The sequence below is a fragment of the Prionailurus bengalensis genome, chromosome D1 (assembly GCF_016509475.1).
Source record: "Prionailurus bengalensis isolate Pbe53 chromosome D1, Fcat_Pben_1.1_paternal_pri, whole genome shotgun sequence".
NCBI classification, from domain to species: domain Eukaryota; kingdom Metazoa; phylum Chordata; class Mammalia; order Carnivora; family Felidae; genus Prionailurus; species Prionailurus bengalensis.
The window spans coordinates 78,064,865-78,194,630 of NC_057346.1; the positions used below are offsets into that span (position 1 = coordinate 78,064,865).

General features: G+C 37.7%; 1 protein-coding gene across 3 annotated transcripts; it reads left to right on the forward strand.

Moving 5' to 3' along the window:
• Positions 1-28,851: 28,851 nt before the first annotated feature.
• ANO5 (anoctamin 5) lies at positions 28,852-118,806 on the forward strand. Of its 3 annotated transcripts, none has more exons than XM_043580821.1 (22): positions 28,852-29,348; positions 42,069-42,115; positions 45,628-45,678; positions 53,802-53,843; positions 56,789-56,902; positions 59,871-59,939; positions 61,251-61,535; positions 65,962-66,075; positions 68,888-69,003; positions 82,567-82,701; positions 83,051-83,156; positions 83,253-83,313; positions 96,285-96,436; positions 98,629-98,703; positions 100,353-100,575; positions 102,350-102,519; positions 103,182-103,279; positions 106,730-106,860; positions 109,095-109,300; positions 111,918-112,096; positions 113,630-113,735; positions 116,681-118,806. In XM_043580821.1, exons 1-22 carry the CDS (start codon positions 29,309-29,311, stop codon positions 116,900-116,902), a joined length of 2,742 nt encoding a protein of 913 aa, XP_043436756.1. In that variant the 5' UTR covers positions 28,852-29,308; the 3' UTR covers positions 116,903-118,806. The 3 variants fall into 3 exon arrangements, with proteins under 3 accessions (XP_043436756.1, XP_043436757.1, XP_043436758.1); XM_043580822.1 differs by having other exon boundaries at positions 45,631-45,678; XM_043580823.1 differs by lacking the exon at positions 28,852-29,348 and adding an exon at positions 31,948-32,212.
• Positions 118,807-129,766: the final 10,960 nt, after the last annotated feature.

Here is a 129,766-nt window from a genome sequence, read left to right on the forward strand (position 1 = left end):
TTGTACCTATACTGCATGTACCTTGAGGAACTTGGCAAAATTTTCTGGACCCTTCTGCACTGAGAGTGCAATTTGTGGTGGCATTATAAAACCAAGGTGATTGCTCAAAATCCACATCCTTCCCTCACTTAAATGATGTAAGTACCCACTTCCAAATAAAAAAAATTATAGTACACAGCTAAAGAAATAAAAAAGGCAAAAAGGGGAGAAGACACGACAACTCAGCTGAATGTAGCTACTACAGATTAAACAAACTGTGAAGGAGGAATTAATGGTTTGTAAAGGCCTCCTACCTCTTGCTTCCTGCAGTCCTGCCCAACCCTGACTGCCCACTGCCTCCTAGATTCTGCCCAGCTGCCAGAGAACAGTGTCTCCTCAACCTACACATGTCTACAACTTTGCACCCCTCACTCCCACCCTTACATGTGCAAGTAAGCAGCTCAGCCATGCTGGTATAGCTTTTGTTTTTATAATTGTCCCTTCCATACTTGCCCTATAATTCTCTCCCTTTCCCCTATCTTAGGTACACTCCCAATCTACTCGGGTAAGAATTTCTTGACTGTAATTAATAAAGTATTTGATTCAGCTGGCATAACGATTAAAAGCCAGGTTTTAGAATCATGTAAACTACTCTACCACTTACTGTCTGACATTAGGTACATCATTTAACCTCTCTAAACCTTCCTTTCTTCAGCTGTAAAATGAAGATAATATTACCTTCTTCACTGGGATTTTTTGAGCATGTAGTTTCTGTCCAATAAACATAGCCATTGTTTTTGTTGCTATCACATCAAAGAGAGAAGATCCTTCCAGAAATATATTATTTGGGCGAAAAAACAATTTTCAGTTGGATGATCTCATGGTTAAAAAAAAATGTTTATATTATATTGGAGTGAGTATTGGAAGATGGGACCTGGTCCTGTCACCTCATTATGTAAGCTAAGGCAAATCCTAAGTTTAAGACCTCCCAGACAGTAAAATAACCTATCATATAGCTTTAAGCTTTTGTCAGTTGCCAATCTATTTCTTCTCAGGTCCGAATTCATAATTTATTGCCAGCTGTGTGAAAATAGAGATGGGTATCTATAAACAGTTTTTCTTTGCCAGGTGGCACAATGTTAATTACGCTTGGTCAGTAGAGGGCGCCAGAAAGACATAGCAGAAGGAAGGGATTTTTCTTCCTGGTTAAGCTGTGCTTGCTCAAAGAGCCCCTGCAGCACACACTGCTTCTCCAGACCTAGCTCCTGCAACAAGCACAGCTTCCCCAGCATGTGGCTCCTGCAGTGAGCAGTGGGCAGGAGAAACTAGCCGGCAGCTGCTTCCCCCAGCATCCCTTTACCAATGCAATTTTGTACTGTAGTGCCTCAGGTAACACCCTTTCTGTGAATTGACTTTTTCTAGTTCCTACAAGGTGACTTTCCTGCAAGTTCAGAGAGCAGATTCCCAGCAAGTTCCACCAGTGAGAAACCATAGCAACTTCTCTATTATCCAGTGAGCCACAGTAGAGCCTTTTCCAACAAGATCTGGACCTAAAACCTCGGAGTGGGGAGGGGGGAGAGATGGGGGGGGGTGGATCTCCCTTGAGTGTTCTATCTCAGCCCTGCAGGTGCTGGCTGGTCCTTATATGTGCTACTTTTGTATTCTTTGAAACTGTCTTTATTCTTCACCAAACCCTCATTACAGTTGATAATTCTTTACATTAAAATTTCCCTATTCAATACTGTGTAGTTTTTTCAGCAGATTGGGCACTGACTGGTAACACAGCTCTAAGATTTTGAGACCCAGAAATACTGATTTCTAGGTGATGTTATTAGGAAAGTGATCTAATCACACCGCTAAGACTCCCAGAGGGACATTGTTTCTGAAGAGAGATGTTAGCAGGGATTAGCAAGGCCTTTGGAAGAAAGCTACATTTGAAAGATAGATAACCCTTCACTTGGGCTGCAAAAAAAAAAAAAAAAAGGAAGGAAGGAAGGAAGGAAGGAAAAAAAAAAAAGATTGGCCTTACAGAGTCCAAAATCATCTAGACAATCAAAAGGGGCATTCAAAAGCTCTGATTTGGTTCTGCATCATTGGGAGTTAGCTAAACTATGAGGTTAAGGGCACAGTCCTCCAGAATGCCAACTCTGCCCAGACTTCTGGCACCAACTGCAAGTTTGGGGGTTCTAAAATCACACTTGGTTTTTATAATTCACTAGAAAGCTCACAGAACTCACTATTATACTTAAAGTCACATTTATTACAGGGAAAAAAGCATAAATTAGAACCAGCCAAAGGAAGGGATACATAGGGCAAAGTCTAGGAGTTGCCCAAACATGGAGCTTTTAGTCATCTCCACCCTCACCCCCGTCTGGAGTCGTGGACAGATAGTGTTACCTCCTTCTGGCCATGATGTAGGACAATATGCATGAGTATTGGCAACCAGGGCAGCTTACCTGTATTTTAGTGTCCAGAATTTTTTATTGGGATTCATTACACAGAGATGATTGATTGAATCATTATTCATGTGGTTGAACTCAATCTTCAGTACCTACTCCCTTCCTGGAGATTGAGCTAACATCACATGACCAGAAGGGCTTACTATGAGCCATCTTGGTAGCAGGTAGCATAAGTTATCTGATGAGGTCCCAAGAGCCCATCATGAATAACAAAGATATTCCTATAACTTAGGAAATACCAAAGTTTCAGAGGATACCCCCTCTGGAATCTGAACAAAGGCTGAACTTTTCTTTGGATGAGTCAAATTCCCAGCTACACATGCATGAAGTACATTGGAAAACTGAAGAAAAAAAGGTACAGTAGTTGTTACACTAAAGCCAGGTTTTATTGGAAACAAAAAAGCTGCTTACATAAGGTCAGTTTCATTGAAAGGATAATAGATTGCATATACAATGGAAGAGCCAGCAGCAAAATATTACAGGATTTGCTACCTCACCATTTTTTACCTGTTCTTTTAGCTTTGGGACCTAAGGTTTCCATACAATGGCATGAAAAATTGATTTAGAAGTAAAATTAGTCATATGGAATCCCCATTTCCTTCTTTTTGCATAATAACATTTTCATCTGTATATACTAGCATGCTTCATCTCATTGTAGATTTGCCTCCATATGCATTCTGAAAGCACAAAGAAGCCATTCGTTGCCTCTTTCACCCCTCCCCAACCTCAGGAATATATCAAAATATATATAAAGTGTGTGTGTATATATATATAAATGTGACTGTGCTGTTAGATTCTGTGGTCACGTGAATCTTTTGTCCTCTTTCTTCTTGCTCTAAATGGCTTTATAAGTTAAATGATTCGATCACTGTTTTACATTTGTACATATTCAATTACATCAGGCATGGCTCCAGGGAATTTCAAAATGTTATTATATGTAGTGAATGGGCAGAACACCATGCAGACTATTTGAAATAGACATAAAATTTTATTTCCATGGTTGCCTTCTTATTACATTTGTTCCAGCTAAACTGTATGTGATAAGAAGCAAAATAAAGGTGAGTCAGTCAAGGAAAGCAGATTGGATACCCATAAATCCATGGTAACTAACCTGGATATACGGTTGACCCTGACGGTCTATTCTTCTACATTTGTCTGGTCAACTCTATTGTTTTGACCTAAACCTCAAATCTTAAGCAAATTATGTCACCATTTACCTTCCAGAGAAAAAACAAGATTTATGTATATACAGGCACACACACACACACACACACACACACACGCCCGCTTTGCTTGCCATCAAATATTTGAACTTGCCATATGTACCAAAGTAAGCTAACAATGCTTTTCCTTGGTTAAAACAGATGTGCAGCACCTTTGCCACTCAAAGGTAGTACCTCCTTATATGTTTTCAATCTTATCATCTTCACTCTTCTCTGGAAAATTCCATTATTGATTTTCCCTCTTATTCCTTTTCTTTTTTTTTAAACTGAGAACATTTTATTTATTTTTACTTTTTAATTTTATTTTAGAAGGAGAGAGAGAGAGAGCAGGAGAGAGGGGCAGAGGGAGAGAGAGAGACAGAGAGAAAGGGAGAGAGAGAGAGCGAGAAGGAGGGAAGGAGAGAGAAAGAATCTTAAGCAGGCTCCACACTCAGTGTGGAGTCTGACCCGGGGCTTGACCCATAACCCTGAATCAAGAGTCGGACGCTCAACAGACTGAACCACCCAAGCACCGTCCTTTTCTTTTTTATACATTGCAACATCAAACATTGGTGTTTGAACATACTCAATTCTCTTTTATTTAAAAATTAAAATCCTTCCCTCAAAAGCTATATCCTGCACCAGTTAGGAGTCTATCTCTGTCTTCACCTTTAAGGCCAAACTTAATAAATCAACTCATCTCCAATTAACTTTCCTAACTATATTAGTCTGAACTTTGGCCTCCATCATTGCACAGAAACAGGTCTCATGAAGGGCCCTCAAAACCCACTGCTGCTAAATCCAGTGAATATGTGTAGGCCTTTTCTTAACTTCTCAGCATTATTTGATTCTTTGGCCACTCCTTCCCTCTTGAAATATTTTCTTGCCCACCATTCTTTTGATAATATTCTCTTTATTTAGTTATAGCTATGGCTGCTCAGCTTAAAGTTTTTACCTTCTTTCCTTAGCCATTTGAGGTCGAAGCTACTAAAAGTTTATCAGAGACCCAATTATATTATAATTTTGCATTTTCTTTCTTGGAGCCATCATCTATGCTCATGTCTCCATTGCTCCCAGATACAGATGACCCCTAGATCTGTATCTCCAGCTCGGACAGCTCCTTTGCATTTCAAGTATGAATTTGCAATAGTCAACTTGACAAATTGTCTCAAAAGCTCTTCAGACATAGCATATCCAAACCACACTCATGACTCCTCATCTTTCACCAAAGTGGTATCTATCTTGTGATGGTCCGTGTCTCATCCATTCAGTTGAATAAAGTAGATATTTGGGGCTTATCCTTCACACCTTCCTCTTCCATACCTCTGTATCCAGTCCATCACCTAGTTGCATCGATTTTATCCCTTAAAACGTAATTCAACATATCTACTTTTTCTATATCCATGAACAAATTTCAGTCCAAGGCAACATAATCTCCCTACCAGACATTTAAAAATCTCCTCACATGTATCCCCGTCCATATTTATACTTCTTGCGTCCTCCACCCTAATACATTCACCATGCAATAGCCAGAATGATCTGATATGTCACCTCTGCTTTAAACACCTTAATAGCTTTCTGTTTCTCATAGATAGAGGTAGAGATAGAGATAGAGATAGAAATAGAGATAGAGATAGAGAGATAGAGATAGATAAAAATGCTTGAATGGTTTACAAGGCTCTGTTTGCCCTGGCCCCTAGTCATCCCATTCCTCACCCACCCCTTGCTTGCTTTGTTTTAGTCACACTGGCCATCTTCAAAGAATTGAAGAGCCATATTTGCCCTGTGTTCTGCATGAAATACTCCCACTCCTTTACTTTACCCAAGTAACTCTTATCTTTAGATCCTGCTTCACTCATCAGCTCCCCTAGAAACCTTTCCTGATATCCCTGTCTAGATCAAACCTTCTTATCATAAGCTCTCATGGTAGCATTTCCCTCTCTTTTATTTAATGTATCACCTTTATAATGTTATACTTATTTGTGTAATAATTTCATTGATCTTTATCTCTCCTATAAGACTATCTTTATGGAAGACAGGGAACATATCAATTTATTGGCACCCCCCAGAATCAAGCATAATGTCTGGTTACCATTAAGAATGTGTTAAGTACGTAAATAAATGAAAGGAATTTTACTAGTTTTTGATCTACAAAATCACTTGCAGGGAGCAGACTTTCTGCTTTTGAGGGTAACATTGAACCACTTATGGGAAGGAGGCATTCTGTAAATTTCCCTTGTTGGTCAAAATGTGCTCCTCAAGAACTTGGAAAGCCTCAGAGGTGATCCAGAGGTCAATTGGGATGTAAACAAGAGGGAAGGTTACCTTGGTTGGCAGGGAACCAAGACGCCTGCCAGCCTCTTTGCTCCATTTGAACTAGATTAACTTTGATTTTCCCTATGTTTTACATTAGATTTCCATGAACTATTTTGTTTGGATAAGTTCCCACTCTTCTTCCCTATCAAAAAGATTTGAAGATGACCAAACTAGTAGATAAGAAAATGGGTAGGTAAGAAAATAGAAGCCCATATTAAGGAAATAACCCCAACTTGAAGAAGTGGCTAATGTAGAATTTCTATATTGGATGACAAATAAAGAATCCCCAAGAGGAGGAAAATCTCTTGGAAAAAATATAAGTAGTCCTCTTAAATAACAAAGAGAAATGGTTCTTTTCTCACTTCTCCTTCGTCCTCCTCGGTAGTTCCCATTTCCTCTTGCTGCTTTTATTCTCACAGTATTTGTTACATTATCAAGAAGTAGACTTCACAGACTGAACATGAATGTTCATTGTCTGGGTTTGTAAAGGAGAGCAATTCTGGTAACTAAGTTTCCCAGGCAATTTTCATTCTGGTATTTGCCAGATATTGTGTGATCCCCGAACTTTCCTCAATTAAATAATTTACTGTCACTCATTTTTGTTTCTGAAGTGAATTTGAAAATATTCGAGCATTACCTCAATCCGTATAGACACAATCCATCTGTTCCAAGGAATCCTAATAAACAGAAATGAGGCAAAATGTATTGTTATCCCTTCTTTGCAAACACCAGAGGGCGCTAAATACCAAAAAAGAAGTCAGAAATGTTCCAAATACATAAATAGATTTTCTCACTAGAGGGAGCAAATGATAAGTTACAATAATATACTGTATATACTGTTGAAAGAGCCTATGTAGAATATATATACTACTTTAAGATAGGGGAATGAATATTTCACTCTAGAGAAACATTACTATCAGAATTTTAATAAAAATCAACCAAAAAGATAATCTCTTTCTCAGGAATCTTAAAGCGATAGAAAATCTGTTTCCATATCATATACATCATTACTATCCTCTCTTCCTCTTTGTTTCTCTACTTTTCTCCCCTTTCTCTCCTTCTATATTTATGCCTCTATTTTTTTTTCTTTTTTATCGTAAGTAGGCTCCACTCCTAGTGCAGAGTTCAACTCAGGGCTTGATCTGACTCTGAGATCATTATCTGAGCAAAAATCAAGAGTCAGATGCTTAACTGACTGAGCAACCCAGGTGCCCCTTATGCATTTATTTCTATCTCCATCTCCAGCAATAGGACTATCAATATATCTATATCACATAAAACAATGAAAACTAAAACTTCTCAATAGAAAAGTGAGTAAAGCATGAAAACAGAAGTCACAGAAATAACATGGCCCAAAAAAATTATTAAAAAAAAAAAGTTCATCGGTATTAGTAAGAAAGTAATACAATGAAAAACCAAAAATCGTAGTGTGAAAAGCTAGAAAGTATACAGCATAATAGGCACTTTCACATACCACTGGCAGGAGTATTAAATTTGTTTTAAAAAATTTCAGAAAGCAATTTAGAGATCATTTGTGTAGATAGATAAATAGATATGTCTTTTTCACCTGAAAATTTTCACTTCTTTAAATCTTCCTTAAGAAAATAATCATAAATATGTAAAATATGAATGTACAGAGGCATTTGTCAGAGCAATGTAATAGTAACAAAGTGGAAGTAAACTTAATGTCTTATAGTAAAGAAAATGTTATAATAAATTACCATTATAGCCATAGAATATTATATTTTCATTAAAATGTAGTTCTTCAAAAATTACTAAATGATATTTGATAACATAATATAATGTTAAATTAAAAAAACCCAGAAAATATAATTATTTACCCAGTATGTTTCCAATATATTTTTCAATATTCCTTTATTAATGGTGGTTAGATTTATGTAGGAGGATTACAGATACTTTTAATTTTTTTTCTAAATTTTCACACTTTGTAAAGGCTGTAGGTTGGGTAATGTACTAATCTTATGATTAGAGAAAAGAACCCAGTTAACTAAACCCTTTCAACTGAGAAAACCTTTAAACCTGAGTGTTTAAAACATGTAATGCCATCTGCCTGTTTGTCTATCTATCCATCCATCCATCCATCAATACACACACATATGAGTGGGATGTGAGAGTACTCATTTTGCAATATACTTGCCAGCATTGAATAATATAGTTTTTTCTTTTGTTTTGTTTTATGTTACATTGTTTGATTATTGTTAAAACTGAATATATGTCTTAGGATTTTTTGGCCATTAGTAATTCTATTACTGCAGCAAACTTTCTACTGTATAATATACAGGCCATATTCAAATTTCACCTCTATACCAATAATTGCCATTTCACAGGGTTTTTCTTCAGTCCAGAAACAAATTCAGCATTACACAATGCATTTACTTGCAATATATCCTTAGTCTCTTTTAACCTAGAATAGCTCTTTAGGCTTTTTATTTGTCCCTGGCAACATTGACTTTTTTCAAAAGACCACAAGCCAGTTATTTTGTAGAACATCTCTCAACTATTTGTGGAGATTTTTTTTTTCCTTCTAGTTTAATTCATGCTATTCATTTTTGTCTGGGACAACAATGAAGTAATGCTTTCTTCTCAGTGAATCACATCACATCTCCCATCTTTGGTGATTAATAACTAATTTCTGGAAAGGTGCTTTGATATCATGTGCATACCCTGTATCTCATCAAAATTTACACTTTAGTTTTTCAACTTTTGATGATTCATGCCTGAATCAATTATTACTAAGATGATCACAAGATGATTTTTTAATACCATCATTCCTTCCACTTTCAACAGTTTCCATTCTTCCATTATAAAAAGTTGTCTTTTCTATTCATACATATTAGCAGTATAGGCACATGGATTCTTTTTTTAGTCAGTGGGCTGTAATCCATAACTACTATGTTTAATCGTGATATTCCAACTGTGCCAGATTTGACCACTGTGGCTCTCCCACACAGGGAGGGGTCCCTCCCGGCCCTTCCGCCCTCCCACCTCCGCCAGGCTGGAGAAGGTGCGAGGTGGTCTCCGCCTGGAACCTGACACAAAAGCGGAGGCAGGCCAGGTGCCCCACACAGAGCCGCCAGGTCCTGGCATTTCAGCCCCCCAGCCCCAGCCGGCACCCAGTCTTGAGCAGGCAGGGGCAGTGGATGGGTGGGGACGGGCTGTGACACCCCTCAACTCCAAGCTCCGAGGCCCAGGGACAGAGCAGCGAGGCCAGGACAGGGACCGCGGCAGGGCTGGGGGCCGGCGGCGAAAGCTGGGGGGGTTCAGCTCGGCCCAACCCTGGGCACCCAGCCCTCGCTGCGCCCCAAGCTGGGAAGGTGACATCACTGCCTTCTATGGGGAGGGCCCAGCCCCCACACAGCCAAGCCCACCCACGGGATTGCGCAGGAAAGGCCCCTGCCTTGGCCCGCCACCAGCACTTCTGGAGAGCCTCCTCCCCCAACAGCCCCGCGGCCCCCGGGGCGTGAGGTGGCCACGTCCTCCTCAGGCGGTGCCCCAGCTGGGCTCCCTCCATCTTTCTCAGAGGCCCTCCCGGCAGGGGAGGCGGCCGGACCCCCACCCCGCAGTACGGCTGGGGGCCCTGGGCTCTGATGCTCTGAAAGGTGTGGGTGGGAGCCCGGGGGGGGGGGGGGGGGGGTCAGATGTCAGAACACGGGCCCCCCTCGGGCCCCCACATACTTGAATGTACCAGCATATTTATTGCTCACACGTGTTTGCCCTGTTGTCAGTGGGTCCTTTCCAACCCAAGAGGTACATGGTTTTTATTTTCCCCCAAAAAATAAAGTCTGCCAAGTGAAAGCTGTCGCGTCAGGGTTAGTGCTAAGGGTGCCGGGACGCTGGTCCTTTGGGAGGCCCCAGGTGGCCCACCTTACAAAAAAAAAAAAAAAAAAAAAAAAAGGCTTCCTCAGGAGAGCCTTTTGTCCTACTGACATGCCCCCACCAGCTTTTTTTTTTTTTTTCCAGCACTTCCTTACTTTGTGGCACCACAGAATGTTCCCAAGTCATCTTGTACTTTTCCTGTTTCAACCATGGAAAATTCCAGTCTAAAAGTACAGGGTTCTTTCTAGCCTTCCTCTCTTCCATATTTGTATCTTCCTTCTCTAACAGGGAAAACCCTAGCTCCAAACATCATCAGCGCCTTTACTCATTCACTCAATACTGCAATACACAGAAAGTAGTATCAGATTTGCTATGCGCATACGGCTGTGAAATCTATCAAGTAGAATGAAAGCTTAGTTTACAGTTCTTTTCGTCTTTAGAATACAGATATAGTTCAAAAGTTATCTGAGTTTTAAAAATGTTTTTAAACGTTATTTGTTTAGTCCTTTTATCCTCTTCATTATGGTTATGTTATTTGAAAAATTATTTTTTTCAAAGATAATTACATTTGATTAAGGTTGCCTTACTTGAAAAAGTTAAATTGAAGGTCCTTATGGTTTGTTGACGCATTTCCATGCAATGCCAATTTAGAAATCTTTTCATTTTTACAATGTCTATTTTTGAGGATGAAAAGCATCATATAACCCAAAGTACAAAATAAATATCAATGAGCCCATACTGATACAAGTAAATGATTGAATAAGTAAACAGGGAACAAGAGATAAGTCTTCCATGTAGAAGAGTTCCAAATAATTTATGTAGTTATTTTGTCCTGAAGGAGGTAGCGCATAACTCTTTCCTCTCTTAGTGTGGGCTGTACATTGTGACTTCCTTCCAAAGAATGAAAAGGAGATAAAAAAGTGACTTCCTTCCAAAGTATGAAAAGGAGATAAAACCAAACACTGTGTCATCCAATTAACCAAGGTTAACATCACTAGTGATAAGCCATGTTGATAGTACTTAACCTTCATATGATGGGAGGAAAGTGGCCCTTTACCTCTGGTCTTCCTGCTCAAATAATGTCTAATCATGAGAAGAACACCAGACAAATCCCAGTTGAGTGACATTCTACAAAATATCTGGCCAGTATTCTTCAAAACTGTCAAAGCCATCAGAAATAAGGAATGAATGAGAAAATATCACAGCCAAAGGAGTCTATGGAGACACGACCTACTAAATGTAATGTGGTGTCTGGGTGGGATCCTGGAACAGAAATAGGGCATTAGGTAAAAAATAGGGAAACTTAAACAGGTATGAACTTTAGTTAATGACAGTATATTAACTTTGGCTCATTAATGTAACAATTGTACTATTTTATTGTGCGGTGTTAATAAGTAAAACTGGTTGTGGTGTATATGGGAACTCTCCCTACTGCCTTTGCAATTCTTCTGTAAATCTAAAACTATTTTACAATAAAAAGTCTATTTTAAGGATCAATATAAACTATTTGGAAAAAGCAAAATGTTTGGAGGGCAAAACTTAAATTATCTTTCTCACCACTCCAGCATAAACACATTAATATTTTTAACATATTTCTCTTTCTCTTTCTCCCCCCAATCCTCCTTCCCTTCTTTCCTCTTCCTTATTTATCCTTATCTGTCTATTTCTACCTCCATTGTTTTCAACAGTTTTAGTACACTCCTCTTTCTCCCTCTCACATACACTGACTCTATTTGGGTAAGCATATGTGTGATTTGACCAGGATCCCAAAATAAAATAGATGTGAAATTGTAACTGACTCTTGAAAATCTCAACCAAATCAAAAATTTAGAGGGATTGGAAAGTAGGCAGAAGAACTGGCAAAGAGATGTCCTTAGAGTTGTTTCTACACTGTGAGTCCTCACTCCTGGCTACTCCAGGCGTTGGATAAACCTTTACCTGAAGCTTATCAAGGCAGGGTAATATTTATAGGACCACTCGTAAGAATTAAACTGTGTTTCTGAAATTGAGAAAACTTGAGAAAAATTTATGTCTGAGAATACCACCATAGTCTATGACAGCAGACCACCTACAGGGAGCTAGTTACATTGGGATAGGTATGAACTCTCAGACTTTATTGAAGGAAGGGAAGGGAAAGAGTTGCCCATGAACCAGGTATAAACTATGCAGGAGCAAGGGACGGTATTTGGGTTATCCTAGGTCCTCGCCTGCAAAGCTATCTAAAAGTGCAGATGAGCCCTAGCTGCAAGAAGCTGGATATAGCCAATGGATTCTTGGGGGCTAAGGAAATGAACTATAAGCAACTTGGAATAATGATGCATCTGCCCAGGTCAGGGGAATTGAGGGAGAGAGTACTTATTGATGGCGACCACTAAGGATCCAGTAATGTTTGCAGGTGACTGAGATCACAAAGCCATCCAGGCTAGTCAAGATGCCTGTGTTCTTGCCATGGGCTGGATGGATAGCTGTTCATATGTTGAAGCTCTAATCTCTAATGTGACTGTATTTGGAGGTGGGGTTTTGGGGGGGATAATTAAGTTTAGAGGTAGGTATTTATTTAAAGAAATAATTGGAGTGCCTGGGTGGCTCAGTCGGTTAAGCATCTGACTCTTGATCTCGGCTGAGGTGATGATCTCATGGTTTGTGAGTTCAAGCCTGCATCATGGGGCTCTGTGCTAACAGCTCCTGGAGACTGCTTGGGATTCTGTCTCTCCCTTTCTGTGCCCCCCCCTTAAAATAAATAATTAAACTTAAAAAAAGAATTAAGTTAAAATGAGATCAATAAAATGGGCCCTAATCCATTATCATTAGTATCCTTTATAAAAGAAGAAATCTAGGGGCGCCTGGGTGGCGCAGTCGGTTAAGCATCCGACTTCAGCCAGGTCACGATCTCGTGGTCCGTGAGTTCGAGCCCCGCGTCAGGCTCTGGGCTGATGGCTCAGAGCCTGGAGCCTGTTTCCGATTCTGTGTCTCCCTCTCTCTCTGCCCCTCCCCCGTTCATGCTCTGTCTCTCTCTGTCCCAAAAATGAATAAACGTTGGGAAAAAAATTACAAAAAATAAAAATAAAAAAGAAGAAATCTGGAGACACAAAGAGACACATCACAGAGGGGAGACCATGTCAGGATACAGAGAAAAGATGATCATTCACAAACCTCAGGAGAAACTGAACTGAACTAAACAGGAACTTCTGACACCTTGATCTTGGACTTCCAGACTCTGGAACTTTGAGAAAATAAATTTCTGTTAAGCCACTCCATTAGTGGTATTTTGCTATGGCAACCCTAGCAAACAAATACAATATCATCTATATATCTTTGACATATCACACTTAATTTCCCTTCCTGTTCTCTTTTCTGACTCAGAACTCATTCCTCAAACATAATCATTCTCCTTTTCTGTTATTGTTCTTGGCTTCTTTCCTTAGCTGCAACTGGCACCTCTTCTATTAGGTCTGCTTTTAGCTTCTACACGTACACAATGGATCTAAATGGATGTTGGCACTTTTCCTGAGACCTTTTACACAGGGCTAATGGACCACCAAATCCCATCCTTTCCATTCTCAACCCAAATCCTGTGGTTGAAGTGAACCAAAGCCTGGAAGGAACACCTTATAAACTTCTCATCAACGAATATCCCACCAAGACTTGGAGGAGTGAACTTCTTCCCCTAGGTGGGTGTTTGAAATAGTAAAAAGTCACACAGAACCTGGAATACAAGTTCAAAGTCTCTGCTGGCTCCTCAGCAGAATAGGCTCAGCCACGGGAGAGAAGCTGTTTGCCTCTGACAACCTCAACTTGCTCTATACCAACAATCACCTCCTTTCCTTCTCTTTTTCCTTATGCAGTGAGGCTGTTACCTGGAGTGGAGCTGTGCATAGTTAGGCAATATTCCTCTCTTTTGCCAAGGGTTCTTTTTACTTGAGTTGTTATACATGGTGGGGCTTTTGCTTTGGCTAACGGAACAAAGTTTATTTCCTTTTTTTTTTTTTTAACTCTTTTTTTAGAAACAGGTGCCAAGACAAAGGAAGAGATGGAAAGAGCAGAGGCAATGAAATGAGGTTTGCTGCCTAACAAACCCCTTGGGTCATGTGAGAGCTTCTGGGCAAGACAGAAATTAGGACCTGAGTGTGATGGGTCCCTTTTGTGAGGGATCTGGTGAGAGTCTAGGAACTTCCAATGCTGTGATGGGACTCAGTCACCAGGAAATTGAAGGGAGGATCTGTCCCCTCCCTTTCCTACAAATACCCCACTTTGACCTCCCGGAGCATGAGCTCAAGCTTGATTGGATCCGTGTATAATCACAGGCATGCTGAGGTTCCTCCAAGCAGCTGTGAAATCCTGGGTTTTGACAAGGGAAACCTGAGCAAGACACAGCAAATGCTCCACAGCAAACTTCTGGCTGGGGCTGAGCTGAGAGACTGAATTCTGAGCATGTTTTACATGCTCATTAAAGATCCCTGAAAAGGGGGAAGGAAGATGTTCTGCTGGGCAAAGGAGTGTGGGGGTACATTGCAAGTACTGACTGGGGCAATTTTAAGGTGGGCATTTACTTTCCTTTTACTCCATGTTTCCATGTAGAGAGAACTCTAAGTCCAGGATGACCTCATCCTGTAGTAATCAACTTAGTTACTTCTACAAAGACCCTATTTTCAAATAAGTTCACATTCACAGGTACCAAGGGTAAGGGCTTGAACATATCTTTGAGAAGAAACTATTCAACCCACCACACTGCCCTGCCGAATGAAGTGTTCCTTCCTCTGAAAATCACTGTATTTTCTGCTGATCTCAATCAGGTGAGAACATTTTGTCCAGCTTTATTTTCTATAGTTTGCATGACCAAAATGTTAGTGTTTTTCATTTTCCAGGAAAAAAAATCCTATTTACTCGAATTTCATTTTTTAACATACATTTTGTCTTTACTCACCTCCCATCTGTATGGAGTAAGAAGCCCCAAAATGCTTGCCAATTACACTGTGCTCCACTGATACCTACCAAGAAAGGCAGCCTCGGGCAATTCACGACACAGGCTGTGATTGATTGAACTATATTTCTCTTTATTCCTGGGCACCATCGAGGCTACATTTTCCACTTTGCTTTGCAGTTTGGTAATTCAATTCTGCCCAAAGGGACATGAGCAAAAGTGCTTCGTATCTCTTCCAGCTGGCCCATCCAACCTCTCATGAGATCACACATTCTTTCCCCAAATTCCCTAACCAACCCCCAGTCTGGATATCAGGGCAAACTTGAAAGCTATATGTTAATGATGGTGAATCTTTTATTCGTCTAGATTCATGAATGATTAAATAAACACTGATCAGGGACACTAGTTTGGAATTTAATGGAGTAAGAAATACACTTCTCCTCCATTCAGTATTAAGTTAGAGAGATTTTGAGGGTTATCTGTCACAGGAGTGAACACTTGATTAATACAAGCAACTAAGATGATGAGTAATATTCAATTAGATCTTTCCTAATCAGGAAGGTTGAAATTCAGAGAAATAGAATGGAGGGGTGAGGGAGGAAATTCCATAAAAAATGAAAGAATAAAATTTAACTATTTTGGTGACCCATTAGGTCCTAATGAAATAACCCTTACTACCCCTTCCTTACCCTTCTTCTAACATCCACATCTTACTTGCTGGGTTTCCTTCACCTTGATCTCTTTGGCTGGACTTGAGCATGTCACAGGGCCTTTGTGTATGCTACTTTTTCTACCTAGATTACTCTTCTTTAATTCTTTGTAAGATTAGCTTCTTTTCATGATTTGGGCCTCAGCTTAAGTATCGTCTTCCCAAAGAAGGTTTCCTAGATATTCCTGTATAAATTACAAAAAAAGTAACCTCCCCCATGCACCCAATCCAATAATTCTTGATAACATTATTCTGTTGCTGTTCCTATAACCCTTTGAAATAATCATTTAAAATTGTTTACCTGTTTATTTCTTTCTCCCCAGACACAGAAGTTTCTTTAGAATAGGGACCTTATTTGTCTTGGCCACTTTTGTGTCACCAGAACCCAGAATAATGCCAATCAACAATGAAGATGCTCAGTGACATTTGTTGAAAGAATGAGGGAGGAGAGAAAAGAGGGAGAGAAAAAAAGGAGAGAAAGACATATGGTAGAAAACCTTGAAGATCACTTGCTACATACAGTAAACTTTTAATTAGTTAAGTCCTGAGTTTACTCCTTCCTGGTTCTGTTAAAGGACTTACTATGCACTTTACTATATACTTAAAGAATAATATTCTTTCAGATTAGTTACCTGTATTTTTCAATGTTCTCATGTAGTAAGTGGCATATTTCACAAAGAAGAGAATGTTTAATTTGGATCCACAATATCAGAAAACACTTGAGAGGTACAGTTTTTGCAGTTTGAGGACAATTGGCTGGTTTTGGCTGCCACCACACAAGGAGACTTGGCAAAAGACTGTCAGAGCTCAGAGATTCAACATATCTCAAGAGGGCTGGACTTAGGAAAGAGACAGAAATCAAAGCCATTTCAAAGGGCCCAGGAACAGGAGAGGCAATAACCATCTTATGGTAGAAATGGTCTAGGCAGGATACCCGGCCGTCCTCGATTTGCTGCTGCCACATCACATACCTGAGCATGGTCCCTCTGTGAGGTCGTACCTGCCACCATGGTTGGATGAGTTCAGATATTTTATTTTTGTGTCGTTTGCACAAGAGCCAAAGAATCAAATAGGAGTGTCTGATTGGCAAAGTCTAGGTCATGTGACTGTTCCTTAGGCATAACGCCATCAGTATCTGCTAGGAGAGAGGGGAGTACCCAGAGATGAGAGACACATTCCAGGAAACTGTAGTTACCAAGGCACAGAGGCAAGAACCTGCATGGTGAGTACGTGGAAGACCTTGGAATGAGGTCGAGATGAGGAGAAGGAGAGAGTTTTGAGGTCACTAAGGAAGGCTATGGTCCAGTTGGGAAGACCCTTTTCTGCTGGGCTCAGAAATTTGGGCTGTATCCTGGACAAAATGTGCATATTATTTCTCTAACTGGATCCTAAGTTCCCTGAAGGTTTAGAAGGTAAAATATTTATCGCTCCACTCTACCGACACCGCCAACCACAAAAATACACAGCAGCAAGCACCATACTTTATACATCACAGCCAATCAATAAAGTCCTTTCAAGTTAAGTAGAGATGATAACAAGTTGACATAAACTTATAATAAAAGAATATAAATGAAAAGCCAAAACAGGGCAATCTTAGGAAATTAGAAAGAGGCTTATTCATCTCCAACCCCTTCCACTTCCCCTTTGTAGGACTCTAGATACACCTCTCCCCACTAGTCTCCCTTTCCCTAGAAGGTACACAGGGTAATGGAGGAAATGGCACATAAATACGCTGTCAGTCAGACATGACTTCCAGTCCATGCTCTGATGCTTACCAGCTATGTGACCATGGGTAAGACCTTAAACTCTCGGTCGTTTAGTTTGCTCATTCACAAACAGGGACTCATGGTAGTGAGCTCACAGTTGTGATAGTTTAACCTAACAAGGAAGTCCCTTTCTGTCCCCTCTGCCTTCCTGTTACTGAGTCACCAAATCCAGTCCTGACCTTTCTGCAGCTTTCCAATGCCCCAGGATTCATTTCTCTCCTTCTCTCCTCCTGTGCCCAGCCTTAGGTTCTCATCCATCTTAAAGGGCATAGCTTGTGATTCATATAAATGAAACTTTAATGGTGCATTTAGATGCAGTTAGAGAGTTATCTTTGTCAGCACATCACCCAGGGGCATCTCCATAACATTGATTGGTAATTGCTTTCACCTACAACACATCTGCTAGGTAGTAAGAGTTTTCAGCTGTAATGTACAAAATTAATAACCCATTAGGAGGCAGAATAGAGCAGAGACCGAGAGCGTGATTGCTGGAGTCTATTCACCTCCATGAGAATTCTGTTTCCGCCAGTTATGGGCTATGTGACTTTGCGCAAGTTATTAAAAACCCTCTGTGCCTCAGTTTCCTCGTCAGAAAAAGAGGGAGGATAGCCTCTGTTATACGAGGTTGCTAAAAAGATTAAATGACTTAATATATGTAAAGTCCTTAGAACAGTGCCAGAGATAGAATTGAAATCAGTGCATTAAAATGACTAAGAAGAATATCCCTAAATGTGAAGAAAATGATACATATTCTTGTACTATTAACTTTCTATTCAAAACAACTGAACTCATAGTGTGAGCAGACTTGCAAACTCTGACTCGAAGATAAACATTTCAAGCTCCTAACAAATGAAGGGAAGGCACCCGGAGATTTATGAAGTGTGACACATACTAATCGTTCATTCATGCATTGAGAAGGAAAAAATAGGTGACCTGAACCAGACACAGGCATCTGTAATCATTTTCTCCCTCCACCCTCTCTCTCTTTCTCTGCTCTCTCTCTCTCTCTCTCTCTCTCTCTCTCTCTCTCTCACACACACACCTTTTTTTTTTCATGTCTTTTAGACTTGTCTGAGGGATTATTAATTTTTATGCAATTTGACTTTAATGCCATTATGAAGACTATAACATAGTATAGTTCTGAGCATGAGCTCTGAGCCATACTTAATTTCCTTATCTTTTTCTGCTTGTTTTGTAGATAAACACATTGAGAAAAGGAGATGTTAAGATACTTGCACAAGAATATTGGGAAATGGAACTATTTTTACTGAGCATCTGTAACAGGCTAGAGATTTTAGAGTTCTCGGCTCATCTAATCTCTATAACTCTTCAAAAAAAGGCATTATGCCCATTTCATAACTGAGGAAACTGAGCTCCAACAAGAATTAGAAGTTTGTGCAAGATTATAAAGCTAGTAAGTAGCAGAATTATGATTTAAAGTTCATTTTGCCCACCCAAAATGTCATGATTTTTCGTGGTTTCTCAACTCTTATAACTCATTCTTCAGTAGTTAGAAGGAACTATAGGAAATGAATATGGAATTATGTCAAAATGGACACATTTGGGAATTTCATGTAATTCAATGTGTGCTCAAAGGTATGCTATGCAGAAATCATGACAACTCCCTGCTACCACTCTTGCTTCCCTATCTTTTACTTTCTCAGATTGACAGCTTGACAGCTTAATCCGTAGGTATTGATACCAATTTGAATGAAACACTATTGGGAAGGATTTTGGAGGGATCTAAGGTGTGGTCTCTGCTCTCAGATGACTACAACCTAGTTGGGGAGAGAAGACAATCACCAAAGAAACTAGCAGAGAGAAAAACAATGAAGAAGAAATTCATCTGGCTATCTATCCCTGAATATTCTTATATTAAGCCCTGTCCTATAGCCTCTGGTGGATGCAGTGATGAGTAAAACAGACATGGTACATGTTCTCATGGAGTAATGAAGGAACAAATAGTCAACAAATAATTAGGTCATCACAGACGTAAAATATGCTTGGGGTTCCCGTCAGTTCTTTTCTCTTTCAGCTAACACTCTCCTTACTTGTACAAGTTGTGGTTCTTTAGACTCTGTCCTGGGGTCCAACTGTAGGGACTTCTCTGACCTCAGTGGAGTGTATATTAATTTTTGAAGCAGACCTGTTTTTATTTTATGGGCTCCCATTTCTTTGTTTCTGAAGACTGACCTTTCTGGCAATTCAAATTAGAACCATCCCCTTAATGTAAAGCAACTATGTAATTAAGTCTGGTGGGCTCATTTTTTTTTTCCCTGTGACTTTGCAACTACAAATAAGTATCCAGCTTGGGAGAACTAAATAAAGAATGTGATTACAAACTTTCTCCTTAAACTTTCTCTTAAACATGAAATTACAAACCACAGTGGGTTCAGTTGCAAGTATGCTCATGATTTGGGGAGAGTCAAGTATATTCTTGATGCTTTTATGCTACTAGTGGAAACCATGTAGCCACTGGGTGGAGAACATGAAGGAGGATTTAATAAGGTAGATAAAACCCCAGATGTAACCACTGAGGCAGTGAAACTCTTTAATCACATTTTCTTTGTACTCATGGTTGAAATTGTAACCAAATTAGATACTTTGAAAATAGACTGTGTTTTCATGAACATATCTTATAAAAGTCCTGACCAATTTTAGCATACGTAATTGCACGCTTTGACTAACTCGAAGCTCCTGTATTTCAATCGAGTTTAGTTTTCTATTTAACCCCAGTTTTAAGGACTTCTTAAAATTTTGGTACAGGGTATAATATATTTTAGGGACTACAAATTGGCTAAAGGATATTTGAATCTAAGCATTAAGTCATCTTTTAATGGGAACCTACTATTTCTCAGAAGCTTTTATTTCATTGCCACAGCACAAAAGATCATCTGAATGCCACATAATGGAGCACTTTGATCAATATGTGAGTCCACTGGGTCTTAAGAGTTCCTTCCATTGCTTCCAGCAATATTTGTATTGACATTTTTATGCGTCATGCACTTGATTTCAAAGTCCAGAAATCTTTGGGCTTGCTTCATAGATTAGTAGAAGTATACAGACTAGTAAAAATAAATCCTTTCACACACACACACACACACACACACACACACACAAGGAATGAATAAACATTTAACAATAAAAGGCTCTAGCTTCTTCAGGACTCTACCACTTAAAATCAGCTCAACGACAATAATAGCAAATGTGATAAAATGGATATGGCATGCTATAGTTTAATATTTAAACAAATGAAAACATATGAATTATTATATTATTGCACCAAACAACCCTGTAAGTTAGGAATTACTTTCTCCATTTTATAAATAAGGGAACTGAGGCTTAGAAATGGAAAAAGCCTCATCAAATATCATAGTTAAGAACTGAGAGAATTAAGATTTGAATCAGTGCTATCAACCCCCAAAGCCAATACACTTATCTGTAAATAATATTGTGCGATGGCAAGGAAGAAAATCAGCTATCAGGCTGTCATAGGAATCTAAGAGGGAGGCTGTAAAGTGATAGCAGTAAGAAATTACCCATTGTGGTTTCCAACTAGATGAAAGCATTGTGAATAACTGATGAGTGAGGCATTTTAAAAGAAGAAATGACAGAACACTGGTAATTTAGATATACATCATAAACATATTGGGCAGAATCAAAGCTAATTTTAGTTTCTACCTTGAAAAGCAATATAGTGATTAAGCATGAAATGTGGAGTCAGGCTGTTCTGGATCCCAGCTTTTGCTCTGTATTTTAACAGCCATGCAATTCTGGGCAGTTAATTTCTTCCTTTCTTCCTTTTTTCCTCCCTCCCTCCCTCCTCCCTCTCTCTCTTTCCTCAATTTCCTAAATGCTTTAAAAAACAGGGTTACAAAAAATGATTCTACCTTAGTGTGGGTTTCCCCTAGTAACCTGAGGTAAGACTTCTGCACAGAAAAATTATTTTGGGAAGTGATTTTAAGGAAGTGGAGTGGGAAGGAGGGAATACTGGGAAGTGTCAAACATGGAAAGGAAGGAGGAGCAGATCCAAGGGCAAATGGGGAATGGTCCTTCTGTTATACCCTTGAAGAGCTAGGTTAAATGCATCCCAGAATTGCCCCATCAAAGAATGGCAATAACCCTATTGTCAGAGCCATCTCCTGTTGTGCTAGCTTCCTCCTTAAAGGTTTGCACACGTGTCAGAGTAGCAGAATGGTCACATATACCAACCCCACTTCGTCATGGTAGAGAGACCCTAAGGCAGAAAGCAAGAGATCCTCAGGGGAGTTGAGGCAAGATCCTTTCAAATTATACACGTGGACAAGTAATTGTAACAGTACAAACTGGAATGGAAAGAAAGTAAGCCCCAATACTAGTGATAGAAAGAATATCAGTGATTGCCAGGGGTCAGGGGGTGGGGCAAGGGGACTGACTACAAATGCATGCAATAGTTTTGGGAAATGTTCTATGTGGTGAAAGTGGTATTTATATACATGTCACAAAATCTATCTAATTGCATACTTAAAATTGGTGAACTCAATTATTAGTATAATCATAATTATTATAAATTACACCCCAATAAAGTTGATTTTAAGAGAAAGGGTGAACCAAGAAGATGTGCAACACACACAAGAGATATCTGATAATAAGTACCTACCTATAATAATAATAGTACCTACCTAGCTATTATATAGTATAATATATAGTAACAATATAGAGTAATAATATAATATATAGTATAATACATAGTACTATATAATTAATATAGTATATAATGTATATAATATAGAGTAATAGTACCTACCCAGCTATTATAATCAGTAGCTTGAGGTAACCCTAATAACTTTGAAGTAAGTGGGAGAGCTGGAGTTGAACTAGTCTGAAGGAAGATTGATTTGTTCAAATTAAGGTAATGTTAGAACATACAAGTGACATAAATTTCATGAGAAATTTAGAATTTTTCAATGAGAAGTAAGTGTGGAGCTGGATATTTGAGAAAGAGTCCTTTTTTAAAAAAATGTTTACTTAGTTTTGAGAGAGAGAGTGAGACAGAGCATGAGCAGGGGAGGGCCAGAGAGAGGGAGACACAGAATCCAAAGCAGGCTCCAGGCTCCCAGCTGTCAGCACAGAGCCTGATGCGGGGCTTGAACCCATGAACTGTGAGACCATGACCTGAGCCGAAGTTGGGCATTCAACCAACTGAGCCACCCAGGCGCCCCAAGAAAGAGTCTTAAAGAAGGATAGTTAGTGGAGAAAAACAGTAAATGGGAATAAAAGGGACATTTTGCTGAGAGAAATCTTTTTCCTGAAAGAATCAAGGAAATCATTGAGTGTACTAAAGGAAGATGAAAACTCACATTCATTTAATGCCTCCTGTGTGTCAAGGACTTCATAACCACACCATTTGGTAGATACAACTGTTTCCATGATATAGATGAAGGAATTAAGGTTTAACAAGGTAAAGCCACTAGCTCATGGTTGTGCAGCTACCAGGGGTCTGAGGGAGCATTCAAACCTGGGATGAGTCTGCCAGATCCAAAACAGTCTGACTAATGTGCACTTTTGGAGTGGGAAAGTGAGAATTATGGAGACTCAGAATGGCATAGGTCCTGAGAACCAATGGAAGGATTTGGAAGGAAGCACTTGATATAATGACTGATACACAGCAGTAAAGATAATCTCTAAGGGTAGTGTGATGACCCTCCAGTGCTATAATAAGGCTCAAAAAAAGATGTGATGGTACAGAGAATATAGAGTTAGTGAACATAGACTCACTGATGGAAAACTTTATCTGTGAAAGATGAATGAGAACTATAGTAATATAGGTATATCCATTCAAGGCCCAAGATACAGATTCTTATTTGATGCAGCCAGTGTAGACCGTTTTTTTTTTTATTCCCTATTTATGTATATGCCAAAGACAAATAGCAATACTAAACACCTGCCTTTTAAACAAGAAAATGTGATTACTTTACGCTAAAGGACACTTGTTGGGGCACCTGGGTGGCTTAGTCTGTTGAGAGTCCAACTTCAGCTCAGGTCATGATCTCATGGTTTGTGAGTTGGAGCCCCACATGGAGCTTGCTGCTGTCAGCCTGTCAGTGCACAGCCCGCTTCAGATCCTCTGTCCCCTTCTCTCTGCCCCTCCCCCACCTGTGCTCTCCCCAACATAAATAAATATTTTTAAAAAATCTAAAGGACACTGTTGATACAGGAAGACAGTAGCACTGAAGCACAGGTGGCTCTTGACTTGCTTCTTCTTGCTATTTGCTGCCGTTGTTTGCCAAAGATCCAGCATCTGTGTTCCAAGAGAAGCCAAGAGATTGGTGCTCAGATGGTGAGATGAAGTCCTGATTTACTGTCTGTATCTCTGCTGATTCTACCAGCTTCTTTAGCTTTTTATTAAAACTGTTTATAGAAGTTTTATAGCTTTTTTTCAGAATTAGATTACTTTCCCAGCTGCTAGAAAGCATGGGGCATTGGGGGAGTTAGCTACTGCCTGGACTAAAAGATAGGAAATTTGGTGATAAACCTTGTTTATATCATTCATTCAAGAAATATTTCTTGAGAGTCTTTCTGTGTCAGGCACCATTTTAAGCACCACAGAAACCACAGTGAAGAACCAGGAAAACCTGAGCCTCTATGTAGAGCTTATACACAAGTAAATGCGCACGAGCGAATAAATTTAGAGTCAGAAAGAGATAAATGCTATGAAGAAAAGTAACACAAGGTGAGTAGAGTGATGTGAGGTTATTGTCTTAGGGTGGGCAGCAAAATTCTTTCCGAGGAAGTGACATTTACGTAGAAACTGAATGATGTAAGAGAGTTAGCCATTAAACATCTGTGTGAAGATCTTTATGGGGGGGGGGGGGGCGGGGGGACTAGCATGGGCAAAGTGCTTGAGGGAAGTAATGGATAAGTGCTTTTTGTGTTTGAGGAACAGCAACAAGACAGCATAGCTGGAGCATAATGAGAGAGGTGGGAAATAATAGATTTACCCAGGGCCAAATCATGGAAATGTAGCATTGCAATCCTACTGACAAGAAAGACATTTCAATTTTCCCTTCTATGTGATAGAAGCCATTGGCAGATTGCAAGTGGTGGAGTGTCATTTCTAACTTAGGTGCCATCCTAAGCAGGCATAGGAGAGAGTAACACACCCTTGTTCCTTATTTATCCTTTGCTGAGACAGTGCCCCATGATCCATATAGTCTGGGAACCAATGCCATTTCCCTAGTAACAAGGCAGAGTTGACACGCTATCCTAGGCATTTATCTTGGTAATTATCAACATGTCCATGAGTGCCAAGTATTAAATCAGTGTTTGATGACCACAGTGGTTCCAGGTGCCAGCCTTTGAGTGAGGTTTTTTGTTTGTTTGTTTGTTTGTTTGTTTTTAGAAGAGGGAAGAATATGAGATGGTAAGCCAGTATACAGAACTAGAGCTTATTGTAAAGGTCCAGCACCTAAAAAAAAAAAAAAAAAAAAAAAAAAAAAAAAAAAAAGTCAGGATGCAGAGAGATAAATTTTGCAACTAAAGAGACACAGGCTGTCTTTTGAAACCAGGGAGTAGTGATGAATGAGGAATCTGTATCGAGTCAGAAAGTACCTGCAAATTCCAGACACATGGTTGAAGCTGCATTTTGTGGAGGAAAAACAACACCCACAACTAGTATTCCTACCTACTAGTAAATCTAGGACTTTACCTCTGCCAGTCAATAAAACTTTCTCCTGTTTGTTACTCTTTTATTGATTCCAAACTCCTTTCATGCTTATGATTTGTTTGACTTTCACAACAACTTTGAGAGATGGGCAGAACAGGTAAGAGCCTTAATATTCACAGATGGGGAAATCTGTGGCTCAACAAAGCAAAGTCATCTGTTCAAGGTCATTGTGCTGTTCAGCTTATCAAGGGACAAAGACAAGGATGGAATGTATGTCTTTTGATTCCTGGTTCAAAGCTCCACACCTTAAAGCATGGTTTGTAGTGATGTTAAAAATAGTTGATCCTTGAACCCCAAGGGTTTGATCTACTTTTGCACGGTAATCTTTTTATAAATACAGTATAGTACTATAAATGCATTTTCTCTTCCTTATGATTTTAACAAACTTTTGTCTAGCTTACTTTAGTGTAATCATACAAAATATAATGTTTATGTAATCACCAGGCTTCTGGTCAACAGTAGGCTAGCAGTAGTTAAGTTCTGGGGAGTCAAAAGTTATATGCAGATTTTTGACTGTGCAGGGGTCAGTGTCCCTAACTCCCACATCATTCCAGGGTCAACTGAAAATGGAGTGAATGAAATTTTTAGGGGTTAAAAAATAATAAATGCCTATTAGACCCCAAAGGAGGAAACTAATGCTAGGAGATAGAGCCTTGATATGAGGAGAAATCAAGAAAGCCAACTGATCTGGAATATTGACTGGAGGTCCCATGTCCTTTCTTTGAATACCAGGAGGATAGAGGGTGGAGGATTCATCAGATGACTTCTCAAGGCCCTTCTGGCCTCCAGAATCTAGCTCATGAATTTGTCCTCTTCAGAGTTAGATCCATCTACTCAATCAGGTTGCTAGAATAAAACATTACTCACATGCAGGTGTTGCTCAAGTGTATACATTTAACTTCCATACAGCTCAGGCTTTCACACATTATATACTGACACTCCTTAAGTGTCTTCCCTTTTTTTTTATTATTTCAAAGAGTGAGAGAGAGAGCACGAGCTGGGATGAGTGGCAGAGGGAGGAAAAAGAGAGGATCCCAAGCAGGCTCCAGACTCAGCACTGAGCCCAATTTGAGGCTCTGTCCTGGGGTCATGACCAGAGCCAAAATCCAGAGTTGGAATCTCACCCGACTGAGCCACCCAGGTGCCCCTAAAGTGTCTTTCCCATAGCACATTCATACTTTTACTTCTCAGTTGGCAATTATTTCAATCTGCCAGTTTACAGTTTGATTTTCAAAGTGTCACCATTTATATCATTATAGCTATGTTTCTATTATTATTTAAATACTTTTGCATACCACCCTTAGTCTAGGAAACATAAGGCAATGTTTAAAGATTTTTATTTTAATCATCATGACAAGTGCACTCCTTAATGCTCATCAACAAAGGGCATTTTTTTTTTTTTAAAAGGCACTACCAGATGATTGTAGTAACATTGAAGCAAAGGCCAAATAATCTTGAAACAAAGGGAGAACTCATTTGGAGGGCTAAAAAAGAGTGTTTTTGTTTTGTTTTGTTTTGTTTTGTTTTGTCTTGTTTTGTTTTTAATTTTTTTTTTTGTAACGTTTATTTATTTTTGAGACAGAGAGAGACAGAGCATGAACAGGGGAGGGGCAGAGAGAGAAGGAGACACAGAATTGGAAGCAGGCTCCCGGCTCTGAGCCGTCAGCCCAGAGCCCGACGCGGGGCTCGAACTCACGGACCGTGAGATCGTGACCTGAGCTGCAGTCGGACGCTTAACCGACTGAGCCACCCAGGTGCCCCGAGTGTTTTTTTTTTTTTAAGATAAATTTTTTATCTCAACTCAATACTTAACTGTATATTCAATTACATTAGAAGAACATGTATTCATTATTCAGAAAATAATTCTGGAAATGTATGGTCGATGATTCTGTTGAAAGATGCAGGATGTAGCAATGGAGGAAATAAACAGATCTTAAAACTGTAAATGGATAAGCAACATAAAATATTTCAGTGATAAGAATACAGAGAAAATTCCTTAAGAGCTCCAAGAGTTGTGGGTAAGATACAGACCTTTACAAAGCAACAAAAGAAGCCTTCAACTTTTTGGTAACAAAGTTTACAGAAAGTTGATAAAATATCAGCAAATATACCATGAAAAATTCCATTTACTTTTGTGCAAAATCATCAACATTAAATGTCTGCTCATATATGTCACTTCCAATATGGTACAGAACCAAGGAATATAAAACATGATTTTATAAAATTATAGAAAAATAATTTTATTGCATGTATTTTTGTTTAATCTATGTAAAACAAAGATTGTAGTCATCTGTTCAATGACATATCCACAGTACCTACCAGAGTTCTGGTATACAGGAAGAACATGAAACAAATCATGTTGTAAACAGCTTATTAGAATCAAACAATGATTAATATTCAATCGGAAAAACCAAACACTGTATCACAACTAGTGATTTATTTTAATCACATTTAAGACTATCGCTTGACTTACATACATTCACATTTCAAACACAGTTCCAAAGCATATCAAGTAAGGAATTGCCTACAGTCTCAAATTGCTTGACCAGCACTGATGTACTCCTAGAAGTTTAAATAGGGAATGGATAGCAAGGTATAGAGATCTCTAGGAAGGAAGGAAGGAAGGAAGGAAGGAAGGAAGGAAGGAAGGAAGGAAGGAAGGAAGGAAGGAAGAAAGAAAAAGAAAGAAAGAAAGAAAGAAAGAAAGAAAGAAAGAAAGAAAGAAAGAAAGAAAGAAAAGGGGAAAAAGAAGACAGTTTTTAGTTCCACAGTTAACCATGACCTTCACCAAAATATTTTCTAGGCCTGTTTACTCATCTGAAAAAGGTAATTCTCAGTTCCAAAATGTCAGTAGAAAGGGGAAAAGAAAGAATAGCATAAAAATAAAGAAAGGTCAAGTCTTCCCTGGTCATCTCCTTCTTATTCTTAAATCACTGCATCCCTGCCCCAAACTCAGTCACTACCTCCTGAGCACCGTCAAGGCCTTCAGCTCAGACCACTGCTTCACCCTCAGTACACTGTCATTCATCTGTCCCCCCATCTTAGACAGTAATTGACCTCATCTCCCAACGTTGGGGAGCTGGCGGTTGGAAGGGTCTCAACAACACAGAACCGGTTCAGAGGAGCCTGTGAAGAGTGGGACCGTTCACTCTGCTCAAGGCACTAAGGGACACTTAGAGGCAGGGCTCAACGTAATATGGGTGAGTTCTGTGAGAGCAGCGAGATTTTAGTGCAGTATGCCATCACTCTATACTCACTACACCCCTGGGTGGTGGGTGCTGTGTTCTTATTTTTAAGACGAGGCACCTGAAGCTTATAGAAACTCGCCCAGTGCCATCCAACTTTTAAGAGGCATTGCTTGAATTCGAACTCAGGCCAAAAATGTATGAGTCGTCCCCAGATGTGTTAGAGAGAGAGCCGGTTCGGCGCCCAGGAGGGAGGCCCGGTCTGGAGAAAAGCTGAGACCCCCGCGGCAGGTGGCAGAGGCAGGAGGGGGAGGCTGCAGGAACCTCGGAGACACGCCCACGCGCCGGCCTTAAAGCAGGGGTCGCCTTAAGGAAGGGGGGCTTTTTCTCACCCGACAAAAAATAACTCCACAACTGGGAGGGGGTTCCGTCCGAGTGCCACCCGCGGAAGGCGGAAGGCTAGGCTGATGGACGAGGACCAGGCCGCTCGGCGGAGATCAGAGGAGGAGGGTTTGGAGAGAGGGGAGGAGACAGCGGGGGAAGGCCAGCCGTCTCGGGCTTGGGACAACCGGGTGGAATGGGACCAGCAAGACCTGTTGATGGGGCTGAGCGGCCGGGAGAGCCGGGAGGCGGCGGGCCCCGAGGAGGCGGCGGAGCCGGAGCCGGAGCCGGGGGTACCGGGCGGCCGGAGGGGAGAGGGGCGGGCGGGCTGGGAGCCCGCCGGGCCAGGGGGCGGGGAAAGGGCGGCCCCCGAGGGAGGGGTGGCGGCGGGTCTGGAGGGCGGGAGGGGCGGAGAGGGGCGGGGAGAGCAGGACCAGACCGACGGGGAGGGGCCGGCCGGGGAGAGCAGGAGTAGAAGCGAGGCTCGGCAGCAGGCGGGGAGCCAGGGCGCCCCGGGGTCCGGCACGCTCCGGAGAAGGTACTGGGAGGGCTCCCGGGAGCGCCACCGGGAGAGGAAGGTGAAGCGCAGGGCCAAGCGCACGAAGCAGGTCGAGAGTAAGTACCGGCTGGAGAAGAAGCCCAACCTCCCGCAGGAGCGGAGGCAGGCGGAGACCCAGAAGAACGTGGTCTTGAAGGGGGAGACGAGCGAAGCCTGTCCCCGCTGGTTGTCGGAGCAGCGACGACGGCCGCCCACCATCCAAATCAGCCTCTCCCCCAAACCTCGCCGCCAGTCGCAGTGGTCCTCGCTCTGCCACACCTCGGTCAGTGTCATTAACGAGCTGGCGCAGATGGGCGACCCAGACGTCCTGGAAATGGTGCAGGAGGAAGGTAGGAGCCGGCGGACTCGGTGGCGCGGGGGGAGGGCGGCCCCGGGCGCGGGGACCCCGGGGGACGTTGGCGGCCCTGCGGCCTGGATCCCGGGGACGTTCTCGGGGTGGCGTGCTCTGCGCGAGACAGGGGCTGCAAGATGAACAGCCCCTGCCCGGGCGGGTGGCTGGGTGACGGCGCGCTGTGTTTCCTCTGCTACTCGCGCGAGCCGGGGACCTGTGTCCTGTGACCCCTGCGGTTCTGAGGCCGCCCTCCTCGCTCCTGTGTGCGCCGCCGAGCGGTTGACTAATGCAGGGAGCGAGGCGAGCGCGCTGGCCGCGTGCGCTGAGGCGCTCCGGCCTCGGACTCCCACGGAGAGCCGCAGCTTGGGGTGCGTGACGGCGGTGCCATGGGTGGGGGAGCTGGCCCCTGAGTCCCTCTGCCTCTCTCCGTTTGCCGATTACTGGCCACGCTTTGAGATCCCTGTTAATTATGCGAGCGCCAGGCTCTAAGATCGATCAGCTTGGGATTCTGGTGCACCTGGGAACGCTGCTGTTTCACCAGCTTTCATGCAATCTTTAGTTCCGTGGAGAAATGTCTGTTCATTGTTTGCCAAGGCCGTTGCACAGACCTATGTTCTGTGGGTCTGTTTTGGTACACACATGTTCCTGAGAATGTACGTATGTTTCTGACACTATCCACAGGACTCTCAGCGATACTCAGTTCCCTCCGCGACACTCTGTTTTCATGTCTTGTGTGGTATTAGATTTAAACATGGCAACAGTGTTTTTAGGCGATAAAAGGTCAAAGTAGTCTTATGATCCAGTCTTGAGAGGCGCTAGGAAATGCAACGCGTTACTGCATCCTCCTCTCTTCTAAACAGCTTTATTGAGGTACACTTTAGATACCATGTCACCCGTTTAAAGTGTGCAATTCAGTGCCTTTTAGTGTATTTACAGAGTTTTGCAATCATCACCACGATGTAATTTTCATCACCATAAAATAGAAACCTTAGCAGTCACACCCCCATTGCCTACCCTTAGCTCTAGGCAGTTACTAATGTATTTACTCTGCAGATGTACCTATTCTGGAAACTTCCTGTAAACTGACTCCTACAATATGTGGTCTTTGGTAACTGTCTTCTTTCTCTTACCATAACGTTTTTGAAGTTCATCCGTGTTGTAATTCGCATGCTTCCTTTTGATTGCCACCTAATACTCCATTGTTAAAGATAAACCACATTTCATCCAGTCATCAACTGGTGGACATATGGGTTGTTGCCAGTTTTCACTGCCACAAATAATGCTGCTCTGAACATCCATGTACAGATTTTTGTATGAACGGCTTTTCGTTTTTCTTGGGTATATCCCTAGGAATGGAATTACATGATCATATGGCAGCTTTATATTAAACACTTTGGAGAAACTGCCAAACTGTTTTCCACGTGTCTGTGGCATTTTATATCGCAACCAACAATATGTAAATGTTGCAGTGTCTCTACATCCTCGCTAACATTTGTTATTGTCTATCTTTTTTATTTATAGCCATCTAGTGGTTGGAAGTGGTATCTGTGTGGTTTTAACTTGCATTTTCCCAGTGATTTCCCAATCAAGTATCTTTCCCACGGCTTATTGGCCATTCATATATCTTCTTTGGTGAAATACACATTTAAGTCCTTTGCTCATTTAGAAGTTAAATCATTTGTCTTATTATTGCGTTGTAAGAGTTCTTTACATATTCTGTATATATGATTTGCAAATATTTTCTCCCATTCTGTGAGTTGCCTTTCCCTGTTCTTGATGGTGTCACTTAAAGCAATTCCCTCCCCCTTTCTTAAAAAAACAATTGAAGGTAGAAGGAAATATGACTATTGAAAACTTTAAACTTTGCCTAATGGCTCTGCTAAATGATACAGTGAATTTATTTGTTAGTGAAAATGAGTGGTTCAGTGTACAAAGTGAAATGACTTTTAGGTGTCTAAAATTAAAAGCCCTTTTCTATACTTAATGGTTTCCTCTGTTGCCGAGAATTACTGTTCAGTTGTAATTTCAATAATCTGAAGGTCTTAATAGATTTTTTTCCACTTGAAACATTCAGTAATTCTTTATAATCAGGCCTTCTAAAGTGGAGTTATGAGAAGGTACAGAAATAGTATTTCTCATTGAGGGAAGAGAGGAAGGAAAAATGTGGAGTATGTAACTTTCTGTGCATAATGAAGAAAAAAAATCTACCAGTGCGGCATTACAGACATTGACCATTATTCTTTTTCAGATATTAGAAATGTGATCTAATTTAGCCACAGGATAATTCTGCTTACTAGAATGTATAGTTAAATTAGTATAACTTCAGCCGTGAGGTCAGATTGCAGCTTGAGTCCATCTAAGGAAGATTAAAAAAATGCTTTTTTAATGTTTATTTATTTTTGACAGAGAGAGAGAGAGAGAGAGAGAGAGACAGAGCATGGGTGGGGGAGGGGCAGAGAGAGAGAGGGAGACACAGAATCCGAAGTAGGCCCCAGGCTCTGAGACGTCAGCACAGAGCCCGATGTAGGGCTTGAACCCACAGACTGTGAGATCATGACCTGGGCCGAAGTCGGACAGTCAACCGACTGAGCCACCCAGGTGCCCCTATCTCAGGAAGATTTTAGAACTTTTCCCAAGCTAATTTGTTTTCCGTTTACTTGGCAAAGACCTTTGTAACTTGTCTATATTCCCTTTTACTGTGATTGAAGCTTTGCCTCTGTTTTGGGCCTAGGTAGCGGAAAGGAGGTTGATATGGAACACCATGTATCTGATGGATGAGGGTGATGACCACATCCAGCCCAAGTTCCCGTTCCCGATTTGTTCATAGATCCAGCATCCAAACAGGGGAGGAGAGGGGTACTGGTGAGAGTAAAGCCTGAGGCTGCTCAGAGGACTCTTAGTTTTCTAAATGTTTTTTCAATATGTCAGGTGTTTTGCTGTGTTGGTTTTACTGCCCGTTACTGAGACCTGTGTTATTACTGTAGTTGTATGAAAAGTGCATTAAAATGACGGTGTATTTTTAAAATATAATGTATTGTCAAATTGGCTTACATACAACACCCAATGCTCATCCCAACAGGTGCCCTCCTCCATGCCCATCACCCATTTTCCCCTCTTCCCTTCCCCCATCCACCCTCAGTTTTTTCTCTGTATTTAAGAGTCTCTTGTGGTTTGTCTCCCTCCCTGTTCGTAACTAGTTTCCCTCCCCCCACCCCCCACGGTCTTCTGTTAAGCTTCTCAAGATCCACAATATGAGTGAAAACATGATATCTGTCCTCTGACTGACTTATTTCACTCAGCATAATACCTTCCAGTTCCATTCATGTTGCTACCAATGGCAGGATTTCATTCTTTCTCATTGCCAAGTAGTATTCCATTGTATATATATACCACATCTTTATCCATTCGTCAGTTGATGGACATTTAGGCCCTTTCCATAATTTGGCTATTGTTGAAAGTGCTGCTGTAAACATTAGGGTACATGTGCCCCTATGAATCAGCACTCCTGTATCCCTTGGGTAAATGCCTAGTAGTGCTATTGCTGGGTCATAGGGTAGTTCTATTTTTAATTTTTTGAGGAACCTCCATACTGTTTTCCAGAGTGGGTGTACCAGTTTGCATTCCAACCAACAGTGCAAGAGGGTTCCCGTTTCTCCACATCCTCTTCAGCATCTATAGTCTCCTGATTTGTTCATTTTAGCCACTCTGACCGGTGTGAGGTGGTATCTCATTGTGGCTTTGATTTGTATTTCCCTGATGATGAGTGACGTTGAGCATCTTTTCTTGTGTCTATTAGCCATCTGGATGTCTTCTTTGGAAAAGTGTCTATTCATGTCTTCTGGAGGGGGTATCTTTTAACATCAGCAATCCAAGGGGTTTTCAGAAGTCATTCTAAATATCCTAAATATATGTTTCTTCCTGGAGTTTAATGATACAGTTACAAAAACTGAAGGGTTGGTTGAAGGAGGCTGAAAATGACTGGGTTCCACAGCATCCATTTTTAGGAGCTACTTTCAATTTCATGTTTTAAAATATAAATGGATTTCTTTGAGTAAATTTACTGATACAGGTAAGCCTGGATCTTGCTTATTAATGTATTTCCTAAATTGTCTTTGAAGAGTAAATAGGAGAAAGTTAAATGGCTGAGTTATATGTGATGAGATTTTTTTTTTCCCAGAGAGAGAATGCTAACATTTTACCTTTTAGACGTAATAGTTAACAAGGTATTCCTAGGATTTGTTAGGTTTTCTCAATTTATTTTCTTCAATATTGAACACATAAGCAATCTTCTCCAGTTAGCTCTTTTCCCACTATCTAGTGATTTTTAAAAGGAAATTGTAAAGGCAAAGTGTAGCAGAATATTTAAATAATTATGTAAACAAACACTGCTAGTAAAATATCAGTGCTGAAGTTGAACTATTGACTGGTTGACATTGTAAGGAAGTCTTGATTTGAAGTATTCATTCTTAGGCTGATTTATGACTCATTCAGCATGGGAAATGACACTTTAAGGGTTTAGCATTGGAAAAGGCACTTTTACAGTTGAAAGAAAAGTGTCTTGAATCTTTACAACTGCATTAAGCATTGTATTTAACTCAACCACCCTTCCTTTGGGAATGTGGATATTTATTTGATTGCATGTATTTTATTTTATGCTGCTGGAAGGGGTGTAAACTGAGAAGATCATCTGGTAAATGCAAGAGCTATTTTTGGGCTCAGGGTTTGTTGGAGTATATATTCTTAGCAACTTGCTTTCAGTTGAAAACTCAAAGCTCAGTCTTTGGGCTGGCTTTACTTTTAGCTCGCATTTTATGATCTCCATAGCAATCAGTATTAAACCCTTCCTATCTCTGGTTTCTAGTGCACAGAAAGAGTATAGTCATTTCCATGGGGCTTCGAGGATGCTGGAGGGATGACAAGAAGCCATTAAAGTTGTTGGCTTCAAATCTTGCCTCCTCAGATACGTTTCTGTTTTGACAGAGGTTTGGTGATTATGTGTAGCGATGCCAGCCTCATACTCTGTGACCGAGTGTGACAGTTTGTCTATATCTCTGACATGTGCAAGCATCTGATTGTGCACGTGTGTGTCAGAGAGATAGAGAGAGCTAGTGAGCACTATGTGTGAAGGGGAGCATAGTGTGTGAGGAAATACATCTATTTTTTCTAAATCTTTCTGCTTTTCAGAAAAGGATAGAATTTACAAAGTGTGTCCCACCCTGGTGATCCGCAGTGGGGGTGGGGAGGGAGGGCCCTTGCCCTCTCCTGAAGGGTGATATTCTTGGGCTGGGGACCCAGAGAGGGCTCCATTATTCAGGATGGTATGAAAGCAGGACGCTAACGTAGGAGGCTGATGAGGAGGTTTCTGGTCAACATTGAAAGGAAGGTGTCAGAAGTGATACAGTGTGAAAAAGAAACAGTAGTTAGCCAAGGAAGAAAACAGTTGTTAGTTCTAGGGAAAGGAGGCAGCAAGTTGAAAGGGAAGAGGGTAAGAAAGAACTAGTAGGGATAGGAGAAAATATGGAGGAACTATTTTTTCCCTTTCCACATTCTCAAATAAACACACTGCATCAAACTCCGATAGCAATTTGCAAATGTTCTTTCAATGCTACATGTTCTTTAAGCTACATGCAGGAAAAATAATTAGGGGAAGGAAGGGTTAGTGCTTACAGTTTTTCCAAAACCAGAATTATAAAATACTCTATAATCCTAGCTTGAGGTGTGCACATCTTCACCCTGTACTTGGAACAGTTCTTCAGCATAATGACTGTTTTTGTTCTCAAGAAAATAAAAGCCTCCCCTAAGTCAGCGTTCAAGTACCATACATTGAGAGATAAAGCGTGTATTCCTTAGAATCCTGTTCTTTATGTACTCATTATAAGACTTTGCAAGATTGGTTTGCTTCACATTCAACATTCCAATGAGATGGTTGCAACATTGTGCAGTTTTGAGTTGTAAACGTAGACAGTATTCATGGGTAAAACACTTTGATGATGGTACTGGACCATGTTTTATATTTTTCAAGTAATTTTTACTTCTATTTATAGTCTTTTAGAGGAGAAAGCCTGCACTCAGAAAAGTTGAGTATTATAGCTATTAGCCATAGTTTTGCTTTGCTTAAGATGACTATTAACTTTCTTTTAACAATTCTTTTTTTTAATTTTTTAACATTTATTTATCTTTGAAAGAGAGAGAAAGGGAAAGAGAGACATAGTGCAAGCAGGGGAGGGGCAGAGAGATGGAGACACAGACTCCAAAGCAGTTTCCAGGCTCTGAGCTGTCAGCACGGTCTGACGTGGGGCTCGAACTCATGAACTGCAAGATCATGACCTGAGCCAAAGTCAGACACTTAACGAACTGAGCCATCCAGGCTCAGTTTTTAATCCACTTAAAAATTTTTTTTTTAAATGTTTTTATTTATTTTTGGGACAGAGAGAGACAGAGCATGAACGGGGGAGGGGCAGAGAGAGAGGGAGACACAGAATCTGAAACAGGCTCCAGGCTCCGAGCCATCAGCCCAGAGCCTGACGCGGGGCTCGAACTCACGGACCGCGAGATCGTGACCTGGCTGAAGTCGGACGCCTAACTGACTGCGCCACCCAGGCGCCCCTTTAATCCACTTTTTAATCCAGTTTTAATTCCAGTTTTTAATCGCAGATCCTGCAACAAAAAGATCTGAATACAAAATAAGTTCTTTCATCTTTATTCTGACACTTTCAAATTTATCTCAAAGAATTTACGTTTAAAAAAATTCTAAAGTTTATTTATTTTGAGAAAGAGAGAGAAAGAGAGAGAGAGAAAGAGAGAGAGAATGAGCAGGAGAAAGGCAGAAAGAGAGAGAATCCCAAGCAGGCTCTGCACTGTCAGTGTGGAGCCTGATGCAGGGCTCCAACTCCTGAACCATGAGATCATAACCCAAGCCGAAAACAAGAGCCTGATCCTTAACCAACTGAGCCCTCCCAGGTGCCCCTCAAAGAATTTAAGTTTTGAAAATTAACAATAGAATATATCCTAACAACAATAATATCATCAAAAATAACTAACATTGACTGACCTCAGTGCTGCATGAAGCATTTACATGAATTGTCTCATTGAAATGCTTGCACAAACCTGATGACATAGACATCAATGCCATTTATATGACACTTGAAAGCTTTCAATTTATGTCTTATTCTCCAGTTGCAAGGAAGGCTGGGAAATGTGTTTTTGTTTTTTTTTTTTTTGTTTTGGTTTTGTTTTGTGTTTTGGTTTTTTTGCTGGAGCACATCACTTCACCTAATTAGGGTTTTGTTAGTAAAGAGGAAGGAGGAGAAAGGATACTTGAGGACAGCCAGTGGCAGCCTCTCCTGTATTTGCCCACCATTAGTAATCCTACCTATTTTTTTACATAGGATCTTCCCAAACTGCTCAAGCCTAGGAGAGTTCTCACTCAGTCTTTGTCCCTCAACTTGCACATCTGAAATTTGACAGCAGTTTATTTCAAATGTTTACGCAGATATCAGTAATCCATGGACATTCCTTCACACGCACTGCCCCCACTGCAGTCCAGACAGCCAGATCTCCCTTGTGGTTCACTGCCACAGCCTCCTAATGTCTCTTTGCTCCATTCCCTCTTCCTTTCTTTCTTCTTTGGTTCCTATTTTTTTTTTCTAATGTTTATTTATTTTTGAGAGAGAAAGAGAGAGAGAGAGAGAGAGAGACAGACAGACAGACAGACAGACAGAGCGAGCGCCAGGAAGGGTGAGAAAGAGGGAGACAGAGTATCCGAAGCAGGCTGTGTTCAGTGAGCTCAGAGCCTGACACTGGGCTTGAACCCATGAACTGTGAGATCCTTTGTTGCTGAAATCAAGAGTTGGACACTTAACCTGCTGAGCCAACCAGGCACCCCCCTCTCTGCCCTCCACCACTTCCCTTTTAGCTCATTCTTCACTGAGGGACCAGTGCTTTTCATAAAATGTAAATGTAAAACTGACTTAAAAGCTTTTTTGTGGCTTGCTGTTTCATTTAGGAAAGAAAAAACAAAAACAAAAACGGGTATACAAAGTCTTCCACAAACTATCCCCCGCTCCATCCCTCTCCAACATCATGTCATGTCACTCTGCCATTTACCTTCTCATCTCTAGCTTGGCTTTCATTTCTTTGAACACCTCAAAACTGTTCCTGTCTTATAGCCTTTGTGTATTCTCACATGGATTGAGTGCCCTCAACTTTCAGATCTCAGTATATGTATTACTTGCCTCAGAGAGATTTTCTGATTTCTTCATATCTAAACTTCCCCACCCCCAGCTCTGTTTATAGCATTTATCTCAAGTTTTGGTCTGCTTCCACTACAGTACTGCAAACTTCTTAATAATAGAGAATCCATAAATGTTAACCATTATCACATTATTATCATTGTTATATTAATGATCAATATCAAGAACTGCAAAAGGTCTGAGATTTTACTGTACTTGGTAGTTAACAGAATATCCTTTTACAGTTTCATGGATACTGGTAGAAGACATAAGATACATAGATCAAAGACAAAGGACAGTGTATTACTCACAGCATTAACAGTAGCCAGCCAGAGTGGCAGTATTTGTGCCCTTTTCTTGAACCCAAGTTGCCACAACTCAATGCAAAGAGGGCCAGATAATACCTGTGTGTGTGGTGGGTTGCAATACAGGAGAGCAATCTGAACTTAAGGAACTTGAGTCTTTTATATTGGTCAGCAATTATGCCTTCCATTTGCTCTGGAGGAAGACATTACTCTGATATTCCTAGACTGTGTGCAAACCTGTCCTTTGCTACAGAAGGAGACTCGAGATCTTCCAAGGGTGTTCACACAACCAAGATCCTTGAAAAGACTTGCAGTCAGTGTCTCACTTGCAAGATGTACAGAAACATGAGAGACCAAAGGAGAATTATCTCCAAACAGTAACTACCTTTAAGTATCGATTCCTAAGTAACATATTTTGGTTTTGCGTAATTAACTTTATGTAAGTGAAGTATTAAAGTTTCTTCTTGTTTTTGTTTTGTTTTTGGTAAATAATATTCTTTGGAGACTTATCCATATTTTTGCATGTAATTGAAATTCATTTAACTTTGTTGCTAAGTATAATATGTGGTATTATTATACTACATTGTATGTATCCATTTTACTGTTTGTGGGTATTTGAGATATTTCGGTTTCCTGGTTATTCCCAGCAATACTTTTATGAACACTCTTGTACATCCCCAGAATGCATGTATTTCTATTGTTTATGTGTAAGGTGGTACTTCTCAAACTTTTTTTTTTTTTTATCTCAGGACTTCTCTATACTTTAAGCAATTATTAAGAACCTCAAATAACTTCTATTTATATGAGTTATGGCTATTGTTATTTACCAAGGATATCCACTTTTACCCCTTCTATTAAAAATAATACTGGGAGTTCTAGCCAAACTACTTGGACAAGAAAAAGAAATAAAAGGCATCCCCATTGGAAAACAAGAATTAAATATCTTTATTAACAGATGATATGATCTTTTATGTAGGAAAACCTAAAAAGTCTAGTAAAAAAAACCTTTAGAATCTATAAATGCATTCATTAAAGTAGAATACGAAGTCAGTACACGAAAACCAGTTGCATTTTTGAACACTCTGAACACTCTGAACACAATGAACACTCTGAAAGGAAATTGAGAAAACAATTCTATTTATAGAATAAGAGACATATCTAGAAAAAGGTTGCTATGGCTAATGTCAAGCAAGTTACTGCCTGTGTTCTCTTCTAGGATTTTTATGGTTTCATGTCTCACATTTAGGTCTTTAATCTAGGAGTGCGCTTATTGTGATGAGCGCTGGGTGATGTATAGAACTGTTGAATTACTATATTGTACACCTGAAACTAATATAACACCGTAGGTTAACTAACTGGAATTAAGATAAAACTTAAAAATAAAGAATAAGATATTTAAAAATTAGCCAAGGATGTGAAAGACTTGTACAAATAAAACTACAAAACATGGCTGAAAAAAAATTAAAAAAATAACATTTAAATGAAAACATACTCCATGTTTATAGATTGGAAGACTTAATACTGTTAAGATCTCCATACTACCCAAAGTGATGTATAGATTCAATGCAGCCTCTATCAAAATTCCAATGATGTTTTTTGCAGAAATAGAAAAAAAACATCCTAAAATTCATATGAACTCTTGAGGGACTGCTGAATAGACGATCAATCTTAAAACAGAAGAACCAAGCTGAGGACTTACACTTCCTGATTTCAAAACTTATTACAAAGCTGCAGTAATTGAAACCGTGGAGTACTGGAATGGAGACAGACATATAAACCAATGGAATAGAAGAGAGAGTCCAGAAATAAACCTTCACATATATGGTCAAGTGACTTCTTTACAAGGGCACCAAGACCATTCAATGGGGGAAAGGACAGTCTTTTCAACAAATGGTGCTGGAAAATTTGGATACCCACATGCCAAAAGAATGAAATCGGACCCTTACCTACCACCATATACAAAAATTAACTCAAAATGGATCAAAGACCTAAATGTCTTACATTCTTAGAAGAAAACACAGAGCAACAGGTTCATGATGTTAGATTTGGCAGTGGTTCCTTGGATATGACACCAAATACACATGTAAAACAATAAAAGTAGACAAAATGACCTCATGAATATTTAAAAATGTACATCAAAAGCAACATAAACAGAGTTAAAAGGAAAACCACAGAATGGGATAAAATGTTTCCAAATCATATATGTGATCCAGCATATTTAGAGAACTCCCAAAACTCAACAATAAAAAAAAATCTGATTAAAAAATGGGCAAGGGACTTGGATAGACATTTCTCTAAGAAGATATAAAAATGACCAATAAGAAGCTGAAAAGATGCTCAACAACATAATCATTGGGTAAATACAAGTCAAAACTAAAATGAGATACCACCTCAAACCCATTAAAATGGCTACCATCAAAAACCCCAAACACCAAGAGTTGGTGAGGATGTGGAGTAATTGGAATCCTTGTGCACTGTTGGTGAGAGTGTATAATGGTATAGCTGCTGTGGAAAAAAATATGGCAGTGTCTCAGAAAATTAAAAATAGAATTACCAGATGGTCCAGCAATTCCACTTTTAGGTATATACCCCAAATAGTTGAAAGGAGGGTCTTGAAGAGATATTTTTTTTTTTCAACGTTTATTTATTTTTGGGACAGAGAGAGACAGAGCATGAACGGGGGAGGGGCAGAGAGAGAGGGAGACACAGAATCGGAAACAGGCTCCAGGCTCTGAGCCATCAGCCCAGAGCCCGACGCGGGGCTCGAACTTGCAGACCGCGAGATCGTGACCTGGCTGAAGTCGGACGCTTAACCGACTGCGCCACCCAGGCGCCCCTTGAAGAGATATTTTTATAGCCATATTGATAGCAGCATAATTCACAATAGCTAAAATGTGAAAGTAACCCAAGTTTTCATTAACATATGAATGGATAAATATAACGTGGTCTACATGTACAATAGAATATTATGCAGCCTTAAAAAGTAGGACATATGGTACAATACTGATGAACCTTGAAGACATTATGCTATGTGAAGTAAGCCACTCACACAATGACAAACACTGTATGATTCCACTTATAGGAGGTACATACAGGAGTCAAAAATTATAGAGACACAAAGTAGAATGGTGGTTGCCTCAGACTGGAGGAGAGGAGAATGAGGAGTTAATGAGTATTGTGCTTCAGCTTTACGACACGTAAGAGTTCTGGAGATAGATGGTGGTGATGTTTGCTCAATATTATGACTGTATTTAATACCTTTCAACTGTGCACTTAAAAATGGTTAGGATGGTCAAGCTTATGTTATGTGTATTTTACCACAATAAAAAAAGTGGGGAAAGAACAGCAAAAAAGAAAGGAAGGAAGGAATAAAGAAAGAAAGGAAAAAAGAAAGGAAAAGAAAAAGCTATATGAATGGCAGGTTTATATTTTCTATATTTTCAGCATATGTTCTAACATTTCCTAAAATTACAATTACTGTGGATGGTCCTTTATTTCACTCCCACTGTGATTTTCTCCAAAGAAATGTTTTTATATGGGAAGTTTTTGACTGGACAAATATTTCTCAGTGTTTTTCCATGTCGGAGGCAATGGAGAATAAGAATCTCCTATGTTTAACTTTTTGTAGTGTCAGAAACTTATTTGAAGATGTATTTTAGTCCAAATGACTCAACAGATAGCTATCACGGAGATGCTTGTGTGTTAGGAAAGTAATTTGGCCTATTTAGAACTGGTAGTGCCTGTTTGTTAGTGCTTTCCTTGCAGACAGTTTGGTTCAGTTCCAAGAAAACATGCTGACAGAATATTAAATCTCACACAGTGAGAACTAAGATGCAACCATGGATATCCCTCTTGGATGTCTTCCTCTCTGCAGTTTCATGGCTATGGATTAATAACTGCATTTGTCAGGGTTAATTTTATTTCTTAGTGGGGGAGATTATATCCTACACATCAGTATTTGCTTTTCCCCTACATCATAGACAGTTTTTGGTGCTGACTTCCACTGGCAGCTATTTTGAACAACTTAGCTCCAGGAAGGGCATCTAAAACCTTCCCGTATTTTTTCTTTGAATTTTTGGTTTCATTTTAGAATTTCTATTTTCTCCTCATGCAGACTTTTAACCTGTTCTGATCAATTGGCCATTCTGACATGTTTTTTTTTTTCTTTCTTATTTAATTTAGAGAGAATATCCAATAGAGAAGCAGAATATATTTTCGGAATGAATGAGGTAAGTCAAATGTATATGTATTAGTTTCCTATAAGTCAGCACAAAAAATTGAGACAAGGTTAGGAATGTACTTTGTATGAATACTTAGGTCTTTGTACTTCAGTTATTTACTCATACTCTATTAACTTTATTTTGTCTTCTGATGTATTCATGTTTTTGGTAAAGAAAACAAATTCCAAGTTTCCTGCAGATTTAATATTCTATCTTGCTAGGTATGATAAGGGAGCAAATAGAAGTATGAATTTGTTTTGAGGCTCCCTGTGAACAAACTCAGATATGCTGAGTCTTGCTGTGCAAGAGAAGAGTATTGGGCTCAAAACTTTGCTAGAGGATAATGCAGGGAGGATATGTGACAGTCTTTGATGTTACCATTACTAGTATGTGATGAGTACTTATTACTTCAAGTGACTCAACACAATATATTAAATGAAATAATAAATAATAAAATTAAATACAACTTATAAAAATAAAAAAAATTCTCTTAACTAAAGGCCTTATTTAGTAAAAGTTACTAAAATTTTAGATTTCTTGTATACAGAGAGTAAGCATTCTAAAGATATTTTGGATCAAATAATCTTTCTGGTAGGGCTCCAGGTGACACAACACTAGTCACGGAGGTAGATTTCCTTGAATCAGGTTACAGGTGACCAGCCGGATAGAAAAAAATTCTTTAAAATTAGTTTTTTAGGAATGACTAAAATTCCCACCCTGGGAAACAACCCACCAGAATAGGTTGGCCCGTCCTAGCTGGCTGGATAGACTGGCTGGGTAAGCTGGTTGCTTAAGATTCCCAGAAGTTCTTGGATTCCTTTAAAACCTGTGACCAAAATGCTGAGAGAAATAGACTCTGAGAACCCAGGGGGCAATGAAAATCATTTAGTCCAGTAATTTTTACAATGTAATTTGTAGACTGCTTGAATGACAATTATATTAAAAATTTCTTAAAAATGCAGACTCCTGGGCCCAACCTTACACACTTAATCGCATTGTTGGGGAATAAGGTTATGGAGTCATGATTTAAAAATAACACCCCAGGTGATTTTTATTGCTCCTAAAGTTTGAAAACCACTGTCATAAAGCAGAATCTCCACAACTAGAGTGATGTAATGTGGTACAGAGTATGTATTCATCAAATGAATAAGTGAATCAAGGTAACTGTGTAAAAAACAACGTGAAAAATTAAAGTTTGTGTGTCTTTGGAGTAGACGGAAGAAAGTTATTGTATGAGATTGACTGATTCAGTTTAAATGATAAAATGTTGTCATTTTCATTTTGTTCACATCGACATAATAGTAATATACTCCTCACAGATCTCTATATGTATTGCTCAAATTAACTTCAACTACGGTTCATATTCTTTGCTTCTCTATGTGTCTTTCATATTTATATATACTCTAAACTTCTATAAGAGAAAAACAATTTCATCAAGTCATATTTGTTCTATTCCCTAACCCTTTGCACATTTTTTAAAATGTTTATTTATTTTCGAGAGAGAGCGAGTGAGCAGGGGAGGGTCAGAGAGAGAGGGAGACACAGAATCCAAAGCAGGCTCCAGGCTCTGAGCTGTCAGCACAGAGCCCGAAGCGGGGCTTGAACTCACGGACTGCGAGATCATGACCTGAGCCGAAGTCGGCCGCTTAACCGACTGAGCCACCTGGGTGTCCTTCCCTTTACACATTTAAAAAGCAATGATATTGCTTCCATGCCTTCAACCTTGGCTAGGTCTTCATTTGAAACAATTTTGCTTAAATTTTTAAGGCTTTACGTTTGGCTTGACACACTGAGAAATGTATTCAATTAACTTTAAGTTATAGTATTTTAGAAATACCATATGTTTTAATTTTTAGTTCTGATTCTATATAAACTTTACTTTTGTTGGAAAGCAACAAGTCAAAGGGGAATTGATTCAATTTTAGGAGGATTTACTTTTAAGAGAGAGAGAGAGAGACAGAGTGCAGGTGAGGGAGGGCAGAGAGACAGGGAGACACAGAATCTGAAGCAGGACCCAGGCTCTGAACTGTCGGCACAGAGCCTGATGCGGGGCTCAAGCTCACAAACTGCAAGATCATGACCTGAGCCTGAGTCGGAAGCTTAACTGACTGAGCCACCCAGGCGCCCAAAACTTTTTGAAGAAAAACATAGGAGAAAACCTTTGGAAAGTAGGTCTTAGTGAAGAGTTATTAGACATGACACAAAAGCATGATCCATAAAAGAAAAATTGATAAATTGGACTTTTTAAAATTTAAGAACTTTTGATCTATGAAAGATCCTGTTAAGAGGAGCAGACAAGCTATAGACCTGGAGAAAATATTTGCACATCCTATATCTGTGGCATTATAAAGAAACAGCAAGGGGAGCCTGGGTGGCTCAGTCAGCTGGACGTCCAACTTCAGCTCAGGTCGTGATCTCACAGCTTGTGAGTTTGCGCCCCACGTTGGGCTCTGTGCCGACAGCTCAGAGCCTGGGTCCTGCTTTGGATTCTGTGTCTCCCTCTCTCTCTGCCCGCCTTCCCTCCCCTCCACCCCCATTCATGCTCTGTCTCTCTCTCCTTCAAAAATAAATGAACATTAAAAGAAATTAAAAAAATAAACAGCAAAACCCAGTTATTTTTCAACACTATGTCGATAGTACTTTATATCTCCTGTTTTCAGAACTGGTCTGCCCAACATCACCTGGGTATAAATGAGATGCTGTTTGTGATTTTCCAAGAGCCAGGTAAATGAATTATCAGTCTAGACATGAGTTTCAGGTCATTTTTGCTGGCTACTGCCTCTCCAGGCCACCCTGCTCTACCAATCACTAGAGACTGCTGAGAAGTGATGGGGAGTGGTCTCAGGAGCACGTGCTGTGGTGTGCAATCTGTCGTGGAACATGAGGATTTAAAATCCACCATATGCCAAGGGAGGCATCGCTATTGCTTTAATTACAGATGTTTTGTGTGTCTTTATATCCATGCATGGCTTTTCTCTTGGGTTGTAAGTACAGATCCTTAGAAATTCTGGTGTTGCGTTTCCTAAAGTATTCACTTTAATAATTCCAAACAAATGCTGAAAGGCCTAAAATAGCCAATTGATTCTACATTTCACTGTGGTCCTGTTCAGGGCTCCATATCATTAAAACAGTGGTGTACCTTGTTATTTCTCTGTATGTAGTAGTTCTTAATCATTTCTTGCATCTCAGATTTTTTTTTATGATTTGATAAAACTACCTCCAAAAGTTTCATTCTCTCAGGCTGTCTCTCTCCATACACACACGCACACACACACACACACACACACAGACACACACACATGCACACACACATGCAAGCACACATGAGCATGAACACACATGCACATGTATACACATATATACCCACAGTTTTGCATTCATTTTCAAATATTTTATAAGTCCTCTGAATTGCAGGTTTAGTATTTGTATATTGAGAACCTAGGATTTTTGTTGTTGAAAGTTATATGCTCCCCACTTGCATTATTATTAATGGCATTATATCTTCCCCATGGTACTGTTAGCAGTCCCTGAGCAGCAGAGAGACCAGCTTTCTCATCAGTGAAGAACCAGCGGTAAGCATCAATCGGTACTATACTTTCTTGCATGGACACAAATGGGGTATTATTTTGTAGTCAAAGATGGAGATGCTCTGTTTCCCAGGTTACAGTTATTTTTCAGGTCCTCATATATGAAATTTGAGGGTCAATTACTTTGGAAAAAAAACAGTTTCTTATGGGGAAAAAAAGTAACATAAGACATATTAATGAGAATGACAAAGCATGGCCATTTGCTTGCATTTTAATTTCTCAGTCTTACAAATGAGGAAAAATGAAGGGTCTGAGAGGTTTAATGACTTGATTAAAATTATCCATATGTTTAGAGGCAGATCCTGGGCTAGAACTTGAGTTTCTGAATTCTAGTTCAGTATTCTCTCTTCATACCTCATTTCTTTTACCTGTAAGTACATGCCTAAGAATAATCATGAAGTATAGTTCATTTAAAAATCAAATTTGAATATCAACTAAGATGTCAGTAAAGGGATTTAAAATTTTTCACTAATTTCTTAGTAAAAAAAAAAAGATGCTGTTTGGGAACATGGGAAAATAGAGTTATATTCTTACGCTGACAATTTTAACATAGGTGATATTTTGCTTTTTGCTAGCATACTGATCTTTAATCTTTCAGAATGAAGGTTGTGGGCTGACCAATTGAAATAATTGAACCTTTGTTAGGTTTTCTTTTTTTTGATCATGTGAAACATATGATGTCAAAGTTTAAAACATTAAAAGGTGTCCTTTACTTTTCTGTGTGTGTGTGTGTGTGTGTGTGTGTGTGTGGTGTGTATAAAGATACATGTGTAAATTTATATTCCTCCTGCTTGTTTACACTAAAGCCATCATACTATATGTACTGGTCTGTTCCTTGGTTTTCAGGATTTAAAAACATAACCCAGAGTTCATGCGATATTGTACATAGATTTTATTCCCATTCATTTGTATGTTGCATAATATTATATTCTGGGTGTTTAGCATGGTGTATTCATTCAGTCCCTTTATTGATGTATATTTGAGTTGTTTTTAATCTTTTGTTATTACAAATATTGTTATCATATATACCTAGGGAATCAGTCTAACAATATTTTGGCCAGTGCTATCTTTATAGCTAGGATTTCGGTATTAAAGAATAAATACATATGTTATTTTGCCATAGATAGCCAAATTCCCCTCTGTTTTGCATTTCTAACAAGTGTAGGAGAATACCTATTTGCCTACAGCCTCATCAACAGCATGTTGTCTTGAGTTTAAATTTTTGCCCATCTGATAGTAAGATAGCTAGTGGCTGTTGGGAGCTCTTTCAGTTTGCCATGTATCTTAGTGTGGTTTAAATTTGTATTTCTCTCAATGAGTGAGATATTCACCTTTTCCTATGTTGGTGGTCATTTTAATTTTTTTTTCTGGATAAATCTGTTTATTTATCGTATCTATTTTCTTGTCAAACTGTTAGTTTTTTTTCTTTTGTTTTTTTTTAGAGATGTTTACATATTTATTGTTATCCTCTTGCCTGAGATATGAGTTGCAAATACTTTCCCAATTATGTCATATGCTAGTAATTAAAATTTGAGATTCCAAATGATTTTAAAGTGATTTATGATATTTCTTCTTTTATGATGACATTGTCTTTGGTTAAGCAATAAGTTGTTAAAATTAAACAGTAAGCTTCTTTCTTAAATAAACTTTTTATTTTAGCACTGCAAGGTGCTCTCAGCTCATTTTATACTTTCCCTGCATCAGTCCTGGAATCAACTATTTCTCCAGGGAAATTTTTCTTTTCATGTCACAGATATGTCACAAAAGAACAATTTGTTTCAGGGTCCTATTGGCCATTTTCAGAGTAGGATAGTTTGGGGAGAGCTTGATGAAAAACTTATAAATATGGGGTGCTGAAGAATCCTGCTACATATACATCTAGTAACCACGAGTCTGTTGTCATCTATAGAACTGAGGGAATAGAAAGAGAGCATCATGTACTGAAGACCTTGAGAGGCTCAATGACCTTCAGTGGAGGGATACAGCCTTCCTGAATCTGGCCTCCAGAAGGAAGTCACTCACTCTCTTCCTTCTCTCTAATCATATTTGGGAAACTAGAGGTCTGGGGAGCTCTTTCATATCTATACCAGCCATCCTCACAAGAAAAAGCCAGGTAGAGAGCTAAAGAGAGCATCTGCTGGGATGAACCAAAAATATCCAGCAGAGTACATGTTTTCTTTTATACTATTAATGATTCTATAAATATAGAAGAATTAACATAATTTTACATTTTACTTGAAATAAAGTGGTCAACAGTGGATTTGGTTGAGTGGCTAGCTAAGAGGCTAGCTGAATTGCTAGAAGATACTAGAAGGACCCTAAAGCCATTAAATAGGAAAATTCAGAAATTCAGAAAGATTGGAAAAGCCATACCTAATAAAACTTGTCCCAAAGCAAATACCATCTGTGCTTGGGGGTGTAATTTAATAAGTATTCAGAGTTTAATGAGGGATGGATGGAATTAGAAAGTCACACTAGGGGCATGCTTTAGAAATAGTATACATGCCATTCACAGGTTCTGAAGGGGTCTGGGTCTTTAACCTCAGGAATGATATTATAGATATTTAACAACTTATATGGCACAGAAGCTACCTTTGAATAAATGGACCAGAACCAGTCAGTATAAATATGGCATAATATTTATAATTAGTCAATGTATATATTTAGATATGGTTACTCCAGGGCTCAGACATTTAATTTGCTATCCTGGCTTTAAATACCATTGATACACTGTAAACTCTCAAATTTAAGTTTCTCAATAGACATCTCTCCTGAACTTAAGACTGAAATATCCAAGTGCTTTCCCGTCATATGCACTTGGATATCAAAAGATGTTTCAAGATTACTGTGTCTGAAATGTAATTTTTTTCTTTCTCATAAAAAAAATCTCCCTGGTGAAGTGTTTCATATTCCAGCTCCACACAGTCCAACCTTCTAGTTGTTCAAGCCAAACACTTTTTAAATAATTATTATCTTTATTTTTATACATTACAGACAATGAAACGCACTATTTTAAGTGTATGGTGTGATGAGTTTTAACAAACCACAACAGTCAAGATACAGATTTCTATTACCTGCTGTTTCACCTCTGTTCTGGGCAACCAATGATTTGTTTTTTATTTGTTTCTAAAGTAGTATGTGAATGGAATCAGACTCTATAGGCTATTTTGTGTCTGGCTTCTTTTGTTTAGCATAATGTTGCTGAGATGCATCCAGAGCTTAAATGATACTGATATATTGAATCCTGTTGAACATATCTGTAGTTTTTTTCTTTGATTTATTTTGTTTTATTGCTAAATAGTATTCCAATGTATGGATATGCCAAAATTTGTTTATCGATTCACCTGTTGATGGATATTTATGTTGTTCTCTGATTGGGGACAATTATAAGTAAAGCTGTTATGAACATACATGTAAGACATAATATAGTTTGAATAGATGTATATTTTAATTAATCTTGGCTAATTTGCTAAGAGTAAAATTTCTGGATCATATGAAAGTGTATGTATAACCTTATATGAGACGGCTGAACTATTTTGGAGAGTGGTTCTACCATTTTTCTTTCCTACCAGTAATGTATGAGAGTTCTACTTCTCTCTACCCTCACTGGAACCCTCTCCACCCTCAAATTTAGTAATCTAATGGAAAGTAGTGGTATCTCGTGATTTCAATTCTCATTTCCCTGATAAATGATGACGTTACACATCCTTTCTTGGGCTTGTTGGCCATTCATATATCTTCTTCTGTAAACTATCTGTTCAAATCTTTGTGTATTTTTAAAAGTCAAGGTCTGAATGTGAGACCCTTGTCAGCTGTTTTCATTGCAAATATTTTCTCCCAGTCTGTGACTTTACTTTTCATTTACTTAAAAATATCTTAACATATTTTAAATTCTATTATGTTTGGTAAAAACTTCCAAAGTTTTTCTCAGAAAAACCCCCCAAAACTAAAAGCAAAACTAAAAACAAAGAAAATGACTAAATGAGAGTGAACAGTGACATTATTTATCCCATTACTGTAGAAGGGAGTGTCTACTCCTTGGTGAAACTGACTGAGAAATTCAGACATTGAAATTTTGATTTTTTCCTGGCCATGTAAGACTGTCATCTTTTGTCGTTTTTACTAGTGTTCTCATAAATTGTATTCTCTTTCTATGTGCAAATATCCATTTCCTTAAATTTTTTTCTGCATAACTAGTTGTTTCTCTGTGATTTCTATGTGCCTGGTCTTCAAGGAACAGTCTTAAAGCTTGGTGTTTCACTGTACATCCTTAAGGTCCACTGCAAGTATTTACAAATATTTCTGTGTCTGATTAATCCATCTGCTACTTTAAACTAGAAAAATAGGAAAGTTTTACATGCCTGTTTTTGTTTATTTTGAAGCTATAGTTTAAACATAGGAATATGTAGACCACAGAGGCTGGGAATATGAAACGCACTCCAAGCAATCTTATCCAGATGTGGTTACGTATAACTGGGGATTTTCCAAATTAACTTCCATTTACTAAATTGAAACTTACATCTAGAATATTAAAATGCAATAGAAGCTCAACATTCGTTGAAGATTGAGACAAACATATTTTTCAAGAAGGAGTATTTTACCAGTGTCTTAAGAAATTGCTGGTAGTTGACTTTTATTGCTTTTATTATTTTATGGTTGCTGGCTTCAAGGTTACACAGCACTTACTAGCCAGCCTTTTGTGTACTTAGCCAGTTGTATGTCTTTAGTACCTTTTGCTGATAATTAACAGGATCTACCTGATAACATTAAAGATATGAGTACACAGTATTTGGCACAAAGAAATCAAGATATGCTAGCTACTGTTTAATTGCTGTGGTTTTGTTTAAATTTAGGACTTCTGTAGGGTCCACTCAGTAAGTAAGTTTTACAGTTTGTTGATTATCTACATCCTTAACATTGAGGGTTAATGTAGTTTTTAATGTGAAATCGAAGTCTCAAGAGCAACTGGACTTTTTCTTGCTTAGAAATTCACAGCATTGAATGGCTTGTGGTATTACAACTCCATGAATTATATTGATTTTCATTCTCTTACAATATATATTCTAGAAATGTCTATGATATTGGATTCCCCCCCCCCCACACACACACACCCCACCCTGCTGTCTCACCACTGATCTAGTAGCTGAGACGGGAGCTGGAGCCAGCAATCTCAGAAGTGCTGCCCTCTCTAGCACACTAAGTAGTGTGCATATTGGTCAGTGGCTGGTCTGTTGATGATATTCAAAAATGGCCAAGGAGGAGTACGAGAAGAAAGAAATACATAAAGAGGACTACAGATGTGTGATACAAATTATGTATAATGAGAGGAAGATGCTATTGACACCCCCTACTATGTGGCATAATAATATAGGTGAACAACTCTCTTCCTAGAGAAAGGACTCTAAAGTGTCTTCTTACAAATAATTAAAAAAAAATTTTAATGTTTATTTAGTTTTGACAGAGAGAGACAGAGTATGAGTGGGGGAGGGGCAGAGAGAGAGGGAGACACAGAATCTGAAGCAGGCTCCAGGCTCTGAGCTGTCAGCACAGAGCCTGACACGGGGCTCGAACTCACAGACCATGAGATCATGACCTGAGCCGAAGTCGGATGCTCAACTGACTGAACCACCCAGGTGCCCCAAAATTAGTTTACATTTAATGAATTGAAATTACATGGAGAAAACTGTTTTTATGAAAAGTTTATAATATATGAAAATTTATTTTAATATTGTAGTATTATGAAAAAGGAAAGAAAATGTATATTAAAATTAATGATTTACTATACTAAAAAATTCAGTCAGTGCTTAGAGAAAACCAGAAATAAATACACCAAATAGTTACTAAGATAACAAGGAAATAGCAATGATTATAAAAATACCTATTCATTACTTTCAGCGTTGCCCACATTTTATTTGTTTGTTTATTTATTTATTTATTTATTTATGTTATTTTTTTTTTTTAATTTATTTTGAGAGAGAGAGAGAGAGAGAGAGAGAGCAAGAAGGGGCAAAGACAGTGAGAGAGAGAATCCCAAGCAGCCTCTGCACAATTAGTACCGAACCCAATGCGGGGCTTGAACTCATGAACTGTGAGACCATGACCTGAGCTAAAACTGAGTTGGCTGCTTAACTGACTGAGCCACCCAGGCACCCCAGGTGTTATCCATATTTTAATAAAAAGCAAACAATTTAGCACGTGATGGAAATATTTAATAAAGCTATTCTATAATTTTAGTCGGTAGAATGTTAATTTTATCTTTTTGTAATCAATCCTTTGGTGGCTTATTGATCTTTTAACATGTTTAAAATCAAGTTTAAAAAATATTAAATATTGAGTCAGTATGTTTCACGACCAGCTGCTGGTATTGATCCCATTGGTTTTTTTGTTTTTCAAATATTTTTTTAAAGTTTATTTATCGAGGAGGGGGAGGGACAGAGAAGAGAGAGAGGATCAGTTCTGCATATTGTCAATGCAGAGCCCAATGCGGGGCTCGGACTCACAAACTGGGAAATCATGACCTGAGCTGAAACCAAGAGTCAGACACTTAACCAACTGAGCCACCCAGGCACCCTGATCTCATTGGCTTTTATATCATGAAGATATCATATGATTTTGGAAAGCTGCAAACTAACTTGATATTAGATGTATTGATTACAGAAGGCTTTTTAGCACTCATCTAAGTAACTTTTTAACCCTGCACTCTTAATAGCTTTTGAATATATGGTATCTAGTTAATTCATGACCCTATGGCCAACTTATTCTTTAGGCACAGTAAGTACAGTGCCTTCTAGGACCCAGGATACTTTTTGAAGCCCATGGAAATGTTTTAATTTTAATTTCTTTTAAAATCAAAATTAAAGAAACAAAAAAAACCACCCCATAAGTATAATAGTGTGTGTGTGTGTGTGTATGAATATATATATTCATTTATTTCTTTTTAAATTGATAAAAACAATTTAATGGAGAAAGGAGCACACAGAAAGCAAATAGGCCAGACAGAACCCATGAAAGTCATAATGTGGACCTTCTTGGCCCCTTAATGTATAACTCTTTCCTTTCCCTTAATGATTCTGTAATGAACTGAGGAAAAACATCTGAGAATAACAGTAACTTGTGGACCTCATGAAAGATTCCAAGAAAATCAAAGTGCTAAGATGAAAAATTTCAGCCCAGGAGAAAAATACAGTTTAAAATACACTTTATGCAGTGACCAACATCCATCTTGTGTCTGTTTGCTCTAAGCAACAGCAGTATTAACTCATCTATGCAGAGTAGGTTCTCAGGTTATGGAGCAGGGATTTTTCATCCACTAGTCACCACTGCTTAGGGCTCTAGCTTATTTTATGAAAACAACAGGTTCAGCAAAACTTTCCATGACAGGAACTAAAACCTTTAATTGATAATTTTATTAGGTTATTTATCATTTCATTATAGTATAAAATACACACAGTACTTGCCTTTTTGTGGCATTATTTGGTTTTCTTTGAAATATTATTGATTTTCCCAGATGTTTTTCGGTACTTGCCTTGGTGTCTTAAAAATAATGGTCACCGTAACTGAAGATTGAAGACAGCTTAGCATTTAACTGAATGAGCTCCCCTTTCCTTCCCCCAGTATTTTGGGAGGCTGTGCAATATTGTCTGCTCTTAGGTGAACCTTCTATACCATACAGTATAATTGTAGTAATTTTAGTAGTAATTTTCTTCTCCTGATATATATGGGCATACTTAAATGATTACATATTTTACTTTACATTTCCCTTTTTCTCATGTTTTCCTTCATTATTTTTTTCTCTCTCCTTTCTTCCTTAATTCAGTTCCACTTAACGTTACGGTATAAAGAACTTAGGGAAATTTACTTTGAAGTCTCTTTTATTCCCCTTTCCTTTATTCTTCATTGTTTTCTTCCTATATTTGTTCTTCTTTCCTTCTTGCCAGCTTCTCCCACCCTGCAACTGTAAATATCACACACACACACACACACACACACACACACACACACACACCTGAGTAATCATACTGAAGATTTGTGTCTTTGTGTGTCTGTTTTTTGGAAATCTTTTCTTTACTCTGGCAGGATTTGCTAACTTTCTGTTGGTTGTTTCACAGTCTGCAAAGCGATACAATTTGTTCCTGAAGCGACGTCTTTTGGTAAAAAAGTGCTGAATGCTGCTGCTTACGCTTTGGATGGCTGCAGTAGTAGCCCCAGTCCTTTTTATTCCAGTGTATACTATTGATTTGTGGGGACTTTGTCACTGATTCCCAGTCTCCAGGCAATTGAGATTTTAGAATGGTGATTCTTAATTCTGTTTGGATCTGATTAAAGCTGTAGATGCTCTTTCTAAAAAAATGTATATGTGTGTCTATCTATATACATATATAATATATATTATATATATTTGCTGTGTATACATATATATTACATATATGTAATGTATATATTTGATATATAATATATTTTTTATATTTGCATATAAACACACATATATATTACATACATATACACACATATACAGACAATTTACCTACAGTTTTAGAATTTATGAACTCCTAGTGGGAATCCTGGACTATGAACCTCAGAATAACTACCTCATTCAAAGAAAATCCACCCAGATGTTCACCCATGATACACTGGAATTTCTAAGAGCAAATCAAATATAAACACAGACACATACACACATGGCAAAATGTTATCTTTATGTCATGCCTTGAGCAAAACAAAAGAATGATGTTTTTTAATAGCCTTCAGTTATATGTAACAGAGTTATCAAGTTTTTCTCCCCTCATTTGCTTCAATCAGTTTTTGTTAACAGTACTAAGACAGGTACGTCATGGTGATCTACAAGGTTACCAGTGATTTCTCCATCTGTTTTAAAATGTTTATTTATTTTTGAGAGGGAGAGAGAGTGGGGTAGGGGTGGAGAGGGTGGGAGAAAGAATTTAGGAAGTGGGCTCTGAGCTGACAGCAGAGAGCCTGATGTGGGGCTCAAACTCATGAACCATGAGATCATGACCTGAGCTGAAGTTGGATACTTAACCGACTGATCCACCCAGGCAAGCCAATTTCTCCATATTTTTAAGCAATTTACTCTTTATATTAGGACACAGCATAATGAGAGAAGTTTGGGTTTTCCTAGGTAGCATCTGGCTTTCAGAAGTATATATACCCATTTTGACTGAACACTGAGAAAACTAATTGTTTTGGGGGTTACTTTGTTTACTAAGAGTCAAATACTCTGCGTGTGATTTTTTGTTGACTTCAATGTGCATGACTTCTGTCATCAGAACTTCTCTTTGTGGACTTAGATTTAGCTTGCCCAAACAATAAAAACACTTGTAAATGTATATTGTTTTAAAAATAATCTCTCCCAGGGGCACCTGGATGCCACAGTGGATGGAACATGCAACCCTTGATCTCTGGGCTGTGAGCCTACTTAAAAAAACCATGCAAATTTTGGCTGTCACAGATTTTGCTTTGAGAGCAAAGGGATTATTAGGATTTTTACCTCTGATTTTTTGCTTTGATTATATTTAGTCTAATTAGTCTTTTATTTCCTGCCCCAAGTCCATGAGTTTTGGTGAATTTCATAAACTATGTTAATATTATGATGATTTATAAGAGCTCAAATGACTTTTTTTTAATTTTGTTTCCTTTTTCTTTTTGTAGTGAGTTGTAAATCAAGGGGCAACAGGAAAATAGTTTGAGTTTTCTCAGGTTCTTTTACTTTGTTTTAGGCAAAAGGAGATGATTATGCATCTTTTGGTTAGATGCAGAGAACTCAGACATAGTATTTGAATTACTATTTTCTATATTTACTCTCTAGACTCCCTGGATGTGTTTTGTTTTTTTTTGCTCATTTTCCCACTCATTTCTTTCTGTGCATTAGGAGCTGCTTCTTCCTGAAACATATCAGCTATGCCTTCACATAGATAAAATACAGTTCTATTTTTCATAGAACACACTTCAAACATGAGATTTTTGTCTTATTATACATGACTGTTGTACATCCATTCTTTTTTAGGGGAAGTCTCCCTGGCTTGAGTTGGGTGAAAAACAGCATAGAATACCATAACAGAAACTCATAAACTAACACGAGTAGCAGTTACAAAAACTAGAAACATCCCGTTCTCCATTCACAGGTTAGCGGAAGCAATTGGAAAGTTGCCAGCGTTAAGTTATAACTGCGTCACAGGGTTAGAGAGATCACTAACATCCACTACATCATCTGTTTGCGTCAGTCTAAGTATTAGATATATCTGGGCTATTTGAAATATTACGTATTACACATTACATATAAACTCTGAGGAAGGCCACATCAGTCAAACGTGAAATCTCTTCTTCTAAAGCTCTCTAGTGTTTTTGTAGTTCTGAAAGGACAGGAATTAATGAAATATACAACATGTGAATGCTGAATTTGTTAGTTTGACCATTCCACTGAGAGAATTGATAACATCCGATTTTAACCAAAGATGGACTCGGGCTCACGTAGGGATCAGAATTGAAAGGAGATCTGCATGAGCATTTACGTGCAGTAAACCCAGCTGGCAAGCTATCTGCTTTCTGATTTTTAACTGCACTTTGATTTTACTTTAACCCTTCAGAAGTTGAATTAGAAAGTGGCAATTTTATGAAAACAGAGAAGCATTAGTCATAAGTTAATTTTCTTAGAATGAGATTCATTAATTGGTCGGTAATTAATTCCACCCCAAAGCAGTGTGTGGACATGAATTATTTGTCCGACTCATTGGCATGTTATTTAATGAAGCTAACAAGTCTGTCTCCGAATATGCATTTGGGGATCCATGTATCCATGTGTTCATTTTATATATTGGTATAATTGCACCATTTTTGTTGTGTGTGCATGTAGTTAATGCTTACCTTCATCTTGAGCCCTCCTGGTATATGTATATATTTTCCCTATGGAAGTTCACTTTCCAAAATGAGCATAATCTTCTGTTGGTAAAAACTCTGGCTATTTGTCTTTACCCATCAATTCAGGATTGAAACAAATTAGACCAAATGTCAGCTAATTCGTTTCATGTTTTTGCCATTTGAAAATAAAACTGGAAAGTTGTGTCATTTCTGTCTCCTACAGTTTAAAAAAGATGAACAAAGCAAAGATTCTATCTTCTTCCGAGATGGGATTAGGCAAATTGATTTTGTGCTCTCCTATGTTGATGATTTAAAGAAAGAAGCAGACCCCAAGGCGGTAAGTACTTAAGGGAAGAGAAACTGGGAATCCTTAAAAGAAACACTTCCTGTAGTTCATCAGGGTTGTTCCCATTGAATTAAGCTGTAGAGGTCAGAGGCCTCTGAAGTGTTATTGAAAGCTAAGACTGAGGGAGAAGATTAGAAAACAGGCCTAATAATGGATTGGATTGGATGTGTAAAGTCAGTTTGTTTTTTGGGGTTTTTTTTTTTTTGGACATCTTGAACCCTACCTTCTTTTTCTTCTCCCAAGTGACTGGGAGTATGTATATTGTTTACATAGCTCCACAATATTAAACGTGACCTCCAAAATTTGAGGTGTGTGTCTGAATATAATATTTATTTTCACTTTGAAAATGTATGGCTAATCCAGGCCATCTGAAATGTCCTCCACATTGTGCTCTATTCCTTATCCTGTTTTCTTTTCATTATAACCCATCACTTTCTGAACTTGTGTATATGTTGTTTAACTTGTTTGCTGTGTGTCCAACACCCTAAATTAAGTTCATGAGACCAAGGACTTTGTCCTGTTCACTGCTGTGTACCCAAATGCCTAAAACAGTGTGGTTGCAGCATAGTGGATGCTCAAGAAATAATTATATTTGAAATAATGAATTAATACATTAATCCATATGTGTAAGTGTGTACACACACATTTACTAACACACTTACCTAGGAAATAAATGTCATATAAAATAAAAATAAAAGAACAACAGATATTATCCCCATAAAACCCTGTCCCTTTCTTCCACACTTTCCCTGGAAACCCTTCCATCAAGCCCCTGAAATTCGCTCATTTGTCATCATTTTCTTTTTCTCTGAATGTCCGCCTGTAACTGGGCTCTTCATTGAGTTCCCTGCGTTCTCCAAGTGTCCTCTCAGGTGATGGTTGCCTTTTTCTGGAGATGGGCAAATGCCTGCTCCGCCCTCCTTATATCTCATTGTTAATTACAGGCAGCTCTCCCTACCTCATCCCTAAAATTCCTGAGCTTTTATTCTTCTCACATTAATTATTGCCCTGCTTTACTGCTGTCATTAATGTGTCCCTGGGTCTTCCTTTCATTTCTCAACAGTTTGAGCCCTTGGTTCATTATCATTCTCTTCACCAATACTCCTTAAATTATTGATTATTGCAATTCATACATCGATGACTATTTTATTTACAAAAATTTTTTTTAAATCTGTGTTTATTTTTGAGAGAGAGAGAGAGAGAGAGAGAGAAACAGAGCACGAGAAGGGGAGGGGCAGAGAGAGAGGGAGATGCAGATTCTGAAGCAGTTTCCAGGTTCTGAGCTGTCAGCACAGAGCCAGCGTGGGGCTTGAACTCACAAAAGCAAGTTCATGACCTGAGCCGAAGTCAGACGCTTAGCTGACTGAGCCACCCAGGCACCCCAGTGACTATTCTAGCATCCTGGCTCTCTTCCTTGAACTTTCCATTTATCTTAGTTTCTTGCTCAGCCATTCACTTCCCTAGAACTTGTCATTATTGATAACTGCAAAAATATTTTGAATGAATTAGAGTTTTTCCTAGAATGATGTGGTTCAGGTTCAACTATACCCCTGTCTTGTTTTTTTATGGCTGTGTCAATTAAGCTTGTTCAGATAAATGAGTAGATTGGAATAGAAAGATTATCGTTTATGCAGTTTTAATCTTTTTTAGACACCTGAGTTATATCCCCAAATTACAGTGATGTATCATAAAAGTAGTGTTTAATGACCCATCACCTAGTAATCCTATTAGCTCTTCAGTTTTGGCAGTCATGTTACTTGCAAAAGCATTTGTTACTATAATGAAAAGAGTGGTTCACTTTCTCAGTTCTGATAAGAGATAACAGTAATTTGAATGCCTAAGTCCTTTTTTTTTTTTTTTTTTTTTTTTTTTGGTTTTCTGGAAGTTTGCAGTCTGCCTCCCTCTGGTAATGTGAAAGAAGGGCAATTATGAAAGGAAAATCTGTACCACTGTCATAGGCCTGTGCTCATATGTGGCAAACTTTGGAAGTAGGGGAAAAACACCTTAAATTATCTTTTACTCTTTCTTGTAAACTTTAAGATATATCAAGGTAGACCTATCCATTTGAAGATAGGCATTCTATAATACCATAATAAAGTCTTTTAAAATTTCATTTACTATAAAATTCTTCAGACTTAGGTAATAATGAAAGCCAAAAAAAAAAAAATTTCAACAATCAATGCATTCTTTTAAAGCCCACAAGCAATGATTGTTTTAACTTAATCTAATTTATTTAAATTAATTAATTAATTTTTTTTTCTAAGTGAAGCTATTCTTTTCTTCAGCATTAGAAAGTTATAATGAGGGGCATGTGGGTGGCTTAGACGGTTGAGCGGCCTACTTAGACGGTTGATTTCGGCTCAGGTCATGATCTCAATAGTTGTGAGATCAAGCCCTGTGTCAGACTCCACGCTGAGCATGGGGTCTGCTTGGGATTCTCTCTCTCTCTCTCTCTCTCTCTCTCTCTCTCTCTCTCTTCCTCTGCCCCTTTCCCCTGCTCACACACACACTCTCTCTCTCCTCTCTCTCTCTCAAAAGATAAAATCAAAATAAAAACTCACAATGATACTTTGGCTTAAATTTGAATTAAATATATCCTTTCTTTTTAAGAGTGTTGATGTGTTTCTAATACCGAGTCTTTCCGACCAAGGGCATGACAGGTCTCTCTATTTATCTAGTTTTTTAAACTGTTATTTAGTAAAGTTCTATACATACTTTCAGATAGCAGTCCTGCACATTTCCTGGAAATTATTCCTAGATATTTTGGATTTTTATGGTTATATTGTGAATTTTAGTACAGACGAAAAGCAGGACATGGTGCTGAGACAGGAGTAATGTATAAAGGACTTTTATATACAAGCATGGGAGGGGCAGAGCACCATCTGGAATAACGAGTCTGTTTATCACGGGGCAAATAAAAGTGTTCTGCATAATTCTACCAATTTTTTTTTTCCCATAGGAAAGGAGAAAAGAATTTGAACAAAATCTCAGAAAAACAGGTCTTGAGTTGGAAATTGAAGACAAAAGGGTAAGTGTAGCTGTTAATTTGTACCAGAGTCTTGGTGTTTTAAGCAATTGTTTTCTTCTGTTACGGCCTTTGACCAAATAGACTTTGTGTTTGAGAGCAATACAATAGTTTTTTTGGCTACTGTTATCTGGATGGTAGGGCATATGGTCTTCCTGGTAAAGAAGTAGGTCAAGGATATGAATATAAGACAATGAGCAGACGCTGAAAAAAATAGACATAATTCCATTCAGGATACAAAGAAAGTGAAGATACGGTTCTTGTTTCATATCTCTCATTTTTTTTAATATGAAATTTATTGTCAAATTGGTTTCCATACAACACCCAGTGCGCATCCCAACAGGTGCCCTCCTCAATGCCCATCACCCACTTTCCCCTCCCTCCCACCCCCCCATCAACCCTCAGTTTATTCTCATTTTTTAAGAGTCTCTTATGGTTTGGCTCCCTCCCTCTCTAACTTTTTTTTTTCCTTCCCCTCTCTCATGGTCTGGAGAGTGTTATGCTAAGTGAAATAAGTCATGCAGAGAAAGACAGATACCATATGTTTTCACTCTTATGTGGATCCTGAGAATCATATCTCTCATTTTGAAGGCTGTCCGTAATCTGGCACTCTAACTAGTTAACCTGGCCATCATCTGCATACCCACTACTTAAGCCAAGACAACTTTCTTTGCTCATGAATATGGCAAATTCTTTTATTTATTTATTTTTAATGTCTTGCCATCTATTGGTTTTCTAGAATTTCCTTCAAAATGTTTTTTTTAATTTTTTAAGCTTATTATTATTATTATTATTATTATTATTATTTTGAGAAAGAGCAGGAGGGAGAACAAGAGAGTGTGCACAAGCAGGGGAAGGGTAGAGAGAGAGGGAGAGAGAGAATCCAAAACAGGCTCCACACTGTCAGCACAGAGCCCAATGTGGGGCCTGAACTCACGAACTGTGAGATCATGACTGGAGCTGAAGTTGGACGCTTAACCAACTGAGCCATCCAGGCACCCCCTGAATTTTATTGTTAAAAATATTCTTTGTTTGTCTCTATCACACACATGCGCGTGCACACACACACACACACACACACACACACACACACCATGTATATATACACATACATACACATATGTAAGTGTAATAATACAGATACACGTTTTGAGCATTTGTTCCTCTGAAAATTTTGCTGAAAAGTTTCAATAAATTGAAAGTGCTGTGACATCTGTGATTTGTTCGAGTTGTCATAAAACTTTGTGTCTTTACTCAGTTCGGTAACAAGTAAATCGGTATGCTTCCTGTTATCTTTGCCTTCTTTTTCTACAGAACTCTGAAGATGGAAAGACGTATTTTGTCAAGATCCATGCCCCTTGGGAGGTCCTAGTTACTTATGCTGAAGTGTTGGGAATCAAGATGCCTATTAAGGAGAGCGATATTCCTCTGCCTGAGAATATCCCATTCAGCTGTATGCTTGAGCCTCTGAAGCTCCCGAAGAATGTGAAGCACCCTCATCCTGAATATTTCACTGCCCAATTCACCAGACATCGGCAGGAACTCTTCCTCATTGAAGACAAATCAAGCTTCTTTCCGTCCTCATCAAGAAACAGAATTGTAGGTAGAGAAGACCTTTGAGCACATCCCTTCAAGTGAGGCTTGTGTATCTGCACGTGCTAGTATACATCAATGCTATGTCTGCACCGGGTTTGTGCATACATTTTGATAAGTACTGGGTGCTATTGAGCAGGTTCAAAGGTCCACCTGGACTGCTTAAACCTGTTCACCTACCGACTTCTCAAACTGTTGTTTACACGTGAAAGGGTGACAGTGTGGGCACAGTCAAGACGGATGCTTTGTGCAATATCGGGAAAAGTTCTTAACGAAGAGACAGGGCTTTGGTTTTATTGGCTCTTTGCAAAATGGTTTTATAATCTTAGAGTGGTTTTATAAATTCAGTGCATAGCAGGAGGAATATTGGTCATTCCAAATGGAAATGGAATTTTAAAATTTCTTTGTATATTGATAGCATTTGAGAAACCTCAAAACTTTTTCCTTTCATTTAAAACCATTTTCAATCATGGATAATATTTCCTCCCCATTTGTAGTCAATAAGACCTTTAAGTTTCCTATGAAGAGCCTCTCTGTAAAGAATCATGCTTTCTGAGTCACTGCTTCTTCATGTTAAGATAGGAATAAAGTCTAGGTTTGCCTAGAAAATTAAATGAGTTAAGGTATGAAAGGCTTCGATACCTGGAATATACTAGGTGCTCAGTAAGTGTTAGGTGTTACTATTATTATTGACCTGACTTGAGCGGGGGAAAAAAGTAATGTTCCTTTTTGCTCTGACCCTCCTCCCTGTTGCCTACTAATGTGATCACAGGGTCTTAATGATCACTTACTGCCTTTCCCAACTTGAGACTTATTTCTTTTAGGTTCAGCACTCTTCAGTGACTAAGGATTTTGAAATCATCATTTTTTCTAGTTTCTCATTTTTTTTTTTTAATTCACGGACAGGAATATTACATACAATACAATGCCTAGAATTTGCATATAAAAATATGAACCTACAAACTAAAAATGTTCTCCCTTTTCTTCCCAGCAATAAAAACCCACCACCACCACCACAACTACAATCTAAGGGGCAATCTCTAAAAAGGGAGTAAAGAGCCTATGACATGGAATCAGAAGACCTGGTTTCAAGTCATAACTCTGCTGCTCTCTAAATAAAACAACCTCTCTTAAAACAGAGATAATGGGGGCGCCTGGGTGGCGCAGTCGGTTAAGCGTCCGACTTCAGCCAGGTCACGATCTCGCCGTCCGTGAGTTCGAGCCCCGCATCAGGCTCTGGGCTGATGGCTCAGAGCCTGGAGCCTGTTTCCGATTCTGTGTCTCCCTCTCTCTCTGCCCCTCCCCCGTTCATGCTCTGTCTCTCTCTGTCCCAAAAATAAATAAACGTTGAAAAAAAAAAATTAAAAAAAAAAAAAAAAAAAAAACAGAGATAATGATGGTCAACACTGGCATTTCTGTCAAAACCAAATGAAAGAATGTATGTGAAGCACTCTGCAAATTGTAAAGTACTTTAGATAGACTTACTACGTTAAAAAGTAGCTACCAAAAGGCTGGCGAACCAGACCAAATTAGGAACTAGATTAAGTATAGAAATACTAGTATCCATTTATTTTTACTGCTTCTGTGTAAAGAGTGCCAATACCTTAGATTAATTCAACATTAAAACACAACAATTTTAATAATTTAATAATTTAAAATTTTATATTACATGGGGTGCCTGGGTGGCTCAGTCAGTTAAGCATATGACTCTTGATTTCAGCTCAAGTCACAATCTCATGGTTTATGGGATCAAAGCCCTCCATTAGGCTCTGTGTTGACAGCAAGGAGCCTACTTGGGATTCTCTCCCTTCCTCTCTCTGCCCTTCCCCTGCTCTCTCTCTCTCTCTCTCTCTCTCTCAAAATAAAAAAGATAAACATTAAAAAATATTTATGTTACACTATCACTCTTGGCAAAAAGATGTACTAATTTAGGGTCCTAGTAACAACAGATGGAGTGCTCAGTGCTCCATAGCATTCTTGACACTAGTATTTACAAAGCTTTCTTTTTCTTTCTTTTGTAATTGTAGCATAACATGAATAGAGATAGGCCCACAAGTCATAAATGTACAGCACACTGAAACAACACAAAACAAACACAGCCATGTAACCACCACCCATATCAAGGAGAAGACTTTGCTAGCCCCCCAGAGACCCTGCTGCCTCCTTCCAATCACTATTCCATCATCCTCAGTAGAGGTGGGCTTTAACTTCCAACAGCAAAGATTACACTGTTTTTACACTTCACAAAAACGGAATCATGCTGTATATATTCTTTTTTGAGTATGGCTTCTTTGGCTTAACATTTATTTGTGTGATTAATTTAGTTCTTATATGAGTTATTGTGCATTCATTTTCATTACTTGGTTTTGAAATTTATTTGTGTATGTGTCATGATGGTTGTTTTGTTTTGTTGAGAGAGAGCGAGCGAGCATGTGAGTGGGGGAGAGGAACAGAGGGAGAGAGAATCTTAAGCAGGCTCCATCCACACTCAGTGCAGAACCCAATGCTGTGCTCAATCTCATGTCCCTGAGATCATTACCTGAGCTGACATCAAAAGTCAACGCTCAACCGAGCTACCCAGGCGCCTCCGTCATTATGGTTTTAATTTGCCTTTCACTGATATAAATGGGATTGATTCTCCTTGTATATGTTTATTGCTTATTTAGATATGCGCTTTTATGAAGTCCCTGCTAAAGTCTTTTGTCTGTTTTTCAATTAGGTCTTTTCTTTACTTGTTGATTGGTAGGAATTGTTTATATATTCCTTTTATGAGCCCTTTGTTCATTATATATGTTTACTGATCTTTTCCTACTTCTTGCTTCCTTTTTCTAATGGTTTCTTTTGCTCAACAGATGTTTTTAATTTTAATGTAGTCCAATTCCTCAAGCCTTTACTTTATGAATCATGCTCTTAATCTTTAACTACCACCAAGACCATGAAGTTAATTTCCTATATTATTTTTTTGAAGTTGTATTACTTTACTTTCCCCATTGAGGACTACTGTCCACCTGGAATTAATTTTTGTGCATGGTGCAGTTTTCCCACCATATATGTGGTCATCGGTTTGCAACAATTATTGAAAACATTCAACTTTTCACCATTTTTCAGTTTTACCTTTGTCATGACTCATGTATCTATACATTCATAGGCCTACTTCTGGGCCGTGCTCTGCAGCTTTGATCTTTTTTGTCCATTCTTGCATCGATACTGGAAATATTGAACTTTACTTGAGTTCTGTAGTCATGGAAAACAGGGACAGTTACAGAAATCGCCCACTCTTCTTATTCCGGGAAACTGTAAAGGATCGCCTTTCACCACATGACTTAAAGAATATTCATAGATAACCACCACCCCCATCTCCCAATTTGACTTGAGAGCACCATTTGCCACATAGTTCATCCTAAATTCTCCTGGTCATTGGCGTGTCCATTTGTGTTAGTTGTCTTTATACCAAGAAAAAAAATTAAGCTTCTCATGTCTCTATGGCAAGCGAGTAGTTACAAGTTGGAGCCAGTTGCCCGGGCTACACTACCATAGAGACAGGGAGGTAGTGATGCTGTCTTTCTTGATGTTTACATTTAGAAGAGATGGGTCCTAGAAAACTTAAGAAACACACTCCTGCATTGTAAAACTGTCAAGAGGCTTATCTAGTAGATTTTTACAGATTTATATAAATCTCAAAGGGATGGAGAAAAAATTTATAAGTTCTCTAAAGAAATACTCTAAGAAGAGAGAGATGGAGGAAATCCCTTTCCCTTGTGGCTCCAGGGAAATTTAGATTCACACCTAGCCTTATCATTTCTCCCTTTTGTTATTAGTTTGTGGTAATAAGAGTCAGACACAGCCCTTCCACATGCCCGCTCTTTGTTGGATAAATGGCTAGCTGAACTATTTATCTGCACTGACCCATCAAAGTATTTGTTAGCTAAACTGACCAAATTTTTATTAAACTTGGCTCCCACAGGACCCTAACCTTTGATGTACCTTTAACCCAAGCCGACACTGGCAGGTGTAACAGTCCTGCCTTAACACAAAGAAAGATGCTCTCTGAAACTGCCTTGCCTCTCCCGAATGAATGAATGAATGAATGAATGAATGAAAAGACCCTTTCTGCCTGACTTTTCAGATGTCTGCAGATATCACTCTTGCAATAGTTTTCCTCCCCCTCTTGCTTTTTGTTTTTAATGTTTATTTATTTATTTTGAGACAGAGCGCACACATGCGTGGTGGGAAAGGAGAGGGGCAGAGTTTGTGTGTGCAAACTACACCACCCCACCTTCTACATCTTCCTTCAGACAACAAAGGGAAGGTTCAGAGCCTGTGTCTACATTCAGACAAAGTTGGACATTGTTAAATTGTGATGGAAACAAAATGTGGAAAGCATAAAGTTCAGAAATGTGTTGTCTAATGCTTACTTCAAATTACGTCATAGGTTTATTATATTCTCTCACGGTGTCCTTTTGGCGTAGAAGATGGGAAGAAAAAGTTTGGGATTGAAAGACTGCTAACTTCTAATACCTATTCATCTGCCTATCCACTCCATGATGTAAGTATAAGCTTGGTTTTGAAATCCTGAATCCATTTTTTTCCTCTCCCACATTCAGAGGTTGCCTTGTTGCGAGAGAGAATCTTCCCTTTGCTTCCTCTTTAAGACAGGTTGCTTAATTCTTTCTCATGTTGGGAAAATCCCTCAAACTCCCTAGTTCCAAGCTGAGAATTTTAACAGCTATGCTGAAGCACATAGTTTATACATCTTTACATTGAGGTTTTAATGGAAATTTATTTTAAAAAAATATTACATTTGTGTGTGAATTTTCTTTAGAACTCATATTGAAAATAGTGGTTTTATTAAAAGAACATTACAGAATATGTGGAAATTTCTATCTCCATCAGATCTTTTCTAATTTATAAAGTTTTGAATCCATAAAGGACTTGAATTATGTGCATTAATGTGTTCATTTATTAGATACATAATTGATTTTAATGACAGGCATTTTCTTGTGTGTGTGTGTGTGTGTGTGTGTGTTTACAAATTGAAGGTTTGTGGCAACCCTGTGTTGAAGAAGTCCATTGGTATCATTTTTCCAACAACATTTGTGTATTTCATGTTTCTTGTTTATTTAAAAAAATTTTTTTAATGATTATTTATTTTTGAGAGAGTGAGAGAGAGACTGAGTGTGAGTGAGGGAGGGGCAGAGAGAGAGGGAAACACAGAATCCAAAGCAGGCTCCAGGCTCTGAGCTGTCCGCACAGAGCTCGATGCAGGCCTTAAACCCACAGACCACGAGATCATGACCTGAGCCGAAGTCGGATGCTTAACCAACTGAGCCACCTAGGTGCCCCTCATGTTTTTTGGTTTCCCACTGCATATATAAAATTGTTAACACAATACTGTAGTCTGTTAAGTGTGCAATAGCATTATGTCTAAAAAAGAACAATGTACACCTTATTTTAAAAAATAATTTATTGCTAAAAATGCTAACCATCATCTGAGCCTTCAGCGAATTGTAATCTTGCTGGTGGAGGGTTTTGCTTCTGGACAGCTGGAAACTGATTGCTGAAGATTGGGGTGGCTGTGGCAATTTGTTAAAATAAGACAGTGAAGTTTGCTACATCGATTTGATTCTTCCTTTCACAAATGATTTCTCTGTAAGGTGAGATGCCTTTTAATGAACTGGGTCTCTTCAACAACTGTCAAGCTGATTAAGCAGAATTTTCCTAAATGGGTGACAGGTTTTTATTATTATTATTATTATTATTATTATTATTTTAATGTTCATTTTTAAGAGAGAGAAAGAGAGACAAAGTGCAAGTGGGGGAGGGGCAGAGAGAGAGGGAGACAGAATCCAAAGCAGGCTCCAGGTTCCAAGCTGTCAGCACAGAGCCTGACATGGGGCCCAAGCCCACAAACCATGAGATCATGACCTGAGCCGAAGTCAGCTGCTTCTCTGACTAAGCCATCCAGGTGCCCTAAATAGGTGGCAGTGTTTAACAGGAGTATCAATTCAGGTGAATTTAATTTAAGTGTTAGAGAAATCATCCTCCTTCCCCAACTCTCCCTCTCCCTGTACACACATTGTTTTCCCCTTGGGCAAAAGAATTTCTAGGTGATTATAGATTCAAAATAATGCCATGGCCATTTAGTAGAGAGATATATAGTCGGTTAATAAAACATTTCACAATGCATTCTTTGTCAGTTTTCACAGAAAAAAAGTCCCTTTGAAGATTTTGAGAATTATTTCTTTTTAGGGCATTCATTCTCTTTTTACTATTACCAGGTCATTAAACCAAACTAATATCCTCAGTCAGCAGCAACTTTAATCCATAAATCAAACGTTCCAGCAAGCAGGGTGCTTTATGATCACTAGAAACCTTAGCTGTTAGAGATAGATGTAACTTACCATTAATTCTACTTTTTTTTCTTTGTTTTCTATCCTGAATGTAAGTTTAGGTGCTAGATTTTCCCTTATGTGCTTTAAAGAATGGTTTTTCAAGATACCCAAATAGGCTGCCTTTTTATTATTTTGTTTCTCAAGATTCAGTAGGATTAGTGACAGAAGAAGAAAACAAGACGGAATCTACGTGATAGAAAATCTTCTATCTTATCACATAGAGATTTTCACATGTGCTTAATTTAGATTGGATATTCATTCATGCTGTCTCTAGCAGTTCATTTGTCTGGACCAGCAGTTGAAAGAAGGTGTTGAACTGCCCTGTGTAGACAGCACTAGTACTCTGCTCTGTTGTGAAGGGGTATTAATAAAGCTATTCAGTAGGTAACAATGGGGAAAATCTTATGCATGAAACAATACTGAGGTTCTTTGGTGTAAAGTTTATGGTACATATTTCAAGTTTTCTGGGAAATGATGGCAGTGATTGCCAGTGAGGACCAGATGAGTTTTCTGGAGGAGATTCCTGTCATAGCAGGATGACTTTGGATCATTCACTGGACGTTGCTTGGGTCTAATTTTTCTATATGTGAAGTAAAAGTGTTAGCCTATTTCTAATGTCCCAGCCAGTTACGTAGTTATATCAATCCCTGAGCTGTGACTATTCTAGTATAATTTGAGTAAAGAAAGGGCTTTCGACGTGAAAGAGCAGCTTGAGGAAAGCCAAAGGTTCAGACTTTAACTTGTATTTTTAAATAACTGGGTGCGAGAATTTAATGAATCCCTTGTGTCATCGCTTATTGTAGTTTTGGGGAGATAATTGCACATCAATGGGCTATGAAAATCCAAATCTAAAAGTTAAAGAGAACATTTGCTTCATTCACTAAACTTCCTATAAAACAGTGTTTATTTGCTTCACCCTCATCTTTTGCTTTGTCATTCACGTACTTTCATTTTGACTATCTGTAGGGTCAATATTGGAAGCCATCAGAACCTCCTAACCCGGTCAACGAGAGATACACACTTTGCCAGAATTGGGCTCGGTTTTCCTATTTTTACAAGGAGCAGCCTTTAGATTTGATTAGGTAAGTTCCTTATTAAACACTATCAAACGGATTAAAACTTGATGATGTGATTTTTATTCACAGTGGTATCATATTCCATTCTTTTCACCACTGTTTTCACCCACCACATGTCACATGTCCCCAGTTTTGTACCCACACTATCACTTAGTCATTCATTTGTGAGCAGAATGCTGTCAGTGGAATGCGCTTCATCACCATACAGAAGTAGCTCAGTAGTTCAGAGGTTGGGCCTTGGTCTGTAGGGTGGGCTGGGTTCAGATCCAAGTTGGTCAAATTATTTAACTTCTGTGAGGCTCATCAGTAAAATGGGAATAACAGTGGTGCTTTCCTTATGGGGCTACTTAATAATAAAAGGAGATAATGTATATTTTTTAGCACAGGGGTAGCACTTAGTGCTTAATACGTATTAGCTTTGTTTTGTTTTGTTTTGTTTTTCTCTGAGTTCAGGAATTTAGAAGATAGCAGAAAGGTTGTGTATGGACATCTGTGTGTGCCTTCCTCAGAGATCTGGGAAGGCGTTTGTCCTGTGACCTCAATTCTTTAGACAGTTTCATTGGCTAAGCAAGAAGACTGCAGTAGCAAGTTTCTGCTTTGCACCATAACAATACTACATACATACAGGATGTTAGGAGACTCCTGCTATGATTTCAGTAAAGGAACGATCAGATTAGACCCCTGGTTGTTACAGACCCTGTTTTTTACTCAGTGATTTATATTTGTAGTACTGTGTTTGCACAACATCACAGTATCCTTTTTATGAGACTGATTTGGATGCATACATCCAAACAGGTGAACGATTATCTCAACAGGTTTGTTTAAGGCAAATAAGAAGGGAAATTTTTAAGAATAAATGAAAGGCAGATAGCATATATAAGCTGGTACTTTTGGTAAATCATTGTCTGAACTCTTTATTTGATGGATGTTTTGTTTTGAATAATGATCATTTCATTTTTTAAATGATGAAAGTAGCACACGTTTATCAAAAATTCAAATAATAAACAGATGTGCAAAGCTTTTTTTTTTAAGTTTAATTTTGAGAGACCGTGCATGCAGATGTGCGCGAGCATAAGCAGGGTAGTTTCAGAGAGAGAGGCAGAGAGAAAATCCCAAGCAGGCTCTGCACTGCCAGCACAGAGCTCCATGCAGGGCTCAAGCCCACGAACTGCGAGATCATGACCTGAAACAAAACCAAGAGTCGGATACTCAATTGACTGAGCCACCCAGGCACCCCAAGATGTGCAGAGTTTTAAGTGAAATTCTACCTCTATTGAACTTTGCAGAAGTGACTGCTGTTGATTTGGTATATCCATTCAGTTCTATTTTTATGTGCATAATAAAATACATACACAATCATATTTTTTCCTTAGAAAAAACAATGACATCTTTATTTACCTTTCAGCTGCAATTTTCTGTTTGCACTAAATAATATATTATTGGTACTCCTCCTGTGAATACATACAGTTCTATTTCATGCTTTTTAAGAGAACACAGAGTGCCATATTATAAATTTTGCATAATTCATTTATCTGGTTTTTAATTGAAAAACAGGTTGTCCCAGATTTTTCACTGTTACAAACGTGTTGCTAAGAACAGTTGGCAGACATTGTGCCCTTGGAGGATGTTTTCATAGCATATTTTCAAAGAAGCAAAGTCATCAGAATGAAGGTTTACATAGTTTTACATTGTTCAAAATATATTTAAAATATGTATTCATTTGACATTTTAAAACTATCAACAGGTGTTTCTGCTATGAGTATTCCCCAAAGGTTTGTATTTATAACCCTAGATACACACAAACACATTACATCTTGGGTCAGTGCCAGTGTAGCTGTAATACTTCGTTAGCCCTTGCTAATTTCCTTTTACAATAAAGTAGAAGCTCAAGTATTTAATCAGATGACAGTGTCTAGCTGAAATTTAAGAACTTTTAAGTTTTTCATTTTCTTATAATAACTTATAATTTATAGCAAGTTATACTGCCTTTTCTGATTCAATAGTGAAATAATATTTTTATTTATTTATTTAAAAAAATTTTATTGTTTATTTAATTTTGAGAGAGAGAGACACGCAGCAGGTTTGGGAAAGGGGCAGAGAGAGAGGGAGATACAGAATCCGAAGCAGGCTCCACGCTCTGAGCTGTCAGCCCAGAGCCCAACACGGGGCTTGAACTCAGGAGCAGTGAAATCATGACCTGAGCCGAAGTCGGCCACATGCAAAACATGAATCTTGATCCTTTCCTATACAGAAATTTAAACTAACTTGAATGGATCAGGAAACTTAGTGTAAGGGCTAAAAATACAAAACTTCTAGAAGAATATTTAGGAGAAAAATTCATATGGCCTGAGATTAGGCATGAACTTTTCACAAAAGACATAAAAAGCCCAATTTAAAAATTCATAGATTGGATTTAATTGACATTGAAAATGTCTGCTGTTTAAAAGACACCGTTCTAAAAATAAAAAGGCAAACCACAGACTGGAGAAAATACTTGCAACATACCTATCAGTAAAGGACATCTAGAATATTGAAGGAACTCTTAGAATTCAATAATGAGACAAAATCTTTAAAAATGGACAAAATATTATAACAGATACTGCACCAAAGAAAGATATTTATGGATGGCCAATTAGTACATCAAAAGATGCATAACATCTGTATTCACTAGAGGAATAAGAGTTAAAATGTTTGCCATTGAGATACCACCACACCACCCACTATAATAGCTAAAATCTAAAAGATTGGCAACAATAAGAGCTGACAGGGGTGTGGAACAACTTGAAGACTCAAAGTGCTGCTAGAATGCCAAATGGAGTAGCAACTGTATAAAAAAATTTGACACTTTCTCATCAAGTTAAATACCCACTTTGTGTATGACCAGGCAATTCCGCTATTAAGTCTTTGCCCACAGTTTTCCCGACCCTTGCAGACCCGACCCCGTCTGACCTGCTCTGAGGTCCCAGCACGAGCCTGCCAGGACCTCCTTCTCAGAGACCTGGGTCCCAGCCCCACTGCCCCCCCCCCCCCCGTGACTTTAGAGACACCAACAGCCGACTATGAACAGCTTCTTCTGAGATGACATTCAGCTCCGTGGAGCCCCAAAGTGTGCATCCAAAGTGTGATCCTGTTTCTCAACTCTATGTTTTCTTCCTTGCTTCTAATAAGTCCCTCATTTTTTATATGAATTTTGATTATCCAGCTACAAATCTTGTTTGATTTCTCCACTGTTTTCACTCTGCTTAGTAATAAACAATCTGTGGGAAGTTCGGCTACTCATTAAAATTTCTCCCTAGACACAGCATATAGAATGGTTCTCACCTGAACCAATATTCACTGTTTTGGTTGCAACGTGAGTTTCCAACTGTATTACCCCTTCCTTGTTTAATTGTTGTCACTCAGCATCCTTTTACCCAACTTCCATCAGGAGCCCTGGGAGCTGGATTCTATGTCTTTATAACATCGCTCCTTTTTCCTCGCCAGAACTCTACCCCACTCACTTCACACGTAAGGTTTATTTCAGTTTGTTTTCAGTTTTAGTGAAAACCCAAGGAAGTGGCACTCTATCCCTGATCCCTTTCATCCCATTCCTTGCCCTCTTTTCTTATATATTATCCCTTATAACTGGCCAACTTCTCCATTTTCTGATTTATCTTTATGAAAAGAAGCAGATATATGTATTTTCTGAACTTTCTTGTTCATTTTTAAGTGGCATTCTGTATAGACTCTTCAGCAATTTGCTATTTTCACTTAATACAGTCTGAAGATCAATCCATATGCATTCAATGAGACACCCTCATCCATTTTTCAGCTTTCTGGTACACCATTATGTGTACTTGGACATTGAGGTAGCCTCCCGGATTTCATGATTACAAAGTGTTTCCATGAGTAAAAATGTACCTGTGTATTTTTGTATTGTTGAGAGTGTGTTTTCAGGGTAAATCCATATGTATGAGATTGTTGGGTTGCAGGGTAAGTGTGTATGTAGTTGTGTTACATATCGCCAAATTTCCCTTCACTGGGACTGGACCATTGGGAATTCCCACCAACAGTATATGGAAGTGCAGAGTGCACGATTAAGTTTTCTAATTCTTGCCAGCTGACTGGTGGGAAGCAGTGTTTTAGTGTAGCTTTAATCTGTACTTCCCTTATTATGTACACAATTGAACATCGTTTTGTATGTTAAGGGATATTTTTGTAGCTTTTTTTTTTTTTAATTTTTTTTTCAACGTTTTTTATTTATTTTTGGGACAGAGAGAGACAGAGCATGAATGGGGGAGGGGCAGAGAGAGAGGGAGACACAGAATCGGAAACAGGCTCCAGGCTCTGAGCCATCAGCCCAGAGCCTGACACGGGGCTCGAACTCACGGACCACGAGATCGTGACCTGGCTGAAGTCGGACGCTTAACCGACTGCGCCACCCAGGCGCCCCTTTTGTAGCTTTTTAAATGAATAGTATATTCATATCTTTTGTCTATTTTTTCTATAGGATTTTTGCCTTCTTTCTCAATGTTTTTAAGTTTTTAATATACTGAGGTTTTATTACCCTTTATCTGTAGTATGTATTCTTAGTATTTTCTTCAAGTTTTCCATTTGCATTTTGACTTTGCTTATGGTTTTTTTTTTAACTTTATTTGGTTCTTGCTATGTAGAAGTATTTTCTCATTTTTTCATGAAGTCAAGTTTATCAAAATTTTTATTACATTTGGATTTTTAGAGACAGAATGCCTTTCTATACACTCAAGATATAGAGGATTTCACCTATATTTGTTTTACTTGAATAGTTTCAATTTTAATGTTTAGATTCCTGATCCATTTAAAATTTATTCTTACATATTTTGTGAGGAGTATATCTAATTTTATCTACTTGTCCCAACACCATTTATTAAGTTTATTGATGTTGCAGTAATTTGAGGTATGACCTATATCTTCAAGGTTTTTTTTAATAATGTTTGATTTATTTTTGAGAGTGAGTGTGAGAGGGGGAGGGGCACAGAGAGAGAGGAGGACAGAGGACACAAAGCAGGCTCTGTGCTGATGGCAGCGGGCTCAAACTCACGAATTGTGAGATCATGACCTGAGTGGAAGTCCGACGCTCAACCGAGTCACCAGGTGCCACGTATCTTCAAGTTTCTTTTAAAAAAAATTATTTATTTTGAGAGCGAGAGAGAGGGAAGGGCAGATAGAGGGAGAGAGAGATCCTAAGCAGGCTCTGGGTTGTCTGCGTGGAGCCTGACTTGGGGCTCATACTCACAAACCATGAGATCATGACTTGAGCCAAAATCAAGCATCTGACTTTGGCTCAGGTCATGATCTCACAGCTTGTGAGTTTGAGCCCCGAGTCAGGCTCTGTACTGATAACTCAGAGTCTAAAGCCTGCTTCGAATTCTGTCTTCCTCTCTCTTTGCCCTTCCCTGACTAGTGCTCTGTCTCTCTTTCAAAAAATAAATAACATTAAAAAAAAAAGAGTTGGATGCTTAACCAACTGAACCACCCAGGCACCCTGGTACTCCCTTCATCTTATACTAGATTTCTATATGCAGTTCAGTTTATCTGAATGTCCTGTTTTATTCCTTTGATCTAGCTAACTACTCATGCATCAGTACCAGGCTGTTTTAATTATAGCACTTTGGCTGTAGTATGTTTTACTATGTACTGTCTTTGAGTATGTTTTAAAGTCTGTTTGGGCTAGTAAACCTCATCATGGCTTTTACTCTCAGTGTTTCTTTGTACATTCTGCATGTTTATTCCTCCATATAAACTTTATTATCAACTTGTCTAGTGCTTTACTAAAAAGAAAAGGATCACTGGTATTTATAAGGGATCACATGAAGTTTATAGTTTAACTTAGACTGGCCTGATAGCTTGGTGATAATTCAGTCATTCTAACCAAGGAAAAGCCATGTGAAGGAAAAGATAGGTCTTTGTCCAAACCTACTTTTGGCTTTTTCAAGAGTGTTACAGATTTTTCTTTGTATACATTAGGAAACTGTCCTGAATTTAATCTGAAGTATTCTATACTTTTGTTGCTTTATAAATTATGTATTCTCTTATAATATATCTTTTAACTTATTATTTATATATTGAATGCTATAATTTTTGCATCATAATTTTATATTCTGATGCCTTAATTTTTCATTGAACTAGTTTTATCATTGATTCTTTAAGGTTATCCGGGTATATTACCATGTCATTTTTTTTGAGAGAGAGAGAGAGAAAGAGAGCACGTGTGAGAGTGAGTTGAGGAGGGGAGGAAGGAGAGGGAAAGAGAGAATCTTAAGTAGGCTCCACTCACATCCATCTCAGAGCTTGACTCTGGTTTGATCTCAGAACCTTGAGATCATGACCTGAGTCAAAATCAATACTTGGACACTTAACTGATTGAGCCACCCAGGCACCCTGCCATGTCATTTTTAAGTAGAAGGAGTTTACTTTTTCTTTACCAATTCTTAGGTCTCCAGTTATTTTCTTTTGTTCAGTTGCATTGGCTAGTAATTCCAGAACATCTTAAATAGTAATGGATAGTGGGTGTCCTTGCCTTGTGGAATGTTTCCAGTGTGTCCTCATAAGTAGAACATTATTTTGGCCTTGCCCATTGCTTTATCATTTTGCTAGGAAGCTTCGAGAGTTTCTTTTTTTTTTTTTTTTTTAATGTTTCTTTATTCTTGAGAGAGAGAGACAGAGACAGAGACAGAGACAGAGACAGAGTGTGAGCAGGGGAGGGGCAGGGAGAGAGGGAGACACAGAATCCGACCATGCCCTGAGCTGTCAGCACAGAGCCCGAGGCGGGGCTTGAACTCACAAACCGTGAGATCATGACCTGAGCCGAAGTCGGACGCTCAACCAACTGAGCCACCCAGGCGCCCCTTTTGCTTGTTTGTTTTAAAGTTTGATTGTTTTAACATGTTATGTTTTGGAGTTGATTATTCTAAGTCAGTTTTTCCTGGTTCCTCCTGGATCCTTTAATGCGTACCTTCTATTTTTGTGTTTTTGTGTGTGTTTGTGTGTGTGTGTTTCTGGAAAATGTTCTTGGGTTATAGTTCTAAAACGTTAGTTCTTTTCAAGTATTTTAATTTTCTTTGGATTCCAATTCGTTGTATGTTTGGTCTTTTTTGCCTGTCTTCATACCAAGTAATTTCTCTGAGATTCTGTTTACTTCTGCGTGTTATTTTCATACTTTTGAAAGGTTTCCTGTTTTTCATATCATCCTTTATTAGATTTTCACTGAACCCTCCCTTTCTTCTCTCTCTTGAATACCTCATAATTTCAGCATCAATTCTTATATTACAGTATATGATTTTACTTTTTCCTGTCTTTATGGAGTTTCCTCTATTTATTCCATTTCCTCCCACTGTTAATTTTCTATTCCTGGTATTTTCTTGTATCTTCAAATATTTGTTTGAGAACATTTTAATTCAGTTTGTAGTGCTTTATTACACTATTTCTTTTGTTCTTCTGGGAGAATATTCGTTAGCTGAAATTATTTGTTTAACATTTTCAGTTTTTGTAACATAGATTTGTATGGCTATGGTCTGCTTTTGTCTGTCTATATTTAACGCACATAAAGAGTTTCTAGCATTAGAGGGCACTCTTCTCCTAGTTCTTTCCTATTCCATGCATTTCTTTTATGGGTGATGGTATGTGCTTACCATGTGCTATTTCTCTCATTTCTACAGGATCCTAACTACCTCTCTTATTTTCTTTCTCTTTACTGCAACACCTTTAAGAAGTACCACCCTTTATAGCTGATTATTACCCCCAAATATCGCTTCTCTGAGACAGACTCTTCCAACTGTTGCTTATTTTCAGATCCCCTCCTTTGCCCAGGACTATGAATTGCCGTGTCGCAGATAGGTTCAGTGTTGATTTAGTTTTTTCCCCCCAGCGAGTGATTTTGTGTGTATTTGTCTAATGTCTCCACCTTACTTTACGTTTTTTTTTTTTTTTAAATTAGAATTTCTTAAGCATCATCTTCACTGCTCTTTGGTGCTTCAGATTTGTGGCAGCAAGTGGCAGGTGGTCTGTTGGATATGGGTTTATTTTTTTACCTATAGGTAATTTGATGATCATGGTGTTCTTTGTCATGATGCTGATGGCCTGTATCAGGTGTGGTTTTATTTCCTCTCCTTGTTGACTTTATGGTTTTTAGGAAAAGTTTTAGAGATTTGATGGCACTTGATAGCAAGAGGATAAAAATAAAAACATCCTTAAGAAGAGAAGGGAATTGTCCATAGATGCATGATTACAATGCACAAATTCCTTTAATTTTTTAAGTTACTATTTTTGAGAAAGAGAGAGCAGGAGAGGGGCAGAGAGAGGGAGAGCGAGAATCCCAGGCAGGCTCTGTACCGTCAACACGAGCTTGAACCCACGAACTGTGAGATCATGACCTGAACCGAAATCAAGAGTCATACACTTAATTGACTGAGCCACCCAGGTGCTCCACACAAATTCCCTTAGTGAGCATTTATTAAACACCACTGGATATCAAGCAAGAGAGTAGGGCTACAAAGATAATCAGAACATCGTTTCCTAATATGAATATATTCCCAGGAAGACACAGAAACGTATAATTATAACAGAATGATACTCATGGAAGAACAGCATAGAGGAAAAAGCACCCACTTTTATGGCAAGCTCAGGGAAAATTTCACAGCACTGATTCTTGAGCTGCCTCTTGAAAGGTAAGTAGCAAGTTGCTAAGTAAGCAAGTGGGGGTAAGAATGTCTCAGACAGAGAGAAGTACAGAGTGCTGGGCTAAGAAGGAATATTGCACATTTAGTTCTTCGTGTAGGAGTAGAAGCAGGTGAAACTGAATGTTTATCAGCAACGTCATGCAGGACACTGCTAAAAGAAGGGATAAAACCGTTGAAGGAAGAAGAGGGCAGGTTCAGTTTTTTGCTTTAAAACCATCACTACATTGGAAATAAGGAGACAGTTGAGAGGGATGCAAGACTGAAGTCAGGGAAGTAAGGAGGCTATTACAAATTTTCAGTGATAGGTACTGACAATCATATCCAAGGTATTGCTAATAGAAAATAGGGGAGACTATGGATTAACAAAAGATTTTTGTGGCAAAATTTATTGCACTTTGTAGATGGCTGGATATGGAAGATTAGGGAAAAAAAGGCATAATGACTTCGGATGGCTAGAAAGAGATTGTCTATTTATTTGTTTATTTATTTATTTATTTATTTATTTATTTATTTATTTATTTAAAAGTTTGAGAGAGTGCTTGCACATGCACTTAAGTGGGGGAGGGGAAGAGAAGGAAGGAGGGGGGGGAGAGAGAGAGAGAGAGAGAGAGAGAGAGAGAGAGAGAGAGAGAGAATCCCAAGCAAGGTAGCAGGCTCCATGCTGTCCGTGAAGAGCCCAAAGCAAGGCTTGATCATGACCTGAGCTGAAATCAAGAGTCAGATGCTTAACCAACTGAGCCACCCAGGTGCCTCTAGGGAGAGATTTAGAATTTAGAAGTCCGATTTTCTGGATTTCACATATTCCGTGTTACCTCTACACGAAACTTAAGTTCCATATTGAAATATTTGTAAATAGTTTTGCTGTCTTTTGGGGACTTACCATTTTGTCATATTAGATTATATTTTCAAAGAAAAAAATGGGAATACCAAGGTTGCTATCATTGGATTATCAGTCTTCAATTTTAATTTTTTGGTAACATTTATTTGTTATTGAGAGACAGAGACAGAACATGAGCATGGGAGGGGCAGAGAGAGGGAGAGACAAAGTATCCAAAGCAGGCTCCAGGCTCTGAGCTGTCAGCACAGAGCCTGATGTGGGGCTTGAACTCACAAACCATGAGATCATGACCTGAGCTGAGGTCGTACACTTTACTGACTAGAGCCACCGAGGCACCCCCAGTCTTCATTTTTATATGCCCTCCAATCCTATTTTATCTTGCCAATTTAAGAGCTCTCTATATTTTTTCTTTCGATAACCCCTGTTTTGAGTGGCTTAATACTTGATATGTAGCTATATAGTAAATAGCTTAGGATATAAGTATATTTACAGTAAATACAATGGTGCTATTAAAATGCTATTAAATGTAACAGCTAAGTGTCTCAGATGTTCATTAACTCACTATAAAAATGAATCACTGTATTTTTATTTTTTTTTTAATGAATCACTTTAGATCAAATGTTTGCATTTGTTTGTTCATTCCTCAAGCCTATATTCAGTTAAATTTTATCATCATTCTTTTGATTATTTGCTGTGTCTCAGACTAAGTCTTGGGAATCCAATATTAGACCAATGCTTTCTCACAAAATCTCACAATGAATGTCTTCTACCTGTCATGTGCTATTTAGATGATATGGGGCCACAGATGTGTTCAAAGTCTAGTAAGTAAAACAGGTTAAGAAATGCCCTAAGTGTGAATATAAGGCACATTTTTCTAAAAATAAGTACTTAAAAAAAGAGTTCCCTTTGTATTTGAGTCTTTATAGAGTGTCTCATGTTATTAGATTTCTCTCATTTAATTGTTATGAATAGTGAGATAACTTAACATCTTAAATGTTACTTCAAATTTTTTTTTTAATGTTTATTTTTGAGAGAGAGAGACAGAGACAGAGTGTGAGCAGGGGAGGGGCGGAGAGAGAGGGAGACACAGAATCGGAAGCAGGCTCCAGGCTCCGAGCTGTCAGTGCCGAGCCCGGCCTGGGGCTTGAGCTCACAGACTGTGAGGTCATGACCTGAGCTGAAGTCGGACGCTTAACCGACTGAGACACCCAGGCGCCCCTTAAATGTTGTTTCAATACTGTGTACATTTTTACCATAATATACATCTAAGATATGTCTTTTGCTTTTTTACACTCTTAGGAGATGGTTTAGTTGTTAATCTGATTGTTAAGCTTCCCCAATCCATGGCTTAGTAAAATAATTTCTATGACTCCATATATAATAAATCCTCATCTGAAAATTTCTATAAATTTTGAAGAATTTTTTAATACAAATAAAGGTCTAGAGTTATTGAAGCCTTTTTTTTTTTTCATTCTCAAGGCATAAGATTCTTGATATTTGAAAGGAAGAAAAATGTAGTTCTTTAAAAATAGGTTGTTGTGGGGCGCCTGGGTGGCTCAGTTGGTTAAGCTCCGACTTCAGCTCAGGTCACGATCTCGTGGTCCGTGAGTTCAAGCCCCGCGTCGGGCTCTGGGCTGATGGCTCAGAGTGTGGAGGCTGCTTCCGATTTTGTGTCTCCCTCTCTCTCTGCCCCTCCCCCCTTCATGCTCTGTCTCAAAAATAAATAAACTTTAAAAACAAAAAATTAAAAAAAAATAGGTTGTTGAAATATTCAGTTTCTTTATGAATTCCCAAACAATTTTAGGTTAAATCTGTAGCAGTAATATTGATGTCTTAACTTCAAAAAATTATTGGTTTTGTAATTTTTAAAACATCAAGTGGAAATAGATATGGTAAATAGTAAAATCCACAAAATCAAATATTTTTATCCTTTATTAAAAGAGTTTGATGTTATGCAGTATTGCAGTAATTGCTATATTTTTCAGCAAACAAAAAGAAAAAAGAAAAAACGAGTTCATGTATCCTAAGTGTAAGTGAAGCTAAGGAAGTTGTGAGTGGCAAATTAACAAGGGAAGAAGATGGGATTATAATTTAACTTCAAGTTTGTAGTGATTTGAGGAGCAGAACAAGAGAAAACAACAGTGCAAAATGTTTATAATCAGTGAAAATAATGAAAAATGGTATAAGCATAAAGATGCCTGTTTAATTAGAAGAGATTAGGAATTTTGAAAACTGAAGAATATGAGGTTCAATAAAATTAGTATTGAATATGAGAAAATATTTAAATATTAGGAAATTAAGTTTGTACCTTCATGTTCCGAGTTGCCTTTTTTCTGAGCATGCATGGAAGTTGTAATTTAATATTAAGTGATGTAATAGATTTATATACAGCATGCTATTAGAAGCCAAAAGGATCATATCTATCTACCTTGGAAACTGCGGAAAGGCTTCACAGATTTAGTAACCTGAGCTCTATATGAATTATGAAGATTAATCTGTTTTTTTTTAACATTTATTCATTTTTGAGAGACAGAGGGAGAGGCATAGCATGAGCAGGGGAGGGGCAGAGTGAGAGGGAGACACAGAATCCGAAGCAGGTTCCAGGCTCTGAGCTGTCAGCACCGAGCCTGATGTAGGGCTTGAACTCACGGACTGTGAGATTATGACCTGAACCAAAGTCGGACACGTAACCAACTGAGCCACTCAGGCCCTCCAGTTTTGTTTTGTTTTGTTTTGTTTTGTTTTTAATGTGATTTTCTGAGACAGAGAAAACTATCTTTTTTGCTTCCTTAAGAGATTCCTGTAAGGGGGACTTTAAAATAACTCAGTCAGAGAAAGATAAATATCATATGATTTCACTCATGTACTATTTAGGAAACACAACAGATGAACATAGGGGAAGAGAAGGGAAAGTAAGATAAAAACTGAGAGGGAGGCAAACCATCAGAGACTCTTGAATGTAGACAACAAACAGGGCTGCTGGAGGGGAGGTGGTTGAGGGATGGACTAAGTGGATGATGGACATTAAGAAGGGCACTTGGTGGGATAGGGACTGAGTATCATCTGTAAGTGATTCATCACTGGATTCTACTCCTGAAACCAATATCCCACCATATCTTAACTAACTTGAATTTAAATAAAATCTTGGAAGGAAAAAATGCAAAGTTAAAATTAAAACAAACAAAACAAAACTTGGTTTTAAGACTTGAACATTTGTGACAAGTAATGCTATAATTTTTCAACTCTTTGTAAAGCAAGAGCTGAATTGCATATTTTATGGACCTTTTTTTAAATGTTTATTTATTTTTGAGAAAGAGAGAGAGGGAGACACAGAATCCGAAGTAGGCTCCAGGCTCTGAGCTCTCAGCACAGAGCCCGACCCAGGGCTTTACCTGATGAATTGAGAGATCATGACCTCAAAGTCGGATGCTTAACCGACTGAACCACCCAGGGTCCCCTTTATGGAATTTTTCTTAAGCATCCCTTTTTAATTCCTTAGTTTGCTACCTCTATCACAATTCTATAAACATCTATCAGAGATCCAAAATTGGAGGGAGATGCAACTTTATACATATAACCACTCTTGATGAATGTGGTGAGAGTACCTTCTTCTATATTAGAAAGAGAAATAAAGCGAAACTCCATGCAGATTAGGAATGTGATTTTGATTTGTTAATTGCTAGAAGTTACATCGCAGAATGTTCTACATTTTAGTACATTAAAGTCTCCTGAAACATTGGAAGCTTTTCAAATTTATACTTATTATTTCAAAATTAAAAGTTAACTTACATTCAGTTGGCTTCCTATTTATATGTGTTAACTCTTTTGGTCCTCGCACCACTTCTTTGGATAAGCATCGTCTTATATTCTAGGATGTGGAAACCAGAGTTCAGAAAGTTTAGTAACTCTACCAAAATGACAGGGCTAGAAAGCAGTGGAGCCAGGAATACATGTCTATTCTGAATACAAAACCAAGGGTCTCTGGGTTGTATCTTTCTCTTAAACTTTGATACTATTTTTTACCTTCTTTCATAGGGATTATTATGGAGAAAAGATTGGCATGTATTTTGTCTTTCTTGGATTTTACACGGAAATGCTGTCCTTTGCGGCTGTCGTTGGCTTAGCTTGTTTCATTTACGGCTTATTATCAATGGATAATAACTCAAGCAGGTACGTGCAACTGAATTGCCCAAACAGAGAAAACATCTTGATGTCGTACTAACTGAAACAACTGCTCTTATTATTTCCCTGGCATTTGTTTCAGAGTGTCTCCTGGTGGCAGCAGATAATTGATATTTCTGATAAAAACCCAAATGTAATGGCTGCCCTCACCTAGTGCTTTACAGAAAATCTATAAATGATCAGCTCTAAAGATTCTGTTTCTCAAAGCATGACTTGACGTACTACAGAGATTGCTGCTTTATTGTCCCTTCTGCCATATTTGAGAAGCTGTGTAAACTGTTGTTCTGTCACCTAAAAGCACATCACTTTTAAAATCACTTTGCTGTCCCCTCTGCAGCACTGAAATCTGTGACCCTAAGATTGGAGGGCAGATTATCATGTGCCCGCTCTGTGATCTAGTGTGTGATTATTGGAGACTAAATACTACGTGTTTGGCTTCAAAGGTATGTATGTATTGTGGTATGGGAAAAGACTTGGGATTTCTCTTTTTGTATTGCGTTTGATACTAAATAGTCTTTGTGATGTTATTGTTTTTGCAGATCTCGCATTTGTTTGATAACGAGTCCACAGTGTTCTTTGCAATATTCATGGGAATTTGGGGTGAGTAAATGGCCACATAAAAAACAACTCTCTCGGGGCGCCTGGGTGGCGCAGTCGGTTAAGCGTCCGACTTCAGCCAGGTCACGATCTCGCGGTCCGTGAGTTCGAGCCCCGCGTCAGGCTCTGGGCTGATGGCTCGGAGCCTGGAGCCTGTTTCCGATTCTGTGTCTCCCTCTCTCTCTGCCCCTCCCCCGTTCATGCTCTGTCTCTCTCTCTCCCAAAAATAAAATAAAATGTTGAAAAAAAAATTAAAAAAAAAAACAAACAACTCTTTCCATGTTATGTGTTATATGGTCATATAACATATACTGATGGCATATCTTATATACCAAAGGTGACATGGGATCTTTCTGTGTTTGCTAACTAACATCAGTACACTGATAGAGTCTACATCAGTGGTCTGTATTCCTTGGTCTTTGGTCCAAAAAAGGTCTTTATTCATCATCTGTTTATTTCTCTGAGAGATAATATAATATTTAAAACTTTGAAATTTTTTTTTTTCAACGTTTATTTATTTTTGGGACAGAGAGAGACAGAGCATGAACGGGGGAGGGGCAGAGAGAGAAGGAGACACAGAATCGGAAACAGGCTCCAGGCTCTGAGCCATCAGCCCAGAGCCTGACGCGGGGCTCGAACTCACGGACTGTGAGATCGTGACCTGGCTGAAGTCGGACGCTTAACCGACTGCGCCACCCAGGCGCCCCTAATTTTTAAAACTTTGTATATATTTAGCTCACACCGTCTCCCAGTGCTATGATAAAAAAAAAACAGTTCAATAAGTATGTAATTCAGGAGAGTACGCATAAATATTTGCTGGCTGGAAAATACTGAATCATAGATACAAAGTTGAACAAGAATCAACAACTGTTGAGGGCTGTTAAATCAATGTTTGAGTCCAAATTCCCTGTGTATAATTCTGGTTCCAGCTTCCAGTTATATTTGTTAGAAATCTTCCATATAAAGTAGAATTCCCCTTAATTTTGGAAATGTCCCAGTGTTTCATCTTTTTTCTTCTTTTTTTTCATCTTGTTCCTGCTGTCAGTGAGGAAAATATTTTACGTAAAGACTAACTCAGCAGGAGGAAACCTAAAGACTTCCAAAACATGTCCCAAATTTCAGGGGACTCTGGGAAGAAATAGATTTTTTCTTTCCAATTAAAAAAATTATTTAATAATCACAAATATGTGTATTTAAAAACTGGGCAAGGGAGCAAGGGTAGCTCAATCCAGGGAAAAAGACACCAAGATTTGTGGATGTGCGTGAAGATTTATGGGTTTCCACCACTTGTGCTTGGCTGTTCTGCTCTGAAGACAGTGGCCTCGATTCAAAGAACAGAGAATAGTCAAATCTTACCAGCAGTTCTCTAATAACCCCGACATTGTTAAGTACAAATACATCTTTATCACGTAGCTGCCAAATTTTTCCTCGATCATTACTTGGAATCAGCAGTGAACGAGAGGTACACAAATTACAGCAAATATAGTGGTTTTCGGTTGTTTGCACATAGAGAGATGGTGTACCAACACCAACCTCATACTTCATCGCAAACAGAGACACAGCCATATGCAGAACACCCAGACACTTGAAGTATTTTGAGGAGGTGTTACCATTGGTTCTTTCAGAAAAGTTTACGTTAGTAATGAATTGGTTTACCTTTGGTTTTTGAGGCTCGTGGCCGAATTCTAGGAAAGCAGAACTTTAGAGATATTTATTTTAGTACACCCACTAATAAATCATTAAGCCGAATCAAAGGATGCGTTGGCAGAATAGATGTGAAGAAAATATTTTTTTAAACTTTTTGTTCATAATGAAAATACACACTCATCATAGGAAATTCAAGTAGTATATAAAAGCAGGGAGAAAATAATGTTAAAGTTACTAGAAATGGAAACATTATCATGGCCATAGTTTTTCAGAATCTTTTCTTCCATGTGTGTGGGCATGTGTGTAAATATAATTTTACATAACTGATATACATAGTTTTAAATCTATATTTTTATTTAAAACTGAGTGACGAGACTCCTTCCAGGGTAACAGATATGTGAATGTGTGTGTATATGTGTGTGTGTGTGTGTATTTATGACTGAATGGAATTGCCTTAAAAAAATTTTTTTAGGGGCGCCTGGGTGGCGCAGTCAGTTAAGCGTCCGACTTCAGCCAGGTCACGATCTCGCGGTCCGGGAGTTCGAGCCCCGCGTCGGGCTCTGGGCTGATGACTCAGAGCCTGGAGCCTGTTTCCAATTCTGTGTCTCCCTCTCTCTCTGCCCCTCCCCCGTTCATGCTCTGTCTCTCTCTGTCCCAAAAATGAATAAACGTTGAAAAAAAAATTTTTTTAAAAATAAAAATAAAAATAAAAAAAATAAAAATTTTTTTAATGTTTATTTATTATTGAGAGAGAGAGAGAGCAAGGGAGGGGCAGAGAGAGAGAGGGAGACACAGAATCCAAAGCAGGCTCCAGGCTCTGAGCTGTCAGCACAGAGCCCAAATGGGGCTTGAACCCACAATCATGACCTGAGCAGAAATCAGAGGCTTAACTGACCCAGGTGCCCCACTGTGTCCATTTTCTAATAGGATTAGTTTTGTTTTCGTTTTTGTTTTTTTGCTGTTGAGTTGTATGATTTCTTCAGATATATAAAAAATGATACTAACCCCTTATCAAATACATAATTTGCAAATATTTTCTCGCATTCTGTAAGTTGCCTTTTTATTTTGTTAATGGTTTCCTTTCCTGTGCTTTCTAGTTTGTTGAAAGTCCTACTTGTTTATTTTTGCTTTTGTTGCCTTAGCCTTTATGTTAAATCCAACAAATCATTGCTTTGACCAATGTCAAGGAACTTACCACTATGTTTTCTTCTGGGAGTTTTATGGTTTCAGATCTTAGGCTCAATCAGTCTGTAATCTATTTTGAGTTGATTTTGGTATATGGTCTAAGACAGGGATTTGGCTTTGTTCCTTGGCAAATGAATATCTAGTTTTCACGAAACCATTTATTGAAGAAACAATCCTTCCCACATTGAATATTCTTGGCTCCTCTGTGAAATACTCGTTTATCATACATGCATGGATTTATATCTGAGCTCTTGATTATGATCTGTAGGTCTATGTGTCTGTTTTTATGCCACTATGATCTTGTTTTGATTACTATAGCTTTGTAATATAGTTTATAAAGTGTAATTACGATAGCTTTGAAATCAGGAAGTGTGCGGGGCGCCTGGGTGGCGCAGTCGGTTAAGCGTCCGGCTTCAGCCAGGTCACGATCTTGCGGTCGATCTTGCGGTCCGTGAGTTCGAGCCCCGCGTCAGGCTCTGGGCTGATGGCTCGGAGCCTGGAGCCTGTTTCCGATTCTGTGTCTCCCTCTCTCTCTGCCCCTCCCCCGTTCATGCTCTGTCTCTCTCTCTCCCAAAAATAAAAACAAACAAACAAACAAACAAAACCGTTGAAATCAGGAAGTGTGATGCCTACTGCTTTGTTCTTCTTTCTGAAGACTGCTCTGCCTATTCCAGGTCTTTTGTGGTTCCATACAAATTTTAGTATTGTTTGTTCTATTTCCCTGAAAAATGTCATTGGAATTTTGATAGCGATTGCATTAAATCTGAAGATTGCTTGGGTAGTATGGACATTTTTACGATATGATTCTTGTAGTCCATAAGCATGGAATATCTTTCCATTTATTTGTGCCATCTTGAGTTTATCAATATCTTGTAGTATTCAGTGTACATATCTTTCACTTCCTGAGTTCCTGAGTTCTATTTATTACTAGATATTTTATTCCTTTTGATTCCATTAGAAATGGGATTGTTTTCTTTATTTTTCTTTCTGATAGTATGTGGTTAGTGTATAGAAACAACTAATTTTTGTACATTAAGTTTTATCCTCAAACTTTACTGAATTCCTTTATTCTGTTTTTGGTGGAATCTTTAGGACTTTCTATACATAATTTAATACCATCTGCAAATAGAGACAGTTTTATATTTTTCCTTTCCAAATTGTATGCCACTTATTTCTTTTTCTTGGCTGATTGCTCTGGTTAGGACTTTCAGTAATCTTTGAAAAAAAGTGGCAAGAATGGGCATCCTTGTCTTGTTACTAATCATACAGGAAAAGCTTTTAGCTTTTCACCACTGAGAATGGTATTAGCTGTGGGCTTGTCCCATATGACTCTTATTATATTGAGGTACATTCCCTCCATACTCATGTTGTTGAGAATTTTTATCAAGAATTCTGTCAAGTGCTTTTGCTGTATCAGGTGAGATGATCATAAGTTTTTTTTTTTTTTATCATTTTTGTTATTAATGTAATATACTGCATTGATTGTGCATATAGACCATCCTTGTATCCCTGGAATGAATTTTACTTTGTCATGGTGTATGAACCTTTTAATGTATTGTTGAATTTTATTTGCTGCTATTTTATTCAGGTTTTTTGCATCTGTGTTCATCACGGACATTTGCCTGTAATTTCTTTTCTTGTAATTTTCTTGCCTGGCTTTGGTATCACAGAAATGCTGCTTTCTAAGATGAGTTTGAAAATCTTCCCTTCTCTTATAATTTTGGCAAGAGTTGAGAAAGGTTGGCATTAATTATTTAAATGTTTAGTAGAATGCATGAGTGAAGTCATCTCCTGGATTTTTCTTTGTGGGGAGGTGTTTGATTACTGATTCAAGATCTTTACTAGTCATTTGTTCAGAATTTCTATTTCTTCATGATTCAGCCTCAGTATGTTGTGTGTTTATAGGAATTTATTTTTTCTTCTAGCTTTCCCAATTTGTTGGCGTATACTTGTTAATAGTAGTCTTTTATGATTATTTATATTTCTGTGGTATCAGTTGTCATGTGTTCTCTTTCATTTCTAATTTTATTTATTTGGGTCCTCTCTCTTTTTTCTTGGCAATTCTAGCTAAAGGCTTATGTAATTTGTTTATCTTTTGAAGAAGAAAAACAGCTCTTAGTTTCATTGACCTTTTGTATTGTCTTGTTAGTCTCTATTTTATTTATTTGCACACTGATCATTGTTACTTCCTTCTTTCTACTAGCTTTGTGCTTACTTTGTTCTTTTTTTTTCTCATTCCAGGTAGTCTAAAGTTCAGTTGTTTATTTAAGGTTTCTCTTATGTCTTAATATATGCATTTATTACTATGAACTTGCCTCCTAGAACTTCCGTTGCTGCAGCCCGTAAGTTTTTATATGTCATATTTCTATTTTCATTTGTTTCCAGATATTTTTGTTTCTCTTTTGATTTCGTTTTGAGACATTGCTTGTTCAGAAGCATTGATCTAACATTTGATCTTTCCTAGGGAACATTCCATGCACACTTGAGAATAATGTGTATTCTGCCACTGTTGGGTGGAAAGTGCTGTAGGCCTCTGTTAAATCTATCTTGTCTAACATGTCATTTAAGTTGAATGATTCCTTATTGATTTTTCTGTCTGAATAATCTATCCATTGTTGAAAGTGGGGCTATTGAATTTCCCCGCTATTATTTTTAAATTTTTTTTCATGATTATTTATCTTTGAGAGATAGAGACAGAGATGGAGACAGAGCATGAGCGAGAGAGGGGCAGAGAGAGACGGAGACACAGAATTCAAAGCAGGCTCCAAGCTCTGAGCTGTCACCACGGAGCCTGATGCAGGGCTTGAACCCATGAACCATTGAGTCATGGCCTGAGCTGAAGTCAGACACTTAACCGACTGAGCCGCCGAGGCACCCCTCCCTACTATTATTATATTGCTGTCTGTTTCTGTCTTCAAGTCTATTAATATTCATATTATTTCTTTATGTGTTCTGCTGTTGGATGCAGAAATATTTACAAGTATTATATCCTGTTGCTTGATTGACCTCTTTATCATTATGTAATGATTTTCTTTGCCCCTTATTACAGCCTTTGTCTAAAGTCTGTTTTTTTTTCTGATGTAACTAACCTTGGTTTCTTTTGGTGTCCATATATTTTTTCATCCTTTCATTTTCAGTATGTGTGTCCTTAAAGCTGTAGTGAGGCTCCTGCAATTCACAGACGGTTGGGTCTTGTTTTTTATTCATTCAGCCACTCCAAGATTTTTGATTAGAGAACTTAGCTTATTTACATTAAAGTAATAATTGTTAGGTATAGACTTCCTTTTGTCATTTTGTTAATTTTTTTCTGGCTGTTTTATAATTTCTTTGTTCCTTTCTTCCTGTCTTGTCCTCCTGATAGTTTTTTCTAACATATGTTTATATTCCTTTCTTTTTATCATCTGTGTATCTATTATAAGTTTTGCTTTGTGAGTACAATGAGGCTTATATAAAACATCTTATAGTCTCTGGTAAGCTAAGACGAATTAACTTCAGATACATACTAAGGTTCTATATTTTTACTCTCCCCTCCATGCTTTATGCTTCTGATGTCACGATTTACATATTTTTATCTTGTTTATCTATTAACCAGTTATTGTATAGTTATTTTTACTACTTTTTGTCTTTTAACCTTCATACTAATTTTGTAAATGATTTAGCCATTACCATTACAACATTAGAGTATTCTGAATTTAACTAGTGAAATTTATATTTTCACATGTTTGCATGTTGGTAACTAGCATCCTTTTATTTTATATCAAAGAAGTCTCTTTAATACTTCTTATAAGGCCAGACAGACCATCCTAATGGTGATGAACTCCTTTAACTTTTGTATTCTGGAAAACTCTATCTGTTCTTCAGTTCTGAAAGACAGCTTGTCAGATAGAATATTCGTGGCTGGCAGTTTTTGTCCTTCAGTACTTTGACTATACCATGCCAGTCCCCCTGGCCTGGAAAAGTTTCTGCTGTGAAAATCTGCTGATAGTCTTATGCGGCTGTCCCTTGTACGTAACAAGTTGTTTTTCTGTTGCTGCATGTAAGATTCTCTTTTTGTATATAACTTTTGAAAATTTAATTATAATGTGTCTTAGTGTGAGTCTTTTAGGACTCCTTTGGGACACTTTGGGCTTCTCAGATTTGATATATTTTTCTCCCCATGTTAGGGAAGTTTTCAACCACTATATCTTTGCGTAAGTTTTCTGCCCCTTTCTTACTGTTTTCTTCTTTGGCGAGCCTATTAATGTGAATGCTGGTCAGCTTCATATTGTCTCATAGTCCCTTAAGCTAACCTCACTCTTTCATCTTTTTGCTCCTCTAAATGAAGTACAGTACTGTGTCTTCAATTTTGCTTATCTTTCTTCACTTGATCTAATCTGCTGTGGAATAGCTCCATTGAAATTTTTGGTGCAGTATTGCATTCTTCAGTTCTCTGATTTGTGTTTATTACTTTTGTATGTTTTCTGTCTCCTAGTACATTCTCACTTTGGTCATGCAACATTCTTCTGCCCTTGGTAAATGTCTTTATGACTATTATTTTGAACTTAAAAATGTTTTTTAATGTTTTAACTTATTTTAGAGAGAGAGAGAAAATGAGAAAAAAAAATTTTAATGTTTATTTATTCTTGAGACAGAAACAGAGCGTGAACAGGGGAGGGGCAGAGAGAGAGGGAAACACAGAATCTGAAACAGGCTCCAGGCTCTGAGCTGTCAGCACAGAGCCCGATGCGGGGCTAGAACCCACAAACTGTGAGATCATGACCTGAGCCAAAGTCAGATGTTTAACCAACTGAGCCACCCAGGCACCCCTAAAAATTTTTTTTAATGTTTTATTTTTGAGAGAGAGAGAGAGAGAGAGCACAAGAGGGGTAGGGGCAGAGAGAGACAGGGAGACACAGAATCTGAAGCAGACTCCAGGCTCTGAGCTGTTGGCACAAAGCCCAATGCAGGGCTCGAACCCACGAGCTGTGAGATCATGACCTGAGCTGAAGTCAGACGCTTAACTTACTGAACCACCCAGGTGCCCTGATTTTGAACTTTTTATGAGGTAAATCATTTATCTTATTTTCATTAAGGTCAGTTACTGAGGCTTATTTATGTATTTGTTTTTTGTTTTGTTGCTGTTGTTTGGAACATATTCCTGTGTTTCTTCATTTACTTTGTCTCTCTGTATTGATTTCTGCACATTAGATAAATTAGCTACCTCTCCCAGTAATGACTGTGTGATCTGGTATAGGAGATGAATCTTTTTGATGAATCCATTGTGAACTGTTGGTTGTTTCTCAAACCTCTGTGATTGTCCCCACTGCCTTCTATGTTCTTGGTGGCTCCCAGTATTTGGGAGTATGCTAAGACCTGTCAGTGTCCCAAAGGGGAGGATCTGAGTTAGCACCTGGTTCAGTCTAATTGGAAGCCAGACCTTCAGGAAGCAGCTTTTAAGTATACAAGTAGATCCCCTTCAGGAAAGCATTGGAATATTAAAAGACTGCTTAATTATACTGTGCTGTTAAAACTTTTTTCTCCTAGTAGCAATGTATCTACCAAATACATGAGTAAAGAAATGAATAAATGAATAAAATTTTCTGCCTCATGAATTTCAGTTAATATTAAATTTAAAAATGAATAAATAAATGAGTGAAATATAACGTTTTTAAGAAGGTCACAATCTAATTGGGCCAGAATCTAATACATACTGTCATTAAATTTTAAGTGCTGAAGAAGTACAGAGGAGGAAGGAATTACTTCTTGACTAGAGGAATTGAGATAACTTTTATAGAAGACCTGCAGTTTGATTTGGATTTTTTAAAATAGGATTTTGAAAGGGAAAACAGGTGGCAAAGGTATCCCAAGGATAGAACATTCTGGTGTGAGCGTTAACTTACCCTCTGTGTTTTCATTGTAATGAACTATCACTGAGAGTTCCTTTAAGCTGAAGTTTTTGCCAACACCGTTTCCTATGGGACATCCCTCTTCCTCACAACTGCTTTCTTCATTTGTGTCAGCAGATTTGCCTTTGCTAAGTTCCTCTGGTTGTATATGTACAGAGTCTCTCAAATGGCAACAATGTCAATATTCTCAGTCTTCTATTCTTCCATAACTCCATTTATGTTTTGTTTTCATTTTCCATTTGTTTGATGTACTTACATCTTTGTTCATCAGTTCTATTTTTTAATACCCATTTTTGTAAAATGCCACGTGGAAGGCAAGGAGAAAACACAAAGACATGCTTTGCTGTCTGCACATTAATTGACTAACAAATATGCAGTGTTCAAACACCAGCGGCATTTAAAGTGATGTGATTGATCACTAATCATGATACACGTCTGCTATTTATATAGTGATATGTGGTTTGAGGAACTAACAGCAAAATTTGTACTTTATGCAACAGTTCATAGTTAATATACTGTGGTACCTGAAATTTGAGTCATGTTGGGGGACTGGTGTTATGTAACTAACCCATGGAAACTGAAATCAATGCAAAGCAAGCAATATTATACTTCTAAATAGTTGGAGGAATAAGATAAATTTTTTTAATGTTTATTTATTTTTGAGAGAGAGAGAGAGAGAGAGTGTGTGTGATTGGGGGAGGAGCAGAGAGAGAGGGAGACACAGAATCCGAAGCAGGCTCCAGGCTTTGAGCTGTCAGCACAGAGCCCAACATGGGGCTTGAACCCATAAACCATGAGATCATGACCTGAGCCAAAGTCAGATGCCTAACTGACTGAGCCACCCAGGTGCCCTGGAGGAATAATATATTAAGCCATCCCATACTAATGGATTGGAAGACTTAATATTATTACTTTTTCTATACTACCCAAAGTGACCTAAATATTCAATATGATCTCTATCAAAGTCCCAGTGGCATTTTTTTTACCAGAAATAGGAAAAACAACTGAAAAAGTTCACATGAAATGACAAAAGTCTTTTTTTTAATTTTTTTAATCTGTATTTATTTTTGAGAGAGAGAGAGAGAGAGCAAGTGGGGGAGGAACAGAGATGGGGGAGACACAGAATCCAAAGCAGGGTCCAGGCTCTTAGCTGTCAGCACAGAGCCTGACGTGGGGCTTGAACTCATGAACCGCGAGATCATGACCTAAGCCAAAGTCAGACACTTATCCAACTGAGCCACCCAGGAGCCCCCCCTTTTTTAATTTTTAAAGATGTTTCTATTTATTTATTTTGAAGGAAAGAGGGGGAGAACAGAGGAGGGGCAGAGAGAGGGAGAGAGACAATCACAGTTGGGCTCTGTATTGTCAGCATGCAGCACAGGATGGCACTGGATCCCATGGATCCCATGAACTGTGAGATCATGACCTGAGCAAAAATTAAGAGTCAGATGCCTGGCCGACCTGCTGAAATTAAGAGTCAGATGCTTGCCTGACTGAGCCACCCAGGTGCCCCTGGGATCACAAAAGTCTTGAAATAGCCAGGTAAATCTTGAGGAAGAACAAAGCTGGAGACATCAGACTTCTTGATTTCAAAATATATTGCAAAGCAACAATAATCAAATCAGTATGGCACTGGCATAAAGACAGATATACAGACCAGTGGAACAGAATAAAGTTCAGAAATCAACATATATCATTAACTAATCTTCAACAAGAGTTCCAAGAATACACAATGGGGAAGGAATAATCTCTTCAACAAATGGTGCTGAGAAATCTGGACATCCATATGCAAAAGAGTGAAATTGAGTCTTTATCCGATACTCAATCACCTCAGCATTGTGTAAAATCTTAAATGTAGAACCTGAAACTATATAAAACTCCTAGAAGAAAATATAAGGGAAAACTTCATTACATTGGTCTTGGCATTGATTTCCTGGGCATAACATGAAAGCTCAGGGAACAAAAACCAAAAACAAGTTTGACTACATCAGCTAAAAAGTTTCTTGCAGCACAGAAAACAGCAGAGTGAAAAGACAACCCATGGAATGGCAGAAAATATTCGCAAATCATTTATCTGCTAAGTGGTTAATGTCCAAAATACACAAGGAACTCCTGCAACTCAATAGCAAAAAAAAAAAAAAACAAAAACAAAAAAAACAAAACAAAAAGAAAACCCTAATAACCTTATTAAAAAATGGACAAAGGACTCAAATAGACATTCTCCAAAGAATATATATAAATGGCCAACAGGTATATGAAAAACATTCTTAGTGTAACTAGTTACCAGGGAAATGTAAATCAAAACCACAATGAGATATCATCTTACACCTGTCAGGATGGCTAATACCAAAACAACAAAAGACAAGAGCTGGTGAGGATGTGGAGAATTCTAATGAATTTTTGTACATTGTTAGTAGGAATGCTAAATGGTGCAGCTGGAAAACAGTATGGAAATTCCTCAAAAAAACTAAAAATAGAACTATATGATCGAGCAATATCACTTTATGAGTATTTATTCCACATCATTGAAATCAGGATCTTGAGATGTTGGCATTCCTATGTTTATTGCAGCACTAGCCATAATAAGCAAGATGTAGAAACTACCTAATTGTCCAGTGATGGATAGACAAAGAAACTGTGGTATATATGTCCACCATACACACACATACAGACACAGACACACACACACACACTGTTGATATATACATATGATATACAATTCACCCTTGAAAAGAAGGGAATTCTGCAATATGTGACAACATGGATGAACCTTGAAGACATTATGGTCAGTGTAACATGCCAGTCACAGACAGAGAAATCTTTAATGATCCCATTTACATCAAATATCTAAAATAGTCAAATTTATGGAATTAGAGAGTGGAATGGAGGTTGTTGGGAGTTAAGAGAGGTGAGGGAAAAGGGGAGTAACTAATCAATGGACATACAGTCTCTGTTAAGTAAGATAAAAAAGCCCTAGAAATCTGCTGCATGACATTGTGCCTATAGTCAACATAAAGGTATTGTAGACTTAAAATTTGTTAAGCAGGTTAAGTGTTCTTATGATAAAATAATTTTTTTAAAAAAATGAGGAAAAAATACATAAACGAATGTACACATGAGCAAATAAACAAATAAAACTCTTTAGTAGTCAGGGGATATATTTATATTGAAAAAAAGGGATATTGGAATCAGAGAGATCAGTTAGATGACTATAAGGATACTTAAGGGAGGATATAATTAAGACTGTAAAATGTACAGATAGAATTCATAATTCCTTATAATTATTTAAAAGGTAGAGAATGAGTCAGATAAAACATTAAAATTTGAATTTTTCACAGGTGATAAAATTATAAGTTAATATTGTGTTAGTATTCCATTCTTAGATATATGCCCACCAAAAGACACGTGCAAGAATATTCACAGCAATGCTATAATGGCAAAAAAGCCTGGCAGTAGCACAAATGTCCATGAACCCAATAATAAACAAAATTGTGATTTATCACATAATGCAATACTATGTAGCAATGAAAATAAGTGAACTTTTGCTGCACACAGCAATATAGGTTGAGTTTACAAGCAAAGTTGAACCAAAACAAAACCTAGCACAAAAACTACCTGTGTATGGTATATGACACGATTTATGTAAAGTTCAAAGACAGGCCAGACTATCCTATAATATTAGAAGCCAGGATATTACACTTACGTCTTAGAAGAGTCATAAGGGAGTGGTGTTTCTGGGGTGCTGCTCATGTACTACCTTTTGATAACAGTTGCTGATTCCACGAGAGTGTTTATTTTGTGAAAATTCTTTAAATTGTACAGTTGTGTTTTATGTACTTTTCTGTAAATATGTTATGCTTCAATTGAAAGTTTATTAAAATTATACATACATATGTACATTGAATGATTTCAGTAAAAAGCATGCAAACAAAATCTAGGTGTTAATAAAAGGTTAAGTTTAAACATTCTTTCAGATTATCTGAATGAAGAGAGAGTAATGTGCCTTAATTTTTTTCTTCCTTGCAGGGATTGCTAAGAAATTAACTTGAATTTTTATATAGGAGTTGTTTCAGTGTTTCTACATAGTATTAAGACAACATTTGTAATTCTATAATTTTGTCATTAGAGTAGTGACAGAGAACCATCATTCAACCAAAATGGTTTTTTAAAGTAGAGAAAAGCACCAGGTTCTTTTTTATTCACTTGATTTCCCTATCTCTTGATTATATTTGTTCTTATACATTTCTTTGCCTACAGTCACATTGTTTTTGGAGTTTTGGAAACAGCGACAAGCCAGAATGGAATATGAGTGGGACCTGGTGGACTTTGAAGAGGAACAGCAGCAGCTTCAGCTGAGACCTGAATTTGAAGCTATGTGTAAACACAGGAAAATAAATGCAGTAACTAAGGTAGATTAGGAAACTGAAATGGGCAGCGTATCTCAATGGACATACCTCCCAAATAATTATGCATATTTTAATTTGCCTTTAAAATATTCTCCAACATATAAATCTTATAAACTTCTTTAGTTGTTTCTAATATGTATTTCAAATATATACAAAAAAAAAGTAGATAGACAAGCATAATGAACCCCAGGATGGACCCATCACCCAGCTTCAATTCATATTAATTCGTGGACAATCTTGATTCATTTACACTTGTTCCTCCCTGCAACTAGATTATTTTGCAGCAAATACAAGGCATCGTGTCATGAAATAGCATGGGTTTGTAAATAAATGATGTAAAAGGAAAATGGAAAATAATGTGTCTGCTGTGTGGGCATATATATATATATATATATATATATACATACATATACATGTATATATGTATATGTGTGTATATATATATATGGTATATATATATACACATGGATATGATACTAAGTTAATATGCAAAAATTTAATAGTATTGTAATAAGATAGTGGACTTATGAGTGATTGTTTTATTAGACTACATTTTATTCATCTAGTCCTTTTCAATTTATCATAATGGGAAGATCATTGCAGTAGTGTTTGGGCAGTAAAGTCTAGATTTGGGAATCCTTAACTGGCAAATCACCTGTATGTTGCTGACTGAGTAATCTGACTTCTTGGTAATTCTTTTTTTTTTTTTTAATGGGAAAATAGAAGGTATTTTGCCTTCAAAGACCAGACTCCTGGCTGCATATTCTTAGCGTCCCTACCTTTCCATAATCTATAATCACTGCATTGCTTGATGCTGTTAAAGGTGAATAGAATATATCTCTAACACAATCCCAAAACACAATATGTCTCTAACACAACCAGAAAAGTAGATTTTCCTACTTTGTTCAGGACACTATTCTTGTGGTATAATACTCAAAATTATTTTCACAGTTTAGGCATTCACAAAACACTTATTAACTTTTATTGAGACATTGCAAAAAATTTGGTAAATGAGCAAAGGGGAAAAACACCTCAGAAAATACATTAACAACTTGGATGGCTGTATGACATTAAGAAAATATATTAAAAGAGACATTGTCCTAATGACATGAAGTGTATCTGTTCCTATTTCATGGTGTAAAAAAACTAAAAGTAGGCCTAAAATTACTGACATAAAAACAATATGTACTAAATGTTTATTTACATTTGAAACCAGCTGAAAAACAGTGTGGATTGATCCACTGTGAATCACCCACTTTAATGGTTTCGAAATCAAGGGATTTTTTACTCACTTGCAGTGCTTCAGTGGTTAAGTACAACCAGAACCCTCACATTTGAGTCTGTACTGGGAACACATATTTGTATGCATGGACACACACATGGGCACAAACAAATATGCATACACAGACGCAAACGTATCGGACACACATGCACACACGTGTACATAGTCACCTACATGCACACATGCACACACATCCGGGGTTTCAGTAGAGCACTTGGAGGGCTATTTTGCCTGTTGAGTTCTGTTTGCATTCAGTCTTCCCTAAAAATCCTCAAGATGTAAAAATCCTCCCTAAAAATCCTATCCTTTAGATAGGATTACAAAATTTAGATTTCTGCTGACAGCCATTCTTTTACTACATGGCAGTATTTTTTTTGGATAAGATCTAACTACCTCTTGATATAGGAGAGAATTTTCAGCTGATATAATTAATATCTTCCATTAATAACTTAAAAACATGAAGGTAGAAAAGACTGGGCCCGTGAACTGTGTGGAAAAACAGAATCCTGTTAAGTGTAAAGAAGGCACCCTGTCTAATATCATACATAGCAATTATGGAGCAATGCAGTTTGATTGAATTCAGTTAGAATAAAACTGTAATATCATTAAAGCATTTCAAATTAAACAGCAGCCCTCAGACTTGTCAGGCCTGAATATCACTCCATTTCAACACTGAGGAAATAGTGTGTATCCGTTGTGGCTCATATTATGTATAAAATCTGTCAACTAAGAGTAGTAGAAGGCTTCTACTTAAAGGGAAGGAACCAATGCTAGAATGTAGCTTCCCATGAGCTGTAGCGGATTCTCTGGGGGAGGTTTCTACTTTCACTGGGTTTTGTGGTTTTGACTGCTTTTTGGAGTCCCAACTTTGTGGGTAGATTTTGATATTGCTGTGATTTCTTCTAAATTACAGGAGATGGAACCTTATATGCCTCTATATAGTCGCCTTCCATGGTACTTTTTATCAGGAGCTACGGTGACGTTATGGGTGAGCATTCTTTTACAACTGCTCTCATGTCATTGGCGTGCAGTCGTAGGAAGATTATCCTAGCAGTTTCATCTGCAGTGACTCTTGAGTCCCTCTCCTTCCTCCCCGTCCCCAGTCCTTTTATCTCGAATACAGCTTCTATATAAAATAAAGTGTGATCTATGTGGAGGTGCCATAATTGAACCTTGGGAATAATTGAACCTTGGGAAAAGAGCTGGGGGGAGACAGCGAGGCTTCATCTCAGAAACTGTCCTTCCCCCTCTCCCAGCACTTCATTAATTAGGTGATAACTTGAAACCTCAACAGTATAACAGACTTATACTGCAGACTCTTTGGTTAGTGTTTTGGTTTTAATCATTAATTTATCTTTATCTCCAGTTAAAATAGCTACACAAAAAGCAAACAAAAAGCGTATACTATTGAAATTTATTTTCTTGCTGAAATAAATAGAAGAAAGTATTACTTCTGTTTGAAAAATTTAATTAGCATATCCCATTGTGAGGGAGTCAGGTTTTCTCCATGCTTTTGAACTAATAGATTCATTCCTCCATCACCACAATTTATTTCCTGCCCTCCACTCTCCAAATCTGTGCCCTCTTACAGTTGGCCTTTAACTTTAGGAAAAGAAGCAATGTTACCCCCTGAGAGTTTAGCATCGTTGAAATATAAATAATTAGCAGCTGTAGACTATAGTTTAACCTTACCAGTGCGTATTATCCCATAATATTTTAACATTTCTAGTTAAAGGAATTGATTTTTCTGTTTTAAATGTATGTTTTCTTAGATGATATAACAGTCACTGAGGAGAAATGATAGAGTAAATGGAGGGGGCAATAATCAATTCAGGGCACTATTTAAGAAATAATATAGAATATGGTCTCAGAAAGATTGTCCTAACCTTTATTTCTAGTACTCATTCAACTTGATTCAGGCCCCCAATTTTCAGAATCAAATTTTCTGATCATTGAGATAAAGGCATCCCTACATCTTTCTGTTTTTCCAATATGGGAAGTGTTTAAAATTTATGCAGAATCTATACAAATATCTCAATGACCAGGCATATCAGACCACTGATGGCAATACTCTGAGGGGTAATGAAATAGAATCTGTAACTGTGTTCTTCTTGGGAAAGCACATGGTTTTCACACCACCTGTTTGGAGCAGAGGTTGGCAAATGTTTTTTGTCAAGGGGCCAGATGTATTTTAGGCTTTGTGAGCCTTGTACAAATAGTCCCTGGCATCTTTGTTTTTTCTTATAATCTTTAAAAAAAAAAAGCAAAAACAAAACAAGACATTTTTAACTCAAGAATCATTTAAGAATAAGTAAGGCTGTGGGCAGGATTTGGTCTTCCGGATAGTTTTCTAGTGCTTGGTAGAGGATGGGCCTAAAAGAGATGAGCAATGGCTACTTTTCTGTTTTAGGCTCCCCCAACTGCTGCTACTGTCGGTCCTGTCGTATCTCCAGCCCTTTCTTCTTGGCAGTGTTCTTTTACTGCCACCTGTTGTGAGAGAGCCTGGCTTGGTCTGCTTTCCATGTCAGAGGCACTAACCTTAACATGACGAGATGAAAAGACTAGTTATGTTTCAGATGTGTACACATTGCAGAGATGCAGAGACCCAGTGACCGATTCCTTCTTTCCCATTTCCAGATGGCTCTTGTCATTGCCTGTATGGTAGCTGTGATTGTGTACCGCCTGTCAGTCTTTGCTACATTTGCTAGCTTTATGGAAAGCGAAGCGTCCTTTAAGCACGTCAAAAGTTTCCTCACTCCCCAGATAACTACATCACTCAGTGGATCCTGCTTAAACTTTATCGTCATCTTGATCTTGAATTTCTTTTATGAAAAGATATCTGCGTGGATTACAAAAATGGGTAAGCTGGCCAGATCATCTGTGTAACACTGAAAAAGTATTCCCGCCAGTGGTATATATCCACTGTGGATCATCCCCTGGGGTGTTCATATTTAAGGCAGTTCTTAAAGTTCTAAAGCAATTTTGTTCTACAGGTAGATGCATAGGCTGGTACTCAGAACCCCCAACAGTCATATTTACGCCCATCGTAGTGAAAGAAAAAGAACTAGACAGAAGAATTAGGACTCTGTAGATCTTTTTTGAGTATTTTTGTCTTAATCCTCCCTTGAGGGGGCTAGTTGAATTTTAAGTAAAATCCTCACTTTCCTCAAGACACAGGTTATTTTTATTTCCTGTGTATGGTTTTTAGAAGGTATTTGATTTTGAAAACCATTGTAGGGAAAACAGAACAGTCGGCTTTTCCTGAGTAAATCTTACACGTAGTGCTTTTCTTTTCAGTTGCCGTGTCTTAGATCCTGGATCATTCTCCTTTTAAATGATTAAAAGTTCTCCCACAACCGTGAGGGATGGTAAAGGTGTCACAGGTGAAATGGAGATTTAGTCCAGAAGAGGAGTACAGAGCACAGTTGTTTCTGGTCTTGCCCCCCAGCAAGCTGGAAATGAGATTGGAGATGCCTCTCCAGACCTCAGCTTTTCCCCTGTGCACTCAGCTCCCTCCTCTAAGTCAGGACACCATCACTGTGCGCAACAATAACCAGAAAGAGCACAGTATTCACTGAGCACCGGAGTATGCACTAGGAAGCAACTTTAATTAAATGCTATCCTCAAATTTGTAGTTCTTTCTCAATTTTACTGCTTTTTTTTCTGCTAATAACAAAACAAAATATCTAGCAGATAGCACTTAAAAACAAAGCATCTAAAAAATCAGTTTTCAGTGAGAAAAATTACTTGTGTTCATATTAGAGATTTTTTAGCAATGCAGAGGAATTATCTGTGTCTTTAGAATAATATGTGTTACTATTTCAGTATTATTGAAGCTGTCACCAATTTGGCTGGAACAGCTCATCCTGTTGGGAGATAATCTGCTCAGAAAAACATGCTCCCTGACTCTTTTACACCTACTGATGCTTTTCTGTGGTGTGAAGGGAATTTTATATATATATGTATATATATATATACACATATATATATACACACACACACACACACACACATATATATATATGTATATGTATGTATATTTATTTATCTTTGGAATTCAGGATATATGATATATAAGGGGGCTTATGCTCGCCGTTCTGATAAGGGTTTAAATGCCATATTCTGACTGTGTGATTCCAGGCAAGTAGTTTACCCATCTAAATAAAGTAATGACTGCTTCCTAGGCTTCTCCAGTGATTAGATTAATACAAAGTCTCTGATAGAAAGCTGAACACAAGGGGTGCCTGGGTGGCTCAGTCGGTTAAGTGTCCAACTTTGGCCCAGGTCATGATCTCACGGTCCATGAGTTCGAGCCCTATGTTGGGCTCTGTGCTGACAGCTCAGAGCCTGGAGCCTGCTTCAGATTCTGTGTCTCTCTCTCTCTCTGACCCTCCCCCATTCATGCTCTGCCTCTCTCTGTCTCAAAAATAAATAAACATTAAGAAAAATTAAAAAAAAAAAAAAGAAAGCCGAGCACAAATCTTGATATTGGTCTGTTAGAATGAAGAGTGGGTCACATTTCAACAGGTTCTCTGAATAATGTGACTAATAATATGACTTGAACCAGGGAATACAGAATTTAAAGAGAAACAGGAAGGCACATAATTTAACCTTGGTGTTTTATTTCTTAACAGAAATTCCTCGAACTTACCAGGAATATGAGAGCAGTCTTACCTTGAAAATGTTCCTGTTTCAGTTTGTAAATTTTTACTCGTCCTGCTTCTACGTAGCTTTCTTTAAAGGGAAGTTCGTGGGCTATCCCGGAAAATACACATATTTGTTTAATGTGTGGAGAAGTGAAGAGGTAGGAATTCTCTTGAGAGGTTTGTGGCTTTAGTAACTCAATAATTAACTACATACTTTTTGTGTGTCCAGCACTAACTCAGATTTTATCAGGATTTAAGAGAAGTCTAAGACACCAAGTCTCTCCAGAGAGTATTGGTCTCACAATCCTGTCATCTGATAGACTTTCCAATTCCTTTTGGGCAAGAAGTGATATTGTACCTATTGTTTAGGAGTAAATATGAGCTATAAAATGGGATAAGTATGTTTTATATTCCTGAAGATTTCCTGCAAAGGATGAATGATAGTGTTCCACAAGTATAGCAGAAATGGCTCCACCATGGGTTACAGAGTTAGACCAGTAGGTGGTTTCCATATGTGGTTGTGTATCTAAATCATGGGGAGAAAATAACAACTTCCAGCCCCAATCCAAATATAAAGATTCAGATATAAATATATAAAGAATCTTCTAAGAGTAAGACCAGAAATCTGAATCTAATGCAGCTATCTCATAACTGGTTAATGAACATGCTTGAAACTGTTGAGCTAAATATCTCTTTATACCCCTTTAATATCCATTCCCATTAAAATCTTTAGATTGTAGTCTTTTGGTTTGAGATTTTTTTTTTTTTGCAAAAGTCTATCTTTCATCATTCACTCTTTTTTCTTCTTGCCTCTGACTAGTGTGATCCTGGAGGCTGTCTAATAGAATTGACGACCCAGTTGACCATCATAATGACTGGGAAACAGATCTTTGGAAACATTAAAGAAGCCATTTATCCGTATGTATGACTTACAAGTTTTTCCTAAATAACCATAAGAGCTTTCTTCTGGAAGAAGATGGAATTCTTTGATTATCATGGTATCTTTGTTAGCAAATGCTTAAGTCAACAACAGCAACAACAACAAAAACTCACTTTTAATCAATAGTAATGCGTTTAGGTAACACAGGCTTTTAAATATGGATTTTTATTGCTTGAGTGAAGTTGAGGGAAATGTATTATCTCTCTCTCCTGTGGAGATTCCATTGGGAAATCTAAATATTGTATCCTCTGTATATTATTCTGTATGTCACATATTATTTCTCAAGATTACTAAATGTTGAACTCTGTTAAAAATATCCATGTGAGGGGCACCTGAGTGGCTCAGTCAGTTAAGTGTCCCACTCTTGATTTTTGCTCAGGTCATGATTTCATGGTTCATGAGTTCAAGCCTTATGTCGGGCTCTCTCTCTTTTCCCTCCCTCCCCCCCAAAATAAATAAATAAACTTTGTGACATGGACACACTTAGGCACAAAAATTGGTCATGAATGAAGTTTTAGTATATGAAGGAATTGCTCCCTAGTCCAAAAGCATAGCAATAATGAATACATTATCAAAAGAGAAAACCAGAATGACAGTTGATCTCAAATATAAGTTTAAAATTTCCATGGATAAAAAGAGAAAGAATCATAAGCCTGTAATCTTGCAGGTCTCCCAGTTAGGAAATGACAGTGCCAAGGTTAACACCTATAGTGTCAAGTGGACTAAAGTGCCCCACTTAGGACTAGGGCTTGGCCAGTGTAACTGTACTTGATGTTAGGGATTGGGTTTATTCTCACTTCTTTATGAAAAAGGTGAAAACACCCTCCCCTTCTGCTCCTACTTCTCCCTACAGTTCTGTAGCACTCCTGGGGTTCTATTTCATGTGCTGACAAAGGGAGAACATAGACTTATCTTTTCAAACAGTATTTGATGCACTGCATCCCAATTGCCCCAGGGAAATAACTCTAAGCTGCTCTTTTAAGTCCTAGCTGTAAACTGAGATCTGGAGGGGAGAATGGGGATAACCCCTAAACCAAACACAAGAGGAGAATAAATACAGAGAGGAAAAGAGACAGACACACAAGGAAGTAAAAGAAAAAAGTAAAATTAAACCTACAGAAACCAAAATTCCATAACTTATGATAAAATTTAATGCTACAGAGACTGCTAACAAAATCAAGTTTTAGAAAGTGAACTTACTCTAGCTAGAAGCTTCTGGCAAAGCCTAAAAGCATAAAAGGAAGTGATACTGTCATTTAGAAGGATCAGGAAAGAATTTAAATAAAAACATATAAATGAAACAAGAATAAATTGACAGTAAAAAGAATCAGTTATACATAAATGAAAAAAAATTGTACTTTAAATAAAGAGTACAATAGGTGACATCAATTGCAGACTGGACACAATTGAAGAGTGAATTAATGAATTGGAAAATAGTACTGAGACACTCCCACGTTATACAAATGGCAATAGAGTGGCAATGAAATTAAAAAAATAAAGTGACAGGAGACTATATTAGGAGGCTTCCACATCAACTTAGTAGCAGTTCCAGAAAAAAGAGAATGGGTAAATGGTGGGAGAGAAAAATTCTTTGACTAGGTAATTGCTGATAATTTTCCAAAACTGAAGGAAAACGTGAGTTTCAGAAATGAAAACAAATTCGGAGTATGAAGTAAGATAAATAAAATTAAATTCACACCCAGATATGCTATGGTGAAACTCCAGAACATAAGAGGTAAACAATCTTAAAATCTTCCAGAAGAAAAAAGAGTATCATCTACACTGACAACAGATTTTTTACTCATAGCACTGGATACAGAGGACGGTAGAGTCGTTTCAAGATTTGGAGTAAAATTAATGCACACCTTAGATTTCTAGAACCAGTTTAACTGTTTTATAAAGTGCAAGTGAAATAAAGACACTTTTAGACATAAAAACAAGAATTTACATTTATAGACCCTCAATGGAAGAACTACTGAAAGGTGTAGTTGAGCAAGAAAAGAGCACAAAATCAAAGTATGGGAAGCAAGAATCCATCGATCAGTACAGAAAGAGTAAGCACCAAAATAAAATGAAACAACTGGTACAAATTTTTAAAATGTATGGGATTTATATGCCGAAAACTACAGATCCTGGTGGAAAAAAAATTATTTGGGGAGAAATGTGCTCACAGATTGGAAGACTCAAATTAGTAATGACGCCAGTTATCCCCAAATTGATATATAGATTTGTTATTCCCATCAAAATATCAGCAGAATTTCTATAGTTATAGACAAGCAGATTCTAAAATTGATATAGAGGGCAAAGGAACTAAAACAGGCCAAACAATTCTGATAAAAAATAAAGTTGGAAGAATTGCACCACTCAATTTTAAGGCTTGTTATGAAACTATATTAATCAAGATGGTGAGATTGGTCAAGGAATGCATGTATGGATCAGTGGAACTGAGTAGAGATTGCAGAAATAAATCCATGCAAATGTAGCCATTTAATTTTTGACAAAGGTGCAAAAGCAGTTCATTGAAGAAGCTGCTGGAACAATGTAGACCTCACACCTCATTTAAAAATAAAAAAGATATTGTATCTTTATCCCTTTATCAGATAAGCCATATGCATATCCTCTCCTATTCAGTAGGTTGTCTTTTGGTTTGTTAGTTGTTTCCTTTGCTGTGACTTTCCCTTATTCAGGATGATGTTCACCCCAGGATTTTGGTAGATGCTTTTGATCCAATTGAAGTAATTTCCTTCTTTTCCTACTTTTCTGTCATATAGAGGTTTTAATAGGTGCTTGAAATGTATCAAATGAATTTTTCTGCATTTGTCAATGTGATTTTATCTTTTTCTACTTAAATCTGCTAATGTGACTTATTACATTGACTGATTTTCTAATAAAGAGCCGTTTTGTTCCTTAAAGTAATCTAACATCATAATATATTATTTTGTAAATAATAAGGAATTTAGTTAGGCAATATTTTGTTTGGGATTATTGCATTTATTTTCACATATTAGATAAGCCTCTTTGTTTCCTTTGTCATATATTTTCTCTTGTAACCAACTTCTCATTTCCTTGAGCATTCTTCATGACAACATAAAGGTTAATAAATTAAATAGAAAAAAAAGAGGTGCTATGGTGACCCTCTTGTCCACATGCTCTTTAACAGAACTGTCTCTGAGTAAATATATTTTCATAGGGGAGAGTCAGGGTTGTCTTATTTTCTTCATCACCCCAATAAAGAACTTTGACCGCAGCATGTGTTATGAAAAGAACTCTAGATTTTTATTTCAACTTTAGCTATAGTCATCTCTCCTTGCTCTGTGATCTTAAGTTACCTACCCTGTCTTACTGCCAATTTCTAGATCTAACCCCCTTATTCTCTGACCCCTTACTTTTAAATTCTAATCATGTATTTACTTTTATCACTTCAACAGTATGGTTCTGAATTGGTGGAGACGTCGAAAAGCTCGGACCAATTCCGAAAAGCTATACAGTCGATGGGAGCAGGATCATGACCTTGAAACTTTTGGATCTCTTGGGCTGTTCTATGAGTACTTAGAAACAGGTAATTTTTAACCACTGTCTTGAAACATAGAGTCAGGTTGAGTAGAGTAAGTGTTTTTCCAGCTCTATATTTCTTCCTGCCTTGCACATTGGTAGGTTTCCAATAAATTATTGGATGGTAGGTTAAAAGACACATGGATGGATATGGAAAAGATTGGTTCAGTATTTATATCCTTACCAAATAGAATGCAGAATGAAGTTTAATTTCAAAACACCAATGGTAGAGATGTTTTTCCTATCAATTGAACATTAAGATTGTCGAACCACATAAAGTATGGATTACTTTTAAATTCCTATCTCAGATTAGCTTGCATGGCTGTCCTGTTTGCCACACTGACAGCCCAAAGAGAGAATAAGTTGAAAGATGTTTCCAGAGTCTGACATACATTTAGGTAAGTTCTTTATTTCAGGCTGAAAAGAAGCAGACTAAAAACAGTTGTGCAAGGGAAGCTCACATTGAATACAAGAATGCATAAAAATGCTAAGGATTGAACGGAGAAGAGATTTTGAGGTGAAATTTTAGGAAGGATGATTGCTGAGGACTACTTATAAAGTCTACTTGAGTGTTTCCCCTCTTTTTTTTAAATATATGAAATTTATTGTCAAATTGGTTTCCATACAACACCCAGTGTTCATCCCAACAGGTGCCCTCCTCAATACCCCTCACCCACCCTCCCCTCCCTTCCACCTCCCATCAGCCCTCGGTTTGTTCTCAGTTTTTAAGAGTCTCTTATGCTTTGGCTCTCTCCCACTCTAACCTCTGAGTGTTTCCTCTCAAGTTACCCTCTCTGCTTCTCTGGTGGAATAATATTCTTCACTTACTCTCTAATCCCATAATGATAGAATGAAAAAATGACCTGAAATTGTTATTGATTCTCCACTGTGATACATACACATGATACCTGGATTGAAATAGGTAAATTTAAGACAAATTGAGAGAAGTATGTTTCATATAGATGACTGTAAAATTGGGCAGTCCTTGGTTTAGGGGTGATGAGGCTGTAATTTTTAATTAAATTTGTAAGTATCAAATGCATTTGTGCATAGATGCGTTAGGGATAATCACTGAAATTTTTAAAAAATGAAATCAAGTTGTCATAAGAAAATTAACTACCATTTATTGAGACACAGCTAAGAGTTAGTTTATTCTGGTTGTTTAATGAACATTATCCCTAATCTTGAAACGTTCTGCAGAGGAGTCATTATTCACTGCATTTTGTTTTAGAGGATACTGAAATTTGGATAGGTTAATTTGTGTTATGGGCTGAAAGATTTTAGGTAAAAACCTGGGATTTGAACCCAGAAAATTCAAGCTGTTTCTACATAACACTTCCTCTGAATTTTCTGTCTCTTAGTTCAGTAGAGGTGTTCAGTAGATTTAGTAAATGGCAAGACTGATTATTTTGAGATTTTTTTGTGAGAAAAGTTGAAATTCAGAAATACTTGGGATTCATCTAAAAATAGAGGACTCGTGGAAGAGTCTTTTTTTTTCCCTTTAGTGGAAAGCCATTCCTGTTCTCTTACTACATTTTTCACTCACGGGAAGCCCAAACTGCCAGTTGAATGGATTCTTGTACCTTAATCGTTGTTGGAAGCAAACAAAAATAGGAAGAGAAGCTAACTTACATAGATGCTAAGTCTTAATGAGAAAAGAGAATAAAATTTATTTAGAAAGATGTCAAGATAGTATAGAGGATCAGGACCTTAACCAACCTTAAATAATGTATTCATTCATAAGGCTTATTATAGTTGAGTATGTTTATATACCCAACACATGCTGGCTTTTGGAAGCGTATAAATGAATCAGTCCTTATCCCTGATCTCACAGATTTAGCAAGATAGAAAAACTTGATTACCCCACTAATGTGCCAATACCAGTGTAAAGGCTGGGCCAGCATAGGCATAAACATAGCCCAAAATAAAAGGCTATGTTTAAAAGGAATAAAGAGAATCTCTTATCTGACAAGAGGAGATGCTTTCTTCAGCGAAGCAGATGTCAAAAGAAACAGCCAGGACAGAACTGAGTTGTACATGCTCAGTTTCTCCTTTCTCTTCTAGTAAGCAAACAAGTCACTAGGCTTCCAATGAGGGGGAAGGAGTGGGTGGATGGAAAGAGGCCTGGAGGGTTTTGCTGGTGTAGATCCTTCTAAAAGGAGGGAGTTGGAGGCATTGGGCAGAATGTTCCCCTTTTTCTCTTTCATAATAATGACTTCACTATTTTTTTTTTCCCTACAGTTATCCAATTTGGATTTGTCACATTATTTGTGGCCTCTTTTCCTTTGGCTCCTCTTCTTGCTCTCTTGAATAATATTATAGAGATCCGAGTAGATGCCTGGAAACTTACAACTCAGTACAGGAGACCGGTAGCTGCTAAAGCTCATAGCATAGGTGTTTGGCAAGACATTCTTTATGGAATGGCTGTCCTTTCTGTTGCAACTAATGTAAGTGGACCCATTTTGGTTGGACGGCTTCGTATTTTATTTCGTTTTCTTGGTGTTGGGGAGATGTGAATGATGCTTAACTCAGTATTTATTTATGTTGTTTTCATCATGGTGACAGTCCATAATGATAAACCATCCCTACACTTTTATGCACTGAACAACATAGAGAAATTTATGACATGCAAACTCTTAGAAATACAAAGAAAATTGTAAAACCACTGTCCTTAAAATACCATGATATAGTTTCATAGCATGTGACAGAGTAGACAGAAAATATGTAATGGTATAAAAGATTTGAATAACACAATTAAAGCTTAATTATACAAGGAGTTGTATACTACAAATAGAGAATATAAAACATTAATGTGTTTTGCTTATGGAGCACTTATTAAAAAATGATAATGAGGGGCTCCTGTGTGGCCCAGTCGGTTGTTTCCAACTTCAGCTCAGGTCATGATCTCACGGTTCGCAAGTTCAAGCCCTGCATGGGGCTCTGTGCTGACAGCTCAGAGCCTGGAGCCTAATTCATATTCTGTTTCCTTCTCTCTCTGCCCTTCCCCCACTCGTGCTCTGTCTCTCAAAAATAAATAAACATTAAAAACATTTTTTTAATGATAATGAAACTAAATTCTCCGAAGCAGAAATTTTATAACACTTATTTGTATATAATAATGTTATAAAAATTGAAGTTGATAATAAAGATAACTTTTAAAAAATCTAACTACCTAACGTTCACATTCCCAAGTAAGCTTTATTGTATAAAATGGAAGCCAAATTCAAATTATAGAGAGCTTAATTAAAATGAAACCCTATAGGAATTAGCTAAAACTATAGTTACAGAAAAATTCATAGCAATAAATGCTTTTGTTATTTTTTTAAGTTTATTTTGAGAGAGAGAGATTAAAAGAATATGGGTGTGAGCAGGGGAGGGGCAGAGAGAGATTGGAAGAAAGAGAGAATCCCAAGCAGACTCAGTGCTGTCAGTGTGCAGCCCAATGTCAGGCTCAATCTCTTGAACCATGAGACCATGACCTGAGCCAAAGTCAAGAGTCAGACACTTAACTGCCTGAGCCACCCAGGTACCCCTGAATGCTTTTATTATTAAAAAAGAAGACTTGATGGGGCGCCTGGGTGGCTCAGTCGGTTGGGCGTCCGACTTTGGCTCAGGTCACAATCTCGCGGTATGTGAGTTCGAGCCCCGCGTTGGACTCTGTGCTGACTGCTCAGAGCCTGGAGCTTGTTTCAGATTCTGTGTCTCCCTCTCTCTCTGACCCTCCCCCGTTCATGCTCTGTCTCTCTCTGTCGCAAAAATAAATAAATAAATAAATTAATTAATTAATTAAAAAAAAAAGAAGACTTGAAAGCATAAGCTGAGCACATAATTTCAGAAACTAAAGAAAAACATAAAACTAATCAACAAAAAGTAATAGGAAAGAGTTTATAGAGATGCAATCAGAAATAATCAAAATAGAAAATAAATTTAAAAAGCAATATAATTCCTATGTGAATCAAGAGCTGCATCATTGAAAAGACATATAAAACTCTGACAATCTCAAACAAGAAAAAAGTTATAAGATACAGGTAAGAAAATTGTGAAATGGTTATATATGTGCCTTTATTCAAATAAATTATAAAATCTATTTGAAATTGTCACCTTTTTAGAAAATAAAAACTGCCAAAGTTTATTCAGTAAGTGGTAGAAAACCTGAATGGACCAGTAGCTATAGAAGTAATATTAAAAGTTTTTAGGGGCACCTGGGTGGCTCAGTTGACAGACTTGAGCTCAGGTCATGATCTCTTGGTTCATGAATTCGAGCCCCACATCAGGCTCTGTGCTGACAGCTCAGAGCCTGGAGCCTGCTTCAGATTCTGTGTCTCCTCTCTCTTTGCCCTCCACTTGTGCTTTGTCTCTCTCTCTCTCTCTCTCTCTCTCTCTCTCTCTCTCTCTCTCTCTCTCAAAAATAAATAAACATAAGTAACTAGCTAACTAACTAACTAAAGTTTTTTTAAGCATCTACACTAACAATGTAGATGGCAGAGCCAGATGGTTTTAAATGGACTTACCTAACCTAAAAGAAACAGGAATTCCAGAGCTTAGGTAAGAATGGGAAAATACCATTCCTATAGAATTAAATACTAAGATTAATTACACTGAACTTTGGGCAATTTACCATCACATGGTCTTCTATCTCTCCTTTGCTTCCCACCAGCCACCAATAGTGCACACATGTGTGCAAACTCACACCGATGCAGGCACACACACTGTCCTAGCTTACAGACTTGATTCAGCCAAATGAATTTGGTTAGGGACAGTAGAACTATGCTGTGAAATAAATGGAAGAAATAACAAGGCATTGTGGAAAGAGCATGGTTTTTGGAGCTAGATGCATTTAGGTTCACTTTTTACCTTAGCCACTTTCTAGCTGTGAAATCTTGGGATACTAATCATATGCTTTAAAAGGCCTATTTCATGTTTTAGGCCAAAGACTCATTTATTAACATGATTTGTAATGGCATTTTAATCATTTGTATCCATATAGAACTGAGACATATGCAAATCAGATATTCTTAAAATGAAATTGTTAGCTCAAAATCTCCCTCTTACTTTGTTCTTTAGGCTTTTATTGTTGCATTTACCTCGGACATCATTCCCCGTTTAGTTTACTACTATGCCTACTCAAAGGATGCCACTGCACCCATGAAAGGATATGTCAATGACAGCCTGTCAACATTCCTGATAGCTGATTTTCCAAACCACACTGCACCTTGGGAGAAACGAGACTTCACCACTTGCAGGTTCCTTCTTACGTTCTTAGCTTTTAATTTTGCTTTTTAAATGTATTTTTTAAATTCTCCATTTTCTTCCTGTCTTACAATGTGAAGGATTTATTTGGGGCAATAAAAATCCTGGGTAAAGTGCGTCAATTTTGGAATTCACTCATCATATGAATCTGGTTTGGAAAAGTAGAATGTCCAAAAGTAAAAGAATATCATGGGTAAAGATATCAATTTTGAATTGTTTCTTATTTTTTAAATTTATTGGAAAGACTTCTGACCAACAAATACATCTTGGTCCCAAAATGTAGTATCTATAGATCATACAGCATGATCATATTATATATGCATTTAACCTACTTGAATTTAACTATGTGTCCTTAAAAAGAGAGTGAGAAAGGGAGAAATAATATAAGTTCACCATCCATCCCACTTTAAGTGTTTCTTCCGTGTAGGAAGCATGAAATTAGATTTGTGAATGTATTTCCACATTCAGTGTCTCATGTACTGTGAGGGTCTTTTTACCCTATGAATTAAAGATTATATATAATAAATATATATGACATAAATGTGTATATATATATAAATATATACATATGTATACATATGTATATATACATATATACATATGTATACATATGTATATATACATATATACATATGTATACATATATACATATATGTATATATATAACGTATACATGTATATGTATATAATATATACATATATATATACATATAATACATACATATATACGTATACATACACACATGCACGCACACACACACACCCCACTTAACTAAAACCTTAAGCCAGCTACTTCATCTGGGATTCCAACAAAGAAACAGCAAAATGTTGATAGAACAGTAGACAAAACCATTGTTATATTTTAGATTTGCATATAGAGGAATCATAGTATACTGTTTAAGAGCATAGATGTGGGTCAGTTTTCTTGATTTCATCACTTCCTAGTTGGACTAAATCTTTGAAGAACATCAATCTCTAGCAACTTTGTAGAAAACAATGAGCCCCAAGGTTGAGCACTAAAAAAGTCCAGAAGAATAGTAAGAAAAACAAAAACAATGCAGTGTCAAATAAGCCAAAAGAAAATAGAGTTTCAAAAAATAGAAATGGTCAACAATGTCAAGTCCTACCGTCTAAAGATCAAAAAAGATGAGGATTAGCGTGTTTCTTCAGTTTAAGGATAGGAGACAATGCATTTCAGGGAAGTGGTGCATAGAACTGCATTAAAGAGCAGGAAGAGGGGGAACAGAGACAGCATCATTTTGGTAACTCTTTTGAGAAATTTGACTTTGAAAGTCAGGTGAGAAGCTTCACTTGTGTCTTCTGCTATACCAAACTAGATACAAGTAACATGTGGCCATGATTTTTATCTGTGCTAAAAAGAAACATTTCATAACAGGAGTTATCTTCCTATGACTTGACTTTTGTAGTCGATTAAGAATGTCTCTTAAGAGAAATAGTAAGAATTTATGCTAGGTCTCTATTGGAAATCATACCTAATTTTTTTGGCATTTACTTCTGTTTTTCAGGTACAGGGATTACAGATATCCACCTGATCATGACCAGAAATATTTTCATAATATGCAGTACTGGCACGTCCTTGCTGCCAAGATGACTTTCATCATTGTTATGGAAGTAAGCCTTTCTTAACTTGCATTCCAGCTAGTCTGTCTTCTGCCTTCAGGTTTCTAAAGGTGTCTGCTCAGCAAAAAATTATCTCAGGAAATTATTTTGAAGGAAGTATTTGTTGTCCTAAAAAGCAACTTAGGGATATTTTCAGTACAATGGGTTGCCCTATTATTCACCTACTATTGTTGAAGATATCAAGGTGACATAAAAGAAAAAATGTGGCCTCTTCTTTCAAGGTCGATAAAAGGACAGAGAACTCATTGATGTTACTGAGTATCTATTATATAGTGATTCCAGACACTATAATAATAACCCTGTAAGTTAGACTTTATTAGTGACTCTTGAGAAATAAATCTGAGACTCAGCAGAATTAGCAGTGGTTTTAAAGATAATCAGCTAATATTGGAGCTGAGTTTCATTGCCAGCTATATCACTGCCAAGCATCTGCTCTGTCCACTGTATTATGTTTCCCCCTTTGTGGATTATCCATTCTTGTTATGGATATAAGGCATGCATTCAAAGAGAACAAATACAGAGGGGGGATTTGGGTAAATTATATATTGAGTGTTCTACATCATAAGATATGAAGGCCAATAAGGGAGAGAAATAAAGGTGAGGCACTTTTTCACTCTGCTGTGAAATCTAATAATACACAAGTCTAATGCAAGCAGACACAGATTCTACATGACAAAAAAGAGAGCAGTCTTATGTGTATCCCTCCCCATGTTTTTCTCTCTTTCTCTCAGTTCTTTATGACTTTATCACTGTTTTATTCCCATATTTTACATCATCAGTTTAGCTCACTATTCAGTCTGGTCATTTGCACCAGGATTTTTTTTCATTGTTGAGTTTTGTTTATTTATTATTCTTATTAATGTTTTTAATCATCCAGCTCTGATGACCAGTTTTTAATCTGGTGAGCTCTGACTCACCATCATCCTGGGACTTCTTTTCACCTTCTCTTGTATTGAATGCTATATGCTACATTATCTGCAGTCTATGTTTCTCCCATTCTTGGTTTACTAGCTTATTTAGGTGAAGTACATTTTTCAGTAATTTTCTGAGGAAAATTATGGGTGGTCAATTTTTGAGACCTTGAATATTGAAAATTTCTTTTCTTTCCACACAGATGACTAAGTGGTATAGAATTCAAGACTGAAAGTTATTTCCCTGAAAAATTTTCAACCAACTTTATTTAGGTATTCCTGACACTTTTTAAAAAATTTATTTATTATTTGAGAAAGAGAAAGAGAGAGCACGCACGTATGGGAGGTGCAGAGAAAGAGGGAGAGAGAGAATCCCAAGCAGGCTGTGCTCTCACAACATGAAGCCTGACGTGGGGCTCTATCTCAGACTGAGCCAAAACCAAGAGGTGGCTGCTTAACCAACTGAGCCACCCAGGCACCCCAGGTATTCTTGACATTTTTGGAGACATTGCACCATTTTCTGTCAGTTTCAATGTCAGCATTCCAATTCCCCAGTCTTTGTTTCTGATCTTTTATTAAATCAATAAGCTTTAAGGATTCTCCCACTAGTCCTCTTCTATGAAACATTACAAGACAGCTTCTTGTTATTGGACAGTATTCATTTTTTTGGACACTTTGCTGGACTCTATAAATCTGAAAACATACTTACCCTTCAGGGTGAGAAAATTTGCTTGTATGTATTATTATTATTTTTTATTCTTTCTTTCTTTTCTCTGTTCTGTCTTTCTGGAACTTCTGTTACTCAGGTGTTATGCTTTCTGTTTTGAAATTCTTATTATTTCTCTCCTATAAGTAGTTGGTCTCCTATTTTTTGTCTTTTTGTTCTGTTCTTTTGTTCCTTCATTATTTCTGTTGCCTCTTAGTTCCCATTTGTCTGTTTCAAACTTTTTCTTTTACATTAGAGACTTTCTTACATAATGGGTGATTCTTGCCAACCTGCTCATACTTAAGAGTGAATAAATGAAAGCTGATTATAAGCTTTGTGTGCATACAAGAAGAATGTTACTTGGTGGGTTTCACTATATAGGGTGACGAGTTAGGGAGGGGGACCTTTTCATTTGAAGCCTACAAAATTTTGATATCTACCATTCTAATTTCACAGACTGGTTACCCTCCCCAAAGAAAAATCCTCTGAACTCTTTTCTGTTGAGCTATTTTATGGCTACCTGTATTCTGAGAGCTGAGCAAGACAGAAGACTAGGGATCTTAGGATTCACTGAATTTCACTTAGTTGCCCTGTTTTCAGAATGCTGCCACTTCTCCATTCTCTGGTGTCTCTGGTGCTCCTGAGTTCACAGCTTTCTGTTTTGATTTCTATAGAAAGCAAATTACTCAACTGCTGCCAGGGTGAGGTTGGAGAGAAGTAGTACCTGGGTGAAGGTGGGAGAGAGGTCCTGAAAATTCACCTGCTCCTCCTTATACCAAATTTTGGCTAATCCTCTTGTTTTCAACTCCACCCACATGCATGCTTTCCAAGTCCATAAGACCATCTTTCCTGATATTTATTGAAGATCTAAAATAAAGTTGGCTTTTGTCTTCTTGGTTTTTACCATCACCATATCACCAATTGCAAGTTTAAGCGCCAGCTTTCTTCCATCTCTGGAATCTGTTCCTACTGTTTCCTCCTTTTTTTTTTTTTTTTTTTTTTTTTGTCTTTGTGAGTTACACCATTTCTCAAAATTCCTTTACAAATATGTATTGGGTTTTCAGGAGTGAGCATAGAAAAAAGTATATTCAATAACCATGATCAACTTAAATGTCTATAATTACACATTTTAGTATATATTCATTTGCTTAAGGTTTGTCTTTCTGGGAAAGTTCTGGGACAACGACCGTATCTTTTGCCTTTTCCTCATACTTCTGTGTTGAGCACAGTTTATTGAATGATTAAAGTGGTTTGTAAGAACTTCCTGCTGAACATTTGACAATTCTAATGTCCTTGATTTTCTTTTATTTTTCCTCCAGCACGTTGTGTTTTTAGTTAAATTTTTGTTGGCCTGGATGATTCCTGATGTTCCAAAAGATGTTCTGGAGAGAATCAAGAGAGAAAAGTTAATGACTATCAAGATTCTCCATGACTTTGAGCTTAACAAATTAAAAGAGAACTTGAGAGCTAATTCAAGTGAACTTGCCAAAGAAGTCCTGATTCAGGAAAACAAAACACAACTGGCTAAATCAACAGTCTAATCAACATAATGAACAAGCCACTGGTTGCCTGTTAGGCTTCACAATTTTCCGTGGGTTTTCAGGCCAGAGGCCAAAAGCCACATGTCAGTTTCACCCTGCCTCCTCCTCTTCCTTCTTCTTTTTTAACTGAGAGTTTTCTGTACCCTTTTACAGAGGCCAACTTTATGAGGTTGGAAGAATACCACTTGTCTACTTCATTGACTGAGCCCTCTGCAGATATTGTTTTCTGGAGTTCTAGAAATGATTGTTAAGAGTGCATATCAAATCAGAATAGTGGAAAATCATGGGATGTTGCAGTTTAGAATTAAACACTGGACTTGGGCTATCCCATCATGTTCCATTGCATCTGCACATTTTCATGGTCTCCTATTGGGTTGTTGTATAACTTCTTCCCATCAAGAAAAATGTTGGGACATGGAGAAAAGAAGTGAAGAGGCCTACCGAGCCATCTATATCCTGCCATCTTCGACCCTGTGAATGAAACCCGCAAATTAAACGACTTAAGAAAACTCACTTATTAAATGCGTTGAGTAAATATCATGGCAGGGATTTGTTCTTGAAATCATCCTGAATAAGGTAAACTTCCATCAGAATCCCAGATAGCCCTTCCAGGTCAATGCAGAATTGATTTTTCAAGAGACTGGACATTTGGGTTTCAACAAAAGTCTAACATCTCAGTTCTTTAAAGACGACATTTTGGTAACGGCAATTTCAAGTGTGGATTGTTATCTGGAAAACAGCATTAAGTTGTTAGGTTGCTTCAGTTCTTCAAGTAAATGAAAGATATTGTAGAGAAGTAAATGTGTCTTCTTACCAGTTAACAAACACAAGACAATGAATATTGATTAATTTGTTGAGCTTAATCTATAAAAAATCGTTGAATTTTTAAAAATCATTTTTCTTCTACAATGTGTATTTTGCATCATGAAACCTGTTTGAGCATTAGCTCTTTGTATAAGTTAGGTACAAGTTGCTTATGCAATTTGATCTCTCTGTTTAAAGCGATCTCAAGTCTTTTAATGGGTTTACACTGTTTTCTATTGATGCATTCATTGCTCCATAGAGTGCTCAGTGCCTTGTCCCTATGCCTTTGACACACAAGAAGTGGTTGTGCTGTTCATCTGATGTGATGTAACGTCTCAAATGTTAGCTTCTTTTAGAGAAAGTGTCAATTTAACATTATTCACGGAGTTTAACACCAAAAGATCAACCAAGGAAGAAGGGGGTGATGGATTTGATAGCTAAGTGAGAAAAAATTAATTGAATGATTTCTCTCATATGTAGGCCTATGGCACATGTACACCTGTTCTTCTTTCTCTTAAAAATACTTCATCCATATTTTTAACATTATAGAGTGAGAGATACAGTTCAGTTATATACTATTTGCGCCCGTAGCTTCAAATTACACTTCAATTCCAAAAAAATGGTGTTTTTTTAAATTGTATACAAAAGGAGAAACTTTATCACAAGATTTTTTTAGGTAGTATTTCATTATTTGATCCTAATACATTTTTGTAGAATTGCCAATATTAAGTATATGGCAGGTGGTATTAACTGGTGTTCAGTACTAAGCATTTAGAAATGAGGATTATGAGTTTTATAAAACCATGAGACAGTTACCCCAATATTGGCAGTAATGATTTGGCATCCACTGGGTATATTTTATAAAAAACATTTTTGTGTAATTTAAAATGATCTCATTATTGAAAAAAGGATTTCATATGAAGAGGAGACCTATTTTTTGCTTGAGAACACCAGTCAATGTTACTACGAAATAAGCCCCAGATGCAGTATCTTTGGCTTGTGAAATCAAACTCTTTGTTACTACAGTGTTGTCCCTTGTGCACAGCTCATACATATTGCTTTCTTCCAGGTGCTAATAAAAATAAGGAAGAGTGTGGAAATTGGTTTCTTGGATAAAGTTTTAGTTTGTATGGCTTAACAGTATTTATAGATCTAGAGTGTTAAATAAAGACAAATCAAACTTGTAAAATTATCTGTACACTGCAATCTTAAAACAAAATCAACTCAAGTGTCAGGTTTCTAGAATGTATGGAGAAACTAGCAAGAGAGGAAATCATTTGAAGACAAGTGAATAGTTCCAATGATTGGTAGAATCATTGTGTTTTTAATGGGGGGCTGAATTTAGAGACTACCAAGAGTAGGTTGAGATTTATCAGCATGGCTGATGTTTTTATCATCCAGTCAAACCCAAACTTTCTTTTTTTCCAGAAATGTTCCAGGAAACACTTGAGATTTTATTTGAAATAATTTTAAGTGCAAAAGCCAAAAAAATTACATAACTCTTTTCAAATGTCATCTCTAATCCTTGCCTTCATCAGTTTTTCTTTGCACACAAGAAGCAAAATCCACCTCAAAACATTTATTTTAGAGGAATCCATCAAGAAGGGAGTATCTTAATTAAATGGGCTGCTGTCTTATCTTTGTTGCATCTCATGATTTCTCTTGGCTTTAACATTCTTCTCTCAGCTAAGCCATTAAGCAGCTTATCAAGGAGAAGATGCAAAGAAGATGATAATGAAGAGGAGGGACAGAGGAAGAAGGAGATAAAATAGTGTTCTCTCCTTATGAAGCTGTGCGTGCTTCCATGGGGAGAGGCGCAGCGAGGCAGCATGGTGCAGCTGTGGGTAGTGAGAGGAATGTCTCTCTTAAGCCATCTCAGTGAGGATGAGAGAAAAGCCAAAGAAGTTTCAAGCTGAAAACTACTAGGTGTCAAGAGTAAAACTTGGATTCCAAAGTGCCTGTGTAGCATCAGCTGCTATGGGTAGCCCTGGATCTCTGTTGATGGACTCCAGTTGAGGGTGAGGAGTTTGTATCACTCATTCAACAGGGGAGTCTGTTTGTTTTGAAAGAACCTCTCTATAATATTTGTTTTTAATTAGCAATAGTTATTATGTTATCAAAGAATGTTAATAGGGAACAGAGCATTGCCAGAGTACCATTGACTAGACTTTGAAGTCTGCCACCGTCATTGACTATAACTATTATGTTATTCATTTTTTGGACAGATTTTTACTCTTCTGCTTTATGTATGATAATTCAGGTATGTCAGCTATTCCAGCATTATGTAAAAATTCATGGGAATATTAAAAAGAATAGCAAAAATTCATAAGAATATTAAAAAGAATAGCATAGTTCAAAGTATATGAGATTCCAGCTTCAACTCCCCCACCCCCATATTTGACTAGCATATCTTTCCTGTGAGTGATTCTGTGCCATGGTGTTAACCAAGCAAATGAGTACTCCTTTTTCTTTTCTTTTATCTGTTGTTTTCCCTCCCCTGAGGAGGTGGGAATGGAGGTATACAGGGAAAGTTGCTCTTAAGTAACCTGTACATCAATATCAAGAGATTCAAACTCATGCAGTGAATAAATACTTTGACATGAACTCAATTTATTCTTCCAGTAAAACATTGATATGATTCCTCTGACTTTGAGTACCCTAAGAGATTTTTAAGTCTTGTTTTTGTTTAGAAACCTTAAGATCCATTACATGTAAAGTGATTACTTCACAAAATTCCGTGTTTGTCACATTTAGAGATGCAAATTCCTTAAACTAAGAGGCTGTTATGGTCCAGAAAATTTGGAGAAGGTGGTACTTTTTTTGTTTTGTCTCTTTATTTTTTTTTCTCCTTTGGGAGGTGATAAAGGTGAAATCTCCCAAGTAATGTTTTGGTGGGTATAAGAATTGAGAATTTCCTAAGAATGCCAAATTCCTAGCCTGAAGCGTTTTCATACTAACTCTCAAACTTATCATTTCAACCCATGAGGGAAGTATGTCAGGGCATGTGAACTCAGGATTTCCAAATGTGTAGAACTGTCCTAATTCTGCAGTGTGCAGAGTTAACTGAAATCTTATACCCTAAGAGCCCTAGACTTATAGTTTCTATTTAATTTAAAAAAAAGAAAGAGAGTGAGAGAGAGATATTTGCTTTTACTAACATATTCAAGAAAACAAAAGTGCATGCTGGCCAGAGATTGAGATGAATACATCACATTCTGTATGTGAAAGACACATTCGAGGTTGAAAGAATAAACAGATTTTCAGGGTTTAATCAGGACAGCACAACTATGAATATTGTAGAATAAAGGGTGTGTTATAGAAAATAGGCCTTTGAAATTGGAAGAAACTGGGAAGTCGTGGTCTGGAAGGGCTGAAGGGTCAGAGAAAGGCACTATTCACCTCTCCTGAAACACTGCCATAGGTGGAAAACTGGAGCACATATGGCTATTCAAGGGCGGAAATGAGACTAGGCAGGAAGACTCATGAAGAAGTCTATAGAAGGCCATTGCTTCTGTATAGCTACTTCTGTGAGTTTGCAACCAAGTTTCACCGCTGGTCAGGAAGATCTGGAAATGAAGTGGAACAGAGGACAAGCCCAACTGGAGCCCCGTCTGTGTGTCCTTCATATATCTGGCTGCAAAGACCTCCACAGAGACTTAGCTGCTGCTTCACTTATGTTTGCCTCTTTTGCAAATAGAACCTGACACCCTATAAGGAAAAAAGAAAATTTCTGGGAAATACAGCTCCAGCTTAACCAAAACTACCATATAAACAAAATTTTACAAAATTAATGAAACTATTGATCATTTGAACAATGTGATTAAAGAATAGAGCCAATTTGCCTTCATAAAATGTTGTATTCAATAACTAAGAATAGGAGTCTTTTTTCAGGGACATTCTAAACTCTTACAAGATCTGACCAAATACAAGGACATTAAAATAAGAAATTTTCACATAACTATGGATCCAAAAATTTATCAAAGTTGATTTTAGAAGATAATTCTAATTACATGGAACCAAAAGTACTGTGCGGCTCACATTTTGTGAGTACACTAAATACTTCTTGTGGGTTTTTTTTTTTAAGTTTATTTATGTATTTTGAGAGAGAGTGAAAAAGCATGCACAAGCAGGGGAGGGGCAGGGAGAAGGAGAGAATCCCAAGCAGGCTTCCAGCCATCAGCACAGAGCCTGATGCAGGGCTTGAACTCATGAACTGTGAGATCATGACTTGAGTCAAGATCAAGAGTTGGACACTTAACCCACTGAGCCACCCAGGTGCCCCAATTCTTTTTTTTTTTTTTTTTTTAAGTTTAGTTCTGAGAGGGAGAGAGAGCACCAGGGGAGTGGGGGAGGGGCAGAGAGGTGGAGAGAAAGAGAATCCGAAGCAGGCTCAGCACTGTCAGCACAGAACCCAAAGCAGGCCTCCAATCCAGGAATCATGAGCTTAATGGATTGAGCCACCCAGGCTCCCGTTTTGTCGGTTGCTTTTAGGGGAAATGTATACTCTTAATTTGGCTATTCAAAAAGAACAAAGGAATATAAGCTAAGCATCCAAAGAAGTTAGAGAATGGCAATATAAACAAAAAAGAAAGGAAAAGGAATTTAAGTGGAGAAATTAATGAAAAACTTAACAGAAAACATTTATTAATGGGAACATGTTAGACTCACCCCTTTTATATTCAGCAACAAGAAATTACACTTCCAGTAATAATAGCCTGGGTTTTTTTCAAGTCATTGAAACTCAGATCAACCAGAAAAATTGGGTAAAATGTTTAAAAAATTGAAAATATCAGAAAATTGCAAAGCAGAGGGGGACTTGCAGCCTTCTAGAATCAGTATTTAAGAGACGTAAGCCTGCTTTTGTGGTGATTTTTCTCCTTGAGGAAATTTTAAAAATATCTGGAAATTAAACAACATAGTTCTCAATGCCATATGGATTAGGGGAAAAAAACTCAATGGATATTAGATAACATTTTTAAATGAAAATATTGACATTTCATGATTTGTGGGAGGCAGCTAAACCACTGTTTTAAGAAAAAATATATGGATTGTAATGCATACATTAGACAAAATTATAAAAATCAATTAAGCTTCTATCTCAAATATATAGGAAGAAAATAAGCAACATAAACCCAAAGAATGGAGGAAAGAGAAAATAACAAAAGTTAAATAGAAAGCAACCATACAATAGAGAAAACTAACAAAGACAAAAGTCTGTTCTTTGAAAAAGCTAACAAAATCGATAACTACCTTGCAAGAAATGATAAAGAAAAAAAGAAATCACAAATTACCAAACTCAGGAGAGTATCTTCATGACTCAGGCTAGGCAAAACAATAACCATTAAAGAAATGATAGGTACATTAACTTCTTCAAAATTAGGAAATTCTATTCAATAAAAGACAACATGAAGAGTGTGAAAACATATGCCACAGATAAAGAGAAAGTAGTTCCAAAATGACTCATACCCAGAATATATAAATAAGTTCTGTAAATGAAATTAAAACACAGCCCTATTTTAAAAGTGGGCAAAGCACTGTAGACAGACATTTTACAAAAGAAGTCCAAATTACCAATAAACTATAGAAAGGTGAACAGCATTGTTGGTCATAAGAGAAATTCCAGAAACGCTAGTATACCCATACCTGATGGCAAATATGAAATGACTGATAATACAAGTGTTAGAAAGGAGAGGAGCAAGTGGAATTCTCATCTATTGCTGATGGGACTGAAAATTATTACCAACACTTTGAAAATTGTTCAGCATGAGCGATTAAACCTTATAAGCATTACGCTATGACTTACCCTATGACTGAACAATTTTTAAACACTTCTGTCTATCAAAGGACATGTAAAGAATGCCAACAGCAGCCTTTTTCATTGTATTCCAAACTAGCTATAATCTGAAAATCTACAATGCAATGGAGAATTAAGCTATGCTATATTAATTAAATAGAATACTAACAACAATGAAATAATGCAGTATCATTGATTAGATTTCACAGAGCTTAAAAGAAGCTTAACCGAAAGGAGCACACTTGCATGTCTAATGGACATGTTTTTGATGTATATAAAGTTTAAAAATATGGTAAAATGAACCTGTGATAGAAAGTTCAGAATAATGGTCACTTTTGGGGGGAGGTGTCATTTGGGAAGATGCATGAAGAAACTTCCGGTGCTACTGAAAATGTGTTCTATTTTCATTTGAGTTGTGGTTACACAGGTACATACAGAGTACACCTGTGGTTGTAATTGTGGTTGCGGTTGTGGTTACACAGGTGTATACATAACTGTGAATTCATTAAGCTGTATATACTTGTTCACTGTATTCTATGAATATTATACATCAATAAAAAAAATTGAAATTGTAACCATGGAATGGGAAAAGATATTTACAACATACATTTCTGACAAAGACATATCCACAATATTTTGGGAAACTGCTACAAATTTATAAGAGAAAGACAGACAACCTGTTATTGAAAATGGTGAAGAGGCTTGAACACACAATATAAAAAGAATCTTCAAGTGGCCAATAAACACGTGGCAAAGTGCTCAACTTCATTATTATGCAGGAAAATTAGGATGCAAATTGTGTACACCACAACCAAGTGGGACTCGTCCCAGGAATGCCAGACTGGTTCAATCTTCACAAACAATTAGTTAATCCATCACTTCAGATCAACAGGCTAGTGAAGAAAAATGACATAATCATATCAATAGATGCAGAAAAAGCATTTGATGAAATCCAATACCCATTCATAATAAAAAGTTTCAGAAAACCTTTTTCATCTTAAAATGGATGATATGGCATGATAATGATATTATTTCTATAATTTTGAGAGTATATATTCTTTAGAGAAATATCCTAAATATTTGTGGGTGAAATGACATAATGATTATATCCTTCAAAATAATCCTTGATGGGGGAGGGGAAGTTGAATGGGAGGAGGTATAAGTAAAACAAGATTGCCAGGTGTGAGAACATACATGTTTTGAGAGCTCTTCTTTCTGCTTTAGTATATATCTGAAAATTTTTCACAATTAACAGTCAAAAACAACAAACTACAAACTGTCCAGCCAGCAACTTAACTCTAGAAATTTATGTACAGAAATAACAAAACAAAAAAATTGTAAACTGCAGAGAGAGAAATTTTTTCAAAAGTTGATAGTTCAAGTATATTCTTTTCACTGGGAAATATAATGTGATAATGTAATTCACTGTTTATGAGAGGCAAAAATTAGAAATAACCTGAAAGTAGTTAGTAAAGATTAAATGAGTTAACATTATGGGATATAGCACAGTATTTATATTAAAACTAATATGGAGATTCTACAAAACAGTATTTTCATTTTATACAGTTGAGTTCACAATTTGAGTCACATTAGAAGCTGAGGTAAGCAACAAGAATATGGTTTTTGTCTGTAATTACTCTTAGCTTGATCGCCACCTGCTGGTAGCAAGGAGAAATATAATTTTTAACCAGTATCCGGTTTCCAACTTAGCTGGATCCAAAGAAGTAAACAGTACCTTTAGGTGAGTCTCAGTAATTCCTGGATAAAAATGCTCAGCCTCTCAGGGAGCCTGTCTTCCCTCTTATTTCTACAGCAAAGATGGTGTCCCAGTTTGTTCTTGGAAGGAAATGTGGCATGGGAGAAGTGTCTCTGGTCTCACACTGATTTTGGAGTGTGTGTGCTGCTCTCTACTGTCTTTTGGCAAATAAACCTCATAGGTCTGGCCCCTGGGAGCACTGGTGGCATCCTATGGCAAGTAAACCTGTGATATTGGCTTGTATAATACACCTCAGGAGGAGCAACTATCTTACACTTGCCAGCTCTGTTTGCTTTCAGGTTTTGCTGGCTAACTGCCTCTCATTTTCTGTCATAGTGCCCTCTAGATCCTGGCCCAGGGGCCCACTAACCTCTGCTGGATAGTGCCCTCAGTCTTCCAGGTGCACTACATGGCAGCTTCACAGATTCTCAGCTTAGGATCCACCATACATAACAAATGAGGGAAGCTTGAGGAGGACAGCTGTCTGATCACGCTTATCCACTCTTGGTTATTATGTTGGGCTGGTCCACATTAGGGCAGAGTCCACTATATAACTTCCTAGTTTCCTCCTGGAGACTCTAACTGGCTATCAGGGCAAGCACTTCCTGCTTTCAGTGTTCCCCTGCTTATTGCAGAGAATGCAATAAGGATTTGGGTGACGTACTGTCTTTAGGATGTGATTCGAGGGAGTGAGATGATAAGACTGGGGATAAAGCATATGTTTATCAGTGGGCTACCATTATGAGAAACCAGAGTTCAGACTCACTGAGAATCCTCAGAGAGACTGTTGAAAACAAAGCTCAGAACTGTTACACTGAGGGAGGGACGAGATGGGGTCTTTCTCTACCAACTCCCATCGCTCGTTGATTAAAGGTTACTTCTAGAAATAACTCTTACGAAGTTCTACCTGCCCCTGCAAGCCGAGAACACTCCTGCAGCTAGGAAAATCATTCTGAAAAAAGTAAAGAGATGCAGACATTGGGGATGCGATGCCAACAATATGGAAATTGTCCACTGAAGCTGCAGGTAAACTGTAGGTGAGTGAGGAACAGTGGGTGGGGTACCAGCGGCATCTGCTTGCATCCCTTCACTTTATTAGGATACATTTTCCTCTCTGGACTGAAGCCTAGGAAGAGGATATTGAAATTCATGTCTGATTTATATGCTTTCCTTCTGATTTCGTCCTTTTGTCACGATCCTCCAAAGCAGTGAGATTTCCCACCTGTCATACCTTGCCTTTCCCCAGTTCTAAATCCATTCTTGTCGAAGATTTTTTAAAATAGCAAACAGAGACTTTTTTCTTTGCACTAGAAGAACTCTATGGGTGACACCTCTAAGCTTAGCTCTTGGTTTGCCTATGAAGACAAATGTGTTTATTTTTTTAAAAAAACAGTTTTATTGAAACGTAAATATATAGTATACAACTCGTTTAAGTGTACAGTTCAGTGCTTTTAGTACATTCACAGATATATGATGACTGAATAATTTGCTAAACGTTGAATTATTGCCACGACAAACTGAAAGGTGGGCAGGTGAGGGAGAACAGTAATTATCACCACCACCATTCATGACTTTATGCTAGAAGACTCACACATGTGAGTATTAAATTCCAGTGTAATACTCACATATAATTAAGACCCTATGAGGTGCACTTCTGCTTCTGGCAGATCAGAGTAACGGGTCCTTGACTTGTCTGCAAACAGTAAACAACTAGACTTCACTGGCTTGGGCTTCTTGAGAGAAGGGGAAGGAATAGAGACAACCCTCCTATCACTTGGGCTGTCCACCCGGAGGCACTTACACAGCTGAATAATAGGAAAAGGAAGCCCAAGCAGGGCCTGGCTTATTGAGTGGAGGCAACAGATGGGGCCAGGGAGCTTGGGAGGCTGATATTTGTAGGATGTAATACTGGAAATGAAGGATTTATGTAGGAGAAAGAGTTTCAGAAATCTGTACTGAAACACGCCTGATTCTGTTGTCAACTTCAAAATTGTGTGTGACATCAGGCAAGTAATTACCAGACAACTGCAAACTGAACAGTTCTCAAAGCTCATGTTGGCATGAGAGATAGCAGAGTTCTGTGTAGGGTGGAAAGAATTTGTGGACACCTGTGGCAATCAGTAGAGATCCTAGGATGCCTTAGAGCTGTCTCATGTGAGACAGATTTAAATTAGCCCTAGATTATAGGCTACTCTTAAGCCAACTTAACAATGCTTAAAAATAAGTCATGAAAGAATCACATGGATTTATAATAACTGCATTTCAAAGACACTTTATAAAGGAAGAAAGAAGAATCTAGACATTCAACAGTGTAACATTTACAAAGCTCAGCATGTAATAAAAAATGATCAGACATGTAATGAAGTGGGAAACTATGATCCATAACAAAAGTCAACCTAGTCAACAGAAACAGCTGCAGAAATGATGCAGATGATTAAATTATTGGTTATTGACTTTATAATGGCTAATATCTCTAGTATCTATCCATCCATCTCTCTCTCTATTTATATCTATCCATCTATCATTAATCTATCTATCTATCCATCCATCCATCCATCCGAGGACTTAAAGGAGAGTCTGCTTCCAACTCATTATGAGGCCAACGTTACTCTGATACCAAAATCAAAAGGCAATATTACAAGAAAGTAAAAGCACAAGCATATATTCTTCATGAAGCTAAACACAAAAATCTTTAAATTGATGTTAGACCAAATGGGGTTTATCCCAAAGAGGCAAAGCAAATTTGGTTTCATATTCGATACTTAATTAAAATAATGGGTCACATTTAAATAATAAAGGAGAAAAATCAGGCAATCATGTTATTTAAAATTTTGGAGGGGAAAAAAGTGACAATTCAATATGTATTCATGACAAAAACACTCGGCACACTGGTAACAAAAGAGAATTTTTACAACTTGATAAAGGGAATCAACAAAAAAACTACACTAACATCAAACTTGGGAAAAATTTTGGGAACAAAACCAGGGTTTTTGCTTTAATCTACTTCTATTCAGCGTTGTGCTGAAGATCCTAATCAGTGTATAAGGCAATCAAAAAGAAATAAAGAAAATAGAGATTGGAAAGTAAATAATAAAACTGTATTTATTTGTCAGAGGCATGCTTGTGTATGTAGAACAACTTAATGAATATGCAAAAAAGCCAACAAATTAATACTTGAATTTAGCAAAGGTCATAGCATTTAAAGTCAGAACATAAAAATACATTTTAATGAATGGTTGGAAAATGACTAAACAATCTTCAAGTTCTAAAATTACATTTCTCAGCAAAAAGAATTGTCATTGTTTCAGCTCCCTCTATTTAAGGAAATATAAATGACTTCAGCCATCAAACTGTCAGCCCCTAAAAAGTAGATTTAAAACCTGTGTGATTCATGACTCACTTTAAAAAAAAAAAAAGTGACATTTCCATCAGAGTTTTAAACCAGGCCAGTCTGATGGCAAAGCTGTACCACTAAATTGTCTCCACTGCTGTAAAGGCAAGGCAAAAATAATACTGCATACTCTTCAATGGGCATATCCATTGAGAAAGGCCAATTTCTTCTTAGGGTAGTGACTACTCTTATTTAAAACTTTAAAGCTGCCTTTTTACGTTCACACAGCATTGTTGTTTTCCTAGACTATAGAGAAGCACATTAAAAGCTGCAAGGTCCTGATGGGTTTCTGTTCCTCCTTACTCTAAAGCATTGCTGCCTCCAGCCTCCCTTCACCTGATAAGGAACTAGGCTTTAGGCTTGCTTACCCTGAGTTTTCACTGCCCTTCCAGAGGCCTTGCTCCACCTCCAAAAGACCACCCTAGGGCTAGAAAGAAATTGGATTCTCTGAACATTTTTTTTTTTAATTCTGGTTCTAAATGGGATTGTGAAGGCTATAAGAGAGGAAATTATTTGAGGGCAGTGATGTTAGGCAGCCCTTCCCTTGGGCTTTCTAGCTCCTTTGGTTAGGGAAAATCTCTAATGAAGACAAGGTCACTGGAAACTATTGAATTGCCACACTATTCTGTGGCACAGATTGTATTCCTAGATTTGATGAATAACTTGGCTCATGGCTCATTCTTTCATTTAACTAAATGCCAGAAGCTGAAAAACAAAATACTGATTAGCAATTTTTAAGCACCTAGCATATAAACTATGTGTTTTACATACAGCATCTCATTGAAACCTCACAACAACAATTACTTGAGGTGATTCATGTTGTTAAAGTCATTTCATGTGAGGAAACACTTGGGCAGATGGAAGAGCTTGGCCAAGAAGGAAGAGTGAAGGGGCCAGATCTTTATCCCAGGCAATCTGAGGCCCTATCAAACTAGACAGAGTTCTTGTCTCTGTGGAGCATATACCTCCAAGGGGAGCCAGCTATCAAATGTTAATTCCCTAAAGTGCATTCAACTATTGTTTGTAATAGTAAATCATTATAAGATGGTAATAAGGTCTGAGAAAAGGAGGGCTATTGAATTCCATTGAGGATGTTAGAGGTTGCCTCCCCATGGAAGT

Coding starts and splice junctions, on each gene's coding strand:
- ANO5 (XM_043580823.1), top strand. CDS start 32,125: ATGAGGGTGATGACCACATCCAGCCCAAGTTCCCGTTCCCGATTTGTT. Junction 83,314..96,284: donor AATATTCATGGGAATTTGGG/GTGAGTAAATGG, acceptor CTTTGCCTACAG/TCACATTGTTTTTGGAGTTT. Junction 103,280..106,729: donor ATTAAAGAAGCCATTTATCC/GTATGTATGACT, acceptor TCACTTCAACAG/TATGGTTCTGAATTGGTGGA.